Source organism: Megalops cyprinoides, chromosome 10, assembly GCF_013368585.1.
Source record: "Megalops cyprinoides isolate fMegCyp1 chromosome 10, fMegCyp1.pri, whole genome shotgun sequence".
Taxonomy (NCBI): Eukaryota; Metazoa; Chordata; class Actinopteri; order Elopiformes; family Megalopidae; genus Megalops; species Megalops cyprinoides.
The window spans coordinates 2,537,499-2,680,717 of record NC_050592.1 but is presented as its reverse complement, the minus strand read 5'-3'; the positions used below and the strand labels follow the sequence as shown (position 1 = coordinate 2,680,717).

At 45.4% G+C, this 143,219-nt stretch overlaps 5 protein-coding genes across 6 annotated transcripts; all 5 read left to right on the top strand.

Moving 5' to 3' along the window:
• The first annotated feature begins 74,952 nt into the window (after positions 1 to 74,952).
• On the top strand, positions 74,953 to 94,180 carry csf3r (colony stimulating factor 3 receptor (granulocyte)). Of its 2 annotated transcripts, none has more exons than XM_036539321.1 (19): positions 74,953 to 75,023; positions 79,039 to 79,159; positions 80,505 to 80,584; positions 81,364 to 81,535; positions 81,722 to 81,796; positions 83,637 to 83,936; positions 84,769 to 84,898; positions 85,255 to 85,424; positions 86,191 to 86,357; positions 87,127 to 87,277; positions 88,211 to 88,293; positions 88,596 to 88,809; positions 89,237 to 89,425; positions 90,230 to 90,331; positions 91,136 to 91,282; positions 91,673 to 91,813; positions 92,251 to 92,347; positions 93,211 to 93,292; positions 93,725 to 94,180. In XM_036539321.1, exons 5-19 carry the CDS (start codon positions 81,733 to 81,735, stop codon positions 94,178 to 94,180), a joined length of 2,493 nt encoding a protein of 830 aa, XP_036395214.1. In that variant the 5' UTR covers positions 74,953 to 75,023; positions 79,039 to 79,159; positions 80,505 to 80,584; positions 81,364 to 81,535; positions 81,722 to 81,732. The 2 variants fall into 2 exon arrangements, with proteins under 2 accessions (XP_036395214.1, XP_036395213.1); XM_036539320.1 differs by having other exon boundaries at positions 93,707 to 94,180.
• Positions 94,181 to 96,952: 2,772 nt separating this feature from the next.
• mrps15 (mitochondrial ribosomal protein S15) lies at positions 96,953 to 104,616 on the top strand. The gene is made up of 8 exons (XM_036539322.1): positions 96,953 to 97,230; positions 101,151 to 101,213; positions 101,411 to 101,486; positions 102,475 to 102,523; positions 102,878 to 102,962; positions 103,082 to 103,140; positions 103,293 to 103,484; positions 104,394 to 104,616. Exons 1-8 carry the CDS (start codon positions 97,041 to 97,043, stop codon positions 104,514 to 104,516), a joined length of 837 nt encoding a protein of 278 aa, XP_036395215.1. The 5' UTR covers positions 96,953 to 97,040; the 3' UTR covers positions 104,517 to 104,616.
• Positions 104,617 to 106,598: 1,982 nt separating this feature from the next.
• Positions 106,599 to 107,963, top strand: LOC118785171 (cornifelin-like). The gene is made up of 3 exons (XM_036539740.1): positions 106,599 to 106,781; positions 107,134 to 107,270; positions 107,814 to 107,963. The coding sequence occupies exons 1-3, from the start codon at positions 106,670 to 106,672 to the stop codon at positions 107,910 to 107,912; spliced, it is 348 nt and encodes a 115-aa protein (XP_036395633.1). The 5' UTR covers positions 106,599 to 106,669; the 3' UTR covers positions 107,913 to 107,963.
• Positions 107,964 to 110,148: 2,185 nt separating this feature from the next.
• oscp1b (organic solute carrier partner 1b) lies at positions 110,149 to 118,085 on the top strand. Its single transcript, XM_036539088.1, has 10 exons — positions 110,149 to 110,409; positions 111,723 to 111,877; positions 112,343 to 112,510; positions 113,075 to 113,155; positions 113,527 to 113,630; positions 115,309 to 115,437; positions 115,778 to 115,847; positions 116,231 to 116,370; positions 116,677 to 116,740; positions 117,499 to 118,085. The coding sequence occupies exons 1-10, from the start codon at positions 110,298 to 110,300 to the stop codon at positions 117,616 to 117,618; spliced, it is 1,143 nt and encodes a 380-aa protein (XP_036394981.1). The 5' UTR covers positions 110,149 to 110,297; the 3' UTR covers positions 117,619 to 118,085.
• An 8,045-nt stretch (positions 118,086 to 126,130) lies between these two features.
• On the top strand, positions 126,131 to 142,898 carry stk40 (serine/threonine kinase 40). Its single transcript, XM_036539852.1, has 11 exons — positions 126,131 to 126,332; positions 130,514 to 130,643; positions 131,112 to 131,197; positions 131,655 to 131,798; positions 133,362 to 133,586; positions 133,757 to 133,809; positions 137,609 to 137,724; positions 140,159 to 140,303; positions 141,019 to 141,138; positions 141,489 to 141,573; positions 142,362 to 142,898. Exons 2-11 carry the CDS (start codon positions 130,526 to 130,528, stop codon positions 142,578 to 142,580), a joined length of 1,311 nt encoding a protein of 436 aa, XP_036395745.1. The 5' UTR covers positions 126,131 to 126,332; positions 130,514 to 130,525; the 3' UTR covers positions 142,581 to 142,898.
• Positions 142,899 to 143,219: the final 321 nt, after the last annotated feature.

Genomic DNA, 143,219 nt, shown 5'->3' with positions numbered 1-143,219 from the left:
TTCCCCATAGGTCTGGTCCAACCACAGAAGGAGAAACGCCTTCAGCTGGATTGACTGAGGGCTGGTTCGTGTCATATTTTTAACCCCACCCATTAGTCCTAATTAACATGCTTTTTAACCAGATTTTAACCAGTGCCTTCTAGGTGCAGAGATGTCAGCATCTCCTGGAGAGCAGTTAATTATAACTGCAAAACAAAAACAAAAAAACAATGTATTTCAGCCTCCTTCGCTCTTCTGCCAAAGTGCTGTTTAACCATAAAGACTTTCTAAAATCATCCACACTGAAATTTCTAGACGGACTGGCTGAACTCGTACAGAATGGCCTCCCAAATCATTCACAGCTACACAATATTTCCACAGTAGTGTTACATCATATTCAGTACTAAATAAGATGATATAAAGTCGTGTTACATTGCAAGGGGAGATCAATTTAACAGGACACTACTCCAGGGTGGCGGTTCTCAGCTGCTCATATTGTTTTGAGGGGTTAAGATGTTGCTATATACGTTAATGCTATAGAGCCGCTTTCTTACGTATACGCAGAATTCCTCAGAGGGCTGGGTAAAGTGGCCTTTTATTCCATCTGAGAGCGTGCAGGTTGCCCCACGCCACAGAGCAATTTACAACACGGGCCATGACAAGAGAGGACAGGACGAAGTGTTTCTAATGGACCCAACATTGCTCCCACTGTCTGCAACAAGCCCCGTGGCAGTTTAAAATGGGCTCTGGTGGAGTTTCTGTCGAGGAAATAAATGTCACAAAAATGTAATTCCACTTCTCATAAAGAACCCCCCCCCCCGCTTATTGGACAATACCTGCTCAGATATTATTTCTGGTAGACCAGTATGACGGGGGTCTCTCCTCCAAACATTTCTATTGAGGTTCTCATCTTCCACTTAATCTGGTTGTCTGTGGGGGGAAATATCACATTATCCCTCAATGCAATATGCCTATTAATCCCTGTCAAGGGTACCTGCATTGTGTTTCTGTCTTTAAATGTTGCTACTGTTCTACTTCAGTACGAGGCATTATGTTCCACAAGTTGTCATGGCAGCCCCCTGGCCTATGCATAAACGCACTAGGGTTGGACGTTTCCTCTATAACAATTGCACACGATTTGCCAGGGAACTCTTATTTGGTTTCTACTTTCGTCTCTGGGTGGCAACCCCCCCAACACACACACACATACACACACACACAACTCTAAAATGATCACTCTGCCGCCTTTCAGAAACAGTCATTCCATAATTACATGGAAAGGTGAAGTTATCATACCATTCTGCCAGGCCTCTGACAATAGAATGAGATGAAAAGGTTTTCAGGGTGCACCCCAGAAGCAATTGCACTGCGAGGCTCCTTCATGCAATCAATAAACAGTTACACAGGATGCAGATAACAACCGCACAGGACTAATCTACATTTACCACAAGCAGGCCTTCGCCAGCAACATGAATACTCCAGAATAAGAAAGCCATCACTGCTACCGTTGCATCAAAAAAAAAATTAACAGGGATGAAAAAAATAATAATAAATACATTTAGAAAAAAATTACATGTGGTTCAAATTGATTTCATTCTTTGTATGAATATCAAGGTTTTATTCTTTTTTCCCCCCTTCTCCCTGTGGTACAGCTTATTCATTGCGATTGCTGTTTCTCCCAGATAAACAGTTTTTTTTGTTTATTGTGATTATTGCCTGAGGATAGTTTCCGGTGTGACCGGACTGCCAAATGAGATGGCAGGCGGCAGGCGGCGGTCGGCGGGCGGCGGGCGGCGTGCCGACGGGGGAAGAAGGACAGGCAGAGGGAACACCGGCATGGCGTCTGCAAAAGAACCGCGCTCTCACCTGGGGAAATACGTCCCGCTTCGGGGAGATGACGCTCCGCACTCTAACGCTGGTGTGTGCGGGGCCCTTTCTGCGTGAGGCTTCCACACATCCACAAACTCCCTGCATGCACTCCTCATCCATTCAAACCATTACTACACACAGCGCCTTCATTTAATTCTGATAATGAAAACACATTTTATTTAGCACAAGCATTTTAGAACCCAAAAAGCCCCGAACAGCAGTAAAAGGCAATAAAACAGAAAGAAAAACAAAAAAACAAAATAAAACTGTAATATAACATAAATATAAAAATAAAAAAGACAACGTAAAAAGCACAAGCTGAAATCCAGACAATTAAAAGCAGGACAAGAATAGCATGAATAAGTTGCCTGTTTAAAGCAAAGGCGCCTGTCTAAAAGACAGTCCTTGTTTTACATGTTACCAAGGATTCCGTGGAAGAGACAGTGGTGCCACAGCCAAGGGCGTTGAACTTGCAACCCAACTGTCTCAAAACCATTACATCAGTTCCATTATAAACAGAACAGAAAGGATTATAATTTCTGAAAGATGCCTTTGTTCCCTTGAAGGGATTTAAAAAGCCAAAGACTGTCAGCAGTTATTTGTGGTACAGTTAATGGAAGATCAGCAGTATACAGCTCAAGATCTAATCTATGTAATATGTTCCCCAACTAGCTATATATATATATATATATATATATATATATATATAGACTGGGCAGTGCGGCTGAATGTGGTATTACATGTGGCTTTTGAGGCGCGAAAGGGTGTCGTAACCTTGAAGCAGACGTGCGTGGTTTGTTCAGTACCTGCAGCGGGTGTCTGACGATGCCGAGACAGTTTTCATTATTAATTCCCGTCTCCAATCATCGTGTGTGGCAGAGTCACACTGGTTTGAATTACCGTTAGTCCATCCCAATAGGATGCCCATTACACTTTGCCTTATCTCCCCTGTCTGAGTCCCACAATAAAGAAAGGTTTCCCTTTCAAGTTGTAAAACACCCCGCCCACCCTACAGAGCATCAAAGGTCTCGGTAAACATTTCATTAGCGGGTCCTCCGGGCTCCGCAAACACTCATAGCTTCGCAGTCAAACATCGTTTGGGTAACCACGCTAACCGCAGCGGTTGTGTGCATATATTACGGAATACGCGGCTGACGTAAGTCTGTTTGTTGCAATAAACGGTGATTGCGAGAGGTGTGCGATTGTGAGGCTCAAACGACTCCGCCATGAGCAGGAGAAAATGGAGCGGACCTCTTTCTAATCTGAGATTCTACAGAGGTACGATCCCCAAACAGGACACACGCATTTCACAGTGGCCTAAGCCTGTCAAGATGGTAAAGACCCACGGCAAACACGCACGACAGTTTGCATGACAAAACGGCAGCAAGCCGCTGCAGTGAGCGTGTGCAGGTAAGATCTCACCCGAAACAAAACCGCTTTCTGCAGACCTGACCAGCTTCCAAGTATGCATTTTCAGCTGTTTGCGTTAGGCACATTTTCAACTTCATGGTCCTCATGGTCGAGAACAAAGCAGTGCTGATTGTTCCCCCCAGCAAACTGGCCGCAATACAAAATGTTAAAATATCGTGTATGTAGCTCGTGTGAGACCAGGCTAACGCCGTAACGTTAACATTATAATTCCTTGTTTCCTCAGTACACGCGGCACTGCTATATTCGTTCACACAGCAGTGGTGTTAAAACACCAAAACCTATTTGTGCACGGTGCTACGGTGACCATACGTCCTTTTTTCCCGGACATGTCCTCTTTTTGGGGCGCATTTTTCTCTTTGACATGAGTGCTAGTTTACTGCACCTGCGTGATTAGAAGGCCCAGCGTCATGCTAGTACTTTTGTGCATGGTAAATGTGCTGTGAAACGGGGTATATTGATGTAGATCAACTTAGTATCAACATTACGAATGTTTTTCATCATGATCTAAAGAAGAGCAGTCTGTATGTATTTCAGACACGCTTAAATTACCACACCAGTGAAATCGAATTATATATATGAAGCACTGTGAGATTACTGATAGATTGCTCAATTTGATATATCTGTCTCTGATCTCTTTCAAGACTACACCTGCCTTGAGAACTGTTCTCATAAGGGTTTTTTTTCACATCCTACTTTATTGCTGTGCAGATGGTGATAAACATCTGAACTTTTATAGTTTCTCATTTCCTTTTTGTTAATGGTGAAAAAAGGAAACGTACAGAATATCCTACTCCTATCCTACTATCCCTTCAGTCTCCTGGTGTTGCTGGGACAGATTTCCATGTGTTCTCGTAATCAGCTGGCCGGAAATACAGGCCATGGATTCTAAGGCCTACATACTGCATTAATGAGTAACAAACTGTACAAATCTATGTCACTTCAAAAGCAAAAATGAGCGTAAAATACATTTGACATATGTTGAGATGGTGTTGTAGACTGGTCATATATTAGACTGATGTATTAGCAAACCAGTTAGCTTGCTGGTCTGTCAGCTATATTGCACATCAAAAGTATCAATGCAGCCAAATGCTTGTATTGTGTTTTTGTTAGTGTAACTATATAATTAAACATACAGCATATACAGCACAGCATACAGACAGCAATGTTCCAAACACACACACATACACACACACACACACCTTTGTCACACACACCTGTGGTGTGTTGAGGTAAAAAGGCACCAAAAGGAGAGTTGGACTGCTGCTCGCTGCCATATCCGCAGCGTGAGTAAAACGCAGAGGAGCACAGCTCAGCAAGCAAAAATAACAATGATGAATTACCCTTCTCACTGCACACATTTTTCCAGGTAGCAGCGTTGGTTACCTGAGAGGGTGTGTGCAGTAGCAGCTGTCACCGTGGAAACAAAAAGGAAGAAGTGGAGAGAATACAGGTGGCTGCTGAGCGTTATGAGTGCCACAAAAAAAAAAAAAAAACAACCCCATAATTTCCCAATTTGCGTTTTCAGGTTGTGTTGTTTTCACAGTGGGTGTCATAATCTCTTCCAAGTGACAAAATTGATTTATACATAAAAAAGGCCATCTAGGTACCAGAAACGCATATGTAATTTAATATATTTTTTAAATTTATTTTTTTGGGGTGAACTGAGGTGTACTCCTTTGAGTTTTACCCCCGTTGAGTAAAAAGGTCCCCAATCTCATTTCACCCATATTCCGAAAGGCGGATTACTTTCTGCCGAGGGGTAAAATGAACCATGATTGTATCATAACGCTCTTCTGCACCTTCATATGAAATGAGTCTTATGTGCCTGCATGTGCTCCTAGTTTCTTTCCCTCCCAGGGAGAGTGTTATGCACGGCACACTTTCTGAATTCCACCTCACATACTGAGGTAGCAGTTCCATGAAAAACACAGGCCTCCCGAACTCTGCCACACCAGAATATCCTTTGATAAAAAAAAAAAATCAATAAATACGCTCATTTTATTTATGTATGCGGAGCATAATTGGCTGGGATTATTTGGTTTTTATTATTTTTTTCCCACATTACTTGTTTACTTATGGTTACTAAACTATTTTCCATACAACAGAGCTTTCAAATATGTGTGTAAATTTGTGTTGTGGAGCCTCACTGGGGGTTATATCAGGAGAAAAGGCTGTGATGGTGTAGTTTTCTAGTGTTCCTGGCTGGACCTGCTTTACAATCACATTTTCATGTTTTTTAATCCAAATGGCAGCTGAGCCAAAACGTATCCCATAATTCCCAGCCTGCTGTCTGTCAGGATGAAGAGGCAGCTCTGGGGCTGTGTCCCAATCCGCATTTTTGCTCACTTGGCCTGAGCGTGTGGTCGAGGGTGTCCCAATCTGCAAATGGAGCTTCTGTTTGCCCTCAGTTGCTCCCTCGGAATGCGTGTACAAGCTTGTACCCTTCACATTTGCTGTGGTATCCCATGATTCCTTTTGATTGCCATCCCAGGGTGCACGTCTGTGCGCTGACTGCTTTTTGAGAATTCTGTAAGAGTTTGATTTACCCATAGGGACACAGCAAAACAGTATAACGGTACCACAGATACACCAGTGCTGTGAATTTTACTGTAAGACTGGACGTTTCTCACACAGTCACAAAACAGTGGTACCATTGGACTAAATGATTCCAATGCAGAGATTGTCAATAGAAAACCAAACAGTTTCATACCAAAGACGAGGTTTTAATTTTACCTCCGCACTGTCTCTCAATTTCCAAACTGTGCTTGTAAATCCTGGGGAAAGATCAGTGGCAAATTTTAAAAAATTGTGTTTTGTTAAAGTCCACTCTCAGATTAGTTATTTTTTTCAACATTCTTAGTAACCTAAGATTCTAAGATTCGCACCTAAGTGTGATTTCTGGATGCGATCACTTTTGGTTTTGTGTAATTTTTTTCCCGAGTCACTCTGGTTTCAGTCATGAGCCACAGTGCTGGAATGGTGAAAGCAGAGTGTATCTGAATTTCACTCCCAAATAACACCCTTCCCCTTCCTCTTCAAGGGTGAACTTGTGTGATGTCACATGAAGTATGGACTCGCTCACCTGCTTCCCCCTCTTGCTTATGGATTGAGATGCAGACATGGAATCCAGTATGTTCTGGACACCAGGGCATTCTGGGAGTCACAAGCTGCACATAAATAAGCATACAGGAGGAACTGACCTTTCCCTTTAGTTTGTGGAACGAATTCATACCTAAAAAAACATTTTTAGTAGGGCCTGTTTCCTCAGGAAAGTAAATTTCATTGTTGGCATTAGGCCCGACCCACATGAAGGTGACATTGTGAAGTGGCTTGCGGCACATCTCACAGAGCCCACATACCACATTAAGCGTATGGGGTTTGCTGACATAGATATGAAATTCTTTGCATTTTTATTGTAGATATGCTAGTTATGGTGTTGCAGGTTGTTGAATTGTATTTGCAGGGATATTAAATGTCGGCAGAATGCTGTTTCAAAGATACCTGCACAACATCATCACCTTGGCTCCATGCTGTATGCAAGCACAGTGAAATCTTGAAACAGGGAGATCATTTTGATGCTCATAACAATATTATTTTCTGCAGTCATTCAACATACCCATGCTCTCTGTCCTATTCAGCATCCTCTTCGGATGGTACAGTAGCAGATCAGTACACCTCAGTGTAGTAGAAAGGAGATTACTAAACTTGTATTTAAATCACAGGGTTTATTGTTACTGAAGAAGGTTTTATAGTCAATGGATGTTAGTATAGTAAAGACCTTAGGGTATCTAATTTTTGTTACACCTCTCTGATACAACATTACATGCATGAACATTTAATTTAGTAAAAACCTCACTTGCATCTTCAGGGAGACGGTGTACCGTATTACTCACTCGGCTCTGTTCAGATTTCCACATTGTTGCCACTGACAAACATACAGTGTGTCATGGATGTTACGCGTTTTGAATTGGCGGAGGCTTGCGGCAGAGTTGCTGTTTTGGTTTTCTTATCCTGTGACGAGTGCCCCAGGATATTCCCGAAAATCAAAACGTGCCTGTTATTTAAAATGTCCTCTCGTGCATTGGACAGATGATTTGATGATTTGCATAATTGGATAAGTAACAGCCAAAGCGTGATGCTCCCTGCATGTTAAGTAGTCGTGACAAGAAAATATAAACTGAGGCAATTTTTTATTGTATTTTTGCCAGACCCTTTCCTACCAGTTCCCTGTGCCTTCTGAGAAGTCACTTTTTTATGTGTGCATAACTGTCTCTTGGCCTTGTGTGGGTTGACTAGAGTAATCACACAATGCGGGGTAATTATTCTGTATAGAGATTTTCCCGATGCTGCTTTCCGACAATACCCCAAAGCTTTGTTTGCTTTGACAGTCTTAATTAAACGCAGGTTTGCATTAAAATTTAATGGAAGTGGATGCCTATTTTGGGATTGGACCCTGTAGACAGGAATAGCAGCTGAAGTACAATGTAATTGGAAAAGGAAGTGGAAAGTGGTACTGTAATTACCAGTGCATTATTGGGTGTTGCTTGGCAGTTAGCCCAGGAACAAGGGACTGGGATTTTTTTAGTTCTTTTTTTCCCCCCTCTTCCTTGTCTGTAATTACCTTTCTTTTCTGGAGAGCAAATGAGCAGGACTGTATGGAGCTCTTTTGTAATGTACCCATTAATTCCAAGCGGTAAATGGTTGTGTTCCATGCTATCAAAATGTGTGTTCCATGTGCTAAATATAGCCCCTCGCATTCCACCCTGGGGTTACGAGTATTGGCGGCAGGGAATCGTCAAGGTCACAGGAAACGATCCCCTTAAGAGGAACGGCTGCGAAGGGCCTCGTAGATTTGCATACATTAGCGGCGACGGGCTCATCCTCCTCTGGGTTAACGCCACGACACTGCGGGGAGGCTCAACGGGACGCCCGGAGAAGCCGAATCTCACGGCATGGGGGACGAGAGGTGGGCGGAGTCTACTGGGCTGGCCAACGCCGTGGAACCCCGTCCTTCCCCAGTGCGAGGACCAACCCCCTGTGTGTGCATAGACCTGAGAGAAAACGCGTCAACTCCCCGAGAACTGGCACCTGGGAGTGGAAGCAGGACCCAGAGCGCTGTAAAAATTTCCCAGTAAAGCAAGAGCCAAATATAGCTTTTAAACCTGGGGGGGCGGGGGGGTCCGGTTTTACACTCAGACATTCAGAGTGAGCTCTGCAACAGGCCGAGTTTCCCCTCCCTGCATCCTAGCGGAGAGCGTTTTTTTGTCTTGTCACTGAAAACAACTGTTTTTATTTACCTTGGAGTGGCACTGTCTGCTGCAGAAATGAATTTCTTATGAAGCCCTTATCACAGTCTATAATAGAACACATGGTTGGCAGTTGTGCACAGAATTGCACCTGGAAACGCATAATTTATCTGCATCCTTTCAGCCAAACAATGATGCTGAAGAGTGACACAGTTTACCTCACAGTAATTATGCCTAGTAATTTCAAATTAGGGGATGATTTTAGTTTTGTCATGGCTTTCATTAAAAAGAGACACTTTCTGATATAAATTTACATGGTTCTGCTTTATAGATATAAACCCGTACTGCACCCTCCCCCCCCACCCCCACCCCCACCCCCAGCTGATGCCTGCTATGTGCTATCCCTTTGTTAGCATTTCAACTATCTTCCAGGAGTCTCTCAACCACCTTTCCATGGGGTAAGAGAGTGTTTTTCCTGATTTTTTTCCCCCCTTTGGGGTTTCTTTTGGGATCTGTTTTTTTTTTTCCTCTCTGGAAAATCCACTGTGCAATTTTACAGGGCTTTGTGACCATTCGACCAGTAAAAATGCACTATAACAAATAAAATTTGATTTGAATTTAATCCATTGACAGAATCTTAAAAATAAAAAATAATTTTCACCAAGTTATTCAGGCTGACCTTTAGCACGAATTTGGCTGAGCAATAAAATAGAACTTTTTGTCCCTTGCAGATAAACAACTACAGATTTGTTCAAATAGAGTCTTTTTAATTAGTTTCTGAGAACATTTATAAAAATAGAAAGGTGTGTAACACCTGGTCCCAGGTGGTGCCACTGCATCCTGTATGTTGCAGCGCGTCCGCTTGCTGCTGTCTCCAAACATTCAGAATTGGAGAGCTGCTTTTTTACTTAACTAACAGGGGTTCATTTCTGAGCGATATGATCTGGGCCATAACCAACAGGTACACATTCTGCAAGTTCCACATTTTTTATTACTTGATCTCAGTCATCTATTTTCGGAAATACCTCACTAATATTGTTAAGACCTTGGTATTTTACAGTTACAGTTACAGTTTTTTCTTTTTTGTAGCATCTACAGTTGGAGTTGAGGTAGCTTATTCACAGGTTTGGTAATGTGGCTTAATTGTTTTTGACAAGGGCTTGGACTTATAACAAACCATGGGCTTGAAACTAAACTAAATTTATTCATAGAACATACAGTTTGCGACAGCTACCCATAAAAGTCAGCTGCATATTTTAAATGGCCAGTCCTGCCACTGAGTGAGCTACTGACATACTGAAACTTTTAAGGGGTGGGGGGGACAAAAAATTGCCTTGTTCAGGGTTCCTGTACATGTCCCATGTAAAAATTTGACTTTTTCCAGACCTCAGTTTCCAGACCTGCTCAGATGAGTTTTCTGGCTGGTGCTTTGGCTGCTTAGGCTACATGTCATTTTACACTAATTCACAGAACTGTTCAGCTCGAAAAAGATATCCCGGCTCTCATCAAAGGCAGAGAGGGTCAGAGAGTTGAACTTTTGGCCTGGTACCCTTTCAGTCACATTACTGATTTTCCGTTATTTAAATACTATTTAAATAATTTAAAGCATTTTTTCTTCCTCCCTTTTTAGCTTGAGTGCCTCCTTTTAGGCCACGAACCTCCCCATCGAGAGGGCCTAGACTACAGCCTATGACTCGTTACCGAACCATAGATCTGCAATTGTGTTAGCTGCATCCTGGAATAATGAATAAAAAAGCATGAATTCTTCATTAAAAATAATGAATTCTTATTGAGCCTGTGGTCAGAGTAAGGCAATGGCATGGAATCTTTTCCCAGACTTTTCTAGGTCTGGACATTATTATTATTTTTTCCATACTTTTCCAGACCTGCGTAGGATCCCTGCTTGTTACACGTTTGACATCACTAATCTCTGGTACCGGTTCAGTTGGTTTCGTGTGACAGTGCAGTCCATGAATGTCTCTGTGCCACAGTGTAAATTTCCAGGTTGCTCAACTACAGTTATACACAGACGGCAGTCATGGTACCAAACTTTTTCCTCTCAGGCCCCAGTACCTGCTGGAATCAAACAGCAATGGAAATTGGACAAGAATAACACAATAAAATTCAAAACCAACATGGGGAAGAGTAAATGGATTTTCCTTTCAAGACATTGGATGGGAATATTATACATTTATACATTTACTGTATATAGGCATTTTCAGCAGTAGTATAGCAATGATGATGATGACAGTGCTGTTGATGATTATACTTATACATATTAATCCTTGAACATAATATGTAAGTACCAAAGAAGTAACACTTGCTTAAATTTCTCACTCAAAGTTAAGGGCAAAGCCACAGGGTGGTTAAATGGCCCCCGAGTCTGGTCATTTATCAACCTTTATCTAACCTGCTTCTCCATTTTATTAGACTCGCCTTTAGTTCCCAAGAGCACTCCTCTTCAGGTCAAAAGATTGTTGAAATATTTTTATATTTAAACATTTGACTAATGGAGCAGAATAAAATCACCTCAAAGGCACTGACTTGTTAAAGAAACATCGGGCTGAGACAGTGAGGAGAGAAGTCCAAATTACTCATACTAAAATACTGAAATAGTCTCAAACTTTTTTTCACTCCTGACAAAGCTTAAATGGACGTTTCTCTTATCTGCCACTGAAAAGTGTTGTTCATATAACTTCTTGCCAGCAATGTCAGTTCAGTCCAGTGACCAGCAACCTACAGTATTCCAATGCAGGTGCAGAAAAGGTTATTTTAACAACGTGTAACTGAGTTTTTTTTTTTTTTTTTGTAACCCCAACAACTGAATAAAATATACACTCCAGGTTGGAACCAAATAAATATGAATGTATTCGTAGAGTAATTTAAAGAACAGATCACGAGCCTCAAGCCAGATGTATCGTAATCACTATCAATTTTTAAATGTGCTGGTATTAATTTGTTTCCCTGGGTTTTTTTAATGCAAACTCACGTTGTGAGTTATGAGGCCTGTCGCCACTGAGAGGCTTCCCCGATCCGTGTCGGGGCTATCATCTCTGACACTTAACAGTAATTAGATACAACAAAACTTTATTAAATTTGCATCTTTCCAATGATTCATCAACCCGTCAGCTCACAGCAAGTGCCGCCGCAACTTTAGCAAATGTTTAGAGAGGAAGGAGAGACGACGAGCCAACAATCACAGGCCTCATGGCGGGAAGCTCAGGGTGGGAGTTAGCATACATAAAACAGACACACTGCTAGGGCAATCCACCGTGTTCCCTACGAATTGAAACAGATATCTGAAATATGTAGGTGTGCTTATATCTATATTTGTGTGTAGGGTTTTTACTATGTTACTATTACATTGTATTACATTGAATATGCCCTCACTGCTACTGCATAAATAACTTATGTCACCCACATAAATAATACACAATATAAATATTGATAAAAATATGTTTATGCAATCTCAGCATCATAATTTTCCTTCATGTTTAGATGAGGCAGCCCAGATGCTGTGATTCTGTGTTATCTATACTTTTTTTGATGGTTAGCGACAGCCTTTACCTAACCAGGAATGGGGTTTTCTTGGGTAGATAAAGCATAAATAAAATAAAAAGTTGATAATATATTTATTATTAGCTAAACTGGTATGTATTTGTTGAGTAGCTCATCATTCAGTAAAGGTGGGCTGATAACTATTTACTGGGCCTTGCTGGGTACTTTTTCAGTGTAATAAATAATAATAAGAGGCTGCCCAACTTCTTAAGAGTTTTTCTCTTTGTCAAACAATAAAATAAATCAATAAATGTTCAATATCGATAGTATATCACAGATAAAGTGTATTTATAGTAAAATGGCTATTGCTAGTTATTCTAAACCTAAATAATTAAGCAATTAATAGCATAAGCCTTGCTAATGTACAGTATGTAAATAAGCTTTTTTGGCTGGGCATAATTATTTGTATATATCCATCCTATGTCAACGCAACAACTTAAAGGAGGTAATTATAAAACAGAAAAACAACATACACACACACACGCACGCACGCATTTACATATAATGTTAATCGTTTGCCAAGTCACAGCATATACTGCAAAGTATTGAAATTTGCCAGTATAAATTTGTTGTTGTGTGGCAATCTGGCATTCATTAAAGTCACAACATAAAACCTGACTATGGAGGCATGCAACTCCCATCACTGCAGGCCTGACACCCGCATCGCATTGCCATGGCAACCCCCGCTCAGAGCCCTGATGTATGCCTATATTACTTCACATTATTATATATGCCTAAATTATTATGATTCTCTAATACGGTGATTCTCTATGTCTTGCAGTAGGTCTACCATAATAACATACTGCAATAACACTGACAGCAAAAAGCATATGCGTGTGCCCAAACAACACATGAAATATGAAAGGTTGCATACCGAAATAGAAATAGTAGGTGCGTTACATACATTTTTGTCATATAGCAGCCACACTTATCCAGGGCATCTAATAAAGTCACAGAAATTATATTACATAATGAACACACAACCATATGCAAATGTGTGCCGGTCCCTCGCACGGTGCCGTGACAGTAAGTACTATCAGGTACAGGTGGGGTATACACGGACTGAGCTGCACGCAGAAGCTGCAGCCTATGCCTGTATACACTCCTGACAGCCATCACAAAGTATTGCATTCACTCATGAAGCAGTAACATCACCACCATGAAGACATCATACATGCTTCATACACAGTCATACACAGTCGTATGTAAGACCATAAAATCAATCAGGATTTTTTTTTTAAGTATTCACAAATTCTGCAAGGCCCCACATGTTGGCTGTAGTGGTGTCAGTGGAATTGGGAAAATAATCCACTTTAAACCAAATTATTCTGCAAAAAAATCTACTTTTGTAATAAAGTTAGTGTTTACCAAACATTCTTATCTGGAGTGATTTACACAGTGCATAATGGGGTGCTTGAAGAATTTGACAGGTGGTCATCAACTATCCGTATCACAACTGGAGCAGCATATCAAACAAACTACCAGAAAACATTCCATGTGGACTTTTATTTACTCAGTGCAGTGTTCTACCAAAAAAAGAGACATTTCAGTAAGATAATTTTGATATTTGTAAGCTACTGAATGCGAGTTTGATTTGTTGTCTTCACTACCGGCAACCTGTTTGGTAATTACAGAGACGATTATGACATGTGGCACTCTATAATCTTTAGATGCGGTGGGATTTGGGCCAGGTCGGGTAACATATGAAGTTACCAGGTTCAGTTCAGGTGTGAAAATGGCGGTGGCGCTGGTGTGGTCAGGTCGGGTTTAGTTTGGGTACGAAAGCGCACAGGTCTGATCGGGTCGGCTCAGGTTGGGTTTGGGTTGCAGCTTTAGGCCTGTCCCGGCCTCCGCTCTGCTCACCCTCATCCTCATGCATAGAGCTGCGCTCGGCGCTTTGAGGTCCTGCATCAAAGACTGCTGCGAGCAGGAAATGCAGTGGGGAGCTGACTGATATTGTGGTTTTGATATCCAATTAGGGATTCCAGCCATTTCACTTTAGGTGCACTCAGCTGACCAACAGCAAAAGCGGAGCCAGCTCCTTTTTTCACGTTACAGTGTGACTTTAATGGAGATTAATTTTGTTTTCTGAGTAACATGATGTTAATCTTTCTTTTAATATTTAAAGTGACTTTTATGTTCAATTCTGTTTCAGGTTTTGTTTTTTTTGTTGTTGTTTTTTGTATTTTTTTGCTTCATATAATTACTGCAATTGAAAAATACTTTCATTAGAGGTTTAGCCCTCTGGGCATCATTTAGGTAAATTCTGATGAGAGCGTGTTAGGTGTGTATAGGTAAATATCGTGAAGGCTCTCCAGAAATGTATGTAAATTCAGCATTTACTGAACATGTAGCTCAATCTTATGTTATAATTGACACTCCTCTGCCCCAAACAACGAGGCAAAAGTAGACCACGGTCAGCCCAAGTAACAGCTGCCAGGTAGCCCGACACCAGGAGCAAATACAGGTGACAATGACATATCGCTGTGAAATTACCCTGGACGCTCTGCTGAGCGCACGGCGTAAATCGGATGATGTTATAAAACGCTCCACCCGGGGAGTGATTGCCATCTGAGTGGCATTTCCCATTTCATAAAACCACGGCGACGGCCGTAACCCCCGGAGACGCGCGGTCTCCCGTCGCGGTTCGCCCGTAAACTTCCGCCCGTGTTTATGTGCCAATAAAAAACACTTTCAATTTTGTCCTTCCTCTCTCTTAAGGTAGCATTAAGGGGGGGGGGGGGGGGGGGGGGGGTGTCATGGCAAAGAAGCGGGGGGCTAAATTAAAAAATGTTAACCCAGAAAAGGGAGCTCGAGGCTGGGCAGTGGCAGAGCTTCACCGCCGCAGCGACAGATGCAGAGGAGGATCATGGGAATTAAGCCCTGCTGATTCTGAACACAGAATAAATTGTCACGGTAATGTGGATTGACACAGAAACTCGGTGGATGGACACCGCCATCTGAAATGACCTCGTGAGTTTCCACACCGCTGTTCTAATCTTGATTTGGGCTGGAATTGGTTCAACACTCTGACCGTCTCATCAGTCACTAATTAAATCCCAGCCCCCTGGTCCAGATATCTCACTATTTCTGTTTCACCCCCGAGGGCATGTACTGAAACCTCTTCCAATACGGTCCTTTGTCTTTTAATTTACCGTGTAATTTCCGTATTACAATTAAGAATGATTCATATTTCTGAGGACCGTTTAAAGCAGAAGAAAAGACCCAAAGTCACTGCGATCCAAGTCTGTGTGTAAATGTCAGAGAGGGTAAGAACTTGCCAAAAAGTGGGCCTCAAAATCCTAGCCAGTCAGCTGTATCTCTTGGCGATTTAATTATACAGTTTGTGATAAACATGAAGCTACCCGACAACAAAGATCTATTCTGAACAAACTTGCGGGGGGGGGGGGGGGGTCAGAGAGATGATCCAGGGGAAAAAATTGACAAAGGTGTGCAGTGAAGCGAAGTCTAATCAGCGTTCCTATTTAAAGCCAAATCAATGATTCTTCAGCTCAGAAATGACTCCATACATCTGCAGAGTAAGGACCCTGCATTCTAACTCCACCGAGCTGAGTACATAGAGCCGCTAATGTGCTCTCTGACTTCCACTGCTGAGCACAATCCACAGACGCGTTCTGTTTTTTTTATTTATTATTTTTTTCTTTTTGAATAAACATAATGTGAATGTATTATTGCTGTGACATTTAATCAGCCAAGCAGGCACTACCCCATGAATTGGATTAGAGCAGCCGCATTGAAAGCTACCGTGTTATGAAACATTCCATTTTCCCATATAGCTGGTAAATAGAAGTACGTGTATTTATTCAAATAAACATTTGCATGCAAAAATATCTCTCTTCGAAAGACACCTGCCAAGGAAAACATGATTTTTTAAATAATTTCGATGGTTAATGGAAAAAGAAAACATAATGGATTGAAATAGAGGTTAGAGCGTGACAATGGGCTAAAACATTTATAGTACGTGCATATACCCACATAAACACACACACCGACACACACACGGATACACATATAGGCATGCTTCCATACATATACATGCACGTACGTGCACACATAGACACACACACATACACTCACACATAGAGATATGCACATGCCCACGCACACGCACACACACATGCAAGAATATATATATGTGTTTGTACAAATATGCATGTACACACGCACACACACGCATGCACACACAGAAGCACTGTTGTGAATTGCGCATTGCAAGTTGGTATTGTAACACTTAACATGTGTGCGGTGGAAGTGGGGAGACCAGCACGGGTATCACAATTCTCACTTGTGAAGCAGTGGCATTGTTCATCCCTTGGCCCCCTTTTTCCCACACGCGGTGGGCGTGGCGTGTGTGAATGTTAGCCCTGGTGCTAATGAAAGTGGGCGTGCTACCAGCAGCATGGCTGTGGTGTGTGTGTGTGTGGGTGTGTGTGTGTGTGGTTGTGCGTGGGTGTGTGTGTATGTGGTTGTGTGTGTGTATGTGTGTGTGTGGGTGTGGTTGTGGTTGTGTGTGTGTGTGTGTGTGTGTGTGTGTGGTTATGTGGTTGTGCGTGGGTGTGTGTGTGTGTGTGGTTGTGGTTGTGTGTGGTTGTGTGTGTGTGTGCGTGCGTGTGTGTGGTTGTGTGTGTGTGTGTGTGTGCGTGCGTGTGTGTGGTTGTGTGTGTGTGTGTGTGTGTGTGTGTCTTTGTGGGGTGGGGAGCGGGGGGTGACACTATCGCAGCTGTTGAGCTGCAGAGATTGCATCAGTCAGGAGAGAACCAAATCCTATCAGACAAGCCAGTGAAGGGAAGACACTGTAGCCAGTCACAGTGGGCGGGGGGGCCGGGGGGGCGGGGGCGAAGGAAACCTGACGAGCAGAACTCGAGGCACGAGAGCACAAAGGTCATCCGGAATACAGGAAGAGATGGGAGGAAGGCACACACGGTCATATGCAGATGCTTCACAGGGTCAATTAGGCATGTTCACTAATCAAAAGATGTGAATCAACACTGAGGCGATTCTCTGGCAGCCTGACCCAACACGCCACTGCACTGCTCAGGATACAGCACCCCTGAGGGACAATAACAGTCACAGGAGACTGAGGAAAAGGGACCGTTTTGGGTAACGGGACTGTCGTGGGGTGACCCTGAACACCATGTTTTAGTTCACTGCCACCTTGCTCAGTCAGCCTGCTTCACAGAGAGCATCCCCCCCACCTCCCAAAAAAAGTATGTAAAATCCCTGTTTGTGCTCAGTTTGCTGCCCTGGGAATTCACACCATGTTTCACTCCTGCTGGCCAAATCATTCACAGTTCAGCATAGTCTAAAAAGTGATAACATTAACAGAAACTGCTCGGCTGTGTGTAAACTGGAATGTGAGACGTCATCCTGTCTTACTTTATTGTGTGTTGTTATAGTGTCTCTTTCTGATGGAGTTGAAATCCTAGCCTTTTCCCTCAGATGATATCTGGTAATTTGGAGGAGAGGTAAAAACTACCTGCTAATAGGCACACTACAAAGTACTGAAAAACCCTACTACTGCTGTACAACTGCAAAATGTTGGCCTATTTGTTCCCCAATTTCATTAGCAAACGATTCCTGAGGGTTCGTTTATCGTTTGAATGACTCGTGTCACATGTTCCTGAAAATGACCCTCCCAGCCAATGAGGACAGCCGAGGGGGCTTGTGTGGTCCTTTTGAGTAATCAGTTTAAATAAGTACTACACTTTTCTACTCGCACAAACATCTTGAGTTTATGAAGAATCAGAAACAAGTACAGCATTTGCATTTACTCATTAGTCAGTAAGTTGCAGGCAAGCGCAGTAGTGGCCTGATTGAATTCCACCCCCCATCCCACCCCCATGCCCACTGGTGCTGTAAGTACCCTCATTATCTGGTAAAACACGAATTCTTATATATTACATTAAATTACATTACATTCATTTAAATTGTAAAATTAACCATCACGAAGGTCGAGGGAAATTTTTTTACTGGGTTGCAAAACAAATTTCAAATTTGCAATATAACTCAAACCATACTCTTCCACCGCACCCTCAGTTTAAGAGGAATGTTTTTACTGTAGTCAAGCGAGGGTAACCTCAAACTGCCTAAAAGCATGCCCACGGAAAAACATTCGCGTTGTAAATGAGTGTGTACCACAGGAGCAAGGCCATTTGCCTTTCATATACATGGTATGATCTTCATTGACTGTGTTTGTATATCTGGAGTTGCTGGTGTTAGTGCTGTTTAATAGACTTCTGATTTTTCCTCCCTCTCTGTGGAGCGCATTAAAGTGCGGCTGAAAGCACAGACAGGTGTTTTGCTTCTCTCGGTAGAAACGACTGCAGGGAACAAAGGTGAACAGAATTCCACCCTGGAAATCATTCTTTTCGCCAGTGATTGCCTCTCTGCTTTAACTATAGTGAAATGTGTTTCCAATATATTGTCTAGCATTAAATCTGATTTGAGTTTTTTTTTTTTCTCCCTCTGAGAATTTACACACCTGGGGCGACGTTCAAAAAACAGGCTCTTAACCGCAGACAATTCCGAACCGACATTTGCTGTACCTTAGTGTGAGAATCTGGCTGAAAGTTCACTGTGAAGATGCATCAAGCAACAGACGTTCTGAGCTGGATAAACCTGTTTTCAAGTGCAACTCCATTCAGATTGCCTCGCCTTTCCATACGGTGTGGATCTGTTAAGCCACTTGAGTACTGCTGACTGTCAAACATGCTATACACATTTACTCATTTACCTGCCAGGAATATCCATGTTTTTTATTTTTAGAACCGACACTTTAAGAGTACTTGTAAGCCTTAAAATGCATGCAACACACAAGTGGGCTGATTCTTAAGAAAATGTGAAGCTCCACATTATTCCTAGAATTATTATTGTAACCTCACATTATGCTCTGAAATATGGATGCAGATATGTGCCTCCATTTAAAAAAAAAACATTTTTTTCTATTTTTGGCAAGCCACTCCTGAGAATGTTTCAGAGACAATACTGCTAATGTGATCACCCCACTGTCTTGTCATTGGCCCATCTTATCAAACACACTGCCAGTTATCAGACTCAGTAATATCTGTTCCCTGGATCCCAGTTTCGGGAAGCAGCGTTCATTGTGATTCAGTGGGAAACCCGTCATTTGAATTCTGCTTTTAATTACAAGCAATCAGCAGTGTGGTGCGGCGGTTCAGCTGCCAGTGAGACCCACTCCCTCACTCTCCCTCTCTAAAATGCCTGCTTCACACGCGCCTTTGTTCGGAGAGGTTAACCAGGCCCTCTGATGAGTTGGGCCACAGTCTGGTGACTCATTCCTACGGTCCATTTTACAATACATTTTACATTTACATTATTGTCATTTAGCAGACCCTCTTATCCGGAGCAGTTTTGGTAACAATTTTACATAGTATCCATTTATACAGCTGAGGCAATTCTGGATTAAGCACCTTGCTCAAGGGTACAACAGCAGTGCCCCACCGGGGGATCAAACCGGCAAGCTTTTGGTTACAAGCTCTGCTCCTTTCCGCTATGCTACACTGCTGCCCCCTGCTTCCACTTGAGTTAATCTTTGGTCAGACTGAAGTGCCAGGGAGGCTGTGTCTGGGTACGAGCTGCTTTTCCTTCGTGGGTTTACCCTGTAATTAAGCATATACCAGTTCCTGTCTGAATGCGTATATGGGGTAAGAAATGAAAGCAATGTTGTGAGACATACCGTTAGTGTTATGTAACCGCAAAGCTCTGCTCATATACTATCTGCAACCAGTACTTTCAGGTGCGAGATTAGATTAGAACACTACAGATGAGACACCTTCTGCAGCTTATCTGGTCAAAGCTGCGCCGGTATCAGTCAATAGCTCAGTATCTTCACCTTAATCTTACCACCACCTCTGTACATCTTACCGCAGCACTTTAAGTAGTAGAAAGTTCACAACACTTTTTCCAGGGTTTCCAGAACTTGAACCTAGAATTCTGTAGGCCAGGCTTACTCTGAGTGAAATTACTGGTGTGAATCTAAAGTCTAAAATATTCAGTTTTAAAGTAAGAGCTGTACATTATTTGTTTGGCATGACCTGGATTATCAGCATGTGGAGGTCAACCCCTTAGCTCGCTTATCATGCAGGGAGGGTAATCAAACAATCAATCAATCAGTCATTCACCTCATATTTGGCCTTTGCAATCAGATTGGCACAGGGTGATTTACAGGGCATTATTTCAGAGGGTATTAAAAATAAGGACAAAAAAAACAGTGAGAGAAAAGGAAAAGATGATTATTACATGACCCCCTGCAGAATGCAATCAAGATAAAACTCCTGGAAATATGTCATAAAAGACATGAACCCCACTAATGGAAAAAGCTTTCTCCTATTTGTACAAGAGTGGGCAGCAGCGTGGACATTCAGCTCGTAACCGGTAGGTTGTGTGGTCCATCTGTGTCCTCGAGGCTCTTCAGGAAGTCCGGACTTTAACCAGTGAGTCAAAGGCTGTGTAAAAACCCTCACCCAGCCGAGCGAATCCCTCAGTCAAGCTGTCTGCCACAGTGAGCAAAACAACACCTCAGCAAGCAAGGCCATAATCAGCCAGGTCTGGCATCTGGTACCTTGGGGGCGACAGTGGCTCAGGAGATAGAGCAGTCGACTGGGGATTGGAAGGTCCCTGGTTCGAATCTGGCTCATCCTGGCAGAGTGTTGAAGTGTCCTTGAGCAAGACACTGAACACCCAACAGCTCCCAGTGGCCAGTTGGTAAGCCTGTATAGCAGCCTCTGCCACTGGTAGGTAGATGTGAGGCATATAACTGTAAAGTGCTTTGAGTACTCAAATGAGCGTTGTAAGACTACATCAGGGTGACATAGGAAAGAACCTCAGAGCGCACCTTTCCCCACATATCCATAAGCGTCCCCCTACTCCCAGTCATTCAGGGATTGTTGTTTGATTCACTGCTCAGGCCAGAGAATACCGAGCCCAGGAGCAGCTCGGATTTGCCAGAATGTTTTTTTTGTTTTTTTTTTTTTTCTTCTCATTGGTTGCGTTCTACTGCCATCTGTAGAGGGGAAGGCTCCTTTCCTCCTGGAAGCTGTGTGTCCGAGCAGCCTGCTGTAGAGGGTGCCCACCGAAACCGCCAGTCCCTGGCAGGCCCTGTGCAGCCCGCAGGTGGGCAGTCCTGGCCCCCTCCTCCGGGCGGCCATTTGCCTTTTTGTATCACGTCTCTGCTCATATGGCGTCACATGATTGCGATCCCACCTTGAACCAAATACAGCCTTGGGCGCTGAAATATGTATTATTCAGAAACTGCTGTTCGGTGTGCTGCTGCAGGATATTTTTTATGGACGTGAGATCATATTAAAAGCGGTGTTCATATCAACCCCCAGAGACCCTGATAATAAGGGCTTTTATTGATCTGATTTTTCTGCAGAGGCAGAAGGTCTCTCCCTAGCAGGTAATCTTCCTCAATAAAACATGGTGGAATTAGCACTGGTCCCGTGAAGCGGTAAACATGAAATGTTAATACCTCTTCTCTGCTACGCAGGCTTTCACCTGGCTGCCTGCTAATGAAGTGTTTCTCCAGCGCAGACGGGGGACTCTGTAGGTCTCTGACCACCACAGAGGGCCTGGAAGGGGGTGGAGCCTTTTACAGTCCGCTTCTCTGATTGGTGGAAGATTGTGTGGTGTCACAGATGGGCTGGGTGATCATGGCAACTGTAGAACTGTGGTGAAATTATGCCAAAACATACCTGGTTGAGGTTGTTGTTGGTTCGATTCCTTGCATTACTGTTGGACCCTTTGGCAAGGTACTAAACCCACACCGGCCTCAGTAAATATCCAACTGTATAAATTGATAAATGTGTAACCTATGTAAGTTGTTCTGAGTAAGTGTTTCTGCTAAATAACAATAATGTGATGTAAATGTAATGTATGTACAATGTATTTTCAATCACACATTGCACATAGCAGCAGCAGCAGCAGTGTGTGTATGTGTGAGTGTGTATGTGTGAGTGTGTGTGTGTGTATACTTGCCGCTATGTCTGTGCAATGTTTAAAATTGAAATCAAGTCAGAAAAATCAATTGGTACTTAATGCGAAGGCCCCGAATTCCCTCGCTCATCAACTCCACTCCATTGCCGCCACAGTGAGGGTGCCCGGTTTGGTTTCCAAATGTCGCCTCGCAGGCGAACCGTTCCTCCGGCAGCGGGGGCCTGGACCGGGTGCGTAAGCAGCCGAATCGATGCGTGCGTCGTGTGCTTCCCCCTCTGCTTCCCGGTCCCGTCCTCACACCGCGTCCCCGAAACATGATTGTTGCAGAGAAGCGTTTTGGCGCCGGCCTCCCACCGGCAGTGCCCCCTGCGGCCTCGGGGGGGTCGTCTCTGAGAGGTAGCGTGGCTAATCGCTAGCGTTTCCCTCCCGCTCTCTCTCTGCGCTGTTCAGGAGCCCTCATGAAAAATCTCACCGCTCGTGAAGAGAGAAAAATCAATAATCTATTCTATTTAATGGGCCAAGTGTCACGGTAACTAGATAGAAGTGGATTAGGCAACCGTTAGACTCAAGCCCCCGGCAGCGGGACTGGACCCCCCCCCCCACCACCATCACCACCACCCCCCTCACGGCAACACCCCTCCTCCCATAGTTGTCACAGAAACGCTGTGAAAGCCAGCATTACTTATTCATCATTTATTAAAACGTATTTTCATTTATGAATGTCAAGCTGAACTGCTTGCCAGACATTTGCCTATTTTTTTTTTCTTTCTTTTCTAATTCTCTGTGCCTCGTCTCTCGGTACGCACCACCTAACACCCTGCTTGTCTAAATATTTTAAAGAATTGAAATATTGGCATTAGGAGGCAGTTCTCCTCCATTTATTTGCCTCAGAACGTGCGATGTGGCATCACATTTGAAAAGGAATGATATATTCTGTTTATCTTCTTTGTACGAGCTGTTTTAGTGGTAAAACTCTTACGTTGTTTCAAGCAGATGGAGAACACAGAGCTCCTAACACAGCACTCACGCAAGTGAACCGAATTCAAAGACTATCGACTTTGATGCAGCTTTGCCCCCTTTTCTCTCACACACTCCTTTTCGTCTCTCTCTCAAACCCCTACAGTACCTAGTTGTAAATTAATCTCTGTGATTTAAGTTGTACAGAATGGAAATGCTTTTTCTTAGCACTCCAAACGTAAGATCCAGTTCCATTGTCTTTCTAAGTTGGCAGGCAAAGTTGGCAAGTAAATTGTTTTATACGCAGCTGGAGGTGAGAGCAATAAATTCAAAACATATCAATACCTTTTCCTGTGTCAGTGCAGTTTGCTATTGTATTACGTGATCTGGGTTAGCAAAATGCACTTATGCACCAACACCCAGTTAGATCATTATGCTTCCACAAAGAGTGGAAACGCATCTTTTTTCTGTCTGACAACCTCTTTCTGTATATCTAATGGCTACCTCACATAAACACAAGCACATATTGCACATAGATTTACTCACTCACACACACACGTACACAGATTCAGAAAACACATTTGTGCACATTCTTTACACACACATATATACTCACACATGTAAGCACACACACAGATACACACACTCATACACACATACAAACACTCGCACACACACAAACATGCGCTCACTCGACACACACATACACGTGCGTGCAAATACTCACCCACACACACTTACACACACACAAACACACACATATTAACTCTACACACACACACACTTCCACACACAGTCACTCGCTCATATGTACACACACACACCCACACACTCGCACACACAATAAGCCCTTACCTGTATTAATGAAAAAGAGTGAGGAAATACAGTGTGCTGAGAGAGGCTGAGCGGTTCTACCCTGACTGACAGATTCTATTTATTTGGGCTGTGGGCTTGAGTGTGTGATTTGTACCAGGCGGTAAGATGGAGCGACTCAGAGTGCCCCTTGGCTGGCTGCCACGCTGTATAACGTTAGCGAGATGCCCACGCTTCGGTTCGAGGGGCGTCTCGGCCGAGAGTGGGAGAGGCCGCGGCCACGCTCACTTAATGAACATTTGTTTTAGGTCAACGGGAGAGGGGAAATGTTTGCGCCTAAGGAGAGGGTTATTGATATCAGCCAACATAACGATGACATTTCACACCTCCGCAATCACTCACCACAAAGCAGCAGCGGGGACTTCGCTTGTTACTTTTTATGACCTTTTATTTTTTATTTATTTTTTTATTTCTTCACGTTTTGGCCACGGGAAAAGAAACCACATGCTGAAGTATGGATTTTTGTAGCCATTGTGGTAATCGGGGGTATGGAGCAGTGGTTTAGGGCCCTGAACTCGTGACCCGAGGATCTCAGCTTTGATTCTGAGGTGGGAGAAGTGGCTAAGTGGCCTCAAGCAAGATTTAACTGAACCGCCCCAGCAAAATTCCAGATGCGTCCAGGGTCATCATGTGGAATAAACATTTTAGCGAAAAAATTCTCTCTGGATGAAGAGGTCAGAAGAGCAAATAAATAATTAAATACAATATCCAGTTTATTCCCCTGTAGCCAGCATACCACAACAGCAGACGTATTTTTTGGCTTTGGGAAGATTAATTGATATTTAAAATTAAATTGAATTCATCGCGATGCCAGTTGCAGGGCCTCGCTTTGCGTTTTATCAGTGATCTCACCGGCTTCACCAAGCCTGCATTCTGAGTTTTCCTCCTTCCAAACTGAGTTTGGCTCCGAGACCTTGAAGAGGCGCTGATCTAATCAGCCGTAACAGCACGCAGTCTCGCAAATGAAACGGGTCATAAAACATATTACAGTGAAATTAATACGAATACATTTCTACCAGACGCAAGCTCAGTTTTCCTATAGCTCTGTGACGAAGATAAACAAACAAATAATTGACTGTAGGCTCCTGTTAATGTTTGTGTGAATTACAATCAGGGCTTTCAGTGGAACAAAGGGAAAATTCCCTTTTAAGTGAACCATATGCCTGATGGTGAGAGAGGATAAGTGATTAAAGGGATTTAATGAGGCAAGAAGGACTTATCCATTATGAAAAAAAGTTTAAAGCATAATTTGACGAAAAACTTTGAGCAACTGTTGTGACGTTGCCATGGAAATGGATGTCGATAAGAAACTCCTAATTAAATTGAAAGTATCTGTTCAAGAAAAGCCTTGCTTGATAAATTGTTTTCTCCTTTTTTAATTAGATAAAAGTAAGGAAAGCTTATTCCATTTCTATCCGGGCGCACAAAATGGCTTGATCGGACTTAACTGTCTGCCCAATAGGAAGTGTGGCCCGTATGCACTTTGTCCCCACTAGAAGACCGACCGACTGGTTTAATGGAATTCTTCAGTGCATCAAGCTACACTAAATTTGTAGTTAGCTTAATGTACATGCAGTTATGTTTATAGCCTAGTCTTTTACAATGAAGTTCAACAAAATCATGAGTAGGAATCTTCCTGTCCTGTGAAAAAAAGACTATACTCTACATTAGTTTCACTGCAACTAGTAATTACAACGTAGTTACGGTGTAATTACATCTTGTTATATAATTATTTACTGTATGTAACTTGTTGACCTCTATAAACAGCAATTAAATTCTAGCATAATGGTGTGAAGTTAGTGCTATTACCAAATTCGCAGTGTAAGGGCAGTGACATGTATACAACTAAATGTAAAGTGTTAACAAAAATTCTTTTGAAGCAATTTTAATAGAAGGAAACTGTAAAAAGAAGCTGACCTCTTCCTCTTGCAATTTTTAAGACTTTAAATGTTGCTGTTCTCAGTCTTCTTTCATTTCCCAGTTATTTACTTCAGGGATTCAACTCAGAAGGTGCAAAACGCATCACCACACAACTCAGGAAGCACGATATTACTCTCCTGTTAACCAAAATGTAATATATTAGGCAAAATGATTATGAAATATGCAGGGGTATGAGTTTCTGCACTAATGCAGGACACTTATGCACTCCGTAAGAGCAACACGGATAGCCCACGCTGTAGATAATGTTCGAAGGAATTCAAGCAACAAACATAATTACATTGGGTTTTCAAACCAATGAACGCAAAGTGTGTTTATATCTAATTTACAAAGATCCATCACGTACAGCCACAGCACCTGTCTGTAAAATGCACAACACACAGTTGTGTGTTCTCTTAAGAAAACAGAGGGTTGCTAAATTATTTCTCTGTCTAAAACTTTTTAAGTATCTAAACATTTGGTTTCGTGAAATGTCGCAGAAGTAGAAAATAGCTCTCATCAATGTATAATTACAATTACTGTAGCTGAAGCAAAGATAACTTCACCAAAGTGATTGCTTGTTCTTTCAGATGCTCACCAGAGAAAAAACTACTTCCACGAGAAGCATGCGAAGCACAGCCAAAGAGGAATGTCAAAAGCACAAAATGGACACAGTTGTTGGTCACACAATGGTGCTCGGAAACATCAAAGAGACATGTTACATGACAGGAACGAGACCATGTGACACGAGTTACAGCCTGAACACAAGTACGGCATTAAACCTTGTCATCTTTCACCTCTTCTCGCTTTCATTTCCCAGAGTTTCAGTCAATTGCATATTCATTGTTGTTAGTTGTTATGCAGTGTTGTTAGTACGCAAGATGTATTGCACAGTACCTGTGAAAAATAAATTCCCTATCGACACAGACTGATTGCAGAGGGTGTTTTCCACTCCTCCAATGAAAAACATCTCTAGTGAAGAGCGTACCATTTTCAGCAAACACAGAGATAAGGGGAGGTCAAAGGAGGCCCTTTCTTCTGCTAAGCTGAAACAGTCCCTGACCTGCAGAACCGACAGAAATGGGATCCGCAGGTATATTTCCCCGTTCCTTTTGAAGAGAAAAGGTCTGTGCAAATATATGCTTTCCATGCCTGCAGATAATGAAGAAAGCCTTTTCTGAAGGCCAGGATCTGGTATTTCCAGGCGCAGATAAAGACCCCAACTCCAGCAGTAAAGAGTGCAGTTTATGCATCGTCGTCAAAATGGTGACGACTAGACAAGCCTCTGGACTTTTCTCCCTTTCACAGTGAGGGGAGGTGGGCAAGAAGGAAGACCAGTCACGTCCTCCTTTTCCACCATGTTGTACATAATACTCAACTCCAACGATTGCACACAAGAGAAAAAGGAAAGCTTTTCATGGAAGTTAGGTAGGAAGTTAAAGAGTAGAGTTATGTGATGCTCTATTTCTTTGGACTCTTTGGAGTCGTTCTCCTTTCCTTTCTGCGTCTGTAGTTTTTGGGTCATGGCCAGCAGGGTGTTCTGTGACATAATGTAAAATAAAGAACCGTAAATTCCAATAAAATTCTGTGATTCAGCTCGTCTCTCCATACATACTCTCTGCTTCCCAGATCTACAGAGTGCCATACGTTGTTCTTATGCACTCTGCAGTCCCTCACTCCTGGCTTAGAGGTACCCACAAAGACGACCTCTCCTTTCTCAGTGCTGAGATACTGCGTTGTTCTTGGGTACCACCTTGTCTTTTACGCCTTGTGAAAGCCCTCAGTATAAACTGTCCCTGTGTTCACTGTCTCCATCTGAGAGGATTTAACGTAAAAACCCACAACAAAAAAGATGCATCCAAACTGGCACCCTGGTCCTACGGGAATCTCCTGTAGCTGAAGGACAGAGGAGACGGATAGGCACCGATTTACAGTGATTTGCCCTGCTTTTCAAACAGAAGTCCGGACATCTGTTCTTTCAAGAGAAGGCAAAAACCCAGAGCTTGATATGACAAAGTGTGCAGTTAGACAGGATTTGATCAAATGTCAAGTTTAAACCCGTAGCTTATGAGACATGAGTGGGCTGAGCTGAAGGGGAGCACGCTTACAGCTGATCTCAGCGCGCGCGATCATGGCACCGCACATTCAAGGGTGAAACGCTTCCTCCATATAGATACATATCACAGCCTGTCACGCTCCCTCTGTCCCTCTCTCCTGGGTAACACCAGTGGCAGAAAACAACAAACTTCTTGATACACTTCCCCCCCCACCCCCACCCCCCTCCCTCTTATAATCACATCTAATTTGTTCATGAGCATCTGTCACAAAGCATCTGGTCCTTCCGATGTGTAAAATTAGACATCCGCCAATCAGCACGCTGTCACTTACAACTTGTTACAAAAGCTGCCAGCATCCATTACCATTTTTACTGCAAATGCCAGCCCAAACATGGCCGGGCAGTCTGCAGCTTCAACCCGGCACAGATGGAGAACATGTCGCCAGCGAAAATTCCGAATTTCTGCCACAGCGCCGAGTCGGAGAGAAATCAAATGCGCTCTCTACCAAATAAATCCCCAAATCCACTGCACTGATCAGCACCTGCTGTCCCTGGATCTCTGCAGGCAGGGAGGGGCAGAGGCCACGCCCAGTCAGTTAGGACACGCCCGCTCAGAATGTGCCCCAGTCGTACAATGAGCTTAAACATGCTCCCGATCTGACATTAATACCAAATATCCTGTTTATGCTTCTCAGCTCTCTTAATTCCCAGCACTTTGGGAAATAATTGACAGGCACTAATTAGATATTCAGCAGTCCGTGAAGCTTACAAAAACATTATGTGTTAAACTGTGGACATGCGTGGCATGAAAATAACTGGGTAGAGCTTCTTCCGCTCGGCAGGCTGGGGGCGCGGAGCATTGTTCTCCGTGATCTCCTGCTCATTTTTCTTAAGCCTTGTTAAAGTCCATAAAAGCTGAGTGATCCCTTTCATTAATCTCATTAAGGGCGATTGACTTAGCGTGCGAGGAGCCGGTTTCAAAGCGCACCCCCCCCCCCCCCCCCCCCCCCAAGCCAAGCTCCTTCTGGAAATCTGGGTGGGGGGGGGGGGGGGCTGTCTCTTCGTCTGCTCGAACGGTGTTGCAAATCGACAGCACCTGTGGGTCTTTCTCTCTGTCTCATCAATCACCTGTCAGGCCAGTAGACAAACCCTCAGACCCCGCCTTCCTGACGGTCACGTCCCCCAAAAGATTCCCGCAGTCCCGATCATGCCCCCGGGCACCGGGCACCCTTCGCCGGGTTCATCTGAACCCTCGCTGCGGGAGGCGGGAGAGCGGGCGGGATGTCCTGAGTGGAGGCGGCAGCTGATTGGATGCAGCCTGACACCCAGCAGACGAGAGCTTCGTGACTCTCCTCCCGAGTCACCCCCGCAGGCCAGGGGACAGCTGTTGCTCCTGTGAACTCAATGGGAGCCCGAAAAGAGCTAAAGCCAATTAGGAGCCCTCCGCCCTCCCTCTCACCAGCTCCATGGACGCGGCCCGCTTTGGGAGCATTGGTGTGCTGCGGGGGGAGCGGAGGCTTTTTGGATGTGCTGGATGTGTCTGTGTGTGTGATGGCATTCCTCATTCCTCCCCCTGAGGCGAGACTAACAACCCGCCAAAAAAAAACCCGCCGCCGCCACCGTCCCGCCACCCTGTCTCCCCTGCTGCTCACACCGTTACAGGGGATCTGACTGTGACCGTTCGCAATTATGCGCCAGACAATGCTCTCCGCGGCGATGCTTACATTAGACACGGGAGGCAGCCGGAATGCAGGAAAAAAAAAAAACAGAAAAAAGACGTGCAGAACACAGTGGTGTAAAAAGCTACCCAGGACTGTCTAATGGCGGTTCAACTGTGTGCCTTCCAGGTCCCGCCTCTCACGGTGAATCGGGCTCCGCCTCCGACAGAGCGTCCTGCCGCCCCATTCGAGGACACACCTGTGTTGCCATGGCACCGTGCCACACCCAGCATCCCCTGTAAACAGTCCCATCTCCAAGGGTTTGTGGTCCCACCTTGAGAAGGTTTTTGTGAGTCTCGCCTGCTTCCAAGCATAAACACACACAGGATCTTTCGGCTTTGTCTGTAACAGAAACTGTTAAATAAACTCTGCTCAGGGTTTTTCTTTTTTTGTTTGTTCTTTCCTTTATACGAGCGTGATAAAAAATTCAATAATGTGGTAATAAAATATTCCCACAAACAGTACTACAGTTACTTTCTTTCCCTAGATGCCAGCTATTAGATTTTCCCTTGCTTTGCACTAGGGCTGGACAGTAACAATAGTGTAGTGTAATCCTTCCTAGAGGGACTGACATTGACTTGAGTGAAGCATTTATCCATGTTGACAATGCACCAAACCTGCTGAAGGCCGTGGGACACTTTTTTTTTAATAATACCCCGGTTGTCAAATTATTTCCATCACTTTTACTGAAGTGACATTTACAAATGAGGCTAAAACGAGGAGACCGTGGGTGTCAAATTGGAAAAACCATTGAAGTGAGGAGAATTCCACAGGTCCCTATTATCAAACCAAACAACTCAAAATGTCAAATTGTTACACAGCGAAATGCTTTTATTTCTGTTTTATGTGAGTGTGTTGTACCATTGTTCCTCATTTCCATCTTTGCCTTTAATTTCTGGAAATTAATTTCTATTTTTCAAATATTTCAGGTACATATGTAATGCCCGTGGCTATAATATCATTAATATCATCTAGAATCCTACCAGTTGGCAGAATCTGCATACCTTGTTTGCCTTACATACTCGTACCTTCATACCATACTATACTTACACCATTGCTAAAGTCACATAAGTACAAATGAAAATGACATAGTGGTATTTATTCTGCAAATATTTTAGATTATTTTTATTATTTCAAAATGTGACCAAATCAAAGCAGAAATATTCTGCTAGACGATGCTGGGCTAGTTTACGATGAGTAAATCTATCAATGAAAATGCTTTATTCATTGGAACTATACTAAACTACAGTAGAGAGAAACATTTCCCTTGACACAAAACACATTTGGGGAAAATTATCTTAAGTTAGAAGAACTATACGTAAATTAAAAATCAGATTCAGTGTCTTAAATGTTGGGTTAAGGTTTACGAGAACAAAACCAGTTATCAACACATAAGCAATACCTGTTTTTTGAGCCTGAAAGGACAAAGACATCACTGTTGTTCACAAGCTTTCCCCCAAACCGAGTGTAACACCCTGGCTCTGCCGCTAAAAATAACACCGCTTCTGAGCAGAATGCTCTGGCCCTGTTTGTTCAGCCCCAATGCAGTCTGTCAGGAGTGAGACACAATGAATGCCGTCATTAACTCTGCACTGTGTGGAGTAAATAGCAGCTCGTAAGCCTCGGGCCTTTGGCATTTCTCATGAAACGCTCTCCGATTTTCATTAAAAGTCTCAATGGCCGATTCCGGGGGCCCGCGACAAGATTATATCACAAAGCCTCGACACGTTCCTCGCGGTCTGCAGGAGCTCTCAGCTGCAAAGACTCTCCCCATTTGGGAAACTGCAGTGAGAACACAGAATGCGTTTCATAACACTTTTCCCACAAAGGTTGCATTAATTAGTCATTTCAAATAAACGAGTGTTTAAGCGGTGTAACTAATCAGAAGAAGATTGTGAGGATTCTGCTTAGGCAGTACAAAACAAGTGTTGCTCAGGGAAGGACATTGAGGAACTACAGTTGGAACCAGCAGGTTGCATGTTTGAGACACAGATGCAGTGCTGACATTGTGAGATTAATGAGTAAGTTATGTATTCAAAGCTGCTTCAGTAAATATCCGACTGGGTAAATGGACAGCATGCTGTATGTAAATTAATTACCAGGTCAAGTGAATAAATGGTGTATGTGGACACGTCTCAAATATTATAGCTTCAAACAACTACAAAAGTACCAAAAATTTGTAACAAACACTAAATGGACAAAAATGTGTAAAGTATTGGGAAAATTACAAGACTGCACCTAATACCATGAGCTCCTAGTTCAGTAAAATGATAACATAATGATAGCCTGTAGAAAGCCTGACCTGTGCTTGGATTTTTGAATTCTGCTGTTGCAATCAGTGTTTTCAATTTGAGCATTTCAGTGACAAATTCCTCTATTCACCAAAAGCACAATAATTAACTGCCCCGATACACAAAAAGTGGGAAATTTAAATAACAGAAGAAGAGCAATTATCTTTTTGACTGAGCGAGTAGTTTTTGAACATGTTCCCCTCATTAAAAATCTTTATCAGATCTTTATTAATGCACTAGTGCCTACATACTAAACACATATGTCTGTTAAAGCTTAAATTTATGTCTTATGCGTGAATGAACGGCTGTTATAATCTGTTATTCAGTTAAAGTGAATAAATATGCAGTGTGGAAATGAACTAGCTATGTCAGAGTTGATGTGTCTGGTGTGACTCGTGACAGGGCAGATCTGTCCGCTGATTTATTAATGAGATTACTGAGTGAGGAATCGTTTTATTCTTCCAGTTGTGTTTATCCAGTGTGGTTCAGACATTAATGATAGGACTGACTGATGTGCAGCCTTTGAATGCATAATACAGAAGCTTGATTTAAATGCTTCTGTCGGAGAAGCCTTATCAGTGGCGTCTGTGTGATTTTCGGGCATTTAAAACATTTTGGCGGAGGAACGGGAGCTCTCTTAATTGGCGCTATCATTAGTGCCGGACTGTGTGGAGTCATTAACGCTCCTCGCATTGTTCGCCATCACTCCTTTCCATCCACCATCTCATTTCAATGCAGATTTGCACTTACAACCAGAAAGACCACTTTGGACCTTTTTGAGGGTGTCCTAGATATTGCCTGCTGAATATCCAGATAGATAGAACAGCTCCACAAATTCACTCAGGACAGTGACATAGCTCTTTCTCACTTTTTTGTTACACATTCGATCTCAGTTACCTCTCTGTAATGATGTGATTTAAGGCTTGTGGCAGGTTACATCTGTACATATAAATATGTTACACATAACAGAGGCTGCCTGGGGTAAGGTACACATAGAAGGGTATATATACATGCAAGTGTGTGTGTGCATGTTTGTGTGTGCATCTGTGTGTGTTTGTATGTATGTGCTTGTGCATACCTGCTTGTGGCTGTGTGTGTGGTTGTGTATGCTTGCATCTTTGTGTGCCTGCGTGTGCATGTGCATGCGTGCGTGTGTGTGTGCCTGTGTGTGTTTGTGTGTGTTTGTGTGTGTGTGTGTGTGTGTGTGTGTGTATGCGTGTGTGTGTGTGTGTATGCGCATGTGTGTGTGTGTGCGTGTGTGCTGTGCGTGAATGCGTGTGTGTGTGTGTGTGTGCGTGTGTGCGTGTGTGTGTGCGTGTGTGTGTGTGTGCGTGTGTGTATGTATGTGTGTGTGTGTGTGTGTGTGTGTGTGTGTGTGTATGCGTGTGCGTGTGTGTGCGTGTGCGTGTGCGTGTGTGTGTGTGTGTGCGTGTGTGTATGCGTGTGTGTGCGTGTGTGTATGCGTGTGTGTGCGTGTGTGTGTGCGTGTGTGTGTGTGTGTGTGCGTGAGTGTGTGTGTGTGCGTGTGTGTATGCCTGCGTGTGCGTGTGTGTGTGCGTGTGTGTGTGTATGTATGCGTGTGTGTGTGTATGCGCGCGCGTGTGTATGTGTGTATGCGTGTGTTCTGGAATGAGCAGTAACAGCCAAGTGAAGAGCGGCCAGATTTGGCTGGCGAGTTTCATTAAGTTTCCCTGCAGTGGCTTCCCTCAGCCCTGCGCTGACCATCTGTTGCATTTCTCCTCTCTCTTTGTGCCGCTTGCTTGTGTTTTTAGCTGTGCTTATGGTGGTGCGGTCTGGAATCCCCCATTTTTTGCTCTCCACTGTGACAGTGGTACAATCCCCCAGTACTAATGATAGTGGTAGAAAACGGCATAGATATGTAGGTATGTTTCATCTGTTTTTTTTTCTTTTCATCAGATACAGGGCAAAACATCAGCTTTACCTAGTTTCACTAAAACTGTAATCTAATGTTAATATGTCTCACACAATGGACTCAGCTCAGGTCTTCAAAGCTAGACTGCATTAAAAAAGGTATTTTAAAAGGTTTTAATTTAAATGCAACACTATGATCAGTAATAATATATGGGTAACATTACTCTTTACAAAAGCTAGCCTAGCATTAAATATTAGAATGTATAAAGTGCATTTTTTAATGGCTCCTTATGCCAGCAAATACTGTACATATATAAAAATAATTCTCACTTTCTGAACCTTCTCTGTGTTTGCCAATGCAGCTTGTGTCTGTGAAAGCAGGTGTGTTGAATGCAGAAATAACCTTCTGAACGCAGCCCACCTTTAAAGTAGACATAACGCCCCTACATTAAACAGAAAGGAGACCTCCGAATATTGCCTGTGACCGAGCCATATAATGTGCCGGGCCAGAAGCTAACTTAGAAAGGTATACAACGCTCTTATAAAGTGGCACAGCTCCACATTCACACCCAGAGTGCTTATAAGCGACATCTGCCCATTATGGGCCATAATGCAGTCTTGCTTGAGAAAGGTCAAGCGCTGCTTGGCCCTCGTGCTGTTAATATAATGAAGCAGAGTGGCAAGTGACGTCTTTTCGCTGCCCTCCCCTCCGGACCCGCGCCGTCTTCATTTATAATCTCATTCTGGAAACCGGTCTGTGCCTAACTCAGGCTCCACTCGATGCACAGGGGACAGGGATGTGGAGGAAGCCTGACGTGTAAAAACTGCCGGCTGCGGATGCTTTAATGAGACCAGACTCGTGGAGAGCGTCAGGAGCGTGTAGGAGTACCGGGCGTTGATCAATCGGGCGTTAGCTGACGTGCAGAGAGCTGACGCAGACAGCCTTAGCAGAGGAGGTCAGCTTTGTGCTTTACAGTGATGACAGACCCACTATGATCCACTGTTCCATTGACTGATTGCCATGCGTCTGCACTAACAGTCTAAATTACAGGAGGTGATTATTTCAAACATAGAGCTTTGTTACCAAGTCGCATAGCTCATAGCTGTATGATGCCTCTCTCACAGCTGACCACTTGTCGCTAGGCTTGTTCTCAAATCTGTTGTTTTAACCCCCGCCCCCCCCCACGCTCACCCTCACTCCAGGCTCCCCGTGCTTCATATATCATTACAAACAATTTTAGAAATTGTTCACGCTTCAACAGCCCCAATTTCACCTGGGATTTTCAGGTTTGTTCCAGCTCAGATATTTATCATTCCGGGGGGGGGGGGGGGGGGGGGGGTTACACCAAAGGAATGATTATCCTTTACACCCATCAAGCGTGCAGTCCCGCCGAAACGAAACGCGCGCCCATCTCCCGGACCGAGGGGGCCACGCTCTCACAGAGAGGAGAGCGGCTCATGACCGCACAACAAAACGGATTGGCGGGTATCACACTGCCCCCTCTGTGAGCGCGCGGGTTATTTTTAAATACGACGCAAGCGCCGCGGTTCTGTTCGGGGGACGCGTGTGAGAGAGAGGCAGGCCTCGTTTTGTGCTGGCCTGGCGCTGCAGCGCACCGCAGTGAAACCTGAAGGCATGTCAGCGGGTGCTTCATTAGATTCCCGCGCTTTGCCAAGACCGCAACAACAGCTGTGGGACAAAGGGGGGGAGAGAAAGAGAAAGGCCACAGCCAGTCCGGTTCTGAGAGCCTGTTTCTCTCCCCTCGGCATTTCTTAATAACCCCGCCATGACGCTTCCTCCGAAGTTCCCAAAATCCTGCCAAAAACTGGCCGATTGGGAGGTGGCTCATCCTGTTGGTGCCGCTGTAAGCACTCTGGGCTTTCCAGCCTGTTTTTGTAAGAGTGACTCAGAGGACGGCTAATTGAGCCGCCGTATCGCTACACTTCCGACTGCCTCTCACTCTCCTGATAGCGGCTAGCTGTCCCTCACCTGCAGGCCCAGTTTTAATGGAGGACTTACAGAAGATAGGCAACGTCTGACTGACGTCAACCTCTCTGTCTGCACGCGCAGCACAAGAGGAAGCTCTCTGTCGCCTCCTCTCTCTCTCTCCTCCTCCCTCTCTCTCTATCTCTCCCTCTTTCTCTCTATTTCTGTCTCTCTCTCCCCCCTTTCTCTCTCTCTGTCTCACTAGCTCTGTCACTTCCCCTCTCTCTCCCCCCATCTCTTCCTTTTCCTCTTTCTGTATTTCTCTTTCTGTCTCTCTTCCCCTCCCTCTCTCTCTCTGTCCCTCTTATGTTAAAAGCTGAGCTTACCTCTGGTAAAGGAGACTTCAACCCTCCAACCAAAGATGACAACCTGTGTTAATCCCATCCGCCTGACAGCATGACAAGCTGAATTAGCCTCTGCCGGTGAATGGCCCGGCTATGGCTTCGGCGTCCGTTGTGACATTGATGGTGACGCATGCACTCAGACTCAAGGACAGCATGTGTCCCGGATTCCACCAGGCTTTGGGTGCCAGATCCTGCTGGAATCAGGGACACTCCTGTCTCTGAGTCACACCTACAGTGCTCTGGTCACACTTGGAATGGGAAATGCACCATAACGACCATCAGTCAAGCATGATGCCCTTTACAGCATCGCAGATGTATGCCTCACGCTTACACCCTCCTCTTTACATTTGCTTAATAGCATTGCATACTATGAGCAAAATAGTTATGAATTAAGCATTATGAAAAATAGAAGCAGTAATGCTGTGGGTGGAAAATGCTCTGATTATGCATGTGATTTCTTTAATCTGGGAAGAAATCAAGGCTCCTGTCATGATATCTGTTAAAGTTGCCGACAGTCAGAAAATCATGATGAACAAATGCTGCCGATTGCACGACTGAACCTTCTCCGGCAGAAATCCATCCACGTCCGCGGGACCTTTGCTCCTTTCACGAAATAAAGCGGCTTCATTCAGAACGAGCAGGCTGCCACGTCTATCTGCAAGCGGCATCTCTCGATTAGAGCGCGCAAACCGCCGATTTTAATAACCCCAATTGACAAATCTGGAGCGTCGGGCCCCAATCCCATTCAACTAGGCCGCCAGATAAAGGCTCAGGAACCCAGTTAGCTTCTTTGTCTGCTGGATTACATCCTTTTTGAATCCCGCAGAGTGTTCACGAGGGTTAATTCAGAAACCCGCCTGCTTTGTGAGGAGATATCGGGGCTTGAACGCGGGACTGGGGGGGTGGGGGGATGGGGGGCGCTGTTTGCACGCCACCACTGCTTACAACACGTTTCTTTGCGTGGGCCCTCAGTGAATCGCAAATCAGAACGGTCCCCAAGTGACGCTGCTTTTCCTGCAGAGAATTTGTGACGCGGACATGAGGCGCATTTTCATACACCATCTTCTGGAAGTGGGGCACCCCTGCAGTGCCCCTCAAACTGGCCTAAGCACCCACACCTCCCCCCCGCCACCCCACAGCCCCATCCCCCACCCCCCCACACTGTCAGCTCACATTACACAGAAGGACACGCCCGTTCTCATCGCTGCCTGGCGCCAGGAGAAAATGCAGAGGGGTACAGTTGCAATCCACGGGGGAGGGGGGGGGGGGCTGCGGGGTCCCCACAACTTTTAATCTACCCTCTGAGTTTTAACGTGACGAGCGCCCTCCTCTCCCTCACCCCCGCGTTCACCCCAGTGGACCGAGCCAAGGAGACGCCGCTCTGAGGGGAACAGGGCATGCGGCAGAGAGGACAGGGGGAGCGGAGGAACCCAGGGAGCCAGCCTGCTAAATTAAGTGGCGGGCAGACCTAAAAAAACAGAGAGAAACGTCGGAGGGCACGTGTGATTTCAGGAGGTGTCTGATAAATGGGTCGGGCTGGAGCACTCTCACACAGGACGTTATTAATGACACCATAGGACCCAGGGAAGCACCCAGGCAAACACTTGGCCGGTTTTCCATGGGGACACATCTTTTTTTCCCTTTTTCTGTTTTTTTTTTTTTTTTTTTTAGTTGTGAGATGCAGGATAAGCTTACTATGACTTTATTTTTTTGCTTACTGTACAACAACCAACAGCATCACGGGAAAGGTCAGACCCAGCTCTCTCCCGGTCCCTGAGAAGGCACGTTTCTCAATGTCAGCTTGGCTGGCGCTCAGTAACCTTCAAATCACAGTCATCCACCTCACTGCAGCCAGTGATTTCTTACGAGGGGAAGGGACATCAGGGGAAACCATTTTCTCTGACCCATTTTTCCCTCATTGCTTCTAGGGTATGATTCTGAAATTCAGAAAAGAGCCCTGAAAGCACAGTCAATGTATAATTCTATGGAGCACAGCAGGCTGAACCGGACAGCACACAGCTAACAGAGAGCGAAAGTGCTGTGCTCCGCAGGAGTGTGTTATTATCCTACGCAGTGCGTGTGATTGGTATACGTGTGTTGTGGCCACGCCTACTCTCTGATCTCTGACTCCGCCCACAACTGAACGCAGGCCACAATGTCAAAGTCAAGCATGGGAGCCAATTATAACGCCCAGCGACCCAAACCCAAACCCCCAACCAACAGGGCCAGAGCATATTCCAAGTACTCTTCATCTGAATGACGAACGGGAGCGTGTGTTGAACGGGGTCTCTTTAGTCCAACCATTGACTCCCGTTATTATTTAAGCTGCCTGTGGAGGTAACCGCGGAGCCCGTTGCGATGACAGGTCAACACAGAAATGGAAAATAAGGGGGAAACGCATGTCTCCACGCAGGCCCCCTCTGTAGGCAGGGAGTGCGGATTCAATTATTTATTTGTGCATATATCTAGCTCGGGGCACAGTGCACAATCTAAATGGTAATGGGAGGTCTTTCTGCTGAGTATTTGGGCGCCGGAGTTTCATTGGCTGCCGGCGAGATAGCTCCTCCACGTCCACGTCTTCATTATCGCTCTGACTTAATGCGCCGTTAATTCCTGCGCCGGTCCCCGCAAACAACAGGTAAGCAATGAAAGAGTAATGAGCTCTAAATCGGGTTATAACTACAGGCTGGAATTTAGCGTCTCCTGCTCTCCCAGTAATTGCCGGTGGGCTAAGCTATCTCCGGGAGATAAATGGAAAGGGATCACTGTTCTCGCTCGCCGACGCCGGTCCGCTCGATCGTATCATGGGCTCCGAGCGACGGTGGGGATGGAGGTTCGAGTCTTTGCTGCAGCTCCTTGTTTCTCTCTTATCTGCGGTCCTCTGCAGCTGGGTAATCCGTAGCGGCGCTGGAATCGCCATCAAACAGCCCTGCGGTACGCTTTTACGTTTCAACACAATTACCGCACGCCTGAGAGCGCGGATAGGATACGCCCTTTCTCTGGTCCCCATGACTGCTGCCGCGGCCGGTGGGGATGCAGTGTCGTAGGAGTTCTCTTCTCTTACATTACAAAGAGAGTGCTTCTTCTGCAAAAGCATCAAGTAGACTGAAAATAGTCAAACCTCTGTTCATGTGTACATCACACATCTCCGCTAATGTGTGCTGAGCGTTCTGGTGCAAAATTACTGCTGTGCATCACTTGTGGGGGGCGGGGGGTAGGGGTACATATGACTCTTGAATTACCCCCAACCCCTTTCATGGTACAGCACTCTGAAACCCTTGAAAGGGGTTATGTAAATGCAGTGCATTAGTAATATGCAAGCCATTATAGCAATATGTTATACCCATGTCTGTTGTTCCATATCTGTTGAGCGCAGATTCTTTTTTAAGATTGGTTGAGTATCTCCTGCAGCAGCTGGTTTGCATGAGAGCGACACCATCTCAGCCACGCTGTGTTCCACTTACCTCTCCATTATTCTGCAGCCGTGGACTTGGCGTGTGCATCGGGCGCGGGCTCCGTGCGTGGGGTGCTTATTCGGAGACGGCCTGCCCTACTTCCAAGCAGCCCAGCGCCTGTGATTTGTGGAACAGCGAGTTCCCCTGCGGTGTTCCTCTCTGACAGCTGACGGTGCGTCAGGTTGCACAGACTGTAAAGCCGTCACCTGGCGGCGGGCGCGGGAACGGCGGCCGCGGTTCAGCGATGATGCAGAGCACGTCACAGGGCGTGGCGTGGAACACGGGGCTCATGGGGTGCCCTGTGATTGCGAGACAACGCTTTCATACTGTTCATCGAGCTCCCATACGTGTTCCTCTCTGACAGCTGACAGTGCGTCAGATTCCAGAGACTGTAAAAGCATCACCTGGCAGCAAGTGTGTGAACGCTGACTGCACTTCGGCAATGATGTCACGGGTGTCCAGAGAAACGGGGGTTCCCTGTGAAAGACGGGGATCCCTGTGGCCACCCGGCCCTGTTGTCCTGTGCCGCTCATCAGTTACTGCGGGCCCGTGCCGTGACGGCTTCACCTCACCCCGATCAGACGTCCTCAGGGCGCTACGGTGGAGACGACAACCAATCCCGCCCCCACCCCCCGCCCTGCCAAAAAAAAAACAAAAAACTAAACTAAATGTTGCCTCACGATGTTCCCGGCTGCAGTAAATTGCTTTCGCTCTGCCCCCCCCCCTTTGTTGCAGGCTGACAGGGCTGCTGATGAGGCTGGAGGGGGATCGATACTGCGTGGGGGCCCCAGGCTCCAAGGGAGAGGGGGGAAAATCAACACTGAGACCTCGCCGCACCGAGCTGACAGCCTGCAACCTGCATCGGGTCCCGCGACCAACGGGACTCCCGGGCTCAAAGGCGCCCCACCCCCCTTCCGCTCCCCCACCCCCACCCCCACCCCCAATCCTCCGGAATCTGGAATGGCATGTGTTGATGTGGCATCTTCTACGACAGGCCGATTATACATGGCTAACGATGTCTGACAAGCACTGAGAGATTCTCAAAGGCAGCCAGGGGTGGAGGGGCTGCACACATGTGCTGTGAGAGGGCAAATATGTGCACAATCTGATCAGCACTGCAGAGTGGCTGAAAAACGCTTCCAGTGACAACAGAGATCAGAGAGCTAAGGGCAGAGGGGTAGGCCGCACGGGGCAGAGTGGGTTAGGGGAGAGGGGTCGGGGGGGAGGTTGTTTCTCTGACAAAACCTGCCCTGTTTGAATGCGCAACATCCCAAGCTAAAGGATCAACAAGGTGAGGAACCAGGACGCAGGGTGTGAGACTGGAGCTCTCACCTTTCCTCAGCACACAGGCTCCAGATGCTGCTAACACATCCATGCCCTGCCCTCTTGTTTTCATCAGGAAAACTGACACCCTCAGCCAATCACACGCAACGCCTCACCAGCAAACAGGAGGGGCGGGGTTTCTATCTGCATGACAGCCCGGGGCGAGGCCCCAGATCCCTGTGGTGATAACTACAGTCACTTCATTACCCACGATGCTCGGTAATGTCCCCTCGCGAATGCGCCACCAGCACGCTGCCGCTCGGCACAGTGGAAGATGCTGGAAGATGTGCGACAGGCTGAAGTTCTGCCGGAGAAGCGTGGTGTGTAAGCTTCTGCTGTCATCCATCGCTCTGCCCACTCACACCGTCTCAGGAGTGACAATCATCGCGCTAACGCTACAGACAGCAGAGGGCAGGAGCTAAAACAGAGTCGTTCTGTCAGTCATCAACTGACACGACAACTGACGAGTCCCATCTACCACATCCAGGGGTTCGACATTTTAATTTGTACGTTCCGTTAGAGGATGGGAGAGTTTTGGTGACAATCACATCCCATACAAAAAGAATATGATGAGAATATATTTTAGAGAATATTTTTTTATCTCCACTATATTCAGAATATGAAATTTTTTTCCATTTTTGTGCAGTGCAGTATATTTTTGTTTTGAATGAATATATTTTAAATTAGATTAGTTTTAAATTAAATTTAAAATGTATGTTTTAAATTAAATTAAAAGTTTAAACGTATATGTTGTAAAACATATTTCTGAGTGTATTACGACAGTGTACCTGACAGAATATTTTCCTCTGAGCATTTGTGGCAGATGGGAAGGTTAGTCCACGCTGACCCCATGGTTAATTCCCGAAGTTGGACTCTGTTTTGCCCCAGGTCAGGCCGAGCTGGACAGGGAGGTGGGGGCGTCGCCTGTTTTTCCTGCCTGAAGTTCCCCTGTCACCGAGGGCACTGACCCGTCCGTCAGCACCGTAGTGGTGACTGCCGCGGGGGACAGCCTGTTTCATGTTGCCGTGGAGCTTGCTGTGGAGTGACGGAATGGGGATGGGATGTTTGCCGACAGCAGCCCGGAGCTCGGTCCAGGTGGCCCGTCGTCCTCGCCCCAATTGACACCTGACTGAACCCCGCCACACCCCACCTGGCCTCGGTGTTTGCTCTCAGGTTCCAGAATGTTCTGAATGGGGATGTCCCGGGGGGGGGGTGTTAGAGAAACGTTTGAGTGTGCAGGCCTTTAAGGCTTATCACTCCAGCTCCTCTCAGCGGGAGCCAGAGAGAGGTACCGGTTAAATGGCCGTAAAAGTGTAGCTGCATTTCCTCCTGATGGAGGAGGATACAAGCCGCTAAGAGCTTTGAGTCTGCCCTGTCTGGCTTGGATCACCTCAGGGGAGGGCTTTTACCGGACACTGCGGGCACAAAAAGTCCCGGGCAGCAGCAATGTTCTTGTTATTGTTCTTTCTGTCCCAAACAACAGAGCAAAGGGACCTTTGGCCCAGCAGTGAGGGCTGGCTCCGGGTCTGCTGCGCTCTCCTACACACACAGACAGTCAGAGTCTCTCATCCTTCAGCGTCTGACCTTCCACATCCTGCTCTGAAGCCCAGCAAAAATAAGCCAAAAACCCACAGCTCCGCTGCCCTGTGCTGCTGCTCGGGAAGGGGCGGCAAAGCCCCTCCTCGTCTCTCTTTTCCGTGACAGACTTTGGTTTTGATGTTTACAGCCAGCCACGGATTTTAAAAAAAAGAATACAAAACATGGTGTGCAACAGACAGCGCATGAATGAGTAATCACAGGCCGCAGCGAAGTCTGCTCACCTGACGGCCGCGCGGCACGGCGCATCAGAGCCATCCGACTCCACCGATCCGCACCGGCCGCCAGACAAACCCACGTTCACACCCAAAAGCGTCTAATTGCGCAGGGGGCATGGCTGAATGGAACCACATATAAATGGAAATCACAGTCATCAGCCCTCACTCATTCACGTCCTGTTTTAATTAGCCCTGACAGCCAGGCCCAGTCAATTACCTCTCCAAAGGTTAGAGCCTCATAACGCAGGCCGCAGGCCATGCGGAACAGCGCAGTGGATCACCGGTCTATGGATGGTTGGAGGTCGAAGGCGCCAGAGTGCTGGCTAACCACAAGGATAGAAACCATCTCGTCGGAAAGGACGCGATCACCAAGCAGGCAGTAAATATAGAGGAACACGTGGGTCAAAGGGAGGTGCCCTTGTGGGAGAGGGGGGAGAGGGAGGCAGATTTAATCATGCTGAAAGTTGCCTGTCGGAGAGCCTCAACACACAGATACGCAGGTCGGTACTGTTAGTACATGAACACACACACATGCAAGCACACATACACAAATCATCATTTGTAGCCACCATCTACACTGAGGGCGGGGTAGGGGGTGGGGGGGGGGTACCAGAGTGGCAGGTTGACATGGTAACCACCTTGTCCCTGGGCGCAGTGTTCAGTAGCTGAGGTGTCAGTCAAGACGAGTCCTCCAGTATGATGCTCACGCAGTGCCATCTGCTGAGGGCCCAGCGCTGGGACACGCCGGCCCCGTCCCGCCAACAACGCCAGGCATCAGCCGATACCCAGGGGCCCGAGGAGGGACAGGTTTCCAGCGCTTCCAGGGAGACAGGAGTGATGGAACTCGAAGCAACGCTTACACATATGTACATACTGACAGGTAGGCTGGCAGCTCGGGGACTGATTAGCCAACATTACCTGCTAATCCGTCCCAAAGCTGTAAATTAACTGCTGTTAGTGTTGGTCATCTGATTGATGGCTGCACAGCTTTAGAACATACACTTATGTTCTGCTGTGCTGAAATTCGCTCTGGATAAGAGTGTCTGCTAAATGTATGTAATGTAATGAATGTAATGTAATCGTGTGTTTTGCCATTCATAAGCTGCTGGTTGCTAACTGGTCACATACAAAACCCTTGGATATTGCATATAGATGGCATTAGCACAAAGCTACTCAAGATGTCCAGTTCATGTACCCACGCCATGCCTCTAGTGATGTACCATTGTCTCCCTTCATACCAGGAGGTTGTGGGGTCAAGCCCAAGTGGAGTGATTCCCCATGACTTCGACGACAGATTTCCTGTCATCCTGGCACTCTGCATCACTGTGTGTGTACGGGTAGCTCCACCCATGCTGGTGCTCAGAAAGCCTCACTGTCCAATCACAAGGCTGCACTAGTGTGACATGCTGCTGCCACTGTGGGACTGCAAGGTTTGAGCATGGCATCATTCCGCTTCACATCCCGATCAACACGCACACCTTTCCACAGGTACAGTGAGCATGCCCCTCCCTGTCAGAATGAAACTGAAACGTCTTACGTGTTAACACGAACCACTTCCTGTTCCACACAACCCAATCCAATCCAATCTGCTCCAGGAAGCTGTTAACCAAAAAAAAGAAATCCAAACTGTTGTTCTGCTGGTCACTGCATTGCCTTACATATTCAATGGGGTGGTTAGACCGCATAATGCAGGGTGCTATCGTATAGATTCGGACTTGCGTTAGGCTGTACCCCCTAACGCAGTGTGCTATCTGTGACTCTATCAACGTCTCCTTCCCATCTGTCTGCAGTCACGCTGAGTTCTCCACTGTTTTTACACTTAATGGCCCACCACACAAGCTTATAAAATGTGTGGGATGCAGTCATTAGTCTTTCCAAATAATGGTGAAGAAAACCTTTTTTTTTTTGCTTTTAATGAGGTAATACGATTACTTGAGCATGCATTTTTAATGGAGTTTTATCCAGATTTAGCTCTTAACGATAACTTCAGAGGCAGCCTTTGGAAGCGTGAGGGAGAAAACAGCAGACACAAAAGCCAGTCTAGTGTTTTAGCAGGTAAAGCTAAGCGAATATAAACATAAAAAAAAAAAATGTCTCTTCTTTCTTACATTAACGGCGAGTCACCTGACAAAAAGCACGCCCTCCTCAAATATTTAGCAGCTGTCTGGTTTTGTATCAAAGGTAGACTATATTAATTAAACGGACGATATCAATTTTTCAAGACGACCGCACAAAAGTACATGACTGGTGGAAACCTCTGTAAGCAAGGGAGTGTGGGAGGGAGATAAGAAGGTGAGGCCTTCCTGGAGCCCTTATCAGTAGCCTCTGCTGTTCTGTGCTACCACAGCGGCACCAGGACCTGACAATACCAACAGACTCAGCTGAAAAAAAGGGATATGTGTTCTTTGCATAAAATCTGTGTTGTTGTCTCAGTCAATAATTCTGTATTGTGTAACATGAGTGCTACAACCAGACATACTGTACTGCAAATGTAAAAATGTAAACAAAAACCCCTCTATGTCACAAATATAAGAACTTCACATACATGTTCTATATCTCAATATAAGAACGTTTTTATTAAACACTGTAGGCCAGGATATCATTTCCTCTTCAAAACTATTAAGAATGAATGCTACAATATGGCTGGTTTGATTATGATATTCAAAAATTATTAGGGTAAAGTATGAGCCTTGTCACTCATACTCTGCATTTACGGCCAAAATTCTGCATGTAGCCGTCAAATACACAAGCGCATCCCCTAGGAGCAGCAGTAAATCGCCATGTCAGTGCACTCTGTTAGATACTGTAATGCTTTATGAACAACAGACACCATGGCATTAAATCAAGAGACAACAGCCATGAACCCAAAATGAACATATGACCAACCAATGTCATAGTGGACATCCAATCCACAAGGCCACCGAACCCACAGTGGAAAATTAGCAGGCTTTTATAGCTGAATAAAAGATGGAAGTTTGTAGGCAGTGCAGAAAAAGAAGCATTAGACCTTGACCTGCAAAAAAATAATAATAAAAATTAAATGCGTTTTGTCCAGTCCGTTTACGAGACCTCTTATTCAATACCCATTTTGGGCAATAAAGCCAGATTTACTTTAATAACCGCAAACTGTGTTTTATAGGGTAGTAAAGCAGAGATATGTATTTTATACACACACACTTTTATATTCTTTATAGCTAAGTGAGATTTAAAGACTGCAGCCCTGCAGAAGGCAGTATGGTTTCATGCGCAAGGGCAGCCAGCGTTCGGGGTTCTCTCTCACTTTATACTTTATGCCGAAAAGGACGAGGGGGGCAGCGGGGTTTTAGCGTGGTGAAAGTATTCAATTTTGTCATTTTGGGTCATTTCTCAGATGCTGAATCTAATGTGGGGGCAAAACTAAACATGAATTTTAATTGCAAAATGGATAAGGGAGATGGCCCTCAGTGTAATATAATGTGACCTTGCGAGACCTGTGCGTTTTCTGCGAGGGGATTCGGTTTAAGGAGCCGATGTTTCATTCAAACGCCTCGTATTAAGCTTCAGATTAGAGGTTAAAAGACAGTAATTTTCTGGTTTGACATTAAACTGTTGACTACTAGTAAAAACAAACACCATTGTTTGAAAGAAAAAAAAGAGTGTGAACTCACGTTACCTCGGCCAGTCGTCTGAGAGTTGCTGGCGTCACGGAGGGCATAACGGTGCGTTTCGCAATTGATGCACATCTTGATATATGGACTGGCTAGTCCATTATTGATGAGCCACAATAGCTTCCAAATATCACCGCTGACTTCGAACCGCAAACACTACTTTTCCCCATGAGTCTAAAAGTAAACTTTCTCTTGGTTCAAGAGAAGTACAAAAAACACGAAACAGAACAGAGCAGAAGTGATATGAGGCATTCAAATGTACATCCAGCCTCACAGCAGTTGCCCGACCCCGATCGCCGGCATACAGTGCGAGGAAGCGCCACAGTGCCATCTAGAGGACCCCAGGGGAACTGTAGAGAAGCGCATCCTTTCGCGGCAGACGCTGAGCTCTCAGGAACAGTAGTGTTTCGGACTTGCCGAGGTTTCTGGGCAGGACCAAAGTTCGCATTAATGCCAGCTGGCGGCGCAAGCGTGAGCTTACACTTTGTTCGCAGTTCTACTCTATATTTTCTGGGAAACTCCGATTGCGTACATGGTGACAGAGATACACTACGATGTTCACTGTGAAACCTCTTGTCACCTTAAGAAGGGTGAAAATGGTATAGAGTGTAGATTGTGGGAGCTTCTGAGAGGTAAAATGATTGCAGAGAGTATAGCTGCCCGGTGAAATGTCTGGAACTGTATAGTTATAGCGGAACGCAGGCCTACTGTGCCTGACATCAATGAACCGAGTTTACAGCGCATGGAGGTTAAAACATAATCGTAGTACACAAATCATTCTTTTGTATTCTTTTTCACTGTTCCTGTTTTTCCGTTACAGAACAACGATGATGGTTACGATGATGATTACTGTTACTATTATTAGTTCTGCTGTTCATGTTCTTAACAATATATATTTATTTTCTTGATATTGTTAAATACTGACTATCATTGTTTTGAAGGGTTTTGAGAACAGTGCCAAAAAAGGCTACCGTTACCATCAGTCACTGAATTTGGTAATTGTGTCTAACCTGAATTTTACAGAAAAACACATAATTTTTATTAAGTGTTGAAATATCATCTAAAACTACTGTGCGTAAGCACTCTAGAGAAGCTGTTGTGTAACCATTTGTGAGATGTATCACGTCTCCGGTTCATCTATTGGTTTATCCGGGAAATGTACGCTACCACCAGTAAGTATTGATATTTGGCAAAAATGGACCGATCGCTGCCAATCAACGCGGATCTGTCAATTTGCAGCTGTAACCCATTGCCCTGATGAAATAAGCGACTGTGGGATAACTATTAAACAGTTCAATTGAAACTGAAATTGAAGATTGCCATTGAAAACTCAGTCGGGATCCTTAGGATGCAATATGTATCACGCAGAGATAGCATAACGGTGTTATTAATGGCTTGATATTCAGGGCATATGATAGCCTAATATCCAACATTTCATCCAGTTACTTACCTTTAAGATAGTAACGCCTACCTGGCCAGCTTTCATCTTTGCTTTTTATAATTTCTTTGTTAGGAAATCTCGACCTGGCATATGAGTCAAGTTTAGTTGAACATGAATCATGTACCAAAGGAGTCTTGTTCCGGTTTTAACAAGATTTTACTTAGAGCGCTGCATCCTCCGCTTGTTTCGTTAAAAAACAGCGCGGGGAAAAAGAAATGACATTTGTTGCCACGTTATTTATCATTAAGTTTTCGAGCCCTGAAATGCTAAAGGTTCGCTCCTGCTGTGATTGTGACATTTGGGACGGATATTTGTTTTCTTTGGCATGAAACAAGTTTAGCTTTGCATGAGCAACGGTGACGAAGAAATGGCAGCTAATTATTTTAATAAACGAACGATCTATACCTACGAGATTAACCTCCGTCATGAACGTACAATTAAATATGGTAAATGTGGAGAAACAATGTAGTGTTTACTGGTGTGCAAGTTTTTTTTTCTTTTCTTTTCTTTTTTGAGACATTTACACAGGAGTTACCTGTGCGAGGCATTTTACAGCTTGAGAGAAGACAGGAAATTGAACTCCGGGAAATATGTTGAGAAAAATCTGACTCTTCTACTTAAGAAATATAATTGAAGTTCCGCTCCAGCGTGCTTTATTCACTCTGTTGAAGAGACTTCCTTTGTTGCTTGTTGGGATAGGATTTGCCATAGGAAATTAGTTCAGATATCGATCCGCTTTTCAAATCCCTCCGATTTATTTCCTCTCGCATTGAAAACAAACCTCAGAGGAACCCTTAAAGCTGCCTACTCGATTCGGCGCTCTGAGCAACAGCCGATCATCACTTTTTAAATAAATTTATTAGAAGAACATTTCAGGGAAAGGTGTTAGCGTGGAATATGAATCGGAACGGCAGTCGGAAGTCAGTAGCCAGTGCCACGCACACCAGTCACGTGCTGAATGTCCTTAACGGATAGTATGATGCAGCTGGTGGTGTTCTTCTGGGCCCTGCCTGTGAGACTCCAATCAGACCAAGTGCCCTCATCATGCTCCACGCTGTCAACAGGCATCCCGTGGTCTGGAAGACTATTGCCATGGACAAGTTCGGTTGGCTTTTATTCCCTGCTAGCAAATTAACATGATAAAATACTATCCTTGTGGGGAAGCAACTCCAAACAGCATGAACTGAATGTTAAAAACACGCATCAGTACAAATTAAGACTTATGTGACAGGTTCTGAGGATCGCGAGATCTCTAAGCAGGAAAAGTGTCCAAGTCCATGCCCGTGGAGCACAGAGCAAACCCTGATGAAAGCGGTGGTTTGATGCGCGATTTTCAAAGAAATTCCCTGGGCTGCGCTCGTTAGTTTTTTTTTTTTCCAGTGAAAACGCTGAAAGCGCGGCGTGTGCCAGCTTGCATCGGGCGCGGGTTGAAATAAATGGAAAACGTATGAGCGCGTTGCCGAGGGTTGCGCATGTGCTTTTGCTCCCGAGGCTGGTACGCCCAGGGCCCGATCGCCTAATGGGAGAGCCGACGTGGCCGCCATGGGGGCCCTCAGCGACCATAGCACAGGGGGCTGATGGGATGACACCACTTCCCCTGCAGCCATGTCAGAGTTCCGGAGGCCTCTGTTGACCTAATAACGCACTGCATCATGCAGGCCAGAATTTACATCACAATTCATGTATGTTCATGATGTCCATCAGCTTTCATATGAGCTGCATTCCAACCTCTTTATGTTCCCAGTGCTAAGCTATGCTTCTTATAAATATTACAACACAATTCCGTAGCAGGCGAACCTGTCAGAGATCTTGAGAGAGAGGAGGGAGACAGAAAAACTCAAGTGGTGTGCTACCGGAGAACAGACCTTGTGTCAGTCATTTCAATCATACCGCTGCACCTTCATAAATATAGCATCAATGCAACTGCAGGCTGTGCATTCTGGTCAAGAAAATAAAATAAAATAAAAATGCACCCTTGATACTCGACCAAGGTCATGCGGAATCGATAAAACGTCATTCAGGAGGTGTAGAGGGAGCGGTGAGAGGCCCTTGTCCTGGAGGCTCCTGGGGTCAGGCTCTCATCCCGGTGGTTACCGGGGTCAGGCCAGCTGCTGACTGCATGACAGGGCCTGCAGCCGTGGGCCTCACCGCACAGGTCCACTGAAGGCCCCAGGAGGGAGCTCCACAGAGGGGCCCTCATTAGAGCCTGACACCGTGCCAGCGTTGGATCACCGCATGTTGTGGCTCGTACCCCCGTGGGGACTGGCCCTGGTGCGCGGAGAGGTGGGGGGGTAGTTATCTTTGAGAAATGACCTCGGAGGGGGGGAGCAGGGTCACCCCCAACAGCCACACAAAGAAAGGCGTGCTGGGTGCACAGGAGTGCTCCAATCAACACAGCCGCCCCCGCTTCGGAGTGAGCGCCAGCCCTCTCTCTCCACTGAGCCTCCCCCGGCCGGGTACACAGTTTGACCAGTGCATTAAGAAAAGCAAAAAAAATAAATAAATTAGTTATGCTGATTATAATTGCCTCTTCCTTCACAGCCAATCAATCCTTGACTGTTATCCCTGTAATCTGCAGGTGCGTGAGGGGTCATGGATGAGCTTCCGAAAGGTCAGTTACCTGGGCGGAGCTGTTACACCAATTAAAGCAAGGGAATATTGATTGTGAGAGTTGGTCAGGCCGTGGAAGTCAGGAAGGTGTCCATAGGTGGATAACTTAGCAGAAAAATACAGGTAAATTCATGCAAAGAAGCCCCTGAATTTCAGTTCACCAGTTAGACAATGCTGTTGAGCTTCCATTGATAACGGCTGTGAGAGAGATGTGGAGCTGGGGTGTAGGTCATCTGACAATGACAAGACTCAGGCAAGTGAGATTAAGAGATCACCTGGTTTAGCAGATTTGGGAACATTGCAGCCTAGCCAATTAGACAGCTTAATTGCAAGACCTATATTAAAACATAAATAGTAAATCTTGCATCTGTAGATGCCTTGAACCTAGAGACCAGAAGATGAGCACAAGAGATATCAGGATGGAGGCTACAATTAGGGGCACTTGCATCATTGTGAAGAATTTGCCGTGTAGCTTTGTTTGCCTGGATGAAACTCTGGAGTGGATGACTGATACTCCAGTCTTTAATCCTGTTGCATGAAAGCGTGCTATATTTCTGTAGTCCTTGCAACGCTCCCGGGGGGATACCTGGAGGAGATACGAATATATGAACAAAGCAAACGGCTGTGACTCAGGGTGATACAACGCAGCGCTACACGCGATGTGCTCAGTGACAGGACAGCTGCGCGGTCTGGCTGTCAGGTTTTTCAAATGCCTGGGACTGGAAGGAACAGGAAGACGACGAGCTACCTGAGCCTGGCGAGTGTGTGAAGTTTCAGGTGAAGGGGCCCCAACGGAGGGTATAGCTTTAAAGCTGAGCCCCCCCCCCCCCCCCCCCCCCCCCCCCGGGAGCAGACAGCACAGGTGGGCCCATCAATCCTGCTCCTGTTTGCAGGCCCAGCAGATGTTCGGGGGCTGGGAGCGCCAACGCCAGCCACGTACAGATGTTACCTTTCTCTGCCCACCCCCCCCCACCCCCAGCTGACTCCCCAAGTGCTATAGGTACGCTCCCAAGGGCTGTGTTAAAGCTGTGATTTGCTGCCTCCCCCCACCCCAACCTGCCCGGAACATCTCTGCAACGTTGCCGTACCCTGCGAAAGTGACAGCGTCGCGTGGAGCATCTGCCTCCTCCTCTTCTGCGCGTGCTCCCCCTCCGTCGGCTGTAAGCGTTTCAGACGACGATGCGCGGTGCTCTCACCCAACGGCGCCCCTCCCTCCCGCCGGTGCGTGAGCTTTTCCTGCCAGTGTGTCAGCTCTCCGAAGACGCGCGGCGTTAGTAGACGCTGACCCAGAATCAGTTTCAGCTTTTTGATGTAATTTTTCGGGTTTGGGCTGGGGATGGGTAAGTTGATTCTGCATCAGTTGTGGAGGAGAGGAAGTGTACAGTAAGGAAAGTGTAGGTGTGGCATTGCCTCACAGATTATTAAGTGAGATTATCATGCTATGCCTGTCCACAGGTATAAAAAGTGAACCACAAGACCAGGTTCAATTACAATGCAATTTATGCAAAATCACTGGGCACCAAAACACATATAGGTACACTTAGCAGTTAAAATTATTGCATCTAAAGAGAGCTGGCACAGTAACTGAAGACAGATATAATCAAGACATTTTATATCATGAAATAAGCACATACCCACCCAACTGTTAATGAAATGAAACCACATTGCTAAATAAAACAAGGCTCAAATTATTCCAGACAAGTAAACCTTGCGAGACCTCGCAAGTATGTACAGAGAAGACACAAAGTCATTCATTAAACTCTGTCAGAACCCAAAATAAATATAGCAACCCAGACATATAGACATACACTTTGTGACCCCAAGGTATATAGTTGAATTCATTGCAACCTCATTCTTACAGTAGTGTAAAAAGGGAGGGGATTGCCTTTGGAGATATGGACTGATAAGAAATAAACTACCTCAAAGACTCAGTTGTTGAATGCAGAGTACAAAGAATTTTGTCTGGATATTTCAAAATGTGAATTATATCCTGATGATTATTCGATCAAACTCTGAGGTTTTGCAGTTTGTTATCTCAGTAGTTACTGCAAAATGTATTTTTGGGAAAATATCTGTTCATGCTGATGTTTGTCTGAATTGTTTTATCGTTCGAGAACAGCGGTTAAAAGGAAACACTTTGGAATCGAATGATAAATACTAATTCACAAAATCCCTCCATATGCTCCACCTGAAGTAAACCAGAAAGGGCCTAATCCGATTAAGTTATCACGTGTGTGGCTTTGTTTTTTTTTTTTTTTTTGGTTTTGTTTTTCTGCATGGTGGGGGGCGGGGTGGGGTGGGGGGGGTGGTTGTTCTTGTCTGCCATTGTTGTTGGTTGTTTTGAAGCTTCTAAACGTCCTGGAAGCGGTTTAATTTAATTACGGATGGCTTTGTGGCGCCCACGCTGCGAGAGCGGAGCTGCGTGCCAACGGGCCCGTCCTGCCTGCCACCGCAGGAACATCAAACTGGCCAGATGGCTCATAAATCATTCAGGTGCACATGGTGACGACGTGCTTCCTGTCGTGCACGCCAGCGCCAGCGTGAGAGCGAGAGCGGGAGCAGGAGCAGGAGAGGCTGGTGCGCGTACTGATCGGGGAGCTGAATTGCTCGGACTTCGGCTATATCGTTCACAAGGTATCGCCCTTTCCATTACAATACTCGGCCAATGTTGCCGGGAAGAAACGCTTGTGCAGCAGACGGTTTAGTCTGTGTGACTTAGCTCTTTGCAGCAGCCTCAGTCTGAGAGAAAGACCCCTCCACATTGTCAGGATTTTGACCATTCCCCAAATTTCTCACTGCACAGTTTTTCTATTGGACAGATTTCCTGACCACTGTGCCACACTGCTGACCACTGTCGTCTAAGGCTGTTGGTAGCTAAGAGAAAGCAAGCCAGGCACCAAAGCCCTGCTGTGTTTTTTTACTGTGTTTGGTAGAAGCATTTGCATTGCATTTTGGAGTTCACCCATTCTGTTTCTTCTCTCTCTTCAGTAAAAAAACTGTTTTCTTTTTATCTTACTTCCTTAATTGGGTAAATGTACCTGCAAGTATCCTATATTTTTCTTGGCCTGCAAGCCGGTAAAACGGCATGCAAATGACTTAGTCCGATGTTGTGACTGGATGCTTCATCAGAACAATGTTGCCTGACACATTCTTCAGACTTAAGCACTTAAACTCCAACAGGCACTTTCCCGCCCTTTTTTTTCCCCACTTCCACATGCTCTGATTGTCTCTGTGATGAAACAATCGGGAAACTGATTACTTAAATTGGTCCAAATATCTGACTTAATCAAACAGATTTGATTTCTCTCGCATCAGAATTCAATAGGCAGAGTGTCTAATCATCATTTTTTTTTTTTTTAACTGTGCTGGAAATGGAAAGACACTAGAGATAGCCTTGTTGTGGAGCTATGGAACACAGCAAATAATTATGGGAATATGAAAAGAAGTCCCTATTGATGTGAGCAAAGGGTCTTCACAGCAGCGTGGAATGCTAAATGAGTACACAGAGACGTACGTTGAAACGAGCCTGATTATGGTGCTCGTGTGACGAGGCGGCAATGGCATCGCGGAGATTTCGTTCATTTCGCCCACCCTTCGCCAGAGTACGGGTGACGATGGCGGATCTGCCAGCTCAGCTCTTCAGCGCCGTTGAAGAGGAGCCTTTAATGAGCGCAAACTACAGGAGTCCCCCCGCAGGAGCAGCTGGGTTTAAAAGGTCAGGATGAATGCTTCCCCAGCCTGTGATCTGAGATGTCTGGCTGTCAGTGTGAAAGTCCCTCTTCTGAGTAGCATGGCTTCATAACACAAAAAAAGCCTTGAAGCTAGCAGTGTGGACGAGCAGGACCAAGCTATGCCACCGAGGGGAAAACGTTAGGATCAATCCGAGACAGACGTGGCATCACAAACCCCACCACTTGGCCTTTAAGTGTGTAAGAGAGTGCCAATTACAGCAAAGTGTTTACTGATGTTGTTTTTGACATTATGAGAGTGGTGCTGTTATTGTCTCATCTTTAAAGTACAATTCAACTGCAGTTTTGCAAATGTATGTTGTTTTCTTCACACCTTTACTGTTGTAGAAATGCATACAGTAAGCTTTGATTTTTACCGACTGGCAAAACAAGCAAAACCGCTCTTTGTCTTTGACTAACTTAATGGTTATTCAAGACTTATAGAAACTCCAGAATTTCAAATTTCAACGAGACAATTGGCCCTAGCCAGGAGAAGTGACCACGCTGTTCCTTATAGGGACTGAAGGCAGAGAGAGCGGCAGTGTTGAAGGGACCACTTTCCATTTCAATTAAGATCATACAAAAAAATAATAACTTCATTATTATAAATAAAATATGAATGTATTAAATCCCAGACAGCAACCAAAGTGTGCTTTGAGGACTCCTATTCAGATTATACTGACATGCTGCAGGCAGTCAGATCAGGAGTATCCACTCACTTCTCGCTTCCTGTAATGGCAAAATGCAGTGTTGTGAAGCTGGAGAGGTCACTGCTGCCCTCTAGGACCGGGGTAGAGTAGCCCTGCAGGCACTGAGGAGTTCCAGAACCAGGGTAGAGTAGCCTTGCAGGCACTGTGGCCCTCCAGGACCAGGGTAGAGTAGCCTTGCAGGCACTGTGGCCCTCCAGGACCAGGGCAGAGTAGCCCTGCAGGCACTGTGGCCCTCCAGGACCAGGGCAGAGTAGCCCTGCAGGCACTGTGGCCCTCCAGGACCAGGGTAGAGTAGCCCTGCAGGCACTGTGGCCCTCCAGGACCAGGGTAGAGTAGCCCTGCAGGCACTGTGGCCCTCCAGGACCAGGGTAGAGTAGCCCTGCAGGCACTGTGGCCCTCCAGCACCAGGGTAGAGTAGCCCTGCAGGCACTGTGGCCCTCCAGCACCAGGGTAGAGTAGCCCTGCAGGCACTGTGGCTCTCCAGGACCAGGGTAGAGTAGCAGACTCTGCGGTCCTTCAGGACCAGGGTAGGGTTGATTTGACCTACACATGAGTCCAAGGACCTCCAGACAAACAAGAGAGCGTGTGTTTGTTCTTTTCTGACAAGAATTGAAATATTCAACATTAATTCACTTTTCTCCTTCTTCGAAAAGGCAAAATGTGCATATTCAAAAACTGTCCCAACACGGCAAGTTAGAAACGCTAAACTCACATGACTGATGTGGTCTCTCAGTAAACAAGTCTGAGGCATTTGAATTTTTTTTTTCTTTGAAGTTGTTTATTTCATTGTTTTTCTTGTTCATAAAGTATACAAAAAATGTGTCCTAGGTCGAACCTTGAGTTTCTCTCAGTGTTTTTTTTCAGTCTGTAACTTAAAATAGGCACATCAAAAATCTCCCCAGACAGCTTATCACTCTGAATGATGAATGTGGAGAGAGAGAGAAAAATTATGCTAGGCGAGGAACCATGGGAAATAAACCAAGTGAAATGTAAATATTCTACTGAGAAAGGTTCTCTTAAGTTTAACTTTTCAAAATGCAGAGAGAAAGAGGGTTGGAGAGATGCAGTTGGTGTGGGGGTGGGGGTGGGGGGGTGGATTAGGCATGGAACTGTCTCGAGAACGAGGATTAGGTGACCTCATGAAGCAAAACTTTATGAGACGAGGATTTGGGGGAGTGGAGGGGCGGGCTGGGTTTTGCTTTGGAAAGTGTCGTCGGCCAGTCATTCATCAGGTTTGCATTGTTATCCGCGGCAACGGATGAATGGGCACAAGGCTGTCTGAAATTGAGAAAATCATAGTGGTTTATTATATCTGGATCATTCCGTCTAAACTATATGTTCTAATTTTCGCTCAGCGAGAGGAAGCCACGCTTCATATGGACCGCTTCTATACTACTGCAGTGAGACAAAGGAAATCAATATGCACGCACCCAGTGGTTTGTCCTAATTGGGGATTCTTTGTAATAGCTGGCTTGCAAAGTGTCTCCCCTGATTGCATCCCACTTTAGAGCTCCTCATGAAACATTTAGTCTCAAGCAATCAGAGCTGCGGCGTATTCAGAAAACTCTCATGGCGCAAACTCCTGCCTGTCTCTTTTCACTTCTTTGTGGAAAGATGTTATCTGACACCCGTCTATGTAGGCTACATAATGCATTCGCAAACACTACACACAATGTTAATTTGTAATGTCAAGTGATATGAACTCTAGTAGGGTTAGGCTTAGAGTTAATTTCCCTGACTGGTAGTTTTCTTGTCATGAGCTGTTCTTACTAGTAAAATACAGTGTTACAAATTGCCTGTGAAATTGGAATGTAGGCTACATGTTGAAGGGTGTCAGATAAACTCAAACTCAGATTCAACAAACATTCATTTTTAGCTTCACATGTGCCTCACAATCACGTGCAAGTGGTGCTTTTTCTTCTTCACAAACACAATTTGGCCGTTACAAAAAAAAAAAAACTGGGGATGGGGACAGGGCTCCCTCAGAAAGGAAAAATAGCAATTACTTTAAATTTTTCAAAAACAAGAATAATAACGTTGGAAGCGATAACTATACTATTACAAGACACTGAAATTCAAGAACATACCTATAAGGAAAGAAGTAAAGACCACAAAACAGGAAGAGCTGAATTTTGCTCCTGTCTGTATTTGCTCCTGAGTATTTCCTTGTTCCTTCTGGCTGTTCTTTAGCTCTGTGCACTCTGTCCCCTGCACAATCTCAGCCCTGTTCTCCTTATAAAATGTGATGTAGCCTGCAGTAGAGAGAGACGGGGGCCATGGAAACAAGGGACGGGGGCTTGGAAATTGGGACTGTCCTGTAATATTAGGATGTTTGGTCACCCTGAGTGGGACACCCTCTCTGAGAGCACGATACTTTTCACCCTATAGCAGCTGCTTAATGCTACGCAGACATTATAATTGTAATGGGTTTAGTATTGCACTATGTTCCTCTGGTCAAAAAAAAAATTGAAAGTAATCATGATAAGCTGTGTTCAGAATTCTGCCGTACTTTCCTATTTTGGTATCAGGTATGATAACCTCACGCCGTGGTCATATCAGTGTCCCAGCAGTGAGCGAAATCCAAACCATCTCTGCGCAGACAATGGAGCCAGGGCAAGGCCCAGGCACAATTCGGGCCACATTGTGCCTGCCAGGTGTGCTGGTGTGTGGTGTGTGTGTGTGTGTGTGTGTGTGTGTGTGTGTGCGTGCGTACCCCACGTGGGGAGGGGGCGGGGGGTGTTGATAATGAATACACTGGCTCGGGCCTGTCTTTTGTCCAATTTCCTAAGCCCCAGCTCCTTTCACACACCTATGACCCATCCCCTTCTTTGGCGGGGATGAATGCGGCGGTTTAATTTAGTGGTTCAGTGCTCCTGCCAGGCTGTGGGCTGTGAATATCTGCGGCCGAGAAAGAGCAGCACGACAGGCTTATTCATTAAAGTCATCTCGTCTTTATTTCAGTCCCCGCTAACAGAAAGAGGAAGAAAACAACCAGGTCCCCCTTTTTTGGGCATGCGCCTCTAGCACTGGGGTTTAGAGTAATCCTGCGAGAGAATTGGGTAAGGGTTCCATTCAGCTTCCCACAATCCCACACTGCCTCCTCACCTCACCTGTCTGTATGCAGGGATACCCGACCCCGGGTGTGATCCTTCTTAAAACAAACACTCGGGACACATCAGTGTTAATTGCCACACAGCGGTTGATGTGGTTCCTGTCGTACCAGATCAGCGAAGCATACCGCTGATCCACCGCAGGTGAACAGACAGGCAGGCCGGAGCAGGGTTTTTTTGGGGGGGGTGAACAGGCTCGGCTTTTCGGCCGGTATCTACGAGCCGCATCGTTCCCGCCTCACCTGTCCCAGTTCTGACATCCTCCTCCGAACAGCTGGTGCCCTAATCCCCTGCCTTGGTGCCGCTGGCCTGCTGGAAAATAGGCCAAGGGCATCGGCCGCCCGGCTCTGCCAAAGATGTGCCCCTCGAGCAGCGACGCTCCGGGTGCCAGGTGCCGCATCTGAGATGGCACTCAGTCACGGCGAGCCCGGCGGAGCAGCAGCGATGGCTGATGGGAGATGGGCAGGCTGGACTCTCACAGTGCAACACAGTGCAGAACAACAGATAAATGTGCATGTTTGCAATCTGTTTCAAGACGTCCAACCTAGTGTTTCCATACCGCGTGTACTGTATTTCAGGGTTTTATAGGCAGCGGTGTGCTGTAGCGGTACAGCGCAGGGCCTCTCACCAAAAGGTTTGATTCCCCACAGAGCCACTGCTGATGTAGCCTCAGGCAAGGTGCTTAAACCACAATTGCCTGTGTAATTTTAGAGCTATCTAAATGGATAAAATTGTAAGTCACTCTGGATAAGAACATCTGCCAAATGACATTAATGTAAATGTATACTGCATGTTTTATGCAAAATACCTAGACAGTAAGCTGTGATCCAGAACAGAGCTAAACAGGCATTTTTCCAGTACACTTCAAAATGTTTGACCCAACCCATCCCCTTTAAAGACCCTTAAGACTCATTGCAACTGATTGTAGCAGAGTGTTTGTAACACGACCCCTCCATATTTCTATCTACACCTACTGAAGGAATCCATTCCTTTCTTTTTCTTTAGATGTATTGATTTTATATGGGATGCATCCAGCCCACATGCATCAGTAGTTAAATGTGATGGAAAAAAAGTTTTCCATTGCAAATGCTGGCAATGATTTTGTCCAAACCAAGGCAGCATGCAAATCAAGAGACATTTCATTTCTATAGCATTTTTTTTGTTCATTTCTATGGATGTAAAATTCAAAATGTAGCGTGTGTGAGTAGTCACTGAAAAAGTTTCACAGTATGGTGAGTAAAAAACAGGGGCAATGCACTGACCATTAGGATTAAATAACCCCTACGTTTATCAACTAAATAATTTTATTTAGATCGTAAATAATTTAGTTAAAATTAATCCCCTGATTTTTAATGACAGGAGAAACACATTAATGAGGATACGTCTTAACAGACTGAGTTTCAAACACCCTGTGAAAGACTCACCCGCCATGCGTTGGTATGCCTTGACTGCGATTTTAAGATGACGTGTAATTACCGAAAAGCTAGCCCTGGAATCACTCTGAGAGGTGAGTTTAGAATTAATTATGGCACCACGGAGAGAGTACAATTTTTTTGCTGGGTACTCTGTCGCGTTGGAAGAATGGACCCATCTGTGATTCTCTCTCTTAGGCCCCTAATAAGCGTTGTCATCAACTGTCAGCACACATATTCTGCATTAGCGGCTACGCCAGAGCTACCCGGGAATAACTTTTGCTGTGTGAGCAATACTGTCTCGCACTAAAACGAACATGCCAGCGAATTAAAACCGCGATCAGACGTTCCTCGCTGCGCGGCGGGCACTGGGGAGCAGCCAGCTGGGTTCCACTCTTTTATTTCCCCTAAAAATGGCCAAGCTGACAGACGATAGTTTCGCTACCGACTTTATTTACGTGCCTCGATCTCTCTCCATAAGGAGCAGCACATGCCACGGTCCTGCCGTAAAATCGAGCTCCCGCGAAACATCACTTTCCGCACCGCGGTGATTGAGGACCAGAGAAGACGTGTTGTCAGATGATATAAACTATTTTGGGGTTAAGCTTAGAGTTATTTTCCCCGGCTGCTAGCTCGTTCTGACTGGTAATGAATGGCGTAAGAAATTGCCCATGAAATAGTGATGTGGGAGGGTGTAGACGGACCGTAAACCGTGCTCCTGTGAAACATCTGTTGACACACCACAGTGAGTGAGGACTCGGAAAGGCCGGAGGTGGCTTTATTAAAAGTTTTCTGTTGCGATCGAGTTTTTGAAATTTTGGGGGATACCAGCAACGTGCCTGCAGTGAAATTTGCATGCATCAGTGATGGTATAGTGGGAGTCTTTTTTCGGTTGCTGTTGTTGGTCCTGATGAATATGCAGTGGATATGCTATTTTAAACCTGGGTAATTCTGGGATTTGCAACATGGAAACAGGGAAGAGACTTGGAAATGAATCCTAAAGGTAATACATAATTGATCTGGAGGTGTGGAAGTACAGGAGTTTAAAAGCCAACATAAAAGTGAGTTTGAAGTAAGTCAAGGTCCAAGCAATGTACCTAGTGCCTTGGCTGGAATAATCTCCTGAATTGCCACATAACTTTGCCTGTAAAACATAAATGTGTCTCAGAGGAGTGCTGAAGGTTGTCTGCACCGCATCCCTCTCTATCCCCCCATGCAGCCCGTAAGAGAAAGACTCGGCCCGTTGTCTACTGCCTTCAGACACATCCCCGTTTCACGCTGTTTCACTGAAATCTACGCAAAAATACACAGGGTGCACAAAAGGCTTTCAAAGTGGCATGTTGTTAACGCTACTTAGCTCAGTTTGAGGTGTAACCCAAGAGATGCAAAAATTTTTTTTTTTTTTTTTTTTTTTTAGCATTCACTGTTGACCACGTAAATGAATATTACACTTTTGAGTCGAAATAAAGTAATTTTCACAGGAATAGATGGTCATTTTTCATACCTTGTATACTCCCCTGGCAATGCTTGTGAAATCAGTAGGCCAGGAGTGTGGCTTAGTGGTTAGGTTATTATTAGTTTTCAACATGAAGGAAAATGTATGTAAAAATAAGAACTGTACTGTTAGTACAGGTATGTTCTGTACTGTTACTAACTAAGAACATTGTTGCCACTAGTAAGGAGAAAGGCGTCGTATTTGAGAACGAAACTTACTGGCAAGTAAATGCGTGCCATAGGCCTATGTAGGCAAAAAACAGTGACTAGTGAAAATGAAGTCGCACTAGTAAGAAAATAAACATCACTAGTTAGGGAAAAATTGTCACCAATAAGAAAATAATTGTCACTAGTCTCTCAGTTTCCTCCACATACTGGGCTGTGTGCTTAATTTTTATGCAGCTCAAAAAATCTAGTGGCACAGTGGAAAAAAAAAACAGTTGCACACAAGGGTAGGGTTGTAAACATGTTTATTTTATGAAAAATTGATATTTTACTGATGTTGCTGTAGTAACTGGCATCATTTGAATTTTAAAGCTTTTTGAATAATAAAACAATGTGGAAAGAAAATCAGTATCAGTAGAAGCAATGTTTGAAACTGTGATTCCCTGTGGCAGAGAGTCTTTTCTGATAGAGTTTCGATTGCCACTTCACAGCAAACCATAGTCCCTCTTCATGGTCATAGTATAAATGTGACACATCTTAGAGGACTCGGGTTTTTAGGAGACTGGGTTAGATATCGAGGCAGCAGGGTGGGTTTCTGTATTTTAAGCCAGAGGGGTATGAGCAGACAGAGTAGCTCATTCTCTGCAAAATACGTTTCTACGCATAGACTACCAATGACACCAACTTGTGGCACCAAGTCATAGACTTTAAAGCTGGACCTAAAGAAAACCAGACATGTTACATGCAATTTATATTCTATAATTATTTATTGATTTGTAGTGATATGTAAGATCTTTAAAATGAAAAAGCTGTAATTTAATATCCTGTAAATGTTTTACCTAGCAGGTCTGAATGTTAACATTCTGTCAGTCTGCAGGTTTATTCATTGTCATTGCATTTGGGACTCTCTCTCTCTCTCTCTCTCCCCCCCCCCCTGAAAAAATAAAAAAAAACATACAATTCCACGCCCCTGCTCTTAACATTATTGTCACTGTATTTGCCTTCATGGTGAGCTCCACAGGTGAGGAGTTTGATGTGAGGAGACCACTATGAGAGCTGACTGGGATCAACTTTATGGACAAACATTGTCACTTAACAGGTGCACAAGTGCATTAACATCTTTTGTAAAGACAAAGTTGATCGAAATAATATTAAACTTTTCATACAGGCCACGCAAAGCACTTTCCCAAATCAGAAAAAAAAAAAACAAAAGGCACATAATTATAATGTGTGCTGTCTGCGCTCTGGTTACATATGACTAATGCTGTCTGCTTTCGGCCGCAGGTCACAGGACTGAGTAGGAAACTACACAGGAAGCACAGGAAGTACACTTTGAGATAGCGTTATTTGGTTTGTGCAATGCCAGTGCAGTCAGGCTTTAAACAGGGTTTGGTTTGAATGCATCTGCTTATTTCTGCTGCGCGCTTCTCTGTCGGCATGTTGCGATCAGTAATCTCAAGGTGGCATATCCTACACCAGCTGTCCACCTCTCATTAACAGGCCCAATTAGCAGACCGACCCCCTCTCTCGCGCGCTCATTAAAAACAGTCTTTGACGGAGAAAAGAGACAGACCGAGATGATGATGCATGTCTAGGAGCAGCTTCTGAGACTTAAGCACTTTTTCCACATTAGCCGGTGGAGTAACTGCTGCACTCAGAGCGTCCGTCCCACTGAAGGCGGAGGGACCGCGGTTCAGACTGCAGCAGACACAAGCGTCACCAGTCAGAAAAACCAACCCCAAAAAAAAACATTTATGCATTTAAACACTTAATCTCAAAGCAGGAGAACATGCTGTCAGGCATGGGGGGGGCAGGGGTAGGATGTGTGATGGATGCACAGTGAATCTCAAACAGGGCGGAGAAAAAAACAAACATGGCAGATCTCAGATTGCCAACCTCTCAAATCGCGACAATAGACATGTCATTGTCAGTGAGTTAGCAGCAGTGGCTTTTGGGAATAGTGCTGGGGGGGGGGCACACCCCTCCCTCTCAAAACACCCCCCCCCCCTTCTCCACAAGCTTGTGGGTAGAGGCGAGTGCCGTCTGGAGCTCCACAGGAAGTGCATTACCAGTCCAGCAGGGCCTCTGTCATCCGCAGCTGCACCTGGTTCAGACTGATGGCAGTCACTCTCATCAGCTTCCCCATTTAATCAAAGACGTCCCCATCTCTAATGACACCCCTAGACACCAGCTGCCATCCGCTCTTTAAAAATGATAATTCAGCCTCTTCACGTGAAATTATGGACGAGGAGGAGGAGGAGGAGGAGGAGGAGGAGGTGTGTGTGGGGGGCTGTTTTGCCCGAATCAAGATGTGATGAGCTGTGTCGTGCACCCACGCTGTGAAAAAGAGCTCTGCCTTTCTCTGCCTTTTCCCTCTACTTTCTGTGCCTCTTTTTTCTTTTTTTGGGGAGCGGTTATTCCAGTCCCAGTCTTTCAACTGTGGTTTTAATCAGGCAGAACAGTTACAGTTCACTTAGGCCGTTATCCGCAGCGCACATGAAACACAGATCTACGATAACCGTACTGCCTGCCAATAATGAGCTCATCTCATTTTCCTGTATCGGTTCCAAGCATAATGAAGCTCATGATCTGTCAAAATTACTGTAATGTATAATTTCAGATGGAGTTTGTTTATTGTTAGGATTTCAGAAGCTAGGGATGGTTTTAGTGGTGTTTCATGTACATTGTCATGCACTTGGTACAATATTGCGAAAGTCAGGTTAATAATATCCTCTTCCTAACACTAATATCCAGTAGCTGTAAAACTGATTGTGATTTAAAACAAAAAGATAAAAGCCTGGTGGCACCTCAAGCATTTGCAGTGAAATTAGCTTAGTTATAAACGTGTTGTTAGGATACAAGCCTGTGTTTATGGTTGCATGGTCTAATCTTAATGTTGCATGGCAATAGTTTAAGGTTGTATGTCCTTTGACAGCACTTGGCACTGCATTTCAAGGACAGCGCTAATATTGTAGTATCTGTACAGCTAATTGCCTAACCTATTGCATACACTTTTGTAAGTCACTCTGGATAAGAGTGTCTGCAAAATAACTAAATGTAAATATCCCAACATGCAATGGGGCCCAAGCATTGACACTCCTGCAAACACTATGACACTATGTGCAGGTAATTTGAGCAATTCTTCTCAGGATACTACCGCTACAAACAGTTGGCTGCCCTTGAAAAGTATTTTTATGGTTTATTCAACCCAGGACCCTGTCTGAGAACTGTGTGGCAACCAAAAAACAGGGGCAAAAATACAAAAACGCTATTTTCTTTTTTGCATTCTGGGCACAGAACACAGAATAGCCTGATACTTGTAAGTAAACCATACATTTGTCAGGCCTAATTATCAAAGGTCTTTACAAAGAAATGTTACTTTACAGGGTCTGCAGCTCATTAGCTGAACACAGATCCCTATACCGCAATCATCAAATTTTGATTCAGAATTTTAAGGCAGTGGACCAGAATTTGTGGAAGTGGAATTTATTAGAATTTCATTCTTCAGTGGAACCTGGAGACTCAACGACCTGTTCGGTGGTTTGGAGGGGGCAGGGGATGGGGGAGGCTGGATGGGGGGGGGTTCTGTCTGGCCCTGTCTGGCCATTGAAATTCAATCTGTTCTCCCCAGCCTCGGAGCTCTGAACGTCTGTCCCGCGACACGGGCGGCATGGCCTGGCAGCAGGGGCGAGAGGGGAAGGGGAGCGTGAAAAGTTTGAGATTCCAGTCACCCCGTCCCCTAAAATGGAAGTGGTAATGAGTCATTTGCCAGAAGCCCGGTCTGATGAGGGGTGTGTGCCCTTGTTGGCAGGTGGTTGAGACTGCAGAAGGGAAGGCAGGAAAAAAAACATTAGGATATTTCTAATGCCACGCTACATACTAACTGTTCCAGCAAAGAGGCCACAGAGAGAAGAGAAAAGGAAGAAAATAACCTCTTCAGAAGAATTTAACTGAGCCCATTATATGAATAAAGACTTGTTTACTGATTTAAACGGAGGGAAGTTGCGGAGTGTGTTCGGAGGCTTGACACAACGCCCCTAATTGGATCATGCAGTAATATGCTTTGATGTGCGCCATTCTCTGAGGACCCACTTTTATTTGCCGTAATTGATTTCTATACATATTTACAACAGCTAGGAAAATTAGCACGCAACAAACCTGTGGTTCATTAAACATGCCACTATGGTGGGAGTATGTGTTTATACAAAGTTACGACCACATCTACAGCTTCTGTGCAATGTTGCTGTTTCATTTTTTTTTTCTTTTTAACACAAAAATCATTTCCAGGAAGGGCTGTGTGTCTCTTGAGGGGGTCATTCCTGCTGAGGTGACACCAGAGACCCCAGGCTAGCTTCAAATTAGTCCCCCAACAGCAAGAAGGGCAAAAGCAGGGAGGGCCGCCATCACCCTCTGGAAGTGCATCGATCTGCACCAGCTGACCCCTCGTTCCTGGAGAGACCAGGTAGGAGCATATTGGGAGGGGGGGGGTGTCCAGCCCCACCTGGGAGCCAGATCTTGTTAACATTTCTTACCAATGTCAGCTGGAGGGTGGGGAGCGGGGGCGGGGGGGCTGGCTCTGAAGGTGAAATGGGAATACATTCCATCTTTTTCCTTTCAGTTTTATTTGGCCCTTTCAGTGACTCGGAAGCAGAGTCTCAGGGAAAGCCAGACACAGAATTTTGGCTGCTCTCTGGGCGGGGCAGAGCTGAGCCCGCCCTCCCGCACGTGCCGTATATGTGCGCAGAAATGTGGCCTCGATGCTCTGGCTGTCCGCGGTCCTCCGGAAGGCGTCAGCGTTTTATATTGCAACATTAGTTTCGGCGACGCTCGGCTGGCGAAAGGTGAACGCCCCGACTCGATCCCCCGCGCACATCCTCAGGTATATATCACTTTCAATTTGAATTCCATTACCTGCAACGCTACTTTTCAAATAATGGAAGGCCCTATTAATTACCAAAGTATGGGGACGGGGCAAAGGTGAACTTGCAATTACGGAATTAAATCAAGCAGCCGTTTAACTTGTCAGTCCTGACAGAAATAATTTGGGTGAATTATTGAATGCCTCCCCCGCTCTCCACAGCAATATCGTAAGACGTCGCCACACTGACTGTGTCAAGACGTTTCTCCTTTTTTTTGTTGTAATGAAATAAAACCGTTAATTGTGTTTCCACTGGCTCAGGTGAGCCATATATTCTCTGAAAGCTGGTGGTATTAACTCTGGGCATTCAAAAGGTGGTGCTCCAGACTTCCCTGTTACAGAGAGTATGTGGAATATTAAAGTGAGAGCTCAGACATATGGCCACAAAGGGTTTATGGTCTGTGATATATAAAGGCGCTGGTAGCCCCAAGCCAGTGAATTGTCACTGTTTTGTCTTGGAATAGCAGCAAAAGTCTGCTGATCACGTCTTGGTGATGTGTCATGTATCAGTAAGTTCCACAGCCAGTAAGGGTGACCTGCTCTCTCTTGAACACTATCTACTACTGCTATTGTGATGCATTCCTTTTATTTGGACATGTTCTAGGACATCAACAAAATAGAACACACAAATATCAGTAAAAAAAAAAAATCAATTTCATACATATAGAAGCAATTCTGTATTACAAAGATGAGTATTAGTCATGATTGCAGTGAGGAAAAGACCCTGAATATGCTTGCAATCCTCAAAAAAGCACAATAAATATCTCAAGAACTATGAAAAATGGAACACACATACTCATTTTTCTTATCATTCATTGACATTAATTACTTTAATTACAAAAAAAGCTATGTTTAGCCCATAATTAGTGAACTAAATCAATCAGTTTCTTCAAGTATGGGCCAGATACTCGGCTCAGTGCACACCACACTGAAAATTCTGTCCCTGCTATAGCTGAAGCTACAGATGTTCTGATTGGCTGGTTGAACGTTCTCAAAGCAGCATGGTCTAAAACATTATTTCCGTAGCAGAGCGCATAGAGTAGATTTTCTGTCCCATCGTCAGCACCATTGTGAACATTAATGGATGTCTACATATGTCTGTCTGAGAGCACATGGAACTCATACCTCTTTACATACTTTATCTCAGAAATAGATTCTTAACTCTATCACTGCATGGGTGCGGAAACCAGCAATCCAGTCTCCCAGTGGTCTTCAGCTTACAGAATGTCACCATTTTAGGCGCTGCTGACAGCAAAAGAATGAAGAAGATTTTCTCTTTACAATGGGTAAGTGCAATGACAATAGCAGCAGTAATTATTTACACCTTTGGGTGACATATCTAAGCCCAGCGTTGTCTTTCTGTGAGTGCATTGCGAATTCAAAGGTGGATCAGTGTACAGTACTGTGCTATCTGTAGCCAGTGTATGGCACCGGAAACTCATGTTACCAGCTGGAATCTCCTAGACAGAGGACAGAATGAGGGCTGTAGCTGAATATCTGCTCCCAATAAACCATCTGTGGCCCAATCTTAAGGCTAATGTAGTAAATTAAGAGCAGGGCTCTCTCAGAGAAGCAGAGCTACCTACTCTACAACAAGTAGCCAATGACACCTTTTTTTCAAGCAACACCAACCCCAAAGAATGACGCAGAGGCAGTGGGGGGGTGTCAGGGGGCGACAGAGTGGGGGGTGTCAGGGGGCGACAGAGTGGGGGGGTGTCAGGGGGCGACAGAGTGGGGGGGGGGTGTCAGGGGGTGACAGAGTGGGGGGGGGGTGTCAGGGGGCGACAGATTGGGGGGGTGACAGAGTGGGGGGTGTCAGGGGGCGACAGAGTGGGGGGGTATATCTGTGCTGTTCCCACATACTCGCTTTGCAAAGTTTCCAGTCTGATTCTGAAGAGCCCTAGATCTGAGTTAGGCTTTCACAAAATAAATAAATAAATGAATAAATAACAGGTCTAAAAAGTTGCTTGGCAACAAAAGTACCAGTGGCAGACGAACATGAGCATTTATCAGGAAGATGACATAACCTGACAAAAACACCCTGGTATCTTAATAGCTGACTAGTTTAAAATGACACATGAAAGCGTCTCTGGCAGTGGAATGATTCTTCCAGCGTGTCCATTGTACAGTATCCAGACCATGGCTGTTCAGCTCAGTTTTTCTTTTGGGTTTACCGTGTCCATTCGCCGGTGCCTGTGGCCAGTGTGTGCCCACTCTCTGGTTTCTGTTCATTTGGGATGAAAAATCATTCTCTTATCCAAATGGGTCCGAACTCCAACCAGCCAGATCAGGGGGACTTCTGTAGTGAAGTACCGACGTGGCAGTCACTCGTATGAGACATCTGCTACGTGACAGTTAATCCCACATGCCTCATACACTGTGTGTGTGTGTGTGTGTGTGTGTGTGTGTGTGCTTGCATGTGAGTTTGCATGAGAGAAAGGAATCAAATGTGTATGTAAGTATGTATGTATGTAAATATGCCATACAGTCAGTCAAGTATGCTCATTACAGTGTGTGTGTGTGTGTGTGTGTCAGAGAGAGAGAGTGTGCATATGTGTGTGTGAGTTTTGCGGGTTGGTTTGTGTGAGGGACTTCGTATTTGTATGTGTAAGCCCGTGTGTGTGTATTTATTTGTGTGCCAGTTTGTATGACGGATTTTGTGCATTTGCAGGCGTGTGTGTGTGACCACACATCCATCCACAGAGCAGCGGCAACTCAGATCAGCTGAGCAGAATATTCAGGGTATTTCTGTATAATAAAGACTGAAACATTCATGAGCCTTTCGAGGGGCGGCCTGGGATTTTAAACAATAATCCTTGGGCCTTAAACTATTATGTGAAAGTCACACATGCCTAAGCACGGTAGTTGAAATAACCCTGTCGGATTGCGTTACGACCCTATTTACTAGAGGAACTTTCCACAAACATGTTGTAAATCAAAGCTCTCCCAGGGCAGATAACTTACGCCGCTGTAGTCTATTCCCAGAGCACGGGCATATAATTGGAAATATCCAGATCTGTCACTAAGACTGAGAGCACTCCTGCTTCATAAGAAAGAAGTGAAAATTAATTCATTAATATCAACTTGTTCGGCATGTGCTTCCAGAATGCCCGTTGATATGTGGTGAATTGTTCTTATCTTTTCCTTTTTTTTCCTACACCCAACTGTGAATGTGATCTGTTTCAATCCAGGTGGTACCAGAGTGCCATCTATTGGTTAGGTTTAGCTTTATTCAGTCAGACTGAAATGTCAGAGGTTTGTGATGTGATGTGATGTTGAGAAGATTTCGCCCTGCAAGTCTTCTGATCTGCTAGGAAATGCCTCGAGTTTAGGTGATTGCCTGCATCGTGTAGCATTTGAGAGTTTTATGTTTGATAAAGAGTTATATGTTTCCCGTTTGCAGGTGTATTTCCAAACACTCAGACAAAAGCAGGTATTCATCAGTGTGATGCCTGATTGCTGGTGTCATGTTTTTCACGTAAAGAACACTTAATTGTCAAGTTAACCGCACGTATCTTGCATGTAATGAACAGTGGACATGCATTCATTTATCCCTTCCTTAATGGGGTGGGGGTGGGGGGGTGGGACAAAAGGATTGCTGGTGCGTTTGATTAATTAAAGCAGACTCTCCTTCCCTTGTTGTCTGTGAGGGCCCCACGTGTTGGTGCTGCCTGCTTTCATCTCCGGCTGAAAGGGATCTCAGAAGTGCAAACCGAGAGAAAGATAAGGTTAGGCAGAGAGGTTCATAAATCAATCTTACCCAAACAGACGCCCCGGCATGAATGGACCCTCGGCACGCAAATGGGAGAGTAAGTGACAGAACAAAGTAATGCAATTAGCCGCGGTTTGGGAAAAGGAAGGTAGAGCTATATATCATGTGTCAAAGCGGAGCTCCGTGGCTGCCGCAGAGCGGACCAAAGAGGAGTTGGCACCGAGGCGCAGCTACGGGACAGATGTACATATCACGGCCCACGGGCCAAACATGCTCCACTGCCATTTTTAATTTGGCACTCACGACAATTCATTTAAATCAATAACAGCAGCCAGAATACCAGAGACGTTGCCCAGTAAGAGGCAATAGGCCATAACCAGGCATAGCAGATAAAATAAATTAATTTCCTGCTTCAAACACCGGGGGGCAGCATATATTGACCTGCCTCTCGGGGCCAAAATACAGCGTCGTCTTTAAATTTCTCAACAGAGCGGAAGAAGACAATATTTCTGCTGTGTATGCGAATGGTGAGGGGCCATTAGCGCCCGTTTATGCCTTGGTAAGTGTCAGCAAAGGCTTATAAACATCTCCCAAAACATTGGGAAGACAGCTCAGTAACTCTAAGGTTGTACCGCCTTGCATCACCCTTTTACCTAAGACTAAATTGCCGTAGCCACTTTTCAGGTGAAATTTTTAGAGATTATGTGTGAACAGTCGTTTTCTTTCTGATGGCTTTTATTAAGCCGTCACAGTGCATGAAAGACCGCTCCCTCTGAGGGAAATGCACACTGTCCTCCTTTGGAAAGGTGAGATGGCACTAAATCAGGCCTGCTCTGAGTGAAGTGTTTCTGGAACATCTGAAACAGTGCCATACGTGTATGTGAATATATGTGCCTATATAGAGTGCGCATGAGCATACAGCACACGTATGAAACTATGTATAATGCATAAACAACTTGTGAGTCAATGTGTCTCTGTTGCTCACTGACTGGTAATGGGTTTCACCGTGAAGGATCAAATGAAAATACCTTTAATTGCTGTTGCTGTGGATCAGGTCATGACCCAGTCTTATGTAATATGAGAAAAGAAATCGGCTAATCATAAAATAACTGGATTTTATTAGCCTTGGTAAAACTGGAGAAATTCTAATAAAACTCACTAAAGTAACACATTAAACAATGTCTTCTATGAAGAAGCGGACATTAGGCTGTAGCACGTACTGAGATGCATTGAGTCTCAGGAGTGAAGTGCATATTTGTGTTGTGGACCTGTTTCCCAAAACAGTGTCACACCCTTGACTTTGGATGCATGCAAGATGAGTGCGAGGCTTCCTCTCTTCAGACCCCCAACACAGTGCATGCCCCCCCCCCCCCAAGCGCTGCACCTGTCTCACACCTGCCCACACCCCCCACACGTTCAAGACCACTCTGGAGTAGGGCAGGGGTGGAGCTGTCACTTTGGCGCCTCAACAAAATTCTTTCTACCAATGCCAGAGCCCTCTCCTTTCTATCAACTGGAAAAGTGACAAAATTTTGTTTCAGATTTTGCCCCCTCATCTTTTCTGTGTGCCTGTGTCTCCCTCTGGGGGACCCGTTGGTATTGGTTTCGATTACTAGTGTTCAGTTGTTCCTGCCACTGCTGTGTTTCTTCAAACAAGGCTTTTTTTTCCCCTGTGGCCCCCCCCCTTGCATGAAGTCTACTTCCACAAATGTGTGTAGAGAGAGTGGCAGAATGACGCCCCAAATCCCTTGACCCCCTCCACCCCCAAAACAGTTTCCTGCTCTGGCTGACCCCCGCACCCCACTGCCCCTCTCCCGAAAGTACTTCCCCTCTCCATCCGCACCTCATCCTGCCCTTAATAGTGCACACACTCAGGAGTGGCAGAGCAGTTAATAAGAGTGTGTTTTTTTTCTTCCTTCTCTTCCTCCTTCACCTCTCTTGTTTCTCACACAATCCGTCCCCCCCCCCCCCCCCCCTTCCCCCCCACCCCCCCCCATTCCGGCCTGTTTTCAAAGTGCCGGCCAGCCAGCAGCACTGACCTGTGGTAAGAGGGAAATCAATAGTCAATTCCATTTTGCAGTCCGCGTGTGACAGGTACCAGATAGGAGTGGATTGGGTCCTTGTAAGGAGCAGGAGAGAGAGCCTCAGCTTGTCCCCCCCCCCCCCCCCACTCCCCCCACCTCCTCCTTCTCCTGCTTCTCTCACAGTGCTATCAGGTGTAAGAAGCCTGCATCCTCTCATTAACGCTGAGTACGTAATATGAGACCCTAAATACGGAAGCTGTCAGACGTTTGAACAGGTGTTGCGATGAGCAGATTGCCACGGCTTGTGGATGGATGTGGAGGTGTAGACGTTAATCGCAAAAAAGAAAAACGTGAATCTGACAAAAGAGTGAGATTCAGTTACAATCATGTTGGCAGCTATAAAGGCAGCCTCATTAGATGTATAGGAACTCCATCCAAAATCAAGATTGTGCTTGAGGGTCTTTACAAATTATCTAATGAATAATTTTTAGTTTTTCTGTTTTTTTTTGGTTTCTGGTTCTTTTCTGGTTTCCTTCTACAAAATGCACTTTGTCCAGGGCTTTATGACTACACAGGAAAGACACTTACAAAAAATATACTTTGACTGACTGATGCTTGGACCCCAAAGATACTTTCTGGTGTTAGGGCCCCAGAGAGTCGCTGAATACTGTTAAATTCTATGTTAGCAAAATGTTCTAGTGATGACCTTTATTTAATCAAGCTAGCTACTCCAGAACCAAAGTAAGTGTCCAGAGACCACCCTGAGGGGGGGGGGGGGGAGTTCACTTATCTTTAATTTGGATTTCTCATCTGATTCTCTCTCCCTGCCCTCTCTCCCAGCGTGGATCTGTGTAACCAAGTCAGATTTGAAACAGTGAAGAGGTTAGGAATAAAAATATCAGCCATTTTAAAGGCAGAGAACATAACATGAAATTATGGTTTGCTGGCAAAATTTCCCCTTGAAAGATAATCTGAACAAACAGGAAGTGAGCTGGCCTGGGCCAGGGGACGCCAAACCGCGCAGATCAATGACCATGATAACAATAGCAATACCGCCGGCCTCTGCGGACAGCTGAGGAAACACGCGCAGGAAAAATCTATATCACATTATCAGCCAACTAAAGATGAAGTGGGGCCTAGCAGGAGAGTGGCAGGAGGGTGTCTGCCATTAAGCACAGTGACCACCCACGATGTCTGCATCCGACCGACGCATCAGGGACAACGCAACAGGGACGACACCTGGGTGAACACGCTCTCCTCTTCCAGGTGCACACACCTGTCCAAATGCGGTCCCAGAAAGGACCCCCGGTTTCCTCTCCGCACTCCCGGCATGGAATTCCCGACCTGTGGTCGATGCGTTGGAACCTTTGGAGGCATTGATCGGCCGGACGTGATGAGATGCATGAATGAGGAGGGCTGTTATCTCCCGAGGCCCGCGCCGAAGGTGCTGATGATATCAATATCTGTGCACCTCTTCACTTTGATCGCTGCCGAAGGAGGAGTACACCTGATCCCAGTGGTTAAAATATATTTTAAAGGTGACCCCCCCCACATCTCCGTCCCCCTCGCTCTCTTTTCTCCCTTTTCCCCACCAGCTTGTCTTGGGATTGGTCGGCAGGAATTAATCTGAATTCCTGGCGAGGCAGCGTGTAGTTAGGTATGTACTCTGTCGAGAGGCAAATCAAGCATGCCCCGGCTCTGGCTTCCTCCAGGCCCTGAGTGATAGCTCCTGTTCACTCAGACGTGGCGTGTAATACCCAATAGATTCAGAGCATTTCCTTCATTACCGCTGATTAGAGGAAAGATCAAGTAAAATATGTCAACGAGGCGATAATCAGTTAATGTATTTTTAATTAGTGTCTGGTTCCCTCTCGGTGTGTGGCTTGGCTCTCGCTTCGTTATGCCTGCGTTAAATCCCTCCCTCCCTGCTCTTTATTGCAGCTGCCGTGTCATTATTCCCATCGACGGCTGAGTATCTCTCATCGGAGAGTATCGTGAAGATGAACCGTGTGGGTGTGTTGACCGTCTGACAAAAATGAAAGCTCCAGACATCAAGTAATTTTCTGAATTATGGGGCTACCGAAGTTTATTTGAGCAGCTTTTATGCCCTCATGGTTCAAGGCACAGGGTAAAGGTACATGTTTTTCCCTTATAAGGACAATACTGGCTTAGAGCCTGTAAGCCTGTAACAAATCTCCAAATTTTAGGATGATAACATCCAACCCCAGCTCATTTAGAAGATCCCAGCTGTAATCTGCAATGTGAAGGTGTTTGTTCTCATCCTTCAGTACTGCTGTCATGGAACTGATGCACAAATCATTTTTCTTTCCATTCTTTCCTTTCCGAGATTGACATCTTTCCATCTCTGAGATTGACAGAAAAAAGGAGGCTACGTGAAAACTTGTAGCGCATCAAGTCACTGACCAGAGAGTCCACTGCTGCACTGAACCACAGTTATTTAATACTGAATCTACATGTGTTTTATTTAACACACAGAAATTGGAGCTGGGTGACCATTTAGGAGGAAAACAAACTGCATTGAAGTAAATAAAAGAAAGCACACAGCATGGCAGTTATTCATTCCCTGCTGGTATTTTGGCACGGGGAAACCTGCTCTTGTTCCTGCACTGTTGTGCTTCCCAGGAAGAGTGGGCAGGTCTTCAGTAAGAGGCAGAGCGGAGAGTCAAACGCACACCTGTTTGCCCATGCACCAAATGTGTGACTCTCAGGGGAGAGGGATGCCAGGCTGTCGGACAGGTGCAGCGTTTGGGAACAAAAGCTGGATTTCGTATCTGAGGCCCAAAAGAGAGGAAACATAATCACTCTCACACGCTCATACACTCTCAGACACACTCACAAACATGCACTCACACTCACACACAAACCAAAAGCAGGACGCTTTAACTCATTTTCTTGCATGCTGTTCTTTATAATTTCTTGCCCAAGCACTAAAGTGATGAGTGGCAGTTAGCTCTGGTTTGGGTGAAAGCTGCGGTTTGGGTGAAACCCGCAAACCTCCCTGTCCCCTGCCTTCTTCCTCCCCTATCTGTCTTCCTGAAGCCTGCCAGATTGGCCAGCGTGGCTCTGCAGGAAGGGAGAGTGTTGCCCCTAGTGTTGATAAAACCCAGAGCAGGTTCTTTAATTTCGCCCCCGTCGTCTCCATTCACGTGGTTTTTACTCATAACCCAGATCCTTGGAGTTTCTGAACCCTTCCGGAATTGAGGCTGGCGCAGATTATCAGACAGATTCGGTTTTTTTTTTGTTTTTTTTTTTTTTGGTCTTGTTTTTAAATATATATTTCTTTGTTTTGGTTCATCGGTTTCATTGCGTTTGGGCCGAAAGCAATGAGAAGCTTTTTTTTTTTTTCCAGAGGTGGGATTGCGTCTGGTGAGCATTACTCAGCAGTGATTGCTTTTTCTTATCGCTCTATCGCAATGCACACACAAAGGTTCTCCCACTCAGCCGCTATCAGTGGGATGGATCCTTCACTGTGCAGGAGAGCTATATTGTGCTGCTCCAGCGAGCGGACTCAAATATAGACACAGCACTGCGTTTGAGTCTCTTACTTTGTTTTGTTGCTTGATTTTTGTCTCTCGCATGAATCATTTTGCTTCACTTTGCTGCCTGTCATTTCTTCTGAAGCTGATGTGGTGTTTTCTGGTTGAATCAAACAAAATCCTGAGGAGAGTTTACCTAAAATTAACATCCTTCAGGTTAAATATTTATATTGTATATTCCATGGTTGTTTCACATTTTGGCTATTAGTAAAAAGTGACTAGCAAAAGCATGCAGAGGTGATCTATTTAATGATTTCATTTAAAGTGAAAATGTGTTTTCAAAGAAAGTTCTTATCCTGACTGAAACATTTAGATAAGCTTCTTGTGCCCACTCACGCACACAAGGCACACACAGACACACACATACACACACGCACGCACGCACACACACATTCACTAAAAACCCCATTGTATTCCGGGCATGATTAAGCTGTGGCTTGCTCTCCACAGTAAATTATCATTATTATTTTTTTGTGAGTTTACTTTCAAAGTGCTGCTCAGGAAAGAGAAGAACGGCAGCACCTGTCATGGGTGTCGGTACTCTGTCACATGCCCTGGACGGTTAGTGTTCTGGAGTGGATACATGGGTCCTTCATGCCAGTACTTCCTTGAATCAGACTTCTTGTGACTCAGCCAAAAGAGGATGTGAGAGAGATTTTTCTTGACCCCTGAGATTTTCTCCAGACCAGTCACATTGCGGGAGATAAAGTGAATTGTCCTAACTCAAAAGTGAACTTCCCAGGACAACAGACACTTACAATCTGTTGTTTAAAATCACGAAGATGCAGTATGTACCACTATAATAATTTCCAGTTTGAAAATCGGTGAAGACGTGGGAGAAGCGTGTCATCGTGTTCCTGTAAGTTGTGATTGCTTCACGGGGGGGATGTTTCGAAATGTGTGGCAATCTCTCCCACTGTGAGAGATGGAGCGTGGGGCAGTGAGTCAACTTCCCCTCTGCCCACCCCCACCACCCCTCGCCTGTGTTCCTGTCCCCTGGAGGTCCTCTGTCCCCTTTGCATTTAATAGCTGGGTAGTGATTCGCTTTATGCGATGAGTGCTACTATATCATGTTCACATACTGCCAACATAACGCTTGGAGCAGTTCCACAGCACTTCATGGCCTAGTGGTTTCAGTCAGCATGAGCGACAGGCTTGTATAAATGTATAAATTGCATTGATTAATGTATAAATTATACAATGATTCTAATGTAATGTAATGTATTGTAAGGCTAGTTTTGATAAGCGATGAGATCATATTTTTAGAATTTATTTCATTATTCCTCGTGTATTAACATTTCAGGTTGCGCTGCATTTTTTGAATGCAGTTAGAGAGTAAATGGGAAAAAGGTGTTTTGTACTAGAAAAGTAGCTGGCTGTCTAAATTAATATTTACTGTACACCAAATTCAATATTTCTAATACATGCGAGCGTGTACCAGTGTTAGCTTAATGTGGTATTTGACCCCATAATTATAAGACTCTGTGTGGCCTGACACTTGATTCATTATGCTTTACATAAGCATTAATCTCGGTATTACTAGGACAGACAATATATGACAATGTAGCCATAACGACGTTCTTCATATGAGCAGGTATCAAAGTCTGCACGATTTTGCTCCAACTCTTTGCAGTTCCAGCTCTGTTGGTTCCTCTCTGCCTCTGAGCTGTGACAGAGTGCTTGGATTCCTTGTCTGTGTGCATACACGTTGAAGGGCCTCGTTTCCACCAGTGGGTAGGAGGGTTGAGATCACTTCCCACAGCCCCTGAGGTCTGGTCTCCAGGCTCATTTTTAGTGTAGGGCCCTGTTCTCCTTAATAAACCATTGTGCACACTCACCACAGTGAGCTGACTTAAGTCACTGCTGCTGAGAGTGAGCGTGAATACAGCTTTTAGTATGGCGTACTTTTTTAAATCTTGATTTGGTGTGCCTGATCACACATGTCATGGTTATAACAAATATTCATTTTTACTACAATCACATCTCCCTAAAAAATGAAACACAGTGAATCTCTTCTGTGGCCCATTATCTTTGACAGAGCTCCTAGAACATGATTATTCAACTTTTCAGTGCTTTTTATTAGGGTGTCAGTGTAACATACTGGTAAGGAGTGGGGCTCGTAACTGAAAGGTTGCTGGTTCGATGCTGTACCCCAGAATTACCTCAGTAAATATCTAGCTGTACAAATGGATAACATGTAAAAATAGTAACCTATGTACATTGCTCTGGATAAGAGCATCTGCTAAATTACAATAATGTGATGTGTGATCTTGTAGTTTTTCCAGTGTTAGTCTATGGGCTAGAATACTTTGTGACCAAGACGCAATATTGCCATGGTAGTAGTCAGGGCTCAGCTAATGGCTGTCAGTCTAGCTAAGGTACACATCAATGGTTCAGATGCCTTCACCAGCTTCTGTGTGGGATGCTACGTCACACAGATGCCTTCATAAAATTCAGTTTCTTAAACAATTTGACAACACTGTCAAATATTGTAGTCCATAACAGTTAGCTGCCATGTTGTCTGTTGTCATGTTGTCTGCTGCTCTTGTCTGTTGCTGTATCTACATAACTAATTTCTGAGAAACACCTTTGAGGCTATTGAGTTTTTTCTTTTTTTAATTCACATATTTTTTACTGACCATTTTATGCAGAAATGTTCGACAAACCGATCTCAGCTCCAGAGCTGAATTAATTTTTCAGTAATATCCCCCTGGCTTTCAGCATTAAAGCTGTGAGTGTCTGGCAGGCAGGGCCTCGGCAGAGAGGCCGCAAGACTGAAGATGACCTCCATGAGAAAATCCATCAGCCCCAGACTGTGGGAAATGAGGCGTGGTTTTCCAGGGAAAAAGGAATGCACTAAGAGCATGCAGCTCTGTATCTCCCCTTGTAAAAGAAATGTGTCTGTGTTAGTTCAGATAGTTTCTGTATGAAAAACTAAGATCTGCGTTATAAGGTACACAGAAGATGCTCTGAGAGCTTCTGAGCCTGAATCAGCCCCACAAAGAGGAGGGTTTGACAAGGAGAAGGAAACCTGACATGAGATCAGGGCCCTGAGTCAAGTGCAGTGCTTCACATTGATCTCAGTATCACTTGATTATGGGATGGAGTTTCCTCTTCTGCTCTGAACCCAGTGCGGGCTATACCAGTGCAGAAATGTGTGTGTGTGTGTGTGTGTATTATTGTTTCTTTGTGTGTGTGTTTATGTATGTGTATTCTATTTTCTGAGTGTGTGTGTTTATGTGTTTATGTGTTTATGTGTGTGTGTGTGTGTGCGTGTGTGTGTGTGTGTGTGTGTGCGTGTGTGTGTGTGTGTGTGTGTGCGCGCGCGCGCATGTATTCTTCTTTCTGAGTGTGTGTGTTTGTGTGTGTGTGTATTCTTTTGTTTGTGTGGGTGGGTGTGTGTATTGTTATTATTGTTTTGATGGAGGGTCTCTTTAACTGTTGTGTAGACTGTTTTGTACAACAGTACAGTGATCGGTATTCCTTTGGATGTAATGAACATCGTCACAGTAGGCCAGTCCCATAAGAGGCTGTTTCTGCATTACCTTACATTATGCTTCTGTGCTTTCCAGGCCTGCTGATAGTTTTTTAAAAGCTCCAGCACATTCCTTTTTTATGATTACATTATTTTTCTTTGTCAATGAGCGCCATTACCATTGAAAACAAACAGAAAAAACACCACGGCAAATCTGTTTTTCCAGAATATGAGAAAATGGCGGCAGGTTCAATTATAATGTTTACAAACACATTAAATCATAATGCTGCTGGAGCAACAATCCTCACTAATGTAGAAAAGAAATGACCCTAACAACAATTCTCTTTTTCTCTCTCTCTTTATTTTACAGCCTGCAAAGCACATTTAGGAACCACAAGCAATTAGCCTTCCACACCGGGAAGGGATTCTGAGAGGCAGCTCAGAGCGGCGAAGGCCCTTTATGCAGGATGCTGATAAGCAGAGCATTGAGGGTAAGTTCAATGCTCCTTTCTCCTGCTTTCCGAGCAAACGCTCGGCGGTTTACACACCGAACTGAGAGCGGCTCTCAGATTTCCACAACACACCGTGCTCTCGTAAGGAGAGGTCCCGGAAACAGGAGGAGACGGGGTGCAAAAACAGGCCTTCGTATCATTATCCCTGACAGAGACCTCATCGGGACATTTCCAAGCTCCTCTCATCCGCCCCACTGTGTGTGTGGGTCTGTGTGTATGTGTGTGCGTGTGTGTGTGTGTGTGCGTGTGTGCGTGTGTGTGTGTGTGCGTGTGTGTGTGTGTGTGTGTGTGCGTGCGTGCGTGCATGCGTGCGTGCGCGTGCGTGTGTGTGTGTGTGTGCGTGTGTGTGTGTGTGTGTGCGTGTGTGCGTTTGTGGGTGTGTGTGTGTGTGTGTGCGTGCGTGTGTGTGTGTGTGTGTGTGTGCATTTGTGGGTGTGTGTGTGTGTGTGCATTTGTGGGTGTGTGTGTGTATGTGCGTTTGTGGGTGTGTGTGTGTGTGTGTGTGCGTGTGTATGTGTGTGTGTGTGTGTGTGCATGTGTGTCTGTGTGCCTGTATGCCTATATGTCTGTCTCAATGTGTGTGTGTATCTGTGTGTTTGTCTTTGTGTGTGTGTGTATGTGTACATTACATTACGTTATTTAGCAGACACTCTTACCCAGAGCCTTCCAAATAAGTGCATTGCCATGCTAAGAGTAGTTATCGATAAGTAGCAGTACAAGAGGTCAGTAAGATACTGAGTTAAGCGCTAAACCAGTGTATAGTGCTTTTTAAAATAGAACATAGGGATAGATAGGATAGATGGAGAGGAAGGTAGACCAGAGATAAGCTTGAACATGTGTGTGTCTATGTGTGTGTATCTGTGACTCAAACCCCGGGCAGCAGAAGCATCCTAAAGGTATCAGTGTGCTGTGTGCTTTTCCTCTCCCTTTCATTCACACAGTTTTAAAGTTCTCACCTTAGAACATGTGGTCAGATAAATAAGAGATGATATTTAATGGCTTGTGAACAATGTCATTAGCCTGGGTGTTGCGGTGCTAGCAGGCCGAAGCCCTGCCTGTAACGTTGACTGCCTGAGGACTGGCAGCGAGTGCTCGGCAGACAAAGGACATTTCACAAGCGTGTGGTTTGGCAGCTCTGGCCCGCTATCTTCCATGCGCTTCAGGAGGGAGATAACGCAACATTTGTACACAACGGCAGGCCCCTGCCGCTTCTGCAGGTCGTGTGAAGGGAAGAGAAGTCTCCTCGAGGTGCACATGACTTCCCCCCTCGACCATCGCACGGCGAACATGACCAGAATGTGCTAGAATATCAGTTCTCTTTCAGCTCTGAGTGTGTGGTTCACTCACCCCTCCAGGCATCAGGAAAGGGAACTTTAACCTTCAGATCCTGACATCAGCAAAGCAGTAAGTTTCATATTTGTGTCCTTTGTTTTTAAAGTGTCTGTTTTGGTGTCTTTTGACACAGAAACTTTGTCAAAATGTATTTTGAGAATTTAAAAATTTGAGAATGTATTGTTGAGTATGTATTAGAGAATTTTTCATGGTTTTATTTTTAATTATGTATTTATTTATTTATTTATATTTTTATTTATTTTCTTTTTATTTATTTATTTATTTATATTTTTATTTTATTTTTATTTATTAATTTATATGCCTTTAAAGCATGTTGTTTCAACCCTCTACAGCAAAATCCACCGTGATACAGTGATACTCATATTGTGTGTATGCTTCACTTTACTCTCAGAGGCATATGAGTGTGAAACAGGGGATATTTGGCCCCTGTCATGTCTGTTCTTCTGTTTCATGTCTGTAATTATTCATCATTTCTGAATAAATCCTGTACATTCATGTGGGCTTTGTGGGAAACCGCCTGCATTGATGTGAAAATCTATTAGGTATATCCTTCAAGCTGATATCATTTTGAGATCATAAACACAGCTTAACTTGACGTTAATATGGAAGTACCATGCTTTGTGTGTGTTAACTGATGTGATTATGTGGAATTTAAACACTGTTTTTCAGTGTTTGTATTAACTTTGCAGGATCCCACTCTCTACTGTTAATATATTCTGACTACTGAAACATGTAAGGTATTATTCATACTATCTGTGCATTGTTGCCCCTATTTTTCAGTTTTTTCCAGAGCTTGCTGTTTTGCACACTGGGTCTGATTTGTTTTTCAGACTTTCAGAAGTTTTAGCCCTGTGGAGCATTCTGCAAGTGCAGGAATAGGCACTGCTTTGGAGTGCTGGGGGTTTGAACGGTGAGCTACCCCCATCTGCTCACCTGAACGAAGGGAGGAGGGGGGAGGTGGTCAGGCCTGCGGCCCAGCACTGGAGAAAATCAGGCTCTCATGTAAGAAACTTGTAATAAGCAATTCCATAGCGGCCTTTAAAATGGACTATATTTCTGATTCAAAGATTTATTTTTTATTTATTTATCTTTTGAAGGATCATAATTTTTCATAAAATATGAAATAACAGTCTTGCCTGGCTCACGTGTACCGATTATGTGTGTGTGTTCTTTGTGTTTTTTCCGCAGGTCTCGTCACCATGGAGTTGCTGCAGGAGCCAGTAATTGCAGTCTTGTTCGCGTTTGTAATTCGAACTGAAAATGGTGCGTATTGATGAGGAAGAAAAGATCCCACCACTTACCAGCAGTTACAGAGAAGGTCAATTAGACAATCAGTCTGCGGTTTCGGAGTTGACGTTTTGTAACACGGAGCTGCCACGGGTTTTGAAATGATTTCCAGCCCACTGTAGATACAGAAGTGCGAAGATGTTTTTCCTAAGAACGCTCAAGTTTGTGTCTGCCTCTGTTTACATGACTGTTTTGGACCATTCTGCAGTAGCTCTTCAATCTTCCTGTTCCCTGTGTGAATTCCTACTGCCTGAATATCAATTAATTAGCAGTTTTTGATGGTGTGTGTTGAGTGAGTCATATTCCCTGCGGTTCCTGTGTTCAGTTTTGCTTTCTTCATTTTCATGTCAAATGTTTCCAAATCTATTCTAGTGAAGTGTTTCCTCCTACACCCCAAACATTCTGGTATATAAATAAATATATACAGCAACAACTTCACATCACAAACAGTTTAGGTGTGTTATATATGTGAAATATATGTGACAAAAACAGATTCAAAAGCCTCTTGTATTTTGGATAAAAATCCGTTTTTTGTATGACTCAGTGGTAGAGGAACAAACAGATTGTTGCTGTACTGAAATATGTACTATGAAAGGAGAACTGCTGTCTGCCCTGGTCAGATAGGAAGGGCAACAGTGTTTCACACTCCCTTCAACAGCAAGAGACAAAAAACAATCCCAGATTCACTTACTATCTTATAATGCCTTCATTTTCCAGGAAGAGCCTGTTTAGAATGAGACTTTATTTTCAGCTCAGGGGCTTGGTCACAAAGGCCTTCATTCTGGTAGTCCTGCCCAGATCTCTGGGTTCAGTCTGGGCTGGGTCAGCAGCCAGTGGAGTCAGTGGCTGAGGAGGGCAACTGGCCTGGAGGTTGGTTGATTGTAAGTTGTCAAGAGTTTTCTCTGGAATAGCTTACCAGAGCTCACCCTGGAAAAAAAGATCCGTGAAGTGCTGGAGACCAGGGCTGACACAGGCACACTCCACGCTATAAGCAAAATGACAGGCCTAGATCAACCAAATAGCTTTGTCCTATCATTAAACTGTTTTTTACTCTTTTATGTGCAAAAAGGTGATACAAATTTTGGATTTTTGCTTCCTTGATTAATTGCGAATGCATTTATTACTAATGCAGTTGATATCTATACTTCCTCAAAAGCCTAGAAATGTGAAACCGACTCACCATCACACACTCAGTGATTGTTTGGAGTGCTGTGCCTGAAAGTTTATTATCCTCTGGCAAACAGGCAGAGATGGTGTACACACTCTTCTGGAGAGATTTGAGAAGAGTCTAATATAGGGTGTGATGTTGAACTGTCTCTTCTGGTAAATCCTCAGGCTTGTAGGTGTAGCTGTAGTGTTAATGGAAAAACTACCGCTGCAAACAAAATCACACAATATCCTTTTTCAGGAAGAGCATTTATGGTCTGTTTTATGAACATGCGCACATAATCAGCATACACGCCTCGCTGTAGGCTATGCTACAGAAATGAAACTCATGGAAAGTGTTTTCTTGCAGAAGTGTTTCTAAATCAGCCCTGTGAATGCCATTTACAAGCTGTGTGCTTGTAAAACCGGCTAGTTTATCTTTGAATGCCTATTAAATTTTATGTATTATGATCACATTTGATTGTTGATTTTTTTTTCCCCCAGAAGACTTTTAACACTTTATAATTTCAAGGTTCAATTAGACATGTCTTTCCTCTTTTGTACAGCGAAGACTTAATTTGGAGTCTGGCAGAACTGTATCTATGGTTAGATTCATTTGGTGTAATTCCCTGTTTTGATTCTATGGTGTTCCTTTTCTCTGACCCTATAGTGGTGAGGGCATCCACCTGCGCTGAGATACAGGTCCAGGCTGCGGTGGTGCACCTGGGATCGTCCCTCCATGCCTCCTGCCTGCTCAGTGATGACTGCACCCTGACCAAGGGGCGGGCCGTCCAGGTGCAGTGGCACCTCAACAGCCAGCTCCTGGAGGGACACATCCCAGCCAATCAGAGCAGCCGAATCTCCAGCGTGTTTATCCCCAGATTCGCGGACACCAGGGGCTACCTGACGTGCTGCGTCCGCCAGGACTCTGACTGCCAGATTGTGAAGGGGCTGGAGATCAGAGGAGGATGTGAGTGATGAAGTTAAGAGCATCGTGGAGAAAACAGCTTACAGCAGTCTTCATTCCTTAACCTATTTACACCCCTCTTCAACCCCCTTCATTGGTTTCCTCTTATTGCTCACAACAAGTTTAAAATCTTGGTGCTGGCATACAGGACAGTCATTCACTGGACAGCCCCTTCATACCTGCAGTCGGTCTTCAAAAATTATATTCTGCCAAGGTCAGAGGTGGAAAACCCCGGCTTCAGAAAGTAAAAGTCCTGCCACGTATTTGTTCCACCCATGCACTACACCAGCTGAATTTAATTAGCAGAACTCTTCAGCCAGGTAGAGGAGCTAATTAGTGAAATCAGTTGTTCAGTGAATGGCTAGAACAAATACATGGTAGGACTTTTACTTTCTGAAGCCGGGGTTTTCCACCTCTGGCCAAGATCACTACACTCTGCAACCATGGGGCAACTTGTGGTAGGGCTTGAATAGTATTATGCTCACAGTGACTGGTCTGAGAGTGTTATTAGGCTGGTCTGGCACGGTTGCTCATTCAGCTTGAATGGATACACTTCTGTTCTTTTGTGCTGGAACTCGCTTTAGATAAGAGCATCTGCTAAATGAATGTAACGTAAAGTAATGTACATCGTCAGGTTTCACCATGTCTGCTGTGGCAAAAAAAAAAATAAAATAATGTGCCAAAGAGCACAATGACAACCATGACAAAATAGCCACAGCACTGCAACAGTCAACTCCACAGCCTCCTTATCTTGTCCTGTACTTCCTTTTTACACAGAATTCAGTGAACGTGCAGCACAGTCCTGACAGCTGGATCATGTTCTCTGTCTTTGCAGACCCTCCCTCTGCGCCACAGAACCTCACCTGCCTCACAAACCTCACCAAGTCTGTCACCCTGTCCTGCAAGTGGGACCCTGGGAGCGAGACGCACCTTCCAACAAACTACACTCTCCACACAGAGAGAAGGTAGCCTCCTCCAGCCAATCAGAGCGCACCCTGCACACAGAGAGAAGGTAGCCTTCTCCAACCAATCAGAGCACTCTCTCCATGCAGACAGAAGGTAGCCTCCTCCAGCCAATCAGAGCCCTGTCTCCACACAGACAGAAGGTAGCCTCCTCCAGCCAATCAAAGCGCACCCTGTACGCAGAGAGAGGGTAGCCCCCTCCTGCTGTTCCTGAGTTCCCACCAGCACCTGTATGAACCAGTTAATTAATACAGCGCTCTTCGTCTTCAAACTGTTCGCTTAGCAGCCAGCAGGAACAGACTCAGGAGCGTTGCTGTATTGCTCGGATTCCTCACTCACACTCTGCCATTGTTGCCAGGGATTACCAAACCGAGCTGAAAGCCTACCCACTGGCGGCCGGCGTGCACAGTCACACGATCCCCCGAGCGGACCTCTCGCTGTACAGACCCATGCGGATATGGGTGACGGCGCAGAACGCTCTGGGTAGCACCTCATCAGAACCCCTCATCCTGGACCCCATGGAGACCGGTACAGACCCGCCTCATTGGGCTTCACTGTCCGTTAGTGGCCATGTGCTGAGAGAGAGAACATTCTGACTGAGGCAGACAATGAAACCGGAAACCCAGAACAGGCTGCAGCAAAATGAGTCCCTGACCTCAGGCAGAGGTGGTCAAGAGTCACTCCTGTAAAACAGTGGAATAGTTAACCATCTTATGGGTGCTCATTACAGACCGTACCAAGTGATTTATTTTCACTTGCATGGGACTGGCAGCACTGGTAATGTGTATTTAAAACTGTGTTTTACAATTTTGCACTCTCTACTCCTCATTTAGATGACTTGTGATGATTCATTTTTTAATTTTGTGTCTTTTGTTCTTAACTGACTGGCACATATTGCCTGTTTTTTGTTTTTCATTGTTTGTGTATATTTTAGATTGTGTCTGATAATAGTGTCTACCATATATGTGTATTAATTTCATAATAATTTTAAATGTTATTGACATAAATCCTGACTTGACTACCTGCTCAAGAGGTGTAGTGCTTATTGCAGTTCATTCGTCAACCCACAGTTGTCCTTTTCTTTTACTGGCAGAATTAAGGTGAATCTCCCCCACTTTGCATGGTATAGTAGTGGTCCAGTCATAATCTGAACCCAGAGTTGCATTGTAACTACTATGACATGGGCTGTTGGGGTCCACGGATGTGAAGGATCAGGAGAGCAGCTCTTTGACCATTGCGCTTATAAGGACTCCTTGCCTGTGTGTTTGTCTTCCTTTTGGGGTTTGTTGTGCAGCTAAATTTGACCCCCCCGTGATCGTGCGGGTGTGGGCGGAGCCCCACAGGTACGGCTGCTTGAAGCTGCCCTGGAGGCTGTCCCGTCAGCAGGCCTGGGTGACACAGGCCCTCACCGTGGAGATACGCTTCAGGGTGCAGGACAGCGAAGTGTGGGCTTCCGAAACGGTGCGTCTATATTTTTTAATCGTAACAATAATAGAAACAATAATTGATATAACAGAGCAGTTACACGAAAACATAACACAGTAGAACTGATCATATTTATTATGTGTTCCACTCTGTGGCTCTCACTGTGTTGTAATGGCCTGGTAATAATCAGTTACATGTTTTTACCTGTAAATGAACTAGGACATTTTTAACCCATGAGCATAAATTTAATGGGTAACAAAATTCCAGTTTTTGAATATGAAATTATTTAGAAACATTTAGAAAAAACTAAAAATTATTATAAAAATGTACTTCTCATATTTTTAGAACTGTTGTTTTGATTTATTGCCAGGTTCGAAATTAAATGAAATTTAGTCACTTCCTAAAAACATGGATAAAATGTGTTTAAAACATGTTCTCTGTGTGTTCATTGACCGTTTCAAAATGTCATATTACTAAGTTAGTACTAACTTAGTAACTAACAGTTCATTGAGTTCATATCTAATACAATGCAATCTATCAGGCCTTCAGAATAAAGTGCAATTAAACGTCTACTAATCTAAGCTTAGTACTACTAATCTTACTAGTTACAGTACACACAAACTGTTCTGCAAGAAACACACATTTAGGTTATCCAAGACGCATATGTTTACCGATCCATTAGATTAAAACTAGTCTATCCAAAGATGCTTTCCGTCCCTGAAGTTCCCCTGTTGACATTTTTATAAGCTTCTAGTCCAGTCTAACCGCTCTTGAAGTTGTTGATGGTGCTGTTGGTGTCCCGCAGAAGGCCATACCCAGAGGCGACCTGCAGAGGGAGCTGGAGGTGTGCGGTCTGAGTCACGGGACAGGGTATCAGCTGCAGATGAGGGTGCGGTACGGGCTGGGCCCCTGGAGTGAGTGGGGCCACAGCCAGGCAGGAAGCACCCTCGAGAGAGGTACGCTACGCATCCTGTCACACTCCACAGCGTCGGTCATGTTTTATGGTTTCTGGTTGGATCACAGGGGCACGGTCCGTCATGACTGCTTGTAATGGTCAGATTTCAGAAGCTGTGTCCAAATCATATGTTCTGTAACAGTGTTCCCCAGCCCTGAAATGTAAGATATACTTACGGGCTGTAACATGTGCTGTAGAATACTGTTCCCTTACCCTGAACCTGGAGGCACACCATGTCTGATGGCCCAGCTAGTTTCTCTAGAGCTGAATTCTCTTCCAGTTAGGTTTGATTGAGCTGTTAATTTAACCATGGTTTGTATTTGACATTGCTTAAGAAGTGTCTGCCACTCGTACTGCGTTACAGATATGGATTCTTAGAAGTGCATTTTGCAGAAGGATACAGATAAATGTGTCTCTGCTAAATTCAATCAATCTGAGCCCTCTTCAATAAAAAATAATCTAGAAAATATTCATCTTTACTTAGAGGAATCATTCGATCAATAGTGCATGAAGATCAATCGCACAACCAATTAAGATAGATTAAGACCACCACTTCTAATTTTTGGATAGAAATGAATAAAAATATGTTAAACAACTTCACATTTACATAAGTACAGAAGACACACATCCAACAGCACATTTCACACTGTGTATTAAATGTAGCAATGTCAAATAAAGATCGGCATTCGGTTCAGATCAGCGTAGTAGCTCAAACAGACCTAGTTAATGTAATTAATTACAGCTCAGTGGGAGAGAAAACCAGTACACCATGCTCCCCCCCTCTTCCCAGAAGGAGGGTTGGGAAAGACTCTTCTAGAGAATGTTGTCTGGCTTCTGATTGCACCACGCTGGCACGGTCCTCATGACCGCCCACCACGGTCAGATTGCAGAAGTTCTGTCTGGATGTGCGGCTGATTACCCTCTGTTGTTTTAGCTCCCACTGGCAGACTGAATGTGTGGTTAAAAGTGCTGGATGAACATTTGCCAGCCCATGACTCAGTGCAGCTCTCCTGGAAGGTATGGAATATGATTTTGTGACACTGTGCCTTGATATCTGTGTATTATGCCGAGTGGTCAACAGTGCTGTGATGAATCGGTCTTGTGTAGCATCCAATGTCTTTTGCTACTGTGTCAGGACTAGTTGACCTGATGAAACAGAGCCGTTAAATTCAAAGATTATTGATGAAGTTACTGGATTTTGCCTATAGATTCAAAATAAGACTTCAGAAACTAAAGTACCTTCAGAAACTCCATGTTCTGTCTGTTCACAAGCCCTGTCCATCCACCATAACACCCTCTTTTTTTTCGGCCAATCACAGCCGTCAGGCCAGTTCCGAGCCAATGGCAAGAATGTGTCATACCACGTGTTCATGCAAAGGTACCCTGGCAAAGCAGGGTTGGAGAACGTGTGCACCACATTGGAGGACCACTGCGTTTTCCTGCTCCCGAAAAACACCAGGAAGGTGTACATTATGGCCAAAAACTCCGCTGGGGAGTCCAGCCCCATCCCAGTGCCAGTCTACCAGCACCGAGGTAGCCAAGTCTGTGTGTGTGTGTGAGTGTGTGTGTGTGAGTGTGTGTGTGTGTGTGTGTGTGAGTGTGTGTGTGTGTGTGTGTGTGTGTTTGTGTGTGTGTGAGTGTGTGTGCGTGTGTGCGGGTGTGCGCGTGTGTGCGGGTGTGTGTGTGTGTGTGTGTGTGTGTGTGTGTGTGTGTGTGTGTTTGTGTGTGTGTGAGTGTGTGCGCGTGTGTGCGGGTGTGTGTGTGTGTGTGTGTGTGTGTGTGTGTGTGTGTGTGTGTTTGTGTGTGTGTGAGTGTGTGTGCGTGTGTGCGGGTGTGTTTGTGTGTGTGTGAGTGTGTGTGAGTGTGTGTGCGGGTGTGTGTGCGTGTGCGCGTGTGTGCGGGTGTGTGTGTGGTAACCGTGTGCAGCCTGTCTCCATGTTCTCTCTCTCCCTCTCTCCAGGCCTACCCCCTGTCGCGGACCTGAGGGTGTCCCCTGTGGGGGACAGGAGCCTGCTGGTCCTTTGGCAGAGCCCGGGTTCGCCTGCTGTCACTGGCTACGTGGTGGAGTGGGGGCCCAGCTGGGAGACTGACCCTCGCTTCACTGCCTTCCATTTGGTGGGCAGAAATGAATCCAGCTTCCTGATTTCTGGTAGGGGCTCCGCTCATCAAACAGACAGATTACACTGTACACACAGATCTTAGACACAATCTTACAATTATACATACACATGGATATACATATAAGCATACTTATAAGTTCTTACACACATGCGTACATACTTCCATACACATATACCAACATGAATGCATACTTTCTTTCTTTCTTTATCTTAGAATATGCTCCTAACTGAAGTTGGGGAAAACCAGGTAGTTGAGAATATTCAGACATGATATCAGTAGTAGACTAGTTGTACCAATACTCAAAAATCTTGCTAAGAAATTTTAGGAATTTACATCAATATTTATGAAGATGAGCCTACGGACCCTGCATAAAATAACAGATAATTCATTTCTGTTCCTGTGTTTCCTAGTTGAAAGTGTGAGTGAGTGCAAATCTCCTTGCAGTGAGTGATTATTTACGCAGAACTGGAGTTTCACATGGTGTTTGGGAAAAAAGATGGGTCTGGGTATTCAAATGTTCAATCATGTGAGCCAAGGAATATTTGAATATCAAATTAATCAAAATGCACATCTCTAATCCAGAGAAACTTGCATCATGTCAAAATACATTAAAATGCATATCACGGGGTCTACAAAAGCGAGGAGAGCAGTGCTTTCAAACAGCCAGTCACACATCAGTATCTCACTAATTCGAACACACAGCCTGAACACAACCTGATTTATTCTGCTGTTCACACGCATTCAGGACATAAACATTGCATGCAGAACATGAACGAGGCAAAAGTTGGGTATTAAAAACACTCTTCCTTGCTGTTCTTTTGTCTGTTTAAAGCCGGCATTGAGCCGTACAGGCCCTACCGAATCTCAGTGCTTCCCAGGTATAAGGAGGGCATTGGCTTTCCTCGCACAGTGGAGGGCTACTCCCGACAGAAAGGTGGGTGTGAAATATGTGCATCCCGATATCCAGATATCGACAGAAGCGCAGACAGAAGAGAGAATAGGTGTGGCTTGCCACAGAGTAACTGATTTGGCAACATGATGTGAGTTATAATTGCGGCTGCGGTTTTATCTTGAAGTTGGTACAATTCCTCCCTCTAGTGGCCACTAAGCATATTGCACTTTACCCAGCGTTGAAGACACAACAGCTGTTCCAATTAAACTGTAGCTTGTTTTTGTTTTTTTTCTTTAATATCTGCCAGAGTTTGCCCATGAACAGAAAGAGGTGACTACAAATTACATCAGAGCGCATAGTATCAATTAATTCGGACATTTAATCTTCCTTTAAATAATGTGTTCAGAGACAGAATTAAAACCAGAACAATCCCATAGCAAAAATCTGGGCATTGTTGTATTCCACTATTAAGATCCATTCCAGCTGGATTTCACTTGCATCTCCCATTGTGGTCAAAATACAGAAACAAAGTCCGGATCAGCTTACACAAGACTGTTTTTTTATTTTTATTTTTTTTTGTGGTCCTTCTTGTGAAAATTGCCTTGTGTCTAACCATAGCAGTATCCTGAATAGTGTATCTGGCTGACAGGCAGGCTGTTGATCCCAAGCCAGACCTATGATATATAGCCTTAGTTCTCCTTCAACCTATATTTATGAATTTGATACATGAATACATATTCAGCACTTACGTCCTGCTTGTGAGGTACTGTTGTGCTAGTGCAGGTAATAAGCAGGTTTCAGGTGCCAGGTAGCCTGCGTATTGAGGTGCTGTGTACTCTATGGCAGCTCCATCTGTGGCTCCCAACCTGAGGGTGGGGGAGATCCACCACACCTACGTGGAGCTCACCTGGGACGACACCCCTCTGGAGCAGAGAAACGGGATCATCCAGGGCTACACCATCTTCTACTGGGACGAGAGGGGCAGAACGGAAGGTGCGAGGGGGGCGTGGGGGTTTGGGCCGGAAACGCAGCCAAAGAGTGAGGTGTGACACCTGCAAAGCTTTAGTCAGATGGCTGACAGCGGTCCACCCCCTCTTAGGTGCAAGTTCTGTTTGTGGAAGATGGTTGTGTAGCATCGTGGTAGGGAGCAGGGCTTGTAACCGAAAGGTTGCTGGTTCAATTCCCTGCTGGGCCACTGCTGTTGTACCCTTGGACAAGGTACTTAACCCAGAATTGCTTCAGTAAATATCCAGCTGTATAAATGGATAACATGTAAATATTTTAACCTTACAGCGGCTGCTCTGGATAAGAGCGTCTGCTAAACGACAGTAACGTAATGTTGTGTGATGGTTTTATGCGTGGCTCTGTCCCTGTCACTGTCAGCTGTGACAGCCAGGCCGGCAGAGAGGCGCGTGATGCTGAGGGATCTGCGAGCGTTATCCATGTACAAGGCTTTCATCGTGGCAAGCACTGAGGGCGGCAGCGTGAACGGGACCATCGTCACCCTAAAAACAGCGTCTGTAGGTCAGTGCACCTCTTTTACACCCCCACAGAATCATTTCTGCTGGCCTCTGTACAGGCTGCATGCAGGCCAGTCCAGCTCATCAGGAGGCCAGGCTAATCCACACTGTTTACAAGGACTCTGACTTAGGTGCTTAAACTTTAGCTAAAGGAAATAATTTGGGGTGATTTGAGTGGCAGTGTAGCATAGTTTTAACGAGCAAGACTCGTAACCGAAAGGTTGCCAGTTCATTTCCCCGCTGTGCCGCTGCTGTTGTACTCTCGGGCAAGGTAATAAACCCAAAATTGCCTCAGTAAATATCCAGCTGTATAAATGGGTAACATAAGAAATTGTAATCTTTTTAAGTTGCTCTGGATAAGGGTGTCTGCTAAATGCCAATAATGTAATGTAATGTAATTGATGGTGTAGCGTAATAACAGTCCCTGTTACTTGATGTCAGATGCCTGGGCTGTGGTGATCACGGTGATGCCGGTCTGCGTTGGATTTGTGCTGATTATTGTCGTCACCATATTCGCCTGCTTTACAAAGCAGGAAAGGTGAGGGGTTGTGCATTGCATTTGTGTCCTGCATGCTTCCACTGTCCAGTCCCATCTCTGAGTTCCTGTGTGACCGTGTGGCCCTGTTCTCGCTCTGAGTTCCTGTGTGACCGTGTGGCCCTGTTCTCGCTCTGAGTTCCTGTGTGACCGTGTGGCCCTGTTCTCACTCTGAGTTCCTGTGTGACCGTGTGGCCCTGTTCTCGGTCTGAGTTCCTGTGTGACCGTGTGGCCCTGTTCTCGCTCTGAGTTCCTGTGTGACCGTGTGGCCCTGTTCTCGCTCTGAGTTCCTGTGTGACCGTGTGGCCCTGTTCTCGCTCTGAGTTCCTGTGTGACCGTGTGGCCCTGTTCTCACTCTGAGTTCCTGTGTGACCGTGTGGCCCTGTTCTCGCTCTGAGTTCCTGTGTGACCGTGTGGCCCTGTTCTCGCTCTGAGTTCCTCTGTGGCCCTGTTCTCGCTCTGAGTTCCTGTGTGACCGTGTGGCCCTGTTCTCGCTCTGAGTTCCTGTGTGACCGTGTGGCCCTGTTCTCACTCTGAGTTCCTGTGTGACCATGTGGTCCTGTTCTCGGTCTGAGTTCCTGTGTGACCATGTGGCCTTGTTCTCATTCTGAGTTCCTGTGTGACCGTGTGGCCCTGTTCTCACTCTGAGTTCCTGTGTGACCATGTGGTCCTGTTCTCGGTCTGAGTTCCTGTGTGACCATGTGGCCTTGTTCTCGCTCTGAGTTCCTGTGTGGCCTTGTTCTCGCTCTGAGTTCCTGTGTGACCGTGTGGCCCTGTTCTCGCTCTGAGTTCCTGTGTGACCGTGTGGCCTTGTTCTCGCTCTGAGTTCCTGTGTGACGGTGTGGCCCTGTTCTCCTGTAACCCAGGCTAAGGAAGCACTTCTGGCCCATCATCCCTGACCCTGCCAACAGCAGCATTAAGATGTGGACAGAGGCTGACACTCTGAAGGTAGGCCATTATCTGAACAGAGCTTCAGAATTCAGAGTCATCAGATCTAGTCTAAATGCTGAGATATGGCCAGTTTCTCTACTTCTGTGTGTGTGTTTGCTTTTCCTCTGACTTGGATCTGAGCTGGATCTTTTTCATGGTCCCTGAAGCAGCACCCATATTTAGAGCCATTAGCCGCTCTGAATAAAGCGATTGTATGACTCACACATTCTCACAGAAGATTTTCACTGCCTGCCTGCCTTCTGTGTTTAATTACGGCTCTCTGGAGCACACAGAAGCTGAGATCCTTTGAAAGCATTATCCACTTGCGCTCTGAGTTCGGAGGCCTGTAATATGGTCTGTTGTGAGATGGTGTGTTTCACACTGCGATCCTGTGAGGCTGACTGAGTTCAGGATGTCACTTTCCCCTTGAAGAACTACCCTGCCTTCCAGAGCACCAAGGACATCCAGGACCCGACGCCGGTGCATCTGTCCTGGTTCAGCCTGCTGGAGGTGCCTGAGGGGAGGCCGGAGAAAGGCGACAGTCAGACCGGGGACGAGCGCTGGCTGCAGGGCGGGGACACCAGCGGCCCGGGCGAGTCTCTCAGCGGCTCCTCCCTCCCTCCCAGCGAGTGCAACAGCATGGGGCACAGGGACTCGGTCCCCTACGCCACCGTGGTGTTCGCCTGTCCCTACCGGACCCACGCCCGCGCCCCCTCCCCCATCTACCTGCGGTCCGACTCCACCCAGCCCCTCCTGGAGGAGGAGCCCCCGAGCCCCGGGCAGTACCAGAACTTGCACTTCCAGGAGGGTGCAGAGGACGGGGGGTGTGTCCAGGCCCAGGAAGAGAGCAGTGCGTTCTGGGAAGACTTCCCTCTACTCAGTGCCTTGAAGATTAATGATGTTTAAAGAGAGGCCTTCGTTTGGAAATGGTGATTTTTTTTCAACATACAAAAAGGAGGGATTGGTTATCTGTGGGAATGGGTTTTGTTGCTTGTAAACATTAGATCATCTAATTAGATCATTGCATCTTTACACTGTGACAGAGGTGTCACAGTGAAAAGATGTAATGATCTAATTAGAGAGGAATTCATCAGAGATACCTGAAGGTAATTACTGTAATACTTAATGGCAATGAATATGGTGCTGTTTTTACTTTATTTTTTAATGTTTCTTGATTCTTATCTGTTTGTATACATACATAAAGGATACATCTGGTGCTGAGTTAGTTGGGCAGTTTGTAAATCTTGTTTCAGATTCTTGTGGAAAATATCTGGTTCCAAGAAATTAACATTAAACATGATCAAGAGGAAATACATAAGGAGTGACCATTTATTGTGCAGGCTTCTGATTGCACTAAAGATTGATTGTAATAGTACATAAAATGTACAGATGTTAACAGAAGAGGCAATGTAAAAGACATTACGTCAACGTCACTTTTGATTCATCACATTTAGTAGAATAGTAAATAGCATCAGAATTCACTGAACAAATTGTATCTTAATGATGTAGTTGTATTGAGACACGTGATATATCAATGATGGAATATTTCTCAACACCAGCAATAAACTACAACTACAATGAAGTTTAATATATTTACATTCTCGCATTTTGTTTACTTTTTTCCATTGCTTTGTGTATGTTTTTCTTTTACTTCCTTTTTTCATTTCAGTGGTTTATTATTTCAGTTTTATATAATACTAGTATTTACAGGTATATTTTGTTCACAGGTATGGTAAACACATTTATGTTGGTATGTATGTATGTTTTATTATGGGTCAGGTATCAATTGCTGCTTGTGAGAAAAAGGTTTGTGTTCAAATGTGTTGTGTTTTATGGTACTGGACTGTATAAGTTTACTTTGGTCAAAGTAAAATGTAAAATGTAAAGTTTGCATTATTGAAATGTATCCATTTTATTTTTTTATGCATTTTAAAATGATTAGCAGTATTTTAGTTTGCATTACCTCCTGATTGTATTTCTAAAGCTTTTCATATTTGTTTTCATTTTTTTGTTTTTAAGTGAAAGCATGAATTAAAAAAAAATAATAAAATGGAAAAACTTACAAACTAAATTTCCCCAGATTACTGAAACATTCTGTAACAAACAAGTAATTCTATAATGTGATGTCACCGTGGATAAATTCAACAGTCTGCAACATTTTTTTAACAAAATCCTCAGAAAAAAAAAAAAAACATATATGCTGCTGGAAGGCAGGAAAATATCTACACACAAGCACAGGCCTCAGTGAGTAACAGGAGTTCATCCACAAAAAGTGAGGACATCAGTAAGAATCCCAGACAGAACACTCTGGACTCAAACCAAAGAGGAGCATGAGCTCAGCTGTCTGTGGAAGCATTGTGAAATGTGTTCGCATGACCCTGATATAACACTACATTTCTGTTATACCTCCTAATTCTATTTCTTACTCACCCTGTGCAACAGACTGCACAGTGAACGCAACATCAAAAAATGGCATCCTTTAATGGTTTTGGTTGGACCACAAAATCACAGCCCAGGTCACCACGTACAATCACTAACTCACATTTACACACTTACTAACACTTTTTTGTCACTGTCTTTAAGAAATACATTCTGCAATCACATGGCTTGGCTGTTTTATGTCAGGAAACCAATCCTGTAACTCATGCATGCTCTCATAATTATCATAAGACAAACCATGCAAGCATGATGGATCAAGGTGGCATCATGATATTGTGATGGGCCTCCTTCAGTCTACAGTCTTCAGGCTCTTTGGACAATGCAGCCAGTCATTTCCATCTCAGGAAGCTCAGCGTTTCAGCAATGTGGTAATGTAACTGTGCTCTAGAATGTGGTAATGTAACTGTGCTCTAGAATGTGGTAATGTAACTGTGCTCTAGAATGTGGTAATGTTACTGTCTTCTGCATTGGCAGACTGGGGTTTGGTGGCTTTAGGATTTCGTAATTTCCTGAGAACCGATAGGACGTGATTTCCAGCTACTACTGCATGAAAGAACTGGAAGGTCTGAATAAATCTAATGTTATGTAGAACCAGAAAAACGTATTTCTTGTGAAAGGACTGTTTGTTTCGTTTTTGGAAATTTTATGAAAAATCACACCCTAACCCTGACCCTAAATTGCCAGTGAGATATCTATATGCTAGCAATAATCAATTCTCTCATGCAGTACTTGCAAAGTTTGTTAGTACTGAACACACCTCAGTTCAGCTATACTTACAAGAAACAATCGCCACTGTAAAAAAAAAAACCCGAATAATTTTAGACTCGAATGGCCAAAAGCTGCAAACTCGTTCATGTACAACAACGTCTTGCCTCAGTAAATATCCAGCTGTATAGCGTCGTAGCGGTGCGCGTCGTCACCACCAGATGGCGTGGGTTGACGACACTTCGGCATCTGTGGGAATGCATTGACCAATATTAGATTCACAGTTAAACGGTACCAGCATATGTGTGAGACTTACGTACAGTTTTCTCAGTGGCTTTACAAGGGCTACAATGTGTGGAGGGAGAAAATATGGATATAGGCTTCCCTTTTTCACGCTCAACCATGTTTATTGTTTAACGTTTCACTCATCGAGTACCCGAGTATCGAGGGAAAGCTGATCTGGAATAGATTGGTTTTCCTTTGACGCTGGTGCAGACACGTTAGTTCTGATAGTTAGGTCTGGTCAAAATGGCGAGCCCCTTGTAGGAGACATGACATTTTGTATGCCATATGTATCTCCAGATTTGAAAAGGTAGATTATTGGTATTTATTACGCGTCAGGATGATTCTAAGGTGCGCTTTGAAATCCGCATCTTCCGTTCTGCGGGAAAGCAGCGCTGTTTCCAGCAAGAAGCTGAACTGTGCGGAGATTGTCTCTAAACACGGTGCTTTTCGCACAGTGGCGTTACCTGTGCGACCTTTAACAAGTTGCTTTCATAATAGATGGGCTTCAGATTCTGAAGAGGTGAAAGGTACGTGTTTTTCAGAAAGAAATTCATTATGTAGCTAGCTGTATGGCTATTTACGCTAGATCGGTGAATGAAAGTCAGACGTCATGTATTCCTTACGTACAGATGCTGGGTCATCGTAAACATGTTACCAGCTACTATGCTGTGCAAGACAACTGCAGACTCGATAAGGACTGTTAGCTAAATATTCAAATAGTATTGTTTTGTTGATTTACTAATTAATTTTTAATTAAAGTTGATCACTGAATTAAATAACTCCCTGTCCAATACTAGAATATTTGAAAAAAAATGTAATCATGTAACTGTAAAAACTCTACATTAACGTTATTTGTAAAAGCCAGGAACCCGAGCTGCGTTCTGCAGACGAGAAAACGGCCGCATACGAAGCTGGCTGGCCTAAAAAATTAGCTACCAAACGTTACAGAATAATTACAGTACCACTGATGTATCCGAGAGCTGCAACACGTGACCTTAAAGTCTATACTGACCTTTGGCCAAATCAAGAGGACCAGCCGAAATTAATCTAATCCAAGGCCAGACAATTTTTTTCATTGATTCCGTATTGACCGTATTAGCTATGTAAAGATTCCATATAAACCAACTAGATCTGCCTCCATCTGTCCCTGTGTGTTAGCCCTGATCAGCGATGGCATAGTTCTCTCTTCCTGTAGTGTTTATCGTAGCGCTTACAGCGCAAACGTGGGCTGAAGCAACGCGACTACGCAGATGGCCGACTCCGGCTCTATCTTGCGTGCTGGTATACCACAATATTTTCTGGTAGACTGAAGTAACATTAGTCAATATTGCAAAATAGACGACGGGAAACTACCCATAACGTGATCCACCAAGCCAGTTTTTTTTTTTTTGGGGGGGGGGGGGGGGGGAGGGTTTACCGATTGGATTTATTCTTAGGGTGACCAAAGAGATAGCCTAATAATATCACTAATCAGTTAAAGGTTAAAGGATATGAAAATGTTTTATTATTTAGCACAAAACTATGTTGCACCGGTGCTACAGCAATGATTTTGGACATTGCGCAGACAACAGTAGAAATGCAGTTAGTTTGTTGTCTGTAGAAATAGCGATTTATACAGTACTGGTTACTGGCCCGATATGAAGTGATTTTATACATTTAGTACTAAAACTTCTCTCACTCATTGTATTGTTATTGTGAGGGAGGACAGCGTTATTGTGTGCGGTGGTTTCTGCCAAAATCCCCCTTTTTTAAAGGGGGATTTTGATTTTACCAACAGTCCATACTTCCTTCTTTTAACATTGTTCTCTCCTTCACCAACTTTGATGAGAGCAGCAAAATTGACTCTTGGTTTCAGTTATGGTTACATTATTAACTAAAGAATTTTCTTATGTTTATACATGAACTTGAACACTTGTCTTCAGCTGAGAGTTGGGAATGAACCAGATTAATAGAATAATAGATTAATATTGGAATAGTAGATTATGTATTACTATGAGAGCTGTCAAAATGGATTTAAGATCTTAAGAACAAAGGCTCTCATGCAGCATTTGACTATGGAACAGTTAAGGAACGGTCTCCACATGGTTAGCAATGTAGCTATGCAGAAATTATTTTATTACTGTGGATTGTAATCTTGCTTGATGAAGGGATCTGGATCTCGTTCACTTGTACACTTGGTATATGTTATGCGTTGAGGAAGTCAGAGGCAACCAGGCTATTTCTCACATTATGGTGCCTTCTTACTGGCCAAAGCCTGGATACAGTAATGAATATGTGCTGAGGATTCAAATTGAAATTACAAAATTTTAAAACGAATGCCAATATGAAGCAAAAAAAATGCCTTGCTACCCTTGTACTGGGTTATAGTTTTTATACACCAAGAGCTGTGTCACATTCAGTGATATCCATCACACCAGATCTTTGAATTATTAGATATTATCCAAAAATATCCAGAATTACCGTAAGGTGATAGCATCGTAATATATTTCATGTAGCATCATTTCTGTCTGTTCTCTGTGATGCTATTCAGGGCTGGCTGCAGGGTTTTTTTTTTGCCAAGGTGGCAAACTTTGTCTAATAATTTGGTCTTTGATGTAAGGGCTTGCATTCTCTTGCTGACCTAGCACCATTCTACCTCAGTAACCCACTCTGTGTCTGTGTCCCTATATGGAGACTTTACTGTTGTGACTCCCAAAAACTAGGCTTTGCACTCTTTCCCTGCTCTTGAAGCTCATCAGGGCCTCCACATCTGAGCTAAAGGTAGCTGTGTGGCTGTCTGTGAGACTGAAAGTGGGTGATCATCATCTTAAAGGCTGCCACAGACTCAACCATAAATTATAGGCAACAAGACAGTCGGCTCAGAGAATAAACCTTGTTTCTCCTGGTGAGCTGTCCAATGTTAAAAACACAGCGCAGAGCTGAACGTAACCGCTCAGCCCAAACTGAGTGTGACCACACTTAAAAAGGTAGTTCCCCCGCTCTTCTCTCAACGTAAACTCTGTGAGACGAGGTGCTGAAAATTGCAATCAGGCATCTGCAGGTTTGGATTTTTTGTGTCAAAAAGAACAAAAACCCTTCTGCAGCCTTGTTTGCCTTGTTGTGGCTCTGTATTTAAAACTAAAACCTTAAACTCCTCACGAAAACAGGCCCAGAAGCAGTGGGTTGGGGGGCCTGCTGGGATGTGGCCATGTACATTTTTAAAGCCCAGCTTCAGAGGGTAAGTGGAGCACACGGGTCAATGTAATGTTGTAGTAGCACATGTGGGTGATGGAGTGTCCTGTCATTGACCCCATATGTTCCAGCTTTTGAGTCAAACTGGTAAGATGGGAAAGAAAAAAAAAAACATTTTTACAGTTAAAAGATTGTGCATACAGTTGTAATTAATGTAGTAGCAGTGTGGTGTAGTGGTGAGGAGTAGGGCTGTAACCCAAAGGTTGCTGGGTCAATTCCCTGCTCGGGCACTGCTGTTGTACCCTTGGGCAAGGTACTTAACCAGAATTGCCACAGTAAATATCCAGCTGTATAAATGGATAACATGTAAAAATTGCAGCCTATGTAAGTCGCTTTGGGTAGTAGCATCTGCTAAGCAGCTAAATGTAAATGTAAATGTAAAACTCTAGGAATTACAGTTAAGTGCATTGCCAAGCCTGAAAAGTCCAGATTCCTGTATTTTAAAATCTAGTGTATAAATTAGCTAGAAGACTGATCGCCCTGGTGGATGTTGCTGCGTTATCAAACCGAAACTCCTCAGAGTCACTTTGCCCTCCGGTGTTGTTTGCTGACGTGAGACATATCAATTTGAGCAGGAAACCAACCTGTTACTTTTTTCATAAGCGGATATGTGTTGCAATGGAAGATTTTACCCAGAAAAAAAATGCTTGCGTTTCTCAGGGGTGGGAAGATGCTCTCTTAGTGTGTCAAGAGGATGTGGGAAACCAGCGAGTTGGCTTCCTCCCCCCACCAGCCCAAAGTGTCAGCTGTGCTCTCACCATAGCGTCTCTTTGCTGGCTGCTACAGGCGCCCTGCAAACCCAGCTGCCCCCTCTGCTTCCGTAGCGTGCATGGTCGGGTGTGCAGATGCGTGCACAGCGTCCACACGAAGCCTGTGGAAGCCCCAGGGATCCCCACTTTACTGTGTTACTTTTGCTGCTGTTACACTCCCATGTTCAGCTGTGTAGCACACCGTACAAGAACGTGCAACAGCCAAGTACAGCACACAGGGCCGAATGCATTTTTACCGAGCTGAAGTACAGAAAATGGCAACGTTTGTTTCGAGCTAAATGCAAGCAGAGTTGTGTTTTGAAATTTTGAGATTCTGTGAAACAAAGAGTCTGTGTCAGGATATAATTTCACCCCTGAATTCTCCACTGTGCAGTAAATTCGTCTCCTTTGGGGTTTTTTTTTTTATGTTTATTGTGTGTTTTTATATGTCACCTGTATTTCGACAGGTGATGGGAGCTTTGCTGTGCAAGCAGTGAGACACTATGCCAGAGCCACGAGAAGAAAGGCAGGTGAGTTATGATGGAGAATTGGTCTATTGCTGAAAGGGAGCATGCACATCCTCCCTAGAATCCCGGGTTTGACGTGTGCTGGAAGCGGCATGTCGCGTTGAATGCCCTGTGTAAATGGGGTAGACAAAGGGAGGGTGTTTGAGCTTGGTGACTCCCCCCTCAGGGTGCTGATATTCTGATATTTTCTGTTTTATCAGAGATTCAGAGTCAGCTGGATGATCTCCCCCCGACCTTGCTGAAGAAGGAGTACACCCCGGTCCCTCTGGCGCAGACGTGAGTTTGCGTCTTTGCCTCTCACTTTTCAGCCTAAAGGCCTAAAGTCCGTCTCGGCGAGCGTTCACAGGCACTGAGAATTAGAATGGAATCCCCAGCGCTCTCTCTCGTCTTCCCGAATGATGCAGATAGCATTGCAGCTTTTACTCTGACACCTGCAGATCACCACACGAACACTTTTATTTTGACATTTTACACATGCTTATTACATTATTGTGATGTAAGTTAACGTATTGACCACCTGTTGATTGCATTATTGTATGATGTCACTTGTGTGTTTTAGAGAGGGTTTAGAGTGAGTACTGTGCCATTCTAGTAGTCTAATGTGTTATATGGTTGCATGAATCTTATCGTCATAAGCAATGAGCAAGGCATTGGAATCACAGAATAGCGCCCGACATTAGCGAGTTACTGCAGGAGAGGAGCTCTCATGTTTGCTCTCTAAAGAGGAAGATGTGAAGGGGAACAGAACCACCCATGCCTCCACGCCAGTTGCAGCTGTCATGCATGTTTTGCGCTCATACAAATTCACACCTTGGCATTAATGTAACAGCTTGAAGACAACCACAGACTTTCATTTGCAAAGCCAACATTAAACTGAGTTTCTGAGGCAGGTCTCAAGCTCAAGGAAATCGAGTTCAGTTTCCTTGTACACATTAGAATCATATAGGAAAACTCAGGGCTAGTGTACATGAAGGAATACAGGAAACATTGTGTAACTTAACTTGTTGTAACTTTGCTTCAGTTTGACATCAGTAATTTTAATGACAGACCTATTTGGTTAGTGCTTTGTTAGAATGAGCTCTTTGTACGTGTGAATCCAGACCATTCCTGATACACCTGATACAGCAACAAACATCTGTTTCAGGTGTGTGCTTTTGTTTTGTTGGGATCAAAACCGCACCACAGTTATATGCACCTCAGTGTTGCCTTTCACAGCTGCGTCATGCCTGAATTGTCAATGCAGTTGAAATTCTTCTCTTTTCAGCACGGACGACGTGGTCAGGAGGCTCTTAACACTGGAGCTAGCAAGCCACGTAAGCCCCTAAATTACTCAGTTACAATTAAATGCACATGAATTTACCTTCAATTTATCGCTACCTGCAACTCTACCTTGTATCATCTAAATACGACTGGAAATACATATCCATCCACACACACACACATACATACATATATATATATATATATATATATATATAAAAATTCCCAATCTCTGTATGTATATCTGCTGTGGAACGCTGTTCATTTGAGGAAGGGAATTGACCTGACCTGCCCACAGTAAACATCGAGCTGTATAAATGGATGATACATAAGCTATGGCAGTCGCTCTGGATCCAACGAAATGTAATGTTACGTCACCAAGTGGGTCTTGTGTTTTCAATCATCAGAAGGAGAAACTGACCGTGAAAAAAGAACAGCTGGTGGCCAAAGTAAGGAGGCATGAAAATGACCACAGCTCAACTGAGGTGAAGGGTAGGTTCCCATGGTGACAGGGGATAAAGAGGAGCACTCTGGCCTGGTATGGAGACCGGTATGGAGGCTGTCCATCAGGGGTGTGTAATGGGATGCAAATCTTTCGGTTTTGATTTCAGTGGCCCTTCTGACTGCGCGAATCCGGAATTACCGGGAGCACCTGCAGAAACACCCCAAGGTGAGCGGAGGGGGGCGGAGGGACTAAATATCGAGTCGCTTGGCTGCGTGAATCGCGAATGGCAGTGTGGCTCATGCTCGGTTTGCATCTCTGCGGCAAGCAGCAACCTCTGACCTCTGACCTCTGGCCTCTGTGGTTGTGTGTCACGGTAGGACAAAGCCAACAAGAGGCGGATGCTGATGGCCATAGACCGGAGGAAGAAGCTGCTTAAGTACCTGCGCCGGACACGCTACGACACCTTCGAGCACGTCTGCCAGCAGCTGGATATCACCTACACCTTCCCCCCCGAGTACTACAGGAAGGTGACCCGGCGCTGGCTGGCCAAGAAGGCCCTCTGCATCAAGGTACTGAGGGCACATTACCTTACATTAGCATTTAGCAGGAGCGACTTACATCAGTTACAGTTCTTTTTTTTTTCCAATGTTATCCATTGTGGGTACCTTGCCCAAGGGTACAGTAGCAGTGACCCACTGGGAATCAAACTGGCAACCTTTCAGTTACGAGTCCTGCTCCTTAACCACTATGCTACACTGTCAGCACCTGAGCCGTCATCAGGCCCCACTCCGTCAGCTAATGCTGTTGCTGTCTGATATCGTCCAGTAGATTAAGTGTTCACGGCTCATGGCACCATGGCACAGGTATGAGGTGCTGCCAGTGGGTATTCCTAGCTTTGCAGTGTACGCACCTTGGATTCACATAAGGGATAACTTCTACAACTTCTACAAATGAGCACTGAACTGAACATACTCTAGTCCCGTTACTCTCTTGGCTGATCACCATTAGAACGGATTTCCATAAGAGAGCACAGTAAAATCAGAATATGAAACTCCTTCAGCTAAAGCTGTACAGCACAGGGTGCTGTCCACACTTACAAACTATTTTATTCAGACAGAAAACTTTCTTATTCAGTAGCCCTTGATGTGTGAGCCATTATCCAGACCCACAACTCTTTGACTCTTTATTGATTAATGATTGCCTTTTGACCTAAGTGTGAAGAACTCTCCTCATCACCGCTTTTGTGCCTACAGGCAAGCTACATTACTTGAATGTTTTCAGTATAACCAACAGTAGTGGTGTTTAAATTCATGCATGTATCAGATCAGTGCTCGTCACCACTAAAACTCCACACTGGTACTTTCAAAGCGACGAGATGTGGGTTTTGTCATGCGTTAGCCGGGCTGGCTTTTGCACAGAAAGCTCCTGTGTTGAGTGTGGATTGTGGTGAGGTGACAGATACCTCTTTCTCTCCTCAGGTGTTTAAGGAGGTTCAGAAGCGGAAGAAAGAGCAGAGGCTGAGAATGAGACAGGCGGCCGCCGCTACAAAGGCAGAAACAGCCGAGAAGTTGCCTGCTGAAGTCCCAGAAAGTGCAGCATGAGGATGGATACTCCAGCACTCTGAACTGATTGGTTATGTCTGGTCACGGCTGCTTCAGTGGGAAGAAGCCACAGACAAGAAACAAACAGCATGCTTTACTGACACAGGCTGTCCCCCCCCCCCCCCCCTCCGTGAAGCTCTTATTCCCCCCCCCGTTACTTTTTATATGTCTCACTTATTTTATTTTTGACCTGTACTTTTTCTGACCAGCACAGTTCTAATATCTAGAATATCTTTTTTTTTTCCCCCACTGAGTTTGTTCAACAGCAGTCAGGTGTCTGATGTATTGTGTTGCATCATAAACCATGTCAGGACAAACCAACATTAACTTGTACTTTTCAACATCAACAGAAGTGGACTACAGCTTTTCACTGTATGGACAAATTGCGCAAATCCATCATACATGACATTAATAAAAGTTTTCCAATTCCTTTCTCTGTTGTTTTCATTCACGTGGAATGTGAAGAATTGTTTATTAGACAAGGGCTGTGCCACAAAGGTACAGTAATTCAGATATGTATGGTTTTACACACATATACATATACATGTAATTTTATCTGTCCTTTTTACAGATTCTGTGTTTGCCCACGCCCTGTTTTTCATATTGCTCATATTGTAGATAAGGCATTTTAATCTAATGCAACAATCGGCAGCCATTTGCGGTCTCCGGAAAAGCAAGTCTTCAAATTTTGAGGCTGTGGTTAAAACAGATGTGTAAGTGTCATGATAGCAGAGTTATAATTCATCTTCCCAGAATTCAATATGCTTTTTAGGATGCACATAATGGCGATTAATATCTAATATGTAAGATCAATCTAGCTGTCTTTCACTGCCAGACTAACAGAGCAGTCACAGTACTTGTGTTACTTTTGTGTTACATTTACTCTAAAATGACCATGTAGCAGCCCACCCACTGAGCGCTTTACACGCATCTCTTTGTGCAGGTCTCTGGTTATCTGTAGATTGAGTGTTGACCTTCATCGGAAAAAAAAGAACGCAGTGAGTAACCACCTCTGTGCAACGCTAATGTGTGATGAAACTTCCTGTTGAAGTCCTGATTCAGATCTTAAGAGGGCCAGTGCAGCTGATGTGCTCGGTAAGTGAAGGGTTCTTCCCCTCAAGCTCTTGATTTGGCGTTTTTACCTCCAACTGTTAAAGGTAGTGCTTAAATACTACAATTGCTATGAATAGTAGCCATGTTTTTGGCATATTCATACAGTTGCTTGTGATTTTGACAGATCAGAGTTTCATATATGTAAAAGTTTGGGGTATTTTGTTTTTTTTTTTGTAATAGAGGAAGAGTAGAATGCTGTCTCACATTCTCTGCATTTGAATAATGGTGCAAACAGATTGCTTTCTTTGAGAATGAGATTTGAAAAGAATTGTGGATCATTGCAGAGAAACTGCTGCTCAGATTTATCATAAATAAGATTTTTTGAAAAACTTTCGCAATTCCTTCAGACTTTATTAACTCCCTTGGTCTTATGGAGCTATTCATTTTATAAATGTGCTTGCTATACCATCTAAAAGGGTTACATTTTTCTCTAAATGAGCTTTATGTGCAGAGAAATACAAGTTTAAGAGTAAAGATGACAGAGCAGTGCTGTTTAGTCAAAAGGAAAGTTTGCTTTGCAGTTGAGAGGTGCAGCAGAGTTTGCATTTCCTTTGAAATCTGCCTCTGTGACACACCACATTAAAACTGTGAACCTCTTGAATAAGCTTTGCTGTATTGTAAACACCTTAAGAAATAAAGCCACTGAACACTGATACAATGAGCATAAATGTGCTGATAGACTGAATTTCTGTGATGTGGGAAAAATGGAAGCAATTACATCTGCTTGCCTTATAATAACGACATGTACTGTGTAGTGTTTACCACCATTTCAACTCCACTGAGTGTTTGTGTTTCTTTGTTGGAGTATGGTAGCAGTTGCTGTTTTTTCTCTTAGTGGATTCCCTCCTCTGGTATGACTTCTGAATCAAATCAATCAAATCAATATCAGTATTATCTTCTTTTTTTTTTTGTTTTTGTTTTTTTTTTTTTAGTTTTTTTAGTTAGCGTCCTGTTTGAGATTCAAAGGCTAACCCGTTTCCTGCTGATTCTCTTCTTCTCTCTCTGGTGCTCCAAGGACGTTACTGCACATTTTGGCTGACATGTCGAACCCAGCGATCACCCACCAGCCCGGCGGAGGGCAGTACGGAACCAACGTGCAGACAGGAGAGTGGAGCACAGGACTCTGCTCCTGCTGTAGTGACTTACTGGTCTGTAAGTATGGACTCCAAAATGGCATCCTGTGGCCGTTTTCCACATTTAATTCATTAGACATATTTGCAAATGTTTAAATAGAGCAGCAGAGGGACTGCAGAAGTCTCTTTCAAGCCAGGAGCAGCTGGGGACAAAGAGGATCCCGGTTTCAGTGCTGTGTCACTGAAACATGGTCGCAGTATGAGTACATAGCCACAGCGTTGTACGAACATTGTGAGAAGGTTGTAAGCTAGCTACCTTGTCTGCTCAGTCATGGTCTGTAGGAGGCTTGGCTTCTCTCTAGGAGCTCTGAATGTTATGATGTTTTTGTGGTGGTGATTTTTATTCACTTTCTGCTGTCTTGGCTGTGTAGGTGCTCTGGGCTTCTTCTGCCCAATTGCACTGGGCTGCTATACAGCTAACAAGTACGGAGAGAATGCCTGTTTGGCCTGTATCCCGGGAGGAATGACCGCTATGAGAACTCACATGCGGCTGACATATGGTATCCAGGTATGTCACGTTCACAACAGGAGCTGAAGATTTGGGCCAGACCATTTTCAAAACATCTTTTGAGCACCGAAAATACAACAGTGTTCCTGCTTGAAGGGGGTCTGGTTGCATAGAATCGCACAGTAGTTTTATCTCTCCTACTGGGTGTTTTGATAAGAGTGTGGTGAGATGGAAATGAAATTGAAATATTGCTCAACTTTTGTTTCCAGTTGCAATGAACGTCTGTTATTATGTAAGGGCTGTAAGGCATGTCCAGGGTTACCAAATCATAATTACGACAACAAAGTTGTGAAAATTTGCTTTTTTTTTCTTTTACAACAGTTAGGGTGAGATGTGTGAGTAGTACTTTATAGCCACATTATAGACATTGCAATTGTGCCCAGGAACAAAACTACTCATTTGAAAGAATAAGCAGACCTCAAGAGGGGAAAAGATACTGGGCACTAAAGGGTTAATATGGCTTTGACCATTCTTTGGCTCCCCACAGGGGCTTGTGAGTGAATATGTGTTGGTGGTTTTAAATGCAATCAACTTCTCTTTCAGGGCACAATATGCAATGATGCGTTGATGACCTTCTGCTGTGGATTCTGTGAGATGTGTCGGATGGCGAGAGAAATACGTATCCGGAATGGAGATGCATAAAAAAAAAAGATGCATAGTTTGACATATTGCATATTTTACTGAGTACGCCATGGTCTGTTTTTTTTTTCAGGTATCATGAGTTCTTGTGTTTGTTTTTTTTTTGTGATGAAAGCACACATCTGTTTTTAATTAAGTTCACCAAATCATTAAGTAAATATTCCTGTAATAGCCCTTGGTCTGCAGTGTATCACATTTGTATCAGAGATTGTCAACATATTAAACTGCAAGTCTGCAAATTATCTGCCTATATCTGTCCTTTTTTAGACCCACTGAAAATTCTTCTTCCCTCAATGTTTATTGAAGGGCATGAGCTCAATGCGTGTAGCACTCAGATCACTCCGGTCTCTGTGTCATTGGGGTGGACTGACAGTGGAAAGATTATTTCATCTGCCAAGATGATGTGTCAGTGGGGCCTACCCCATTCCTAGAGAGGGTTTTGGGGTATATTTGTTATCATTTACTATTTAAAAACTGCACTAAGTAGTACAGACAACTGGTGTATCGACAATTGATGTATCGTGATAGGGTGTTGGGCCACCAGATCCACCATAAACAGCTTTGTTGTGCCCTGGCATTGAGTCTACAAGTATCTGCAACTCTGCCGGAGGGATGTAACGCCACTGTTCCACAAGAAATAACAACACTTAGTGTTTTGTTTTTGGTGGTGGAAAATGCTGTCTCACGCACCGCTCCAGAATCTCCCGTAAATATGAGATGAGTCAAGACTGAGCGATTGAGACGGCCATGGTATTTGCTTTACACAATTGTTATGCTCGTCAAACCATTCACCAACCACTCCTGCCTTGTGGATGGGGGCACAGTCATCCTGGAAGAGACCTCTCCCATCAGGACAGAAATGCTCCATCGCAGGATGAAGCTGACATCTCAGAATGGCTCTGCATTTGTCGCTGTTTAGAGTTCCCTCTAAGGGGTTGAGTGGATATAAACCATGCCAGGAGAATGCACCCCACACCATAGCAGAGCCACCGGAGTTCCTCACCATGGGAAACATGCACTCAGGCCTGCAGACTTCTTTCAGCGTGTGCCACATATGCACTTGTCCACGTGTTGAGAACAGAGTGAAGGATGACTCATCTGACCGTATGACTTTCTTCCACTGCTCAGTGGTGTTCGTTAGACCACTTTACTCAGAAACATTTTAGGTGTGATAAGGGTTTAATACACTGCAGCCCAGCCACAATATCCCTCTCTGTGAAATTCTCAGACTGTTTTTGAAGAAGCTGTGTGCTGACACGCTAGAGTGATATTTGCGGTAAACTGACTCATAGTTGCTTGTCTGTTTTGCCTTGAATCTCAAACTAATGTACAGACATCATGGTCAAGGAGTATGTAGTTTTGACCACAATTGCCCCTAGGTGGTTATGTTTTGCCTCAGACTTCCATGCAAACATCACCTTAGCCACTGTTTGCTGTGATACATCAGCAAGTTCAGCAGTCTTTGTCACTGAAGCTCCTGTCAAATGTGTCCCAGCAATCACCTCTCTCTCTTAAAGTCACTGAGATCTCCTCCTCCACCCATGATGGCCAAAATAATGGGCAGTTGGGCCCATTATTTTATTATTTTTATATATCATCCTAAGTTTGATGGAATGTTAATTGCTTAATTAACTCAGGAGCCACGTCTGTGTGGAAGCAATTGTTCTCAATATACTTTGCATCCCTCGTCTGTCTTTCATTTTGACAGTTACCTGGTGGTTCACAACTGTCCACTAAAGGCGACCAAGTAGGCCCCATAATTCCCACTGTCAATTAATGAACTACAAAGGACCAGACTTATTTTAGTGTTCCATCTGCCACTTCAATCAGACACAAAATTTGACAGATCGCATTCTTTTCAGATGGTATGGTAGAAAAATAAATAAATAATCATGAATTCTGAGTAACATGGTCCTGGAACAGTGTTTAGTTTGTGCGAGACAATGCAGGCAATTTTTGGTGAAGCTTGTCTTCATTTCGACATAGGTGTGTAGAGGACGTCTTTTACACGTTTGAGTAATTTTACTTTTAAAGCGTTTTTTGGAGATGGAAAAATTACGCAGGCACACCAGGGTAGGATTAGTGCGCAACGCCTCCTCTTGTATGACGCGTTGAAACAACAGCAAAAGCGCCGTCTCTGATGCTGCAGTAACAGCCATTTTGATTGGTTCTTGCTCATCGTGACCTGGCAACCAGGTAGCATCCCACAGACGCTTTCATCCTCCGCAGTCAGATCGCTGCTTAGCGCGCACAGGGTACCGAAATAGCCAAATTAGTTAACTGTCCGGTAATACATATTAGCATATTGTGGAGAGAACGCAACGAAGTGAAATTCCCCATTGTTAATGTTGCTTAGCTCTCAAGTGAATAAACGAATAAGCTGCAAAGATGTCGTCGAGGACGTTACCTCTGCTTTTTATTAATCTTGGAGGAGAAATGCTGTACATCCTGGATCAACGTCTGCGAGCACAGAACATCCCAACCGATAAAGCCAAGAAAGGTAGACTAGCTGATCTCCTGGTTGCTCGCTGACTAGTTGTAAATGTTCGTTTTAGTGACGTTAGCAAGTCCTGAAATTAAACCTAAACGACAAAATACGAACGCTATCTAGCTAGCTGCATGATATTAGGGGGACGCACGCTAACAAGCTAGCGAGACTAGCTAGCTAGCTAATGGTTCCATCAGTCATTCACAAGTAATAGATTGCTGTTTAACTGGCTAGCTAAGTAACCAACACCAGTTACATTTAGTACGTTTACAGCACACTGAAAAAGCTGGACGTGGGGTTGCAATAGTTGACGGATAATGAATACGGATAATGCATTTGCCGGAGCCATGGTTAGCTAGACCCAGATATCTGGCAGCGATTCGAAAATGGAGTGCGACTTTCCTAACTAGCTCGTTTAGTTGGTTCAAAGAGAAAACTGTTCTGCTCCATAGCCAACGAGCTATTTGTAGCTAGCTAACAAGTTTGCAGGCTAGTATGGCTGTCTTCCAGGTAAACTTAGCTTGATCGCTTCCAGTCTACGCTTTACGTGGGTTGAATGTTCTACTGTCAATATTTGAATGCAGTGGTAAAAAAATCTCTTCCGGCTGTATTTTGTCTTTGATAAATAATACTTTCAGGAGTACCGTTTGTTGTACATCTGCACACTAATAAAGTAAACGATCGCTTCGTTATTTCTAAGGCAAATCTATTATGTCGTGTTCTCATAGAGGTTCGTAATCCACCCTGCGAATGGAGATTTGTGTGGTTGACGCTGAAGTTAACTGAATGCATTCAACAAGCAGCATGTGGCAAACACATTTTTTCCGAAGATTTAAAGTGATGACTGGGTTTAATTTTACAGTAACCCTGGCTTTCCGTACTATCTGACACGAAGCTCTTCAACTAGTACATCCAACTTAGGAAGACTGGAGTGCATTACAAGGGGTGGTCGTGTTAAACATCCACTTTTGACAGAATTATTCATGCTGGCTCTTGGGGGAGATTTCATCGGATGGGAAAAGCGTGGAAGAAGTTCCACATGGCTCAAAACCTTAGTAATTCTGTGTCGGTTTAGAAATTGTGAAGCTGTCACCAGGCAACAAAACATGGTGTAGTCCTGGGCTCTTAGGTTTTCATAAACCTACATAGAGGCAGAATCCCACAATTCTATTAGTCATCTGCCCTGCAGTAAGTAAGGATGTAGAGTATGGATAGCCATTTCACATGCCATGTGGCATAAGACAGTGTTGTATCTTGTTCACAGTGCATGTTTACAATTTCAGCTTCACCCTTTACACCCCAGACACACTTTTTTCTTCCTGCAGTCATGAATGACATCATCACCACCATGTTCAATAAGAAGTTCCTGGAGGAGCTGTTTAAGCCCCAGGAGCTGTACTCTAAGAAGGCCCTGAGGACTGTGTTTGACCGCCTGGCCCACGCGTCCATCATGAGGCTCAACCAGGCCAGCATGGACAAGGTAAGAGCAGAGAAAAAGCATGCTCACAGCTCCCCCAGGAGTACTCACCGGCTGGTAGGAATTCATTTATTTATTTTCTCTAATGAGCAGTTACATAAAAGGGACCTTACCTTATTAATCACGGTGCCAGTCATGTCCATTACGATCATTTATGTAGATTTCTATGAAGACGCATAACCTGTAAGAAGGTTTTCAAATGTGCTCTATCAATTAGCTTTATCAATTTTGACTCATCTGTAAATATAGGGTAAGTTTTGTTTTTAAAACACGTGTTTGGGAAAAATGTTGCACATTTAGGACTATATGACATATTCCTAGCATTATTATTACCATGTCCGTATCATATAAGATTTCAAAATACTTTCAAAATGCTCATCAAATGCATTCATGTTTTACAGGAAAACACTAGTTTGTAGTGTATTTGCTTTTTAATGGACTGTGGCTGTTTGTGACTTGTCCCTGTAGCTCTATGATCTGATGACCATGGCGTTCAAGTACCAAGTCCTGCTCTGTCCTCGGCCCAAAGACATTCTGCTGGTGTCCTTCAATCACATGGACGCCATCAAGGACTTTGTGAGGGACGCCCCCAGCATTCTCAACCAGGTGGATGAAACGTACAGACAGCTGATTGAGGTAGGAAACCTCTCCACATGACAGTGGATGTGTGCCAGTCTGTTATAAGCAGTATCCATTTTGGAGGAACAGCAGCTGACTATGAAGAATGGTCAGAAAAGCATATGGTCATGAATCATTAATCCTGGTGTTTAGTGAAAAGTAATACGACATCTGGAAACTTTCACTGGGGGAGGCTCCCGGAAAAGAATCTCTGAATAAGCAGACAAAATGACAGTATTTCCGCCACTTTTGTCTGCAACAGGTCACCTCAAAAGTTACTTTTTTGCCTGTTGGCTTGTATACCCCTCTCCAGGAGGATCTTAGCAGTTTGCACAGTTGTGGGTCCCAGTCTTTACCAAACGTGTCATCCCTGTCAATCATGTTGAATGACAGATGAGCTGGGGATGCAGTAGGAGAAGGTGCAGTAGGTCACAGTCCTGCAGATGGTACAGAGCAACCTGCATTTCAGGTTCAGAGGAGAACTGGAATATGGAATTTGTCTACATGAGACGTGTGTGCAGGATCATATCTTTATTGCCATTCACTAATGATTGTTTTTGTTCTTATTCCTTATTGTTGTAGATCTACACACCTCTGTCTGGAGGAGAATTCCAGCTGATCAGACAAACACTGCTCATTTTCTTTCAAGACATGCACATTCGGGTGAGCCTTTGCTGGGGTAATATCTTTAATGTGCTGTGCAAACCTGTGAGAGGGGGGAATGTGTGTGATGGAGTTGATTTTCAGGCTTGCATTTTTATGGTCAGTAATCCTTGAGATGTATGTATGTTAGTAGGCCATTGGAATTCAGTAGTAGTGTGTGAACTGACAGGAATTGGGATGGAGAGGGGGCCTGATCCAGTTGTGGTCAATATAGTTGTTGAAAATGATTTTCCTTGTGTATGCAAACAGTGCAAATTTGTGTTTGTTTTTTTCTGTCTACACAGCAGTTTAAAATGACATGATATGATCTCTAAAGCCAAAGAGCAACCAGTGCATATTACACTAAAATATTGGGTGAAATGTTCTTCCAGGTGTCGATATTCCTGAAGGACAAAGTGCAGAACTCCAACGGACGCTTCGTCCTCCCGACCTCTGGGCCCGTTCCGTATGGGACGCAGGTCCCTGGGTTAATCAGGTATGCTTTGCCCGCTACAGCAGGCCAAACTGCACACCCCTACACCCCGGCGGATACAGCAGCCTCCCCGAATCTGAGCCTGAAGGTCGTCTGTCTGTTCCACCGGGTTTTTCTGTCTCTCTACATCCCCCAGTTTACTGAGAGCAGGGAGAGGAGCTGAACTCTCCCATCAATCAACCGACTGATTCGATTACGCCATTAAGGGCCCAGGTGAAGCCTGATTTCCCCTCGCTGTTTTGTGAGGTCTTGATTCCTTCTGTTAATAACATTACAATAATAGCAATAACAACACAGGCAGCAGCACTCACTGGAGAAGAAAACACACATTATCTGTGTCATTTCAGTATTTTTCGGTGTTCGCTCTCCCTTTAACTGAGCTGCGGACAGAGTCTGTGCTCTTTGGCCTCTGTTGCCATTTCATTTGCAGCCATTCTCCTGTCTACGTCTGTCAGACGGATTCATTGGCAGCCGTCTAATTGCATTAGCCAGAGAGCGTTGCATGTTCAGCCTCTGTCTAAATTTAGAAGGGCCCTCTTTTAGCTCGGTTGTAATTGGCAAAGGATTGTGTGCAGCCATGCTTAAAACTTTTGGACATTTCTCACGCAGAGAGAGCACAGCCCCACGTGGTTACCTCCAGCCTGCGCAGTGTTAGAGTTACAGGGTGTAAAAAACACTTACGGGGGGTTGCTACGCTTATGCATCCTCTGATATGGCAGAGTATTACTGCTTTGTATAATAATGTCACCAGTTTATTGGAAATAATCCCCCTTTTTTTTAATGGCAGGTCATCTTTAGTGCTTCGAATGAGTGTTGAGTTAATACATAAATGTAACACTGTAATACACTAGGTGGCTACAGTTTCATTAATGAATATGTAACTGAATGGTGAGTATTCAGGATTGCTGTAAGTAATGTTTAATTATGATTTTACTTTGTCTCCAAATCCATTGTAGATTCACTGTCCAATTCATAATGGTAGAATGAGGATTCTGTTGGTCCTGAAATAACATGTAGGATTTTAAAGGGACTGTAGTGATTGCATGTTTGATTATCTGATATTTCAATGAAGTGACCAAACCATGCGTTATAATGCAATGGCCAGCAGGAATACAACTTTGTAGCCATTGCCATGTGGTTTATGTTAAGTGCATCTGAGCCTGGTTGGAACAAACTGTAGATGGGATGCCTCCAAGACAGACCAGGTTGCCTGCTCATTTGCTATATCTGATTGGCTACAAATAGCACAGACTGGCTCTCTGTCAGACTGCCTACTTATTCCCTGTTTCTGATTGGCTTAAAAAATCCCAATGTGAGTCTTTTGGTTTGACTACTTACTCATTCCCTACCTTTGATTGGTTACAAAAATGCCAGTCTGGCTGTCTCAGTCTGACTATAAATCTACAGAGCCTCCTTTGAGAAATTTTGTGTTGAAGTAAATAATATAAATAGAAAAGATCTTATTTGAGATGTAAGTCTAGGGTGTACAATAACCCGTATTGCTTCATTTTATTGTATAAGCTGTGTAAGGGTACAAGTGTTGCAGTTGAGGCACAAAGCCTTCATCCAAGGATCAAAGTCCAGTTCTCTAACCCCTGCTGAGCAGTGTCCAGGCGCAAGCGCTGAAACAGGGAGTAAGGTGATTAAGAGGATGAGCCGTGTTCTCCCTGACTTCTCCCAGGATCTTCAGCTGTAACGGAGAGGAGGTGAAGAGGCTGCAGTTCCACAATGGGGGCAGCTACTCCAGCGCGCTGCGGGAGGGCTCCTTCGAGCTGTTTGGAGAACGAGTCATCAAACTGGGTACCAACATGTACGCACCGCCGGCCTCGCTGGGCCTTCCAATGGCGTACCCCTTGTTAACGTATAATCACCCCTACCCCTCGTTAGCATACAAACAACCTTACTCCTCATTAACATATAATCAGAACTACCCCTCATTAACATCTAATCAGCCTTACCCCCATTAACGTTTAAACTGCCTCACTCCTCATTAACATATAATCAGCCCTACCCCTTGTTAGCATATAAACAGCCCTACACCCCTCCCACCCCGACGCCCCCGCCCCCCCCATGCCCGTGACCAGTTATTGATTACTAATGTCTGATTGTTGTTTTGCCTGTGCTGTGCTGTGTGGTGTCATGTCGTTCAGGTACAGCGTGAGTCGGCCAGTTGAGACACACATGTCAGGAACAGCGAAAAACTCCGCCCAGCACACCAAGGTGAGAGCGGCCTGATCTGCAGCTTCCAGAGTGGCTCTGTAGCCCTGGGCTGCCCGGTCTACGTGTATTTTAAGCTCAGTAAAGTCGGCTTATAGTGCTTGCGTTTTACATAATCTAACTGCGCTGGTGTCGCTAGGTTTTTAAGGAGGAAGTGTGGAGCAGTGTTGCACCGGGGGTTTGAATCCCTGGCACATGAGAACTAATCACACATCCAGATGTCCTGTAAAGGAAGACCAGGTGATTTACCAGAAAACTGGCTGAGATTACATTAGGATACTGTTGGACATAGAGCAGTCTTCTAGGACATTTTATTTGCTAAGACAGTGATGAAAGACAATGAGTACTACCATGAAAAGGCCTGCTTTCTCACTGTTGCTTCCCAGGTGAACACAGCCCCTAACCCCCTGGCTAAAGAGGAGCTGAACCTGCTCGCTCGATTGATGGGAGGTCTGGAGGTTCAGAAACCAACCAACGCAGACACCGGGTTCCGGGTCAACCTGTTCGCCACCGACGAGGAAGAGGAGTGAGTTCTTCCTCATCTCTCTGTATCCGGAGCCTTTGGTTCTCAAAGCACAGCTTGGGTCTCACACATTAGCCCTTTATTCAGCTGCATGTTTAATGAGGTGGTTTAGGGTCAGCACCCTCCTCAGGGACACAGCTGCAGTGCCACGCCTGCGGTCCTCTGGGTCGTGTTCCCTGACCGCTGTGCCACGCTGCAGATTTATCAGCTTGGTTTGTTCGCTTGAGTGGTTTAAAAGAAGAGTTCAGGACATGGCCGAGGAGGCTTTTTTAGTAGCTTTCTGAGTGACTTTGTGCTTTCCTCATGCAGGGAAGCTTTGATATCCAGACCTGCAGAGCTCTCATACGAAGTCATAAATATCCAAGCAACAAAGGTAAGAGTTGTGGTGATCCGCATTACATCATTCAGTGATATCACTCAAGTAATCAGTAAATCAGTGTAATTTCATGTATCCCACTGATGGCAAGTCAACGTCACCATTTACAGAAACACTAAGAAACAGATCAATGTAAAGGACATATTTACATATACACAGAGATGGAGAGAACACGTACCTAGCCATTCATATGGTTATTATAATAGTGACAGAGAACAATGTCTGTGCAGTGCTGGAATAAGACCCAGAGAGGATCTCCAGTTTTATGAAAGTGCATCAAAGTCAGTATTTCCAGGCTCTCGTAGTGTGAGGACGTGCTGGAGCCCCACTGATTTTGTGCACATGGTGTTAAATAATTTTGGCCTCAGTTTGGAGACCTTATGGCTGGGATCCGTCTGTCCCTGGCGCTGGCACTTTCAGTCCCGGAGGGCCACGTTCCAAATAATGACTTCAAGTAAACAATTTGGCAGACAAAGTTGGGGCAGAACAAAAACTCGCATCCCCACGGTGCGACCGTCCCTGGACGCGGTCCTGACACCGCCAAACGGCCAGCTGCTTCCCACCGCGGAAGCGGAAATATTCCCTGACTCTGTAAGCCAGCCGGGCACTGGCCCGGCTCTCTAGCCAGCATAATCGGTCTAATTGAATAACGAAGGATTACGTGTAACCTAGGGTCAGACAGCTTCCTGCACAAGATGTGGGTAGGTACGAGTGTGTGACGAGGCTTCTGATTGGTCGTCTGGGTTGTCTGTCAGGACCAGCAGGCCAGTGCCGAATTGGCTCGGATCATGGGGGAGTTCAAGGAAGAGGGGGCGCCGTCGGAGAGTCCCAGCAGTAAGGGGGAGGACCTTCTGGCCATGATGGATGGACTCTGAGATGCCACTGACCTGTCCCTGATTAGTGGAAGATTGAGGGGCGGGGCCAAGGAACCGTGCCAGGGATATCGCTTCGGTTACCCTCACCGCCAAAGCAGGCTGCTAATCTCACCCACACCAGGAACCCTACCTTAGTCTTTCACATAGATTCATGACGTACTGCTGTGAAAAAGGATGTGTTAAATGGAAAATCTTGATGGGTTTGTACCATGCCAAATCCAGTACATTGTGGATTTAACTGTGGATGCAGAGAGAGAAGTCATTGACGTATTTTGATATGTCCTGTGTCCAGAAGAATGCCTGGGTTCGAATGTGGACACGCATAGCCATTAGGTACTTTCCTGTCATTATGGGTCTGGTTAACCATGTACACTCCCATCATCATAGCGGTTCCTGAGAATGAGTTGTTTTAAACTCCATTCACCTCACTGCTTACTCCTTCTGGGGCCAATATGTGTCTGTAGCAGTATGTCAGATGCTATGCCATAAAGAGTTTCCTGTGATGTAGATTTGTTATTTTGAAAATGGAGATGATTATATGCAGTACATAGATGCTATTGTGGGATACATATTTTCATTCTCAAAATGTTTTTTGACATAACTACAGTCGCAGCTCACGCGGGTTGTAAGCTGTAGCAAGAGTCATGTATTGACATTGTCCTGTTTTCCTTTTTTCTCTGGCTGCACAAGGAGTTTAATGAATCACTTCATGAACCACTGTGGTATTAAAAAAAAAAAAGACCTTTTAAAAGCGTGAAACAGAGGGTACGGGACTCAAGTGCACTTGTAGTTGTAATTCAGGAACATGAGTCACTGAGATGTTCAGAGAAAAGCTCTGTGTCTCATTGATAGATTCATTTAAAGAGAGTAAACATGAGACGTTGTTGTGAATGCGTGTGGTACAATGTTGTGAACCAGTTTTAAAGCAGTTTAGGCGTTGTGTCAAAAGGGGTTCTTATGTAATATTCATGTTTGTGGTTACAGATGCAGAATGTATGATGAGTTGGAGTCAAGAGAGCACTGTACACAATTACTAATTTGACAAACATTATTGTAATGGGTGGAGTGTATTTTTCAAAAGATGTGAGAAACCATGAGCTGGCCATTTTTGCTTTGTGCATTTCTTGTGTGAATGTGTATTATCGAGTTTATGTGCGTGCTGAATGTTATGTATTGATGTACACAAGTTTACACGTATTATTTTCAGTGCACTTATTTTGTCAACATGTCAGAAAAATGTGATAAATATTGTTTCACGGAAATAGATTATTTTGCAATGTTCAGAATAAACACTTTACCGTCTGCCTGGTGTTATTTTCTGTTCGATACATGGATTAAAGAGCCTAGGGGCGACCGATGATGCAATTCGGTTCAATACTGTACTGCACGCAATGTTTCTGAGCCTGGACGGAACTTGGCACAAGGGGGCGCCCTTGAGCCAAAACTAATTCGAGTGACGAATGACGTTTCCTGGCGGAGGCTTGGTTTACGTAGACGTCATGGCATTGGAAAAGATCAGAGGATCAGGAAGGCAAACATTTAAAACCCCAGTTCGGATTTCAAGGCATCAGAGCGATTTCATAATTATCGTGCTGTCGGGAGTGATCAGCTTTGTGTTTAAACCCTCGAATGGAAATAGCAACATTTGTTAACCTTAATTATAGTTTGGCAAAAGCCGGATAGCTTGCTGGCTAGTTTTCCAGTGAAATGTGCGCATCGAAATCATTGCCAAACGATGGATACTAACAGAGTATATATTGCTATAGTTAGGTTTTCGTATTGTTGCGTTAGTTAATTGTTTACATTAGGTTTTTGAACTTCTAAACCATCAATCAACGTGCTGAGAGTCCTGGTGAACTACGAAACAGTAGCACGTTGTTCACGACTCTGATCTGTCGCTATAACTTACATAATGACGTGTTCAGGGCAGAACCGAAATCCAAAACCTTGGACAAGAGTAGTAACCATCTGTTTCTCATGGTTTAGATCATGGTGTTGTACTATATATAACAAAAAAGAGGTAGAATGGCTATGGAATAATATCGCTATTTACTGTCTGTCAAAAAATTCTCAGATCTTGAGAAATGGGGGTCTTATTACCTGTAACATGTAGCTTTGGTTGTTGTATGCTGTCGGATGATATACCAGCCTTTTTATTGCATAAATCCTATAAATATTAATCACATCTTTTAGAGCATAACCGGGCCATGGCTATACAAGCTGCTGCAACTGGCCTATGAACAATTTTGGTGGACTGTTAATACACAGACAACATTAGTTCTTCCATCTAAAATTATATGTTGCCACCATGGTAGGCGCGGCAGTACCACTGAAAGTTGATAGGGTAGACATTCTGAGAGGTCACTGCCACAGAGGTTATCTGCAGTCTCCACAGCAACCTGTTTCAGCCTGATTCAGTGTGAATCTCCCTCCACCTGCCATGTCATCCAAATTTCAAAGGTCACCATCCTTTCGGTTTCAGTAAGGAGCGGATTGGAGGTGACACTACCCGCCCCCGAGCGGGGCTGGTTGACCTGCTGCAGGGCCTGTGTGTTCATGAGGATGTAGCCCTCGGTGGGGTGGGTCGGGCTGCTGGATGTACAGGGGCAGTTCAGCTGTCAGTCTGACCTCTGTTTAAGCAACCACAACATCGGGTGCGTCCACACCAGCGGCCAGGTGGAGATCATGGTGGCCCTCAGTACTGACTTACTTACTTATCCCCTTCATGCCCACTGTCATGTAATGCTCAGACAAGACTCCACAACTGGTTTGATCTGGTCTCTGTTGCTATAGCACAAGGCTTTTTAAGGGGTGAGGTTGCTAGCCCACCACCCAGCCCCCAAGCTGGAGGAACTCAGTTCTGGCAGGCTTCTCCTCCTTGGAGTGGGGGGTGGTAGGCTCTCAGTGGCCAGAACTGAGAGCCTACAATCAAGGAATTTATAATTTTGTCTTCTGTACTTTCAGCAATGCAAAAGCAGCTGCATCCCAGATGATGTTATACTGGTATTCAACCTGAACATGACCCCCAAGAGAGTGAGTGAATATTGCATTCTTTTAAATGCAATGAGTAAACACACTGCTTAAAAATATCCTGTGCAAAATGTCATAATACTGCGCATACCATGCATACCATGCATAATAATGATAATATATCTCTTTTTCCGGTGCTACAGGTTTCCATTTGCATGGAAGATGTTTTAACCTCATTGGAGGTAGACTTAGTACAGATAGATACATTGTATAAGTGTCAAAAATGAAAAGAATATTAGTTTTTCAAGATCTAGCGGTGAATCTCGGAACTGCAATTCCATCAGAAGCCAGAGATTTCACATCTGAATTCCAGTTCCAACTCTTTCTCAATTCCTGTTCATCTCTCCGCATCTAAATATCATCATTTAATAATGCCACTTGGTATTCATGGAAAAGCAATGGGGATATTTATTATGACTCTTCTGCACTTTGGAAAAACATGTAGTAAATTTCTGTGAATAATCTAATAAAGCCAGGAACAACAGTGCATTCAGGGTACAGCGGACCACACAGCGGCGTGATGGACTCTCAGACGTGTTTGCTTCATAAGATGCATGTTTGCATGCTTGCTTTGTAAGTTGTTCTGGATAAGAGGGTCTGTCAAGTGCCTAAAAAAAGTCACTATAAATAACCTTAGTTGCAGTGTGCTTGGTGTGATTTCACTGTTAAATGCACACTAACAGAGTGTGTACGCCACGCATAAGAGGAAGCTTTGAAGGCCTAGATGAGGGGACGCCGAGCATCAAAGGAAACTCAAGAGAGCCAGCTTCAGATGGGTTCCGGCACAAACACATTGGCGTCTCTCATGTGCCATCAGGAGTGAGGGAGAAGCCCAGATTTGCCAGTAAGGTCTTGGGATGTGGTTTGTCATCTTGTCTAACTCCCACGCTGTCTCTCTCCTCCACCCACGCAGCTGAGAAGCTGGTAGTTTAATGACTCTTTCAAACAGCAAAACCGAAAAAACCCCCATGCTCCTCAGCAGAGCCGTGGGAGTCTGTCCCCCCCCCCCCCCCCCCCCCCAAAGGAATGCTTTGCTTCTGTTTCATGTTCTTAATAAGCATTTCCACTGAAGAGCCTCAAAACATGGCAGCAGAAAGGGCTGGATTCAGAACAGCCGCTGATGAAGGAACCTGAATGTTGGGGTTTTGTTTGCTTGTTAGTTTTTGTTGTTTAGGGGTGTGGTGTGTGGTGTGGTAAGGAGTAGGGCTTGTAACCAAAAGGTTGCAGGTTCAATTCCCTGCTGGGGCACTTCTGCTGTACCCTTGGGCAAGGTACTTAACCCAAAATTGCCTCAGTAAAATATCCAGCTGTATAAATGGGTAATGTACAACTGTAACCTATGTAAGTCGCTCTGGATAAGAGTGTCTGCTAAATGACAGTAATGTAATGTCATGCAGTATGAGAACTAGTCAAGGTGGAATGCAGTCAGTCAAAGTGGCAATGGACCCCTGGTAAAACAGATTCCATAGGGAATTCCGGATGGTGGCAGAGCAAGCCATGCGAGCAGTGGGGTGAATGTTTTTATCTGCTTCACTGGGTCCCATGTGGAGCTCTGCTTCACCTCCATCAACGGCGCCAACGTCTGGAGAGGGGCATGAGAAGAGGTGTGACACATGCCGACCAACACGCCTCACACGCACAGGTCTGACGAGCTGGCACGTCCCTCCCTTTCTAAGGGCGTCGCTCTGATTACTCGCTGGCCTTTGCTTTTGATCAGCAAGAGTGAAAATGCACTGGTGGTTTGCTTGCACGGTGGAAACACACCTCTGCGGTAACCAAGAGGATGCACAGGTGTTTGTGGAACTGGAGGACCGTTCCCCAAGACTGCGTTCTGTGAAAGTTTCACAGTCCAGTCAATTTGAGAGATGATCTAGTCTTGCACGCCCCACACACTCGCACCCCGCCCCTCCCCCGAACCCTTTCCCAAGTTTGGCCATCAGCTCTTTCCCACCCACTCAGGAAAAACAGCGTAGGCCCGCAATTAAGGGCACCATGGCAACGGCACTCAATACCTGGGTTATCTGAGTGCAGTCTGTCGCGAAGTCAAAAAGGGACTCTGGCCATCTGTACGCCCCCCCCCCCCCCCCCCCCCCCCCACACACATCTATATACACACGTGAACACAAACACACGCACTTACACTCACAGCCATGAAAGCGCCACATACCATACAGTGAAAACATGCTGAGGCATCACACGCTAAAGAATAGGCAGGGGTGGGGGATTCTACAGGGAGAGAGGGCTTCCCGGCCTACCTCTCCTTTAAAGTGAATGCTGTTTCTGTCTCACGAAAGACAGAAAGCCACCCACGTACCTCTTCAGGAAGCGGGGTGTGGCCCTACTGAGGGAGATACCGAGCAGGGGTTCCCCCATTTCTGTGCCTCATGTACCTCTTTTCTGTTGTTTCTGTTATGCTGCAAGTGCTCATACTTTTTGGTGGGTCTTGGGGTCACTCTCCATAAACGTTTTTTGCTATAAATTTACAGTTCACCTTTGATTTATTTTTGTTGTGTAGATAGATAGATAGATAGATGCTGTAGATAGATAGATAGATAGATATATAGATACTGTAGATAGATAGATAGATAGATAGTGTAGATAGATAGATAGATAGATAGATAGATACTGCATTACCAGAGTAACTGATATAAAGTGAAAGGAAGCAGAAAGGGAGTTTACTTGACATTTGGAGTTTACATTTGGCTAGCTGATTTAGCAGTTTGGTTTTAAGCAAGTCTTGAAAACTGCCACGTTAGGGCAATTTGAGACCTGGAACAAGGATGTGGGGGAGATAATTTGCATGCTCATGGCACAGGAGAGTTTATATATATATATATTTTTTTTTTACATGAGACTCATTCCATTCCAAATGATCTAAGGAGAAATGGCTTTGACACCAACCATCTCAGAACTTACTGCCGTGGTATCAAATGGTATAATGTGATGACTGAGGTGTTTCATGTTCCCATGGAAAAAGGTAAACTTATTTAGACCAAGTCAGCCATCTTTGTTTCTGACGTTTCCTGTAAAAATCAACTATTTCAATACTATGACTCAGATTTGGACTTGCCTAAAAGCCCATTTTTAAGCCTCTAAACCCCATAACTTTAACATACATAATATTTATTTGAACAGCATATAATCAAGGGACTGCAGGGACTACAGATGGAAATTAGTTAGTAGCTAAATCTGGTACAAAGCATCTTTCCTCTTTTTGAGGTTAATGTATTTTGTACGCGGTCCCTGATATAAATAAATTTAATAAATAAAATGATGTCATTTCTTTCTGACAAGTAGTATGGAGCTGTACTCCTCAAATTAAATTCTAAAGACAGAAAAGATTGTTTGAGTCTAAAATTGTGAGTGTACTACAAATTAATTTACTTTTTTCAATGCAACCAATAAATATGCTCATAAAAAAACAGTTTGTGGGGGCAACTCTTTCATCACTTTGCACCCTCTGATAGAGTGACAGCAAGTTCTGAGACAGTGGGTGTCAGGCCCAGTGTTTTTTCAGATTGAATGAGCCATGATGTTGGGCTGGAAGCCTCTCTGTCCGCTCAGTCAGACTGTAGTCAGACAGCCTCGACTCCAAAGCTGGGGGGAGGAGGTTGGTCCTTTCTCATTCTTAGCTGTCGAATCTCTCCTGTGTGTCCATTCTTGTGTCTGTTGTATGGTTCTAGCTAAATGTCAGTCTTTGTACAGGAAGAGCAGTCCAGCTGCTATTATGACACAGCAGGTACAGTTCTATGGGTCACAAAATACAAATATGTCCAGGAGCTTTCTGTGGCATTATGATTTGATTTGATGATTTTATGAAAATATCTCAATATAATTCACCATAATGATGAAGCTTTCTTCTGTTCTTTGGGTACAACTGCTGGTTAAATTTCACCAGAAGCACTGCATTACAAGAATTGATTGACTTGATTATGCGTGTGTAGGACAGATGTCTTCTCCCAAGTAAATACTATCAAATAACAGTTTCTTCAGTCTCGTGAGATAAGGTGACTTATTGATTCAATAAAATCCTAATAAATTAAAAAGAAAAATCCTAATCTAATTTATAGAAGTGTTCTCAAGAGACATCTCTAGACCTGCAGACACTTCAGATTAATTTTGCACTAAATACTACTTGCACAACACTGTGTTCAGGGGTGTGCGCTGTACTTCCAATGAAAGCAATCGTGTCATACGTAATCATGCTTTCTGCTTTCTGCTTTCTTCTCTCTCTCTCTCTCTCTCTCTCTCTCTCTCGCTTTTTTTCCCTCACCTGCAGGCGTTCTCAGAGTGTGATTCATCATTTCCACTTTACAGATGTGGGCTGGCCAACGTTAACCCATAAGCTGAAATAGCATTTCATGTGGCTTAGGGTGTGAGCTACTCTCAGTCAGAGGAGACCAACATGACCCAAATCGGGTCCTGCCCTTTTCATCCCTTCTCTGTTTGACGCGACATTCTGCACCTGCCCACTGTTTTGAAAAACTGCATTGTGGGTGGGCTTGTTGTTTTGCATGAGAAGGCCTAAATATGGGTCTGAGCAGGAGGGTCCGTGCCCTTCACTTGCTGCAACAAAGGTCATGCTTTGCTTGAATGAGATCAGCTCTGCAAACCCTATTTGTGTCATGGGCGTAATCAATCAATTGTGAAGTGGTGAGAATTATATTTGAACAGCTATGTGACTGCTACACATCCCTCAGACTTAACCCTACGAATTTTGCAGGAATGTTAGGGATCAAGCTAGACTAAAACTTCATTTTGAAGTTTTAATTTTGCATACTCAAGACTGATTGGAATACTTAAACTGCAACACTGGTGGTCTTTAAACAGCAGTCTTCCAAAAAGTGAAACAGTTGCACATCTCGTGGGTCCCAAGATTCTCATTCTTACAATACTGTGCTCCATTCATATAACTGCCAGAGCTTTGTTTGCCACTGATTCATTCTTGGGAAAGGGATCATTGATTGCAGTAATGCTTACTGTATTTCACTGAGTGAGAGTGCAACTGCCAATGGTTCCTTCCCTCTAGGGAGGCGTAACCCTGGCCATTAAAATCTTTCATCAATAAGATCCGTATTTTCCTGAGAGAGGAAATCATGCTTTTTTCTACTTCTACCTCTTGTTACCAGTTTGTCCGAACGATTTTCGCCGTAATTTGAAACTGAACGCATTTTTTTGTAAGATAGCCTACTTTATCCTCCAAAACACGCAGTCTACAAATACCTGTTTATTGCTGATCACAGCGGAGCAGCGGCTGACCGTGAGAGTATTAGCGGCGCTCGGCGTGAAATAATTATTACAAGACGCCCCTTGCTATCGCGTATGCCTGAATATTCATCTTTCCTGCAAGAGCGACATTACTGGGAAGGCAGGAAAATCAGTCTTCGTGCGAGTGTCATCGGCCGGAGCCGCCATCCGATTGGATGAGCGGACCTGTCACTCACACAATGTGCGTCATTTCCGTTGTCAGGTGGTGCTGCTATGGAAAGATGTGATCAGAGGGTCAGAGAGAGGAGGCTTTTTCTGATTGCTCATTTCAGTAATAATAAAACAACTTCTGAAATTACAAACGACGCTCTCGTTTGGTCGGGAAAAACAAATATAAATGCGCCGTGCTGATTAGAAGGCGGAGAGAATGCCCGTGTTGTAGAAGATATTATTTCCCCCGGTTGTTTTGGCTCAAGGTAAGTTGTTAAAGAGCTAGCTTAGCAGCTTGCTGGGGCTTCCAGCCATACCGCCCATAGTACCGAAAGAGATCGCTAGTTAGTTATGTAGCTAGCTTGCTACTGTACTTTGTTTTAAAGGGCCTGATGGTTGTAAAACTATGGTTGCTAAATGCGTGAATTAACTGCAAAACAGACATTTTAGTTTCGTCAGGTAGCACAAGTATTTGTGTTTAAAGTTGTAGCTATCCAACTAGTTACTCTCAGGGCTAGCCAGCTTGAAATAACGCTTTTAGCTACGATTTCGAAATTTTACGGTTTGCGAGTTCAGGAATCACAAGCAAGCAATAATCATGACTCGGCTGCCGGGCTGAGAAGAAGAGGTGACGTTGATCGCGTTCAAGTTTTATATTTCGCACCCGGGGTCTCGTTTTTTTCGCAGTCGTGCTCATTTGCTTGTAGAAAGTGTAAACATTTTCATTGTAGCCAGCTCGGCAAACTAAAGGCTACTCGGGCCGGCCCAGCGCTATAAATGGCAGGCTCTTCTCTTACACATGGGATCAAGGCAGCTTAGCCGACGGGGCTCGCGAACAAATGGTGATCGCGAGGATCGCCAGCAGCGCGAGTCAACAAAGGGGGTCGCGTGCTCGGTAAAAGCCACCGATTTCGGCTTCCCGTTTTATTGTGTGATCTCATGCACGGTGTCCTACAATGCCTCCAACCGGCTCGCCCAGAAGCGTCTTTTGGAGCTGACGCCTCGGTCAGTGCGACAGTGCGCCCTAGGTCGTGGCGGTACCCTTTGTGCGTTTGGTGACCTTGCACGGCCAAACGCGCTCGGATATTGTTGCGATCTAACTTCGGCAGTCGGGTAGTTACGCCGCTTAATTAAATGTCCGTATCGAGCCAGCGAGCGATCGGAGCTGCGGCTTGCTGACTGGCCACGCAATCGATTATGTTTGTGGGAGGAAACGCTTGCTAATATCGAAACCAAGAAAAGATCACCAAGCCATCTGAGCACCCTGGTCACCGTGTAAAGAAATTGCACGGATAGCACTTTTGGCCTGCGGTAAATTCATTGCAAGTTCTCACTGGTGCTTGTCATTCTTATGCAAATGTGGAAAAGATGCCCATGTGTCCGCGATTCCGATAGCATTATGTGTTAAGAAGTCTGTATGTGGTTCACTTTTGTCTGTCCGTGAGCACCATAGTTTTGCAGAGGAACTTCTTTGGTGTCTGTAGAAAATTGAATTTGCTTTTTGTAAGTCGCTCAGGATAACAGCGTCTTCTAAATGACAAAGTGTAAGTGCTCCCCTCAGTCAACTCGCTCTTTGTTTCCAGTTTAGCTGGGTTGCAGCTCTTATTGACAACGAATCAGCCTGAGATACGCAAAGAACCGAACCAGTTGTGTGGACCATTTTGTCTGACATGCAGAAATGCCTTTTGTGGGTCAAACTGTACTGCGACCAGTGTGTTTGACATGTTTATTGGAGATCTTGCTTGGAAAGTGCATGTTTTAAATATCATTCGTGCTCTGTTTGATGCAGTGCTGGAGTACAGTGCGTTGAATATTTTATATCGGTGCTGCAGTTTGTTCTTGAATTAAAGCGCGTTATAGACGCGAGAAGTGAGTTTCTGACATTCCTGGCAGTGGAGTAGACTCGGTCTTTCAGAAAGCGATTAAAACCAGCTAGTGGGCGTCTCTGCAGCCACCTTAGCGGGCCCTGTGCTGTTTTCCTTGCTATTTAAAGAGCGCACATTTTCACTGACGAGGCAGGAGTGTCTTGGATCGTGTCTGAGATAAATGAATCAGATACATAGTGTTCTTGTTCTCTCATGATTTCTGGCTCAGCTACAGATAAGATACTGTCACTAAATTCATTTTGTGTTCAGTAGTTATTTTACCATTTTAAAAAAATTTGAACTTGTGGTTGGTCTGTCAGTTGTCAGTTGTAATTCAGTGTCTGTGAGTCATGGCAGAAACGTTGCATGGCATGCCTGCATTTTATCTCTGTGAAAGAAGTGTCGCTGCAGTATGTTGCTTTTTTTCCCTAATGCAGAATATTTTTGAAGTTAAGACTGAGCAGTGCATCATCAGTTCAGAAGCTTTCACTTGCACCACATCATTGTCACACATTATAAATGACATTTAGGCCTACAGGTGGATTTCAAAGTCATGGTCATACAGTGATCTGGAGAGTTCTCATTGTTTGACCTGTGACATATGAATGGCTCATATTCGCCGCAGACTGAGCGCTCTGTGTGGTCAGTGATTGGCTCTCTGCAGAGTGGAGGCTGTAGCTGGGTGTTTAAAGCAGGGAGTGGCATGCTTGTTTTCATTGCTCTCATATGAATCACAGCTCAGAAACTTAGTTTCACTGCACTGCCTCGCACTGACAGGCATACATAGCTATCTTCTAGATCTAATCTGCAGGGCTGTTTTTCAGACTCTAACCTTGAAATGAAAAGTAGTGTTTTTTTTTTTTTTTTTAATTTAGCGCTGTGGTGCTAAATTAATTTGAGCAGGCTGAATTGCTGATGGGTGTAATAGACCTTTACAATTTGAAGGTGTGAGGATTATAATGGTTTCAAATTAAATTAAGGAGGTTCTGCAAGTCATGCATGTTCAGTGGGTAGTACTGCTACACCTCCAAGCCTGTTGGATCAGACCCAGCATTAGTGCATCTGAATGAACGATAGCCGGATGTTTACATACAATTAGCATGGTCGTCTGTGGTTGAAAAAGCCTGGTTTGAGTTACCCAAAGTAGCGGCTGCCTACTATTTTATGTTTTAGCTGCAGTCACTTGTGTGCTACGTCCAGAGATGATCAAAGCTGAATATTGTGCTCCGTCCAACCAGCTCTGTTCAAATACAGGAAGAGGAGATAGGTTTTCCTGATTGTAATACAGTTATGATCATGTTAGGTGGTGAGTTTTCTTCCCCAGGGCCGTTGAAAGGTACAATAAAACAATACATCATTTGCACAGAAGCATGATGTGGTCTTCCCCAACTTTATACAGTGTTTTAATGTGGTGTTCTGCTGCTGAGTTTAAAATATAGCTATGTATCACCCTAAACATATTTCATATTTATCCTTTTTCTTCCTAGATCTTTTCTTGCAACACTTTTTTTTTTTTTTTAGATGGCTGGCTGGCTTTGTGCAGAGTCGTATTATTACAGTAGAAAACCATTTGTATTATCACATTTTTTTGTTTCTTTTCTTGTGTTTGGATGAATTGTTTGCATGTGTTACAACGTTCACATTTTTCCGTGCTGGATGTGTTTTGTGTTCTCATCGGTGTCATGCTCTGACATTTCATCTCCCTGACGAATAATAGCCGGGGACAGCCTCGGGCATCGGCGTGATTCACTGCTGTTGGTCGCGGGCTACTTCCTCCTTACGAGAACCGTGTCGCTGCAGAGAAACGGAGAGAATTTCATCACATAGGAACTCCTTATCAGCAAACAAAGCCAATCTGTTTAGCAACTGCCACAGGCCCTTCAGAGGTAGTTGAGAGGAGGCTGTTGCACACTCACTGTGCCATGGTAGTTCTCCTTTCTGTTTCATAAGCGGCCCTTCATGCTGACAGGACGTATTGGTAAATTTTACTTCTCATGAAAGCGGTGTGTTTATGGGAAACCATCTTAAAAGAGGAAGGAAGGCAAATCTTACTACTGGGATTACGTTGCACAGATTTTCAGATAAAACCCGGCGGATTACAGGCGCTTTAAAGGGCAGGATTTTGAAACAAATTACACAGCAGAGTTCAAACCATTGCCAGCAGTGAAGCTGTCCTCTTTCCATCTTGTGTCTCAGTGCTGTCAGAAGCCGTGCTGTTTTCTTTAATTTTGCTTTCACTCTTAGTATCTTTTTGTTGGCCCAGGTCCATGAAAAGTGAGTCCTGTTTTGTAAGCATGTCGTTTGAATTTAAAGTTGTTTAAGAAAAATTGCTGGGATTAACAGCACCATCGACAATTGCTACACAACAGTTGCTAATTGACCTTGAACGGTCAGTTATTTACCGGGGGGGGGGGGGGGGTATGTGGGTTGAGGTGTGAAAGGGGGTGGAGCTGTGATGACTCATGGGTAGCCACTCCCCTTCTACACCCAGGACCGATGTGATCTTTCGGTTCTGACTCGGCAGGCTTTCAGTAGGGCGTCTGGCTTCCGCTCTCTCACTGATCCCGGCCTCTTTTGCGCAGAGCTCGACCAGGATGTCAAAGCGACGCATTTCAGAGAGGGGCGCTGGGGAGACCTCCGGCAGGGCCAGCAAGCTCCTGTGTCCCGGGATATCGGGAAACAACGCCAAGAGAGCAGGCCCTTTCATCCTCGGTAAGTGAAGAGGGGGGCCGAGGGGGGGCAGGGAGTGCCCTGCTCTTCTGCGTCTCGGGGGTCTAAGTGCACTGAGGTGTGGGATTCTGTGTTTGCCGGACAAGAATCTGTGGAATTTTTCCCTGAGCTGACGGGGCCTGCAGCGTGTGGTTGCAGTTCAGGATCAGCTCAGCGGGGTGCAGGGCCTTTTTCCCCCTCCCGCATCGCAGTGAGAAATGTCTGATTGCCGTTTGCTGGGGTATCTGCAAATCCACAGAGGAGGAACACATGGGGACCGAGGTCTGCCTGTGCTCCGTTTGTACCAAATCCAGCAGGCTGTTGCAGTTGTTCTCTTCTCATGATGGTTAGACAAAAGAGATTTGGCTTGGACAATGGCTGTTGTGAGTTTTGCATTTGCGGCTGCGTGTGCATACTTTGAGGTTGATTGCTATTGTCTGTCTAAGCTTCTTTTGTCTCTTGTGCTTGCAGGACCTCGGCTGGGGAATTCTCCTGTGCAGAGCATAGTTCAGTGTCTGGCAAGAAAAGATGGGACAGATGATTTCTATCAGCTGAAGGTGGGTGCATTCACCGCCATTCATCACAGTTCTCTGCTGTTCTCACATACCTCCTCCTCAGCCTTTCCAAAATACCCACCTGGAGCCATTCTGTGGACGCTGCTGTCTGTACAGACTGGAGCTGGAGTGTCAGTGCCACTAAGCGTTTGAACCCTGACCCCCTAAAGCAAACCGTGCTGCCGCCCCGCCCCTGTGTGGGGTTGTGTTGTTTGTGTGAGAGAGCATCCCAAACTGAGGGTCCCGTTTACACAGCCTGTTTATCTAAGTAAAGAGTAGCTGCAGTGCTGTCCCATCTGGGGTTTGACCCTTTGACCCTGTGGAGGAGTCCTCCACCCTTTTCCCCCCTGTCCTCTCTCAGGTGTGGGTGTGTGCGATAGGGGTGAAGGGGAAGGGGTGGGCGGTGTTTATGCGTGACGTTGTCTGCACGGTGACCTCTGACCCCCGCGGGTTTCGGCAGATCCTGACCCTGGAGGAGCGGGCGGACGCGGCGGCGGAGACGCAGGAGGAGCGGCAGGGGAAGATGCTGCTGCACACCGAGTACTCGCTGCTGTCTCTGCTGCACAGCCAGGACGGCGTGGTGCACCACCACGGCCTCTTCCAGGTGAGTCTCCCATCTCCCGCTGCTTGCCCTCTCTGCCCCCTGGCAGTCAGTCGCGTAGTCACTGCAGAGGCCCGTTCATCGTCTGACTCCATTACATTATAGCCATTTTGCAGAGGCTCTTATCCAGGGTGACTCGCGTAACAATGTGTACGTTTCGTCCATTTAAACAGCTGCCTGTTTCCTGAGGCAATTCTGGGTTAGGTACCTTGCCCAAGGATACAGCAGTGCTTCAGCAAGAAGTCAAACCAGTAACCTTTCAATCATGAGTCCTGCTCCTTACCACTATGCTGCACTGCCGCCCTGCACTTCAGCTAGATAACCACATCTGCAGAACCCTGCATTTGTGTGTGTCTGTTGGAGACAGGATGCAGTGGTCCGCCGGGAATGGTTTGATTTTTTTTTTTTTTCTTCCATTTATGGCGTAATGGTTGGACACAGAGCCGGGTAGAGCCTGTAGCACTTTCCGTTCAGCAACTTTTGTTTACCATCCATTTCAAAAAAGAAGTGCAATAAAGTTAATCTCATGCCTTATATGTGAGCATTAAGGCACCATTTCTGGAAGTGAGCTCACTAACAGCATTGAGACGGTTTATAACCTCATTTCCTGGATGGAGTTTTCCTCCCCTTTTTGCTGAGTGAGCCGAGCGTTGGGTTTGATCTTTGTGTCATTCCCCCCCCCCTCAGAGATAGGGGTGTGCTGGTCCCAGCGTGGGAATCTTCTCCCCTTTCAGTCTCAGTAATCACTGCATCTGCATCCGCATCTGCCCTTTTCCAGGGAATGCTTACTGTTAAATGTCTTTTGCTTTCTGTCACCCAATCATAGACCTGGGTTTTAATTGCAGCAGTTAAGGTTAAAGAGGTTTGTTCAGTTGGGGGGGGGACAACAGTTCCCATCAGGTTGAACAAAAGTACCCGAATATCAGGTTGTCACCTGCAGCAGAAGTCACAGAGAGTGACTCATGCGTTTGTTTTTTTTACCACTTCTTGTTTTCCCAGCCTAGGGGACTCTGGTGTTTGTACGGCCTGTTCCCGGCGCATTGTTTTGGGCTGGGTGAATTGAAGCGGGGGGTGATTCACTCGTGGCTCTCGCGTATTGATTGGTTTATTATAAAACGGCTTGGAGCGTGCTGGTTAATAATAGATGGCCTTGCCGGTCTGTCAGAGGTTGGGCCTTTCAGCCACGCCGCCTGCCAATGACAGCTGCCTCGGAGATCAATGCAGGCGCGAGAAGCTGTCTGAAGAGGCGGCCTGGTCCTGTACTCCGTGGGCGTGAATCTGCCCCTTCTCATCTGTACACAATGGCTCACCCTCCCCCCTCCAATTATGGACAATGGGTGATGGTGCACATTCTGGACTGTAGACAGTGGGTGATTAGTGTTAAAAAAGCCTTTTAAGTGGCCAGTTGTGACTCACTGATTCTCTTTTGTCATGGAAACACCAAGTCATTGAGAAAAAAAGGATGCTGTTTGGATGCATGCAAAAGGAGGGGGTGTGGGGGAGGGGTGGGAGGTCTTGTGAAATCTGCAGCGTCACCCTACCTGGGCTCTCTGCCGCCCCAACCAGGACCGCGCATACGAGATCGTGGAGGACCTGGACTCCAACAAGGTGAGGAAGATGAAGAAGAGGATCTGCCTGGTGCTGGACTGCCTGTGCGCCCACGACTTCAGCGACAAGACGGCCGACCTCATCAACCTGCAGCATTACGTCATCAAGGAGAAGCGTCTGAGTGAGAGGGAGACCATCGTCATCTTCTACGACGTGGTACGAGTGGTGGAAGCCCTGCACAAGGTAGGCCTCAGAGCTTCAGCTGGAGATCTAACGGGCTGTGTGGCTTTGGCGTTGTGGCCCAAGTAAAGCCGTGAAACAAAAAAGCAGCACAGGGCTACTTTGGTGTCATGCACTTTCCCCAAAGACATGGGCAGTGACGCGTCCTCTCTCTGTCTCTCTCTTTCCCGCAGAAGAATATTGTGCACCGAGACTTGAAACTGGGAAACATGGTGCTCAACAAAAGGTAGGGGTTGAGTCTGTCTGTTTGGCCTTGCTTTCCGCCGTGACGGTATTCAGCCTTGATCTGAGATTTTTTTGGTCTGAATGTGCGGCGGGTTGAGCTCCCAGCCGTGACGGGCGAGTCTCCAGCCAGGCTGCTATCTCCCTCTTGAGTAAGCGCATGATTCATCCTGGTGGTTTTGTTATTGTGGAAAGGAACGGGGTGTAACGAAAATCAGATGGTGTGCAACGTGCCCCGCTTTGTTCCCATCCGCCGGGCTGGGAGGCAGGTGCGTTTCAGGTCAGCGAGGTTCTGCGATCTGATAGGCTCTCAGAAATGCAGTGCATCTCGCCCTGCCATACAGAGCCGCATCTGGGCTGTGTGATGTCCGGCCCTGCCTCAGCGTAGCGGGAAGGGGGCCGCTGCCGGGAGGCCGGGTCAGGGAGGGCAGCGGCGTTTGTTGCTGCTGAAGCAGGACTGCTGTAGTTCAGATCTGAAATCTCAGAGTGTTTCTGCAGTGCGGTTGTTTGGTTGTTTGAGATGGGAGGTGCATGGTAGGAGTTGTGAGGTTTGGTGTGTTGTTTGGTAACGGGAACCCCGGGTTTTTGAGCAGAGCCGGTTTCATTGCACCACACCCCGAAAGGTGCACAACAGGAAGGGCAACGCGTTGCCATGCCAACGCTGCCCCAGAATTCACCACGCAGGCCGAGCGGCACACATGATGAATGAACGAGAGATTGCCGAGCCCAGGGCTGCAGGGGGAGAGTGTGCTGGAGCTACAGCCCAGCCCCCTCGCGCGCGCACACGCACACACACACACACACACACACACACACACACACATAAACGCAAATGTACACATACCAACACACGCACACATGCATAACACACGTAGGTGCACATCCACACAAACACACACACACACATACACACACACACACACACACACACACACACAGTTTTTTGCGCGAGCCACCGCTCCTTTTGTTGTGTGAATGCATGATGAAATCGAAAGTGTTTGGCCCGGGCGGTGGAGAGGGGCAGGCCAGTGGAACAGTCAGTCCCAGCTGAAGACAATGCTGAGGACTGCCAGCAGATCCATAGCTCAGAGGTGACTCATACCCAGACGGACGTCACTGACGCAAGCCTCTATTTACTTTCTCTCTCTCTCTCTCCCCCTCTCCCTCTCTCTCTCTGTCTTTCTCTCTCTCCCTCTCTCTCTCCCTCTCTCTCTCTCCTTTCTCTCTCTCCTTCCCTCTCACTCTCACTCACTCTCTCACTCTCCCTCTCTCTCTCTCTTTCTCTCTCTCTCTCTCTCTCTCTCTCTCTCTCTCTCTCTCTCTCTCTCTCTCTCTCTCTCTGGGGGTCGGCGCTCTCTCTCACTCTCCCGCTCTCCATCTCTCTCTCTGAGGGTCGGCGCTCTCTCTGCACGCGGGGCAGTAGCTCTAGTGTCCCAGACTGTGTAAGAAGGGGGAAACTGTGGGTGGCTCTGGCTGTCCCTGATTGGCCTGTTCCCTCAGATAATCTGCTGTCGTCTGTTTCGGATAAAATGTGGCCCAGGTTATCCACCCTTAGACCTCTTACTATGGGAGGCTTTTTTATGCATTACGAAATGAAAATTCAGATGCAAAGGCCATCTGCAGCCTGGCAGTATTTGGAAAGGTGGGTGGGTCAAGAACATGGTTAAAGCTGCATGCTTTTACATTACTTAGTCATACATTGCAGTTTTCTTTTTCCAAAGCAGAATCCCTGGATGGGGATGTTCTTTTTGCAAATGTAACGAAGGACCTTTAACATGGTGTAGCTGAGAGTTTTGGCCACGTGAGGCTGTTTTAAGGAATGAAACAGTCCGTATCCTGTGGGTTAGCCCAGGTCAGGAGAGCTGTAGGAGAAGACTCTGTGTGGAAGAAACGATGCAGACGGCCGATTCCGTGTCTGGCAGGGCTACCCCCCCCTCTCCCCTCACCCCGTTATCAGCCCAGACGGCCGTCTGCGAGCCGACGCTTTCCGAAGCAGGCGCTAACGAGGACAGCGCTGTTCGTCTGTTTGCCATCGAGCCTCGCGTAGTTTACAGTCAATAACGACTTCACGCTAGCAGCGGCGTCCCATGGTCCTCGAGACCGTCACGCTGCTCCGAATGGCTCCCGCACCACCCTGCTCCCCTCCACGCCAGACCCCTCCGCTTGCCTTCCAATCGCAATCTGGGAGCTGTGTCATGACCGCCATCTCCATAGAACGGCATGCAAAATTTCAGTTTCGCCTCGATTTCCCCCTCCTGTTGGAGTCTAGTTTGTGGCGTGATGAGTTTCGGGAGCCGGAGAGCCTGTGCAGAAACACGCAAGCAATCATACGTGACCTTTCCTGCAACACGAGCTTTAATTAATGCGCATGACTTAAGACCATACTGTAATCCCTAATACATTATGTGCTTCAATCAGTGTTGCAGGGGCTGAGAAACACCGTTTAAAATATTTAATACTGAAAAGGGGTGGTTTGTTCTATTTTTAGGTCTAGCAGCTTGCTGAACTGAATGGGAACAGTGCCCTAGACTTCACCCATTTCTTGTCGTCGCTTCTATTTTGGATCTTCGGGAGAATTTTCAGGGGTTTGCGGTTGGGAGGGGTTAGCTGATGGGAATGGGTGGTTTTTGTTGCACAGCATGCTGGGAAGGGTCACATGACTTGGCAGATCTTGAACGCACCCTATTCTGTAGCTGTACTCGAGAGCAGAAGCGTAGAGCGTGTGGGTTTAGCGTGAAAGGGAATGGGTGGTCGTGATGCAGGAAGACAAAGGACAGGCCTCCTCCTTGGTCTGCTCTCCTTCAGGAGGGTCTTTGAAGTGCTGATATCTCGTGCCTCTGCGCTCCTCTCTGGAATATGTTAAGGTCTGATGTGGGGAGGGAGAGCATGAATATGTGATAAGTTTTAAATCAGGCTGGGCATTTTGTATGTGTGCAGTTTCAGGCTCTGGTAGTGGTTATGGGATACATCCCATCCAGTCCTGATATCCAAAAAACTATAACAAAGACAAAGCGTGTGCTGAAATGAGTGTGGTCCATTTTGAAGATGGCTGTTTGGGGTTTCGTGCATGTTTGGACACCATTCCCCTTCTTGGAAGTCTTGTGTGTGCAGCCATCAGCTGCTGGCTGTGGCAGTGAACTGCGTGACCTCAGGGCCTGTAACAGTGATGTGTGACCTCTGACCCACGCTGGGATTCTGCAACCCCAGCCCTATGGGGCAGAGTGTTGAAGGACTGGAGGCGGGGAATAGCGTGTGTGTGTCTATGTGTGTGTGCATGTGTGTGTGTGTGTGTGTGCATGTGTGTGTGTGTGTGTGTGCGCCCACGGGCCTAAGCCTAAAGTGCACCCTGTTAAAACAGTGTCACTGGTTGAAATGTTAGTCATCTGGTCGCTAAACCAAAGCCACATGTTGACTCACTTGTTTGTCTTATTTTCCCTGCTCTGGTCCACGTAGCGATGGCCCCTGCCCAGCTTTCCCCAGCTTTAAACTGCAGGCCAACGAAGGCACAGGGGCCACCAGGAGAAAATCCGCACATTTACACCCAGTACAGGGATGTAATCGTACTCCCCCAGCACAGGGTGAGGGGGGATGGGTGGGAGGGGGTGGTTGTGGAACCAAGGTTTGGTTAACTGGATTGGAAGCTGCCACTTTGCTCCAGGGGATCAGTGTCAGTGATGAAGGACTGGTAGATCAACCAGCAGCGTCAGCAACACTGACTGCAGACCTGCTCCATGTCCGTGTGCTCTGGTCTCCATGGTGATTGTGACCCTACCTCTGTGCGTGTGTGCTTGCGTGTGTTACAGGACTCACAGGATAACCATCACCAACTTCTGCCTGGGGAAGCACCTGGTGAGCGAGGACGACCTGCTGAAGGATCAGAGAGGGAGTCCGGCCTACATCAGCCCCGACGTGCTGAGCGGTGAGAGCGGGGGGGATGGTGTAAGGCATGGAGGGAGAGACAGGAGGAAGGGAAAGAAAGAGAGGGAAAGAGGTAGGGGGAGAGGAGAGGGAGAGATTGGAAAGAGAAATAAGGAGGGGGGGGAAGAGAAATATGGAAGGGGGGATGGAGAGAGGGGACATAAGGAGGGAGAGAAGGAAGTGAAAGAAGGAGACAGAGGAGAGAGATGGCATAAGAGCGAGAGGAGGGAGGGAGGGAAAGGAAGAGATGGGGTAAGCGGGGTGGAGAGAGAAAGAGAAAGAAAACAGGCAGGGAGAGGGAGTCATCCCCCGGTTTATTGTAACTACTGGCAAGTACACAATGAGTCATCACTGGTATCACTGCTTTAAGTGAATCAAAGCTCTGACCCACCCGCGGAGCTGCTGAGCACTAATTTCACTGTTTTTGCTGTCAACATCTTTCCATTCTGACGCCGTTCTCCTCTCTTTTCTTCTGTTTGTTTTTTTTTTTTTTTTTTTTTCCCTGGGGGGTGTGGGGTGGGGGGGAATATATGATGCAATACCATTTTGGAATTGCATCTTAGTATTGCAATCAGTGATCGGTGGGCTTGTTAATTAATAGGTTTCCTTCTGCAGTGACCTTTGATATGGTGACCGTGCAGCCTCTGACACACAGTGCTTTTTTCATTGGCGCTCTCGTATGAGAGCATGAATGGAGAGTGCTGGAAACGGACCGCACTGCACACGGTTGACCCTGTGAAAAGTGCACCGTGTTCTGTTGTGTTGTAGTGTGACTCTGGACATGCAGAGGCAGCCTGGTCTCGCAGAGAGACGCGCAGGTCAAACGAGTGCGATTCCAGGCGTGTTCCTACCAGGAAGTGTACAAACGAGCCGTTGCATAACCCCGGTTAAAGGGAAAACCCGCGTTTAGCCTTCCTGTTAGATTATTGGGCAATAGATATTTCACAAACCCAGGAAATGGCCTCAAAAACTGCAGCCCGTGTAAATAAATAAGTGTTTGTAGGACTTCTGGCCCATCTTCATTACTCTGCCATTTAAAGATGATCAGCATAAAATACGTGCATTTGGTTACACGTGCGGGATCCTTACAATTTTAAAATTATGATCAGAATCTTGATCACATGCTTTTCTGTAAGGAATGGGTTTTCTTAAAATGTGCATTTTAAACTGAAGGTTAGTTCATTGTGGAATCTGCAAATTTGTCTCGCCACAGACAGCAGGACGTGTTCCCTGTTTGGATAAACTGCAGGCAGACGACAGGTCTCTCCCTTTCGGGAAGCTCTGTCCATGGGAGCCTTAGCTCCACAGAGCAGGGAACCCTAAAAGCACGAGAAGGGCTTGTTTTTCTCCATGTGAAAAGCGGCGATAACGCCCCGCGGTAAATCAGCCGAACGTGAGCGCAGCGTGATGAATTGTGCAGGGGTGAGTCACTGGCGTGAGTCACAGGGGAAACTACTCCCAGCCACTTCTGCTTCTCATGCTCTTCCCATCAGCCCTCCCCGGCCCCCTCCGCCACAACGGCTGCGGAAAGTCCTCACCGCGACCCCGTCCCAAAATCCACTCGCACCAACGCCCTCACCGCCACCCCATCCCAAAATCCACTCGCTCCAGAAGCCTGGTCTCTATGCTCCGCTGCATGCCGTGATCATCCAGCTCGCTGAGGCCATGCATAGTGTTGTGTGTGGGGCTCTGTAAGCTGCAGGGATGGGTGGGAATGTCTGCAGGGCTTTCTCTGGGTCCCTTTAAGGCAGTGCCCTGCGGCCTCTCGGAGCACTTTTGTATGGAGCTGCAGGAGTGGCGCTCTTAATAATAATCATTATGATTTTTTTTGTCCTGGCTTTTATGTGTAATGAGGATGATTGTATGTCTGGGTGCTGTAAGCATGCTGTTTTTACACACGGGTCATGTCCTGAATAGGTGCCAGTGATCAAACAATACTGCTATATTGTTAAAATGTTACAGAAGCAGTACGGCACACGAATTCTAAGAAAATGGACTGCCGTTCTCTCAGCCACAGTGTGTGGGATTTGGGGAGGCAGTGAGTTTGGTTTTGAGTGTGCATGCGAGCTGTTTCCATATAATGCTCTGTGTTGGCGGCGTGGCTGTGAGTGTGTGTGTGTGAGTGAGAGAGAGTGGATCTGCAGTGTGTGAGTGGGTGGTTCTGGAGTGTGTGTGTGTGTGCGTGTGTGTGTGTGCACGCATATGTGTCTCACATGGCTCTGCTGTTGGTGCAGTATACTTGGTGTGCAGTGAGTGCGTGTGCGTGTGTGCACGTGTGCGCGCGTGTGTGTGTGCGCGTGTGAGTGTGTGGGTCTGGAGCGCGGCGTGCTTGGTGTGTGCGTGTGTGTGTGTGGGTGTGGGTGTTAGTGTGTGTGTGTCTCAGCTCGGTGTGTGCGTGTGTAGCGGCTCTGACATCTCGGTGTCTCCCCCCACAGGCCGTCCGTACCGCGGTAAGCCCAGCGACATGTGGGCCCTGGGGGTGGTGCTGTTCACCATGCTGTACGGGCAGTTCCCCTTCTACGACAGCATACCTCAGGAGCTCTTCCGCAAGATCAAAGCTGCTGAGTACACCATTCCAGAGTGTGTATACCCCCACCCGTACCCCTGCATCCCTTACCTACACCCCCCCCAAAACTCTACAACACATAATCCACGCCATTCCAGAGTGCGTATACCCCCACCCCCACCTGTACCCCCTGCACCCTTTACCTACACCCCCCCCCCCCCCAAACTCTACAACATATAATCCACAACTTTCCGGAGTGCGTATACCCCCACCCATAACCTCACACCTTTACCTTGGTCTGCACAGCCCCTAGACTGCACCAGAACCACCTACCACCAGAACTCTGTAACATATAATCTACACCATTCCAGGCTACCCCACCTCATACACACTCTTACACGTCTGGTCTGCACATCCCAAGGGTCCACACACCTCCTGTCTGCCCCATTTCATAGCATCCACACCCTGTTCTCCTGTCCCGCACTGCTAATCACCCCACTGCAGCCTGCACTGAGGCAGAGCTTATTGATAGCATCTGTATTTGTTCTGCTGTGAGCATGACTACAGTTATGATGTGAACCAAAGCATGACACAGTGGAAATGGTCTTTAATGGTGTAATACTGCTCTGAAGTAGAATTTCCTCTCTGAATGCCTTCTTTCCCGTAGTGCACCTGTAAGTTCCCCCCCATGCTATATGAATGTGGTTTCTGCACTTCTGCACTGGTCTGTGAGAGACTGCCGCAGAGTGTGTCTCTGCTCTCTGTTCTGACGCGGGGGTGTTTCTGCAGGGACGGCCGTGTGTCGGACAGCACCGTGTGTCTGATCCGGAAGCTGCTGGTCCTGGACCCCCAGCAGAGACTGACCGCGGCAGAGGTGCTGGAGTCCCTCAGCAGCATCATTGCCTCCTGGTGAGGGCGCCCTCTGGTGGCCATGCCGGGCAGGGTGGGAGCAGGGAGGGGAGCAGAGGTTTGCGGGCTCAGGGAGATTACAGTGCGTTACACAACATGCATTTAGTAGAAGCTCTTATCCGGAGCGACTTCCAGCACAGTAGAACATAAGTGTATCCATTCAATTTAAACAAGCGGCAGTGTCAGACCAGTTAACTTGTGCAATCTGACGGAAACCAAGTATACTGTGATACAACACAGAATCAAAGTGCATCACAATACTACACATAAAATAAACATGAAATGCTAAAGATTGCCCTGATTACCCAGAATCCCCTGCTCACGGCCTGCGTCCTGTTTGTGCCCTGCAGGCAGTCGGTGTCCTCTCTCTGTGGGCCGCTGCAGGTGGTTCCAGACATCGACGACCAGGTGAACCACCCCGAGCATCTACAGGAGGTGAGTGAACCGCACAACCCACGGCTACACTGATCTGTGATCAGCGAGCGGCGCCGCAGTGATTGGCTGCTAATGCTGAACCCTCACTGAGCGCTGATCAGAGGTCAGTGGTGCTGAGAAGGCAGGGACGCAGTTTGCAATGCAGCCTTACTTTCACTCTTCTCGCCCGCGGCGTGAAACGGATTTGCTCTTTTGCGCCCCCGTGTGGTGCATGCCTATAGTGATTCATAGTGCAGGCTGCATTTGTTGAGGGTCTTTCCACTGAAAATGCAGATTTGCTAGTGGCATCTGATACAAATGATTGGACAAGGGATGTGCTTTGATATCATCACTGATACTTTTAAATATCTTTGGGATTCATGAATCTCTGACCACAGTTCTAATTCTGTAATAAATCAGAAGACTTGGATGAAGCTATTGCTAAATGGGCATCTTCAGACAAGATATTATGACAGTTAATCATAATACATAGCTGTTAGCCTCTTTTAATGGCATCACAAGAGGGGGATCTATCCAAGTGCAAAACCTGTTTCAGTGATTCCTGTAACATGGCTGTGAGCCCCCTTCATGCTCGGAGCACATGTGCACAGACCTTTAACCAGGCTCAGAGCGAGTTTGCTGGGCTGCGTTTTCTGCTTATGACAGATAGTTGCCACGTCCGGCCGGATATGAATGGAGCTGTTGTATGTAAGAGAGTAGGGGGGGGTGTGTAGAGAGGCAGAGTGTTTCCCTGGGTGAGTGTGAGGTGTGTAACGGGTTGCCATGCTGCTGTGCTGTCCCCCCCTCAGGCGAAGGTGATGGAGGAGTCGTCCCAGTATGAGTTTGAGAACTACATGCGCCAGCAGCTGCTGCTGGCTGAGGAGAAAAACACTATCCACGAGGCCAAGGGCTTCCTCAGCAAGCGGCAGTTCGGCAGCGTGCCCCCGGTGCGGCGCCTGGGCCACGACGCCCAGCCCGTCAGCCCGCTGGACGCCGCCATCCTGGCCCAACGCTTCCTCAGGAAGTAGCTTCCCCTCCCCCACCCCCCGGCCCTGCGGGGCACCCAGAAAAACTCATCCCCGCCTCCTCAGCCCGGCCCAGCCCGCACACCCCCACCCCCCACCCCAGACACCCCGAAGGACACCTCGTGGGGCCCCCCGCTGCTCGAGGGTAGAGGCCCGGGATTGGGGCGAGGACCCCTTCACCTCTCTACACCCACTAACCCTGCCCACCCCCCTCTTTTACCCACTCTCACATAACCCCACCCAATCCCCCCCAATCTGCTCTCACACCCACTAACCCTGCCCCTCCCCCCGACCCCCCTGCTTTTACCCACTCTCACATAACCCCACCCAATCCCCCCCCCCCCCCCAATCTGCTCTCACACCCACTAACCCCACCCCCCCCCCCCCAATCTGCTCTCACACCCACTAACCCCACCCAACACCCCCCCCCCCCCCCCCACCTGCTCTAACACCCCTCAACCCCACCCACTCCCACCCCCACAGTTCCAATCCTGGCCTCGTGCTACCAGCTCATGTTGGAGATTGGGTTGAAACGACACCTGATCCCCACTCCCCCCCCCCCCCTCCCCTCGGGCGGCCGGTGCAGTAGTGTCCCGCAGTGGAACCATGTAGCAGCTCATCCCCAGCACTTTCGGGGCCCCG

Excerpts from the sequence above, each read along its gene's own strand:
- csf3r (XM_036539320.1), top strand. The coding sequence starts at position 81,733 with ATGGAGTTGCTGCAGGAGCCAGTAATTGCAGTCTTGTTCGCGTTTGTA. Across the intron at positions 89,426-90,229 it reads ATCCAGCTTCCTGATTTCTG|CCGGCATTGAGCCGTACAGG; the intron begins GTAGGGGCTCCG and ends GTCTGTTTAAAG. Across the intron at positions 93,293-93,706 it reads CAGAGGCTGACACTCTGAAG|AACTACCCTGCCTTCCAGAG; the intron begins GTAGGCCATTAT and ends TTCCCCTTGAAG.
- LOC118785171 (XM_036539740.1), top strand. The coding sequence starts at position 106,670 with ATGTCGAACCCAGCGATCACCCACCAGCCCGGCGGAGGGCAGTACGGA. Across the intron at positions 106,782-107,133 it reads CTGTAGTGACTTACTGGTCT|GTGCTCTGGGCTTCTTCTGC; the intron begins GTAAGTATGGAC and ends TTGGCTGTGTAG. Across the intron at positions 107,271-107,813 it reads GGCTGACATATGGTATCCAG|GGCACAATATGCAATGATGC; the intron begins GTATGTCACGTT and ends CTTCTCTTTCAG.
- stk40 (XM_036539852.1), top strand. The coding sequence starts at position 130,526 with ATGTCAAAGCGACGCATTTCAGAGAGGGGCGCTGGGGAGACCTCCGGC. Across the intron at positions 137,725-140,158 it reads CAGCCCCGACGTGCTGAGCG|GCCGTCCGTACCGCGGTAAG; the intron begins GTGAGAGCGGGG and ends CTCCCCCCACAG. Across the intron at positions 141,574-142,361 it reads ACCCCGAGCATCTACAGGAG|GCGAAGGTGATGGAGGAGTC; the intron begins GTGAGTGAACCG and ends TCCCCCCCTCAG.
- mrps15 (XM_036539322.1), top strand. The coding sequence starts at position 97,041 with ATGATTCTAAGGTGCGCTTTGAAATCCGCATCTTCCGTTCTGCGGGAA. Across the intron at positions 101,214-101,410 it reads AGCCACGAGAAGAAAGGCAG|AGATTCAGAGTCAGCTGGAT; the intron begins GTGAGTTATGAT and ends CTGTTTTATCAG. Across the intron at positions 101,487-102,474 it reads CCGGTCCCTCTGGCGCAGAC|CACGGACGACGTGGTCAGGA; the intron begins GTGAGTTTGCGT and ends TTCTCTTTTCAG.
- oscp1b (XM_036539088.1), top strand. The coding sequence starts at position 110,298 with ATGTCGTCGAGGACGTTACCTCTGCTTTTTATTAATCTTGGAGGAGAA. Across the intron at positions 110,410-111,722 it reads AACCGATAAAGCCAAGAAAG|TCATGAATGACATCATCACC; the intron begins GTAGACTAGCTG and ends TTCTTCCTGCAG. Across the intron at positions 116,741-117,498 it reads TAAATATCCAAGCAACAAAG|GACCAGCAGGCCAGTGCCGA; the intron begins GTAAGAGTTGTG and ends GTTGTCTGTCAG.